General features: G+C 34.8%; 3 protein-coding genes and 1 long non-coding RNA gene across 12 annotated transcripts; 2 read left to right on the top strand and 2 right to left on the bottom strand.

The window, feature by feature from the left end:
• Window positions 1–46,461: 46,461 nt before the first annotated feature.
• Window positions 46,462–82,436, top strand: LOC132279222 (pre-mRNA-processing protein 40A). Of its 5 annotated transcripts, none has more exons than XR_009471251.1 (31): window positions 46,462–46,614; window positions 53,251–53,320; window positions 53,844–53,909; window positions 54,051–54,377; window positions 54,474–54,662; window positions 59,033–59,103; window positions 64,822–64,891; window positions 69,527–69,579; window positions 69,703–69,760; window positions 69,840–70,216; window positions 70,312–70,384; window positions 70,677–70,775; window positions 70,913–70,981; window positions 71,065–71,142; window positions 71,326–71,412; window positions 71,539–71,573; window positions 71,676–71,781; window positions 72,265–72,345; window positions 72,501–72,593; window positions 72,662–72,715; window positions 72,794–72,910; window positions 73,019–73,117; window positions 74,109–74,156; window positions 74,254–74,346; window positions 78,363–78,470; window positions 78,571–78,635; window positions 78,759–78,861; window positions 80,377–80,700; window positions 80,796–80,929; window positions 81,681–81,740; window positions 81,917–82,436. XR_009471251.1 is itself a non-coding variant. In XM_059781150.1 (30 exons), coding segments are annotated over exons 2-30 (3,111 nt in total). In that variant the 5' UTR covers window positions 46,462–46,614; window positions 53,251–53,287; the 3' UTR covers window positions 81,918–82,436. The 5 variants fall into 5 exon arrangements, 3 of the variants coding, with proteins under 3 accessions (XP_059637133.1, XP_059637132.1, XP_059637130.1); XR_009471252.1 differs by having other exon boundaries at window positions 81,828–82,436; XM_059781150.1 differs by lacking the exon at window positions 81,681–81,740.
• Window positions 50,169–50,738, bottom strand: LOC132277642 (uncharacterized). The gene has a single exon (XM_059779480.1). The coding sequence runs from the start codon at window positions 50,736–50,738 to the stop codon at window positions 50,169–50,171; it is 570 nt and encodes a 189-aa protein (XP_059635463.1).
• Window positions 82,437–85,720: 3,284 nt separating the features above from the next.
• Window positions 85,721–104,939, bottom strand: LOC132278923 (kinesin-like protein KIN-7N). 5 transcript variants are annotated; one of them, XM_059780831.1, is made up of 17 exons: window positions 104,644–104,938; window positions 104,379–104,468; window positions 92,629–92,747; window positions 92,402–92,515; window positions 92,240–92,321; window positions 92,084–92,151; window positions 91,896–91,976; window positions 91,596–91,738; window positions 91,417–91,519; window positions 91,238–91,318; window positions 89,484–89,552; window positions 89,349–89,408; window positions 89,078–89,230; window positions 87,831–88,106; window positions 87,022–87,108; window positions 86,344–86,396; window positions 85,982–86,136 (listed from the first exon to the last, which is right to left on the bottom strand). In XM_059780831.1, exons 1-17 carry the CDS (start codon window positions 104,786–104,788, stop codon window positions 86,109–86,111), a joined length of 1,752 nt encoding a protein of 583 aa, XP_059636814.1. In that variant the 5' UTR covers window positions 104,789–104,938; the 3' UTR covers window positions 85,982–86,108. The 5 variants fall into 5 exon arrangements, with proteins under 5 accessions (XP_059636812.1, XP_059636816.1, XP_059636815.1 ...); XM_059780830.1 differs by having other exon boundaries at window positions 86,031–86,136; window positions 86,283–86,396; window positions 104,644–104,939; XM_059780829.1 differs by lacking the exon at window positions 86,344–86,396 and having other exon boundaries at window positions 85,721–86,136; window positions 104,644–104,936.
• A 336-nt stretch (window positions 104,940–105,275) lies between these two features.
• LOC132279251 (uncharacterized) lies at window positions 105,276–111,452 on the top strand. The gene is made up of 2 exons (XR_009471273.1): window positions 105,276–105,401; window positions 111,142–111,452. It is a non-coding gene; the product is annotated as an uncharacterized LOC132279251 (long non-coding RNA).
• Window positions 111,453–118,045: the final 6,593 nt, after the last annotated feature.

Raw genomic sequence — 118,045 nt, 5'->3', positions numbered from 1 at the left:
TTATATGCTTGGCCTAAGCAAAGATTTGCCGTTAGAAAGCATAGACTACATGAAACAACTCCTTATAGGGCACGTATATAACCATACCCTAATTCATATATAGCTTCATATTCCACCAATACCATAGGATCGAATTGATCAAGATGAGTAACATTAGGGTTCATGATCATCACTCACTAGGGACAGTGCCCTTTTCTTGGGAGAACAAGCCCGGGGTCTGCAAGGAGACACATCAAAATAACCCTACGGATAGAGGGCACTTCCCGGTGAAGCTACCGCCACCTCCATGCCCACTACCGGAGACTCCTAGGGCTTCTTTTCATGATCTCCAAGTTCCTCTACCTCCGTGCGCGTTCCAACCTCCGTCGAGAAGCTCTTCCAAGAAGGGTTTTCGGAAGCAGGATGACCCTTTCCTCACGGCCTACAAAGAGTGCACCAAAAGCACTAGGAAGGGTAAGATTAAGGATGATGTTGGTGGATTTATTGGGTTGAGGAAGAACATGTCTATTTTCTCATGTAAGACATCATGCAGTGTGATGGATATTGATAGTGTAATAAGAATTTCTGAGCTTCCTCATAAAGTGAAATTGCAGAGACGGAAAGAGAGGTAGATCCTGAGTTATATATTGATTGTATTATGATGTTAGGATGGTGGTGATATCCATTTGCAATCAATGAATATTCTACCCATTTTTATCTTTTTCCCTGAATTATATATATTTGCTTTTTTTGCATCTCAATCCACTTGAGTAATTAGCGTTGAATAATTGATGTTATTCGATTCTGTTCAAATTGTGGGAGTCAGGTTGTTAAAGGATATTTTATGAATTGAAGATGTGCCTTGTAAATAAATGATACATATATAAGGTGCATCAATTTAGTATTAGACTATTAGTTCATTTTTAGCCCAAATTCTGTAAAGCTTCATCATTAATAAATTTACGCAGAGAAAACTTCTCAAGTGTAGATTTCTTCTTCTTCTTCTTCTAGCTGCTGCCTCGGGCAGTTGTGTTGGGCTTCGTTGTATATCGTGTGTGTATGTATATATTCAGAATAAGTTTCAATTTATTTACTAAAATAAAAAAGAAAACAACTTAATTGGTGGGTTCAATGTCACTAATAAAACAAAAACCTACCTTCCCAAAAAAAAAAATCACCTCTCGTATGTAAACTTTAAATTACATAAAATTGGAAGAGGTCGAACACAATCCAGTGCTTGAGTTCTGCAGCAATACTAGCTAAGAATTACTAACCCAATTGTTGTCCAGGGAATTGTATGTCATATTGCCAAAGTTATGATCACTAGACGAGTTCCTGGAATTGTTATTGTCCCTTTTGACTCCTTCTTAGATCAGTCATATACGTTATTCAAATCCACAACTAAATATTTCATGGAAGATTGATAAGGAAAAAATAATACAATCAATAGTGGCCTCCCAAGGAGACCTATACCGACAAGAAGGTTTCTACCAAGGAGGAGGTCTCTATTCACTAAGGAGGCTTCTACTACCAAGGAAATCTTTACCTACCAGTGTGGCCTCCCAAGGAAGTCTCTACCAACAGTGGGGTCCCACTACTCCGTCTGTCTATGCGATGAGGGTGGCCTTTACGCCCAACGATGTTTCTCAAGGTCCCGGCCCCATGTATAAGGAGATCTTTACACCCAATGATGTGTCTTCAAGTCCCTACATCCAAGGAGATCTTTATGCCCAAGGAGGACTCTAATATCCCCATACCCGATGAGGTACTCATCTAGCGATCACGAAGTTATCATCCGTCGGACGTCGGGCACCACAACCTGATCCTCTAAATACCAAGTCGGTCGCTAGACACCAAGCCCCCATCGGTTGGTAGGGATGGCAACAGGGCGGGCTTGGGCGAATGTACCCTTTCCCATTCCCGCAACCGTTCAAAACTCCGCCCCCGTTCCCACTCAAAATCGCAAAAACGGAGGGACTTTCCACCCTATTCCCGCAACCGTTTAACATTTTACCCTCGCCAGTACCCGCCTTACCCCGTTTAAGACCATAATTTATTTATTGTTGAAATAGATTTACTCTTTTTTTTCTCCCTCATCTTCAGTTCTTCACCATTGTAACTTTCCTTCTAATCAAATTAATTTGTTATTTTAATATTGTTATATAGGGTACTTTATATATATATACTAATGAAATAAGGGTACTTAAGTAATTTGTCTATCTAAACAGGGCGGAACGACCTCCCCCCACCCCCGCACCAAATCCGCACGAATTTTTATTAAATCAAACCATCCTCATCCAAATAAGCTAAACGGTTCCCCAAAACTACCAAAAACGGGGCGGGGTGGGGCGAGTGACCGCGGGGGCAGATCAAATTGCCATCCCTATCCGTCGGACATCAGTTGTTACATCTATCTCTTGTAAGAAAGGGCCCCGGCTTTGGATCATACTGTCCATTATAGGTTTTTGATAATCGTTCAAGACACAACTTGGCATCTTAGATGATCATAAATTTTTATAGCGCCAGAACACCCGATCCCTCATCATTATGTACCTGCACAATGGTTCCCCATTCTAGATCTCCCCATTTATCATACTGGGGGTAGAGTAGTAAATTACATGATAGCAATCGGACTGCTACCTGGTGCGATGTTTAAGGCCACTATAAATGTATATAGAAGGCTACATCGGTCAAACATGTGAGATATATTTTATAATTGGCTAATTTCGTTGTCAAAATAAGTCCGATCGAGTTGTAATTTTTCAGTTCAAAATTTCAAAGATTGAAGATCAGATGCGAATTTGAAGAAATTCAAGTATTCATGGTTGCTACACTCCGGGATGATGAGAACAATGCTTTAGGAAGGTATGTGAGTGAGTGAGAATACTTAAGGAGTTTAGAAGGCTGAAGAAAACCAAAATATTCTATTCTGCCTAGTGGGAACCGGTAGGAGAATCTTTGAACTGGTAGAAAACATTGGTTCATAAAAAGTTTGGTCACTGCCAATCTTGAACCGGTAGGAGAAATGGGAACCAGTAGCCAAAGACGTAGGAAAGGCTTATGTCCTTCTTAAATCGCTAGCCGATTTGGGAACCGGTAGCAAGAGTCCTGACAGCATTCGAATTTTCAGTTTCCTGTTCTGATTGTTTCCTTTTTGATCCCAACTTCTTTCCAAGTCCTATGCACGAAAATTTTCATATTTTCAGAGGGATTAGGGTATTCTAAACTCTATATAAACCTTGGTAGACTTCTAGGTTTATTCATAGCTTTAGGGAAAATCAATTATATATTTTGAGAAAGCCTTCTAGAGAGAGAAAATTCAGAAAATCAAATCTGATTATTCTGAATTTATTTATGAGAGCATACACATATATTCATTAGTGATTTAGTGGTGTTGTTCTCTATCTCATCAGAATTGGAGCTATACTGAAGATTCAGATATTCCAGATGAGAAGCAGGATTTAATTCTTCTATAATTGAGTTCAGATTTTGAAGAAGAGAAATAAACGCACTTTGAAAGGGTTGGAGCATTCGTGGAGTGTTGTCTGATCAACCTGCTACTCTTCTAGAAATATTACGTGTCAGTCTGAGATCAAGTTGCTGTTAGACGAGGAGTCATAAAGTCAGAGGATCGTCAGTGGTTGGTGTGGTGTAGAACGATAGGGTGTAAGCCAGAGTCAAAGTTCGGTATACTTTGTTTCAAGCATAGTGGATTAGTTTACTTTGGACTGCATAGTCCACGAGATTTTTTCCATTACAATTGATGTATTTTATCAATTGGGGTTTCCTCGCTAAAAATCCTGGTGCAATCTCTCTAACTCTAACTTGCTTTACGTTTCATATATTTGTGATTGTGGATATTTAAATTGATCATATAATTTAATCAATTATAAATTGAGCATATAATTTAATCAATTATAAATTGAGCAAGTTGACCTAATAATTAGATCTAGGTCATTAAAGGAGTTAATCACAATTAAATTCAACAGTTTTCGCACCCCGCGTAACTCTTGTTTCACAAAACACAATCAGCTAGTTTAATTTATGTTTCCATATTAATCACACTAATAACATTCAAATATAGTGAAATGTTTGGATTGCTAAGGTATTGTGTGCTCTCTCCGTATACAATGTTATGTATAGCAATGGGCATTATCATTCTTTTATATATAATATTTGATGTGTTTTAAAAGTAACTTGCAAGCACACGAATATATTGATGTATAGAATATAAGAACGAGGTTGATCCGACGAGGACTGATTAAGACAAATTAAATCTAAAATTACTATTTAACTAATTCAACAAATGATTTGAGAGGATTCAAATAATAAAAATAAAATAATGAAATTGATCACAAGATAATAGAGAGAAATACCAAGGCATTGATTCCACCACTAATCATCATATCGCATATTTTCAATTGCAAATTTATCGAATACCCTATTTAATTTCCACACATCCAATATATGATAATATTCTTTTAAACTCGTAGATGTTCTATCATTGGTTAGGCATAGATTCATAAACTACAACTATTTATTCATGGTCAGGCATAAATAATTATAATTTATTATCTTTTTTCTCAACTAGACCTATGCAGATTACTCGTTCATGGTCAGACACGAGCAATCCTTGTGTCAAAGTTTAAATACAACCAATCATAGTCTTGGTTAAGCACATACAATTAATTGTATTACAACATGCATTGAAAATAGAGAAAATGAATCTATTAAATAAAAACATCTAATAAATTTAACAATTGAAAATAATATAATACAATGATTAGGGCTTCCTCTTAGCCTTGGCTATGGATTTTCTGAAAGTTGCACGAGCCTCTTTCTGTTCCTTGGCTACCAACAATACTCTATATTTTCTGTATCTCTCTTTGTACGTCTCCCTCAGCTACTCATACTTGCTCTTATATAAAGATCATCTGAGATTTTCATAGATATAAACAAATATCTGCCAAATTTTCTTTCCATAATTGTAAAGATCTGCTAAATCTTCTTTCTATAATTGGTGTAACTTGGAGCCCAATTTTGACTAATTTGGAATTTGATTTACAAAATATTCGTTAAAATATGGGTTCACTCTATTATTATGAATACAAATATATATATATATATATATATATATATATATATATATATTCTATGATGGATTTTTCACTCTACTATTATGAAAATATGGGCTATTCATTAGGTGTTTTTCCGATTAAAGATAAAGAAGAATAGCCCCAACACCAGCTCTTCCATTTTGGGGTTTCTTCATTAAACGATGGGAGCTATCCCACATCGGACTTGTCTTGATCTTTGGCTCTGTTCGTCAAACGATGGAAGCTATCCCACATTAAAATACTACCTAGTAAGATGTGTAGGGTCACTAAAAAAGTATATATAGAAGGTTATATCGATCAAACAAAATATGCTAGTTTGATTTATGTTTCCAAATTAATCATACTGATAGCTTTCAAATACCGTTAAATATTTGACCTGTTAAGGTGTTGTGTTCCCACCAATGGCATGGAAACAAAAAACATATAATACTAATTATCTACTCAATTACTATTTATCTCATTTGTTTATAAGTAGTTATTTTTTTTTTCCCTTTAAAGGTCGAGCAAATGCTTGCACTGTTGGGGATAATTAACTCCCTCTAACCCACTCAACGGTCGGCTGTTGTTGAGAGTTAAATCCCTCCTTCATCACACACAGCAGAAGCATTCTCACATCACATCAACATAAGCATATATGGAGATAACAATCATACACATCAACGCACAACACAATATTTTATATGGTTCACACAACTCTAGGGTTACGTCCATAGGAGAGAGAGATTTTATTATTATGAATCAAGAAGAGAATATACAACCACATGTCAAAACCCCACTCACTTACTTATCATCTATTTTGAGGCTACATGTATACACTCGAGAATTACATATACTCTCCCCTCTCCTCACAACACTCACCCCTCATACTCATCTCTATTTTTAGAGTCTTCAAAACCCAATTCCTTGTTGGACAAGTATTCCTCAAATCCAATTCCTTGTTGGACAAGGATCAACTTACCTACAAGGAGTTACCATATCCATCTCTAACTCTAAAATAGCAGGTATAACTTCTTTCCCAAATCTTCAGCCTTTTTCCCCAAGTCTTCTGGATTCCAAAACCAATCAGGAAACTATTTCTCGTAGCTTCCAAAATGAAAAAGGAAACTAATTTTCTGCGCACAAATTTTGAGCCACAAACCCAACAATCCCACCTTGGCTCAAAATTCAATCTTCACGTGCTTCTCCGTAGCTCCACCTTGAACAAGGATCTCTTCAGAGCTCCACCTCAACTGAAGATTTCTCCACCTCAAATAAAGCATTATGATGAACTTGAGAAACACTCTAACAATCTCCACCTTTTCTCAAATTCATCATTCTTAATTTTTTCTATCTTATCTATCCCACCCCGTTGGTGTTCAATTGCTCACGCATGGCAACCCACCAATCTTCAACTCATCTTCATCAATTGCTTTTCTGGCTTAAAGCAACAAACCTCTCATCTTCATATTCCCCTTTGCTCTTTATCGGGCTTAGAGCAAACCCCTTCATTCTTCACACCCTTTGCCTCATCTTGAGAACTAGCACTCATTCTTGACTTGTCCTCAAAACTTGTTCCTCGTGGGCTTCACGCCACCACCTTCTTCATACCTTCGTATCATCATCAACTTTGATTGAATCTTCATAGCGCCTCACTATCATCTTCTGCTCTGACAAACTTCGTAATAATCTTCTTCTACTGATCTTCAGGACCAATCACAGGCTCTGACCCATCATCGGCTCTGATACCAATTGTTAGGGATAATTAACTCCCTCCAACCCACTCAACGGTCGGTTGTTGTTGAGAGTTAAATCTCTCATTAATCACACACAGCGGAAGCATCATCACATCACATCAACACAAGCATATATGGAGATAACAATCATACACATCAACGCACAACACAATATTTTACATTGTTCACCCAACTCTAGGGTTACGTCCATGGAAGAGAGATATTTTACTATTATGAATCAAGAAGAAAATATACAACCACATGTCAAAACCCCACTCACTCACTCATCATCTCTTTTGAGGCTATATGTATACACTCGAGAATTACATATACTCTCCCATCTCCTCATAACACTCACCCTTAAACCCCTTATATCTTTTCTCTCTTCTCTCTCTCTCTAAACCCCTCATACCCATCTCTATTTATAGAGTCTTTAAAACCCAATTCCTTGTTGGATAAGTATTCCTCAAATCCAATTTCTTGTTGGACAAGGATCAACTTACCTACAAGGAGTTACCATATCCATCTTCAACTATTAAATAGCAGGTATAACTTCTTTCCCAAATCTTTAGCCTTTTTCCCCAAGTCTTCTGGATTCCAAAACCAATCAGGAAACTATTTCTCGCAGCTTCTAAAACGAAAAAGGAAACTAATTTTCTGCGCACAAATTTTGAGCCACAAACCCAACAATCTCCACCTTGGCTCAAAATTCAATCTTCACGTGCTTCTCCATTGCTCCACCTTGAACAGGGATTTCTTCATAGCTCCACCTCAACTGAAGATTTCTCCACCTCAAATAAAGCAATATGATGAACTTGATAAACACTCTAACATGCACACCCACAATATATCCCACAGGGCTTGAACTCTTAATTTCCCCATTTAGGGAGGAAAGATAAGCATATGAAATTGTTAAAAAACCAAATAACCACTTTAATATTGGAACGATACTTTTGGCTACCATCATTTAAGAATTGATTCAAGCTCTTGGTTCATGTTAATTAAGGGTGCTAAGAGAAGTGGACTCAATACAGATCTAATTTCTAACATTATTTGCATGAATTGAGTGTTCTTAAGAATCAAACATATGCCCTTACACTTCACAACCTGAGCATTACTCATTATATTATGTGGTATGATGGATGATATGCTGAGTTGTGGTTCAAATTCATGTATTGAATCCCATTATGGAGAAGTTAAACTTTATGGTGGAACCGGTTGAACTTTAAACTGGAACTAGTTGAACTTGCCTGATATGTGTAGGAGACAGTTTCCAAATCCATTTTGGAAGCCAGAAGACTTGGGAAATGAGGCTAAAGATTTGGGAAAGAAATTGTGACATCTTGAGCTGCTATTTTAAAGTTGTGATGGATATGGTAACTCCTTGTAGGAAAGTTGGGGAATCCTTGTACGACAAGGAATTGGGTTTAAAAACTCTATAAATAAATATGGGTTGAGAGGTTTAGAGAGAGAGTAGAAAAGAGAGAAAAGTTGTAAGGAGTTTAAGGGTGAATGTTGTGAAGAGTGGGGAGAGTATATGTAATTACCGAGTGTACAGATGTAGCCTCAAAAGAGATGATGTGTGAGAATAAGTGGGGTTTTGACATCATCTAGTTATATATTCTCTTCCTTGATTCATTATAGTTACCGCGCTCAAATTCATAAGAAAAATGTCACTTTAATCACAGAATAACACATATCCAACAAAAACAAAAGCATTAATATCTAAGCACATAACGATTTAGTTTAGGGGTGCACAAAAAACCGGTGGAATCGAATAATCAAACCGGGGCTTCGGTTCTGGTTCTCACGGTTTTGGTTTCGAAAATTTGGAACCGTTAGATAACAGTTCGGTTTCGATTCCAGGGCCATGGAAACCAAATAGTATTATATATATATATATATATATATATATATATTTGATTATATAAATAATAAAATATAACTAATGTATACCACTGTCAGATAAGTCACATACCACTAGTAAACTATTAGTCACCGTGTTAGTGTCATTCACAAGAGTCACATGCATGTACAGCATAGCCAAACCCCAAACACAACTTATATTCATTTAAACAATCAACTCGTGTATGTAAATTGTAAACCACAAAATCTAAACCTAACTTAGACTAAAGGAATACTGTGTATCGTCCCTGCTGAACTTTGAAACCGCCTCTCACCATCTCAGATTTACACCCACACATCGTCGTGACGCTATCGCTCTCATTTTCTCGATCACTTTGATAGGTATTTACTTGAATTTCTTTACTTCTCTTTTTATCTCTCTCTATATCTCTCTTTCTCATTCTCTCCCTAAATTTTTCTTAACCATCTAGCGAGTTAACGACATGGCTTCACCGACTTCGCCGTTTTCCTTAGTCAAGGTAAGGATTGTACTAATTTTTTACATTATGCTTAAAATCTTATGAAAATTGTATATCCTACTTTGAGTAGGAACATACAAGTTTTCCTTTTTCTTTTTCCTATTATCTTTTTTATTTTTCCTTTTTTTCCTCTTTGTAAGTGTGTTTGTGCATATAACATAAAATTTTGGCCGCAAGTTTATCTTTTTTTTCCTCTTTTTTTTTTTTTTTTTTTTTTTTTTTTTTTTTTTTTTTTTTTTTTTGAATTTTAAGCAAATTGTATAAATGATAGAAAGGAGCCGCTGGAATTTTTGTTTCAAAGTTGGTACTGTTTATTTCTTCGAATTTGTTTGTATCTGTAATGTTTATTTGTATCCGAATTTAAGCTATCAGTCAAGATATACATTGTATTTTAATTATATTTTCTTAGTAATGGTTATTGATATTGAACTTATTAGCTCCGAATTTGTTTGTATCTGTAAGTTTTTTGCTCTAATCAAACTTTTGCTTCATTTTTACCTTTTGATGAATGGGTTCTCATGCTTCAAATTTTATTGAATTTCCAGCAAATGTCAAGACTGTCTTTGTCAAGTGATTCTAGTGAGCATTCTCATAAACCTATTGTTACTTCTTCTAGAAAGGTAATTCAAACTCCTCCTAAAAATAGAGGGTCGTGAGTCTCGTATATGGTAACATTTAACTAAAGAATTTGATAATGGGAAGCCAAATGGTGTTTTAAAAAAGCATCTTACAATTTGTCCCAAATACTCCAACAAAGACAAGAAATAAAAGATTTTGTCATTTCAATCGGGGACACAAAAAGATAGCAGTAGCCTTGGTGTTTAGAGCTTTGACCAAGAAAAATGTAGGCTAGCTCTTGCTAAAATGATAATTATAGATAAGGTGCCTTTCAAATTTGTAGAACATAACGATTTTTGTTACTTTTGTAGCGTATTACAACCTAATTTCAAAATTGTGTCACGCATTACCATGGCAAGAGATTGTCTTGCATTGTATCTTAATGAGAAACAGAAATTGAATGATTTGTTGTTGAAGCCAAATCAAAGGATTTGCATCATTACAGATGCATGGACCTCATTGCAAAACCTATCTTATATGTGCATTACAACTCACTTTATTGATAATGATTGAAAATTACATAAAAGAATTATAAACTTTTCTAGTCACAAAGGTAAGATGATTGGCCAAGCAGTGGAAGAATGTTTGATGGGATAGGGTATAGAGAATCTTATATGTACATTATCAACTCACTTTATTGATAGTGATTTGGTTGTTTTTCTGTGCATAGGCCCATTGATCCTATTGATTTGTACATAGCAGTGTGAGATTCACAACTCGTAGGATTGTCAGATTACACAAGAGAGGTGCTTATTCTTGATCCAGACTAATCTCATTTCTAGCATTTATGTTTCTTGTCTGTATATCTTGGTACGTCTGATGTAATTAAATTTGTTTATAAAAATGAAACCGATGGAATTGTGATGTTCTCTCATGTATTCTTACTAACATGTAGTGACTATCTTTTTTAACAGGCCTTCCAGTCATTGCTATTGGTGTAGGATTCAGCACGTTTGACAAAGATTCTGTAAGGGTTATTGTTTTCCCCCCAAATTCCCTTTGACATTCATAATTATGCAGTGTATGCGTGTATATTCTTAGAGACTTCTCTTTCTTGTAAACCAAACTCATCTGGTTCCATAGTTATTGTTTCAGTGTTCTCAATTAGGTATCTCTCTTTTTTTTCTTTTTTCTTTTATTTATGTATTTAATTTTTGTTTATATTCAACTTGCATCAGTTATATTATATCCATAATTGAATTTATTTTTTTACCAGTTACATGAATAAGGCTTGGAACCATCATCACACCAGGGGTTGTAAAAAGTATCATAAAGGCATAAGAGACTTTATTAAGTTCGCTAAAAGACATACAGATGTTGAAGTTGAAGTTGGTTAAATTTGTCTTCAGTACTTAGCTTTGACTTTTAGAATATGTGTTTTATATTTTTGAGTTATTATTAATCTCTTTTGTAGTCACGTGATTTAATTTTTTTCGTTCTTTTAATTATCTATTGTTTGGCTATTTTGATACTTTCCTTTGCTACTTAATTTTTATTTTCTAATCTATTTGTTTCATAACATGTTATAAAAGATTTAATTCTCTTATTGCTGGAATCTACTATGGCGTCCAATCGTCGGTCCTTGAGATCCAACAATGACCTTGCAAAAACATTTATACATCTTCCCAGCCACAACCAGCAGTGGAAGGTGATTATTTATGATCTTTACATTTGCTAAACTTGTCCTTACATTTGAACTTAGTCCCAAAATACTCCTACATATTACTCTAATGAATTTCATTTTTCAGGTCCTTCAAGAAATGTCAAGAGGCGTGGCAAAGCTGTAAACAAAAAAAAAAAAAAAAAAAAGTTGAAATTAAAAAGCGCAATGGAGGGATTGTTCCGATTAAGTTTACAGACGGTTATTTGAAACCGGTGGAGGAAAATTCAGATGTTTGGGAGAGAGAGCTTGGGATGATTGCTCGTGAACATATACCACTATGCTATAAGACTTAGCCAGATGTCCCAGACTATTATAAAAAGTTCCGTTATAATAAAATAATGGTTTGTCTTGCTTAACCCATTTCTTAATTCCTTTTTGCTACTCTAACATATAATTTTTTTTTTGTAAATTTTTAGTTTATACTATTTTTAAAAATTGTTTTTTAAAGTCAGTCAGCAGGATTAAGTGTTGTTCATTCCTTGGCTTTGTATTTTAGCTAGGAGATTTTCATTATAATCTTCTTCTTGTTGGGTGTTTGAAAAAGGAATTTTTTTTTTTGATTATTTACTGATGTAATAGGATGAAAGTTCTATTTATTTTGCTTTTTATTGGGAAATAATTTGCTTACAAAGATGGGTAGCTGACCATATATTCATGAATTTTGCTGCTAATTATACTTCTTCTAAATGACATTTGTTTTTGGCTTATTTATGTGAAAAATAAAAGGGAATACAGAATTGACTGCAATGTTGATGAAAAAGCTAAGGAAGGTACAGATCTCTCATTGGTCGTTGCTCATAAAAAGTTCAGGAACCGTTTGAAAGATCATTTTAACAAGTACGAGACAGAAGATAGTGCACGTCGCAACCCACACCCTTGTGTACTCTACGAGGACTGGCAAATCATGTGCGATAGGTGGATGACAGACAAATTTCAGGTTAATATAAACTACCTAGTTATATGTTTTTTTTATTAATGTTTCTTTCTTTTCCTCATTTGTTTATTTTTAAATTACATTGTAGGAAATTAGTGCTAGAAACAAAGAAAACAGGGGAAAGGTAGAGATGTTACATTCTGCTGGGTCAAAGTCTTTTACCAAAATTCATTATAAGTTGGTAATATATAACACAATACTTTGTTTTTATTTGTGTATTTTGTTCTCATTCTACAACCATACCTTGTAATGTATTAAAAAAATAAAAAAAATTATAGAAAGAAGCTGATGAAGACGATGAACATAGTGATGAAGACGATGAACATCATCTCGAAGGACCTACCATCAAAATGTGCAAGAAAACACATTACAAGGAAGATGGTGGATGGATTCATGATGATGCTCGCAAAACATACGTAAATTATGATTTTTTTACCTCATAGAAATAATTATCGGGTTTTAAGAAGACTTAATGTACATTTTTCAAAAGCAAAGAAGACAACTTTAACGAAAGCTGGTGGACTGGAACAAAAATTAAAAATTTAAAGCTAAAATTCAATGGAGGTACATGATTTAAATTGTGTCGGTGGAAGTTGAAACTAAGTTTGTGAAGTAATATAGGAATGTGTGATATTGTGTCCATTAAGTCTTTGTCAAAATGATTTTGGTTAATGAAAATTTTATGCTAGCCGGCTGGCTATCAATGAGCCATATTGAGTGCTACATATTATGGAGTTAGTAACTTATTATATTGATCGAATTCTTTGACCCTACAAAAGTGTGGTCCGATCAGTATTGGATGACAGCGACTTGTAAGGATGTGAAGATTGAGTTTACAGTATCTCCCACAAAATTAAATGGGACACTGCTAGGCAGACTCAAAAATTGCAATGTTAAGTGGCTGAAGAATTGAGAAGTACTTCTACTTAATCTATACATTTTTGGGTTTCTAATGATCAGTTTTTTTTTTTGTTTTACTTGTCTTGGGTTTTAATAGAATTAACTAGTGTTGAATTGTTAATATCGTGGTCAAATTTTATAGTAGAGTCAGTCAGTCTATGGGACTTTTTCTTTCGGTTTTTTTTTCCTTATTCTTTAGAAAAAGAATCAAAACAAAATCCTCTTGGATTGAATGCTAATTATGGAACTTTGTTGAGGAATTAGTTAACAACAACTATAAATTAAGGCTAAGCAAATCCCTCTTTTCATTTTATCTGTTTTGATCTCCAAATGTTGGTGAAGAGAATGGAGAACTAGAGGAGACAATATTTTTAAGTTGCTTCACACAATTAATTGAAGACAATTAATGACTGTTCTAGAAAGTTAAAAAGCCCCAGTTCTGTTCCTGGCCTTCTCTTTTAATTTTCACACTAAAACTACTCTTCTCTCTCTGTAATTTATCTATATGTGCTTGGTTTTATGTTTTATTTCACCGTATGGCTTGGTTTTCTATCTGTGTTGGGGTTGTAGAAATGGAAATTGACGAAACATTATTAGTATGATATGTTGGTGGATGAGTGGTGAAAATTTAAAGTAAAGTGCTTTGTTAATAATTGTAGTATGATGCATTTGGAGATGGCTGATAATTGTTCATTTAATTTACTAAATTTATTTTGCAAAATGCTGGACAAAATGGTGGCCTAATCATTAGATCCATCTGTTTGTGTGGATGCTAGTAGTTCAGTCCGGTGGATGAGCAGATTTTGGAGAACTGTCTTAGAACAGGAAAGGGTACATATTTTCGTGGCTTCGGTTATGGAAAGAAGGCTCCAGCATCCTCAAGTCGTAAGAGGAAGACAAATGCATAGTGGGAGGCAGAGTTAGAGGCTGAAAGGAGGAAGTCTAATAGAGCGGAACAAAAATATGATGAATTGATGGAGTTTGTAAATGTGAAGGCAACTGTGAAAGGTATCTTGGAGAATCAAAGAGTGTCTTCTCCTCAATTCATGTTCACACCATTCGGCGGATATCCCTGCACTTGGCAGCTCACAGCAGCAGTAGCCTCCTTATGGACCTTTTGACAGCCTATTAAATAATCCGCAGCCACCGATGTTTGGCCCGTTTGGTCCGTACACATCACCAACAAATGATGAATGATGAATAATTCCAACTATGTTATTGATGTTTACATATTATGCTATTAAGTACTGATACGACCATAATTGATATCACTTTGTTTTTTTAATTAAATTTAACTTTTTTGTATTAATTTTTACTTTACATTTACCTTCTTTATAGTTTTAATGAATGAACAATGGATATATAAGATATAACATGCATGCAAAAAGAAATTTGGACTACTAAAATACTGGCCGGGCATACCACCATTAAAATAATAATAATAATAATAATAATAAAGTGGAATTAGGGACACAAAGAATTTTGTTTGAAATACTTAATTGGGACAGAAAAACATTCGAGGCAAATCTTCTGTCCCAAATAAGTATTTGGGACCGATTTTTATTCTGCCCCAATTAGTCCGTCCCTAAAACCCTTTTGGGATGCAACTAATTGAGACGGTAACATTAACCATCCCTAAAAGGTAATAGGGACAATTTTAGTACTTTTAGGGACGATTTTTTTTGTCCCTAATAACTAAAATTCTTTTAGTGGTTGATAATGCAAGTTCAAATGATGTTGCTGTTGGATATTTGAAGAAAACAATTTTTAATAATAATGAAACTTTTATGTTGGGTGGTGAATTTTTTCATGTTAGGTGTTATGCTCATATTCTCAATTTAGTTGTGAAAGATGGGTTAAATGAAGGGGAAAAATTACATAACCCCCCTATACTATCTTTTTCGTTCAAAAAAAGACATTAAAATTAAACACCCCCCTAAACTATAAAACGTCATCACATTGCCCCATTTCCGTTCAAATCCGTTAACCTACCATTTGGGTTGGAGCGCGTGACCAACACGTGCTCATCAAAAAAAAAAAATTCCCTGAAATACTCCCCACACCTCCCTCCTTCCCTTTTAGTCTGTGTTTATATATATATATATATATATATATATATATATATATATATAAGCATATATATATATATATATAAGCATGTGTGTACTGTCTTTTTATATATATATATATATACATATAATCGTGTGTGTGCAAAGTTTCCATCTTTGATCCAGTTAGAAACCATAAGCTCTGAAGAATTGCACCATGCTGCGAAGCTATTAAAGTGAATCACTGCAATAGAAGCCCTAAAAGGAAAGCCATAATCCATTTTCTTACCATTCAACACAATAATCGAAACCCTAATTTAAGGTACAAAAATTAATTCTCAATGCACACTATTATATTAATCACATATATTGAATCGATTTATATATATACATATATTAAAATTCAATTTTCCTATGATTTGTAGATATTAATCACATAATGTCAACCTCAAGCTTTCGATCGAACTGAGGTATAAGAATGTTTATTGTGATTGTCGGGAATTAGCTGAAGTATTGGTAATAGGGAAGAACGATAATAACAACTTGAGAAAGTTTTACTGTAAATGTCGTAACAAATAACGTGGATTTTGGAGATGGTGTTATCTAATTTCATTATAAACCATTCAGAGTGAAGGCAACTTATTTGAGACTCGGCAACATGTTGAAAGGGTATTAGAATATGATATCACTCAGTTGAGGTTGCATATAAAAGCCATAGAAGAAAAATTGAAATTTATGATGGTTCTTATTGTAGCCTGTATCATCTTATGTGTTTTTGCTGTGATGTGTTCTTTGTTAAGGAGATAAAGAGTTGTTTTTGTTTCTCGGGATTTTATTAAGTGGTGGAATGTAATAGTTTGTACTGTGTTTCATGTTTTATGAATGTAAGAGGTAGAATGAAATGGTTGTACTATGTTGTAATTGAAACATTCACATTGCATATGGCATTGTTCCATTCACATTGCAATAACTTGCTAAAAATGCACAATATCATCATAACATTGCATACGACATTGTTCCATTCACATTGCAATAACCTGCTCAAAATGCACAATATCGTCCTGTTCATAACATTGCATATGGCATTGTTCCATTCATATTGCAATAACTTGCTCAAAATGCACAATATCATCATGTTCATAACTTACAAAAGGCATTCAAAAGGACTATGCATCTTACAAAAATAACAAATGGATAGAGTCATGCATCATACAAAAATAACATCATTCATTACAAATTTACAACCATTACTTTAAGATCCCTCATACAAAAATTACATCAATTAATAAAGAGATCTATAAACAAAAACTATGAGGTCCATCTTGCAAAATATTGAGGTTCAGAAAGACAGCTATGCACTTGCAACTATGACTTTAAGATCTATCAACAAACCTGTAGAAATATTAAAGGCAGCCATCAGTTGATGTTCCATCAACAACAACCTAATAAAACATTTATGTTTTAAGGCACTTATTTACCTCATTCACAAAAAATTTCTTCATCACCAATCAATCTTGTGCTCCTTGTGTTGATGGGAACTCCATTTCAACCACTTGACGTTAGCGGCTAGATGATGATGCCTATTAAAACAAAATAATTTTTAAAGTTACATGAAACAAAATTATATATAAAAAAAGTTAAACGAAAATAATAGTTAAAGATTTTATATACTTGTGAATAATCACCAACATCATATCTTATGCTAAAACCACCTCTTGCTGCCCTAAAACCACCTGCAGCCCTAACAACAGCCATAATATCACTTGTAGCCCTTGCAACATCCATAAATCCACTTGCATTCCTAGTAGCAGCCATGAAATCACTTGCAGCCTTAAAACCACCTGCCCATCACTTGCAGCCCTAGCTGCAGCTCTAGCAGCATCAAAATCAACTGCAATAGTGGCAACAACACCACTTCTACCTCTGCCACCCCTAATAACACCTTTACATTTATCTTTACCAACACCTCTTTTACCTCTACCTCTACCAACCCTACTAGTACCAATAGAATCACCTACAACACTAGCACTACCTCTTCCAGCCATACTACTAACAGTCTCATCCCTACCACTACCTATACCACATGTATGCCTCTTAAATGGGGGTCTTCCATCATTACTTTTACGTGATCTTTTCACAGATTCCGCTTCCTTACAAGTTCTTACATTGTGCCTCTTTTGAAGACATCTAGTGCACTTCAACTTTTTCTTTCTTCCCTACAGCACCAGTTTTGGGGTCCTCAATTAGACCTCTCTCCCTGTTTTTTTTTTTTTTAAGGTCTACCTAGTTGAGGCCTAATAGGTGGTGGCAATATAGGGGAAGTGCCAATTTCTCTTCTCATATTCCTCAATGAGATTGGTGTTATCAAATCACCATAACACTTAAAGTAAGATTCACTAGTAGTAAGGGTTAACATATGTTTCTAGATCCTCCCTTTTAAACATTGCCACAACAATTGCACAGGGGCATGGTATGCCACTAATATCCCAATACTTACATAATCAGGTTCTATATGAGACATTCACATAATCACTAACCCCTGCATCTTGGTATGAAATGTTATCCACCTGATACTTGCCATTACCAGCAGACTTTATGTAATACCCCTAACTTTAAAAGGATAGTCTCGGTATTTATTTATTTATTTTTATTATTTATTTTAATTGTTTAATTGATTATTTGCCGGTGTTGCACATGGAGGAGGAAACTAAGTCTCTTCATTTCCATAAATAAAATGGAATTATTTTTTTAGTCACAATTTGCAACAATTAGCTGTTGCAAGGAAATTGATGACTTATGTAGAGGATGGAAAGATTTCATATTCTTTTGAAGTTAGATAAAGAAGTCGGATTGTCATTAACTTGTTTTAAAGAAGCAGGGTATGTCAAAGACAAGATGGTGAGACCAAATACTTATATAAAGATGAGGTGCATGGTATGTATGGAAAGGTCGTAGTTTGTTAACTTTTGTTTTAGTTAAAGTTATAGTTAACTATTAATAAATTGAATTACTGATTGATTTTTAATATCGGCAAGTTTATCACAGATTAGTGGTGGATAGATTTAGTTACAGAATTTGCTTTTGAAGATGCTCCAATTTAAACAATGGATACAGACGAAAGCTGGTGGTACCGGACTAATGGTACTTTCTGTAGACAAATTTGATGGAGGATGCAAGGATTGAGTTTCACAACTCTTAGTTCTTTATTCACCTTAGTAGAAATATGATACTTCACAGTATGAAGTAGATGTTTGGAGGACAAGCAGGAAGAGGAATATAGTGTTTTTTCTCTAAGTCTAATATTTATTAAATAGTAGAGATGGACCATCAGAGATCACTGGATTTTTACAGCTATTTTCTATACTGAAGTGGAAATGACAGAGCATTTTCACGGATTTAGTTGAGGGATTGCTGATTTGATGCAAGGGTCAGGATTCTAGATGGGATATTGGTTGACTGATAAAATTAAATCAGTTTCATTTTGTCTATTTTGATCGAGCTGGTAAGATATCAGTTCATACGAATATAACGGATCACGAGACGGCTTAGATGGATGCAAAGTGTGAATAATAACACTTGTTATTACCAAGGTAGTTCAGGAGGTCAATTTTGGTAAACACGACATCAAATGTCAGTTTTGGTAAACAGGTACGGATAGGGACGTGTATATAATTGCCCTAAGTGTAAAACTTGCTACAAAGGTGGAAAGTTGATCATTAGATATCATAGGAATCTTTAGCCCCTTCCTATAACAAATATGGAAGTTGAACTAAACAGGAGTGATAGTTGGTGGGAAGGATCGACATTGATTTGGAATTTTAATTTTCCATATGGAATCCGAGTGGTGGATTGAGAAAGATCGCTTGGGGACATAAATTTGAGTGATGCTTATTTTAGAACTTCATAGTAGTTATATAGTTCAGTGACAGTGGTGTTATAGCATGTGGATGTCCATATTAGTGGATGCAAAGTGCTATTTTGAAGGAACTTTATGAAGATTTTGGAGCAGCAGCTCTACTTCATATATATAGACGGAGGAATTAATCGAGAGATTAAATTAGACCATAAAGGATATGTTTGAGGCGTATATCCTAGATTTTCATGGATAGTTGCAAGTGTTTACTTCACTTGTTAGAATTTGGCTGTGATATTGTTGGCACAAGGAGGTTAGTGTGACAACTTTGGAGGTTTTGTATCTTTCACAATGCATACCTCTCATTTGTTGGTTGGAAATGGAAGTAAGGGTTGTACAATCAGATCTTGACTTCATTTAAAAATATGTCGGAAATAGATACTTCCCTTTATAATGAACTGTGCGCGGTTGGGAGGCAACAGTAGGATGTTGTAAATAGTTGAACTCGTATACTAGAGTTTTTCTATCAGGGAGTAGTTTGCTCGTTCTGTTTTCTATATAGGAAGAAGGCGATTTTTGGAGAAAGGTAAATTTTACTTATTACATTGACTTTTAGAAGATTGTGTTTCGCAATTGAGGCAGTCGCCTCTGAATTAGCTTTACCAAATTATTAGCGCTGGGTGCATAGGAGTTTGTACGTATATTCTATGGCACTTGGAGGTATGTAGATCATTCCCTTGTCGACATGGGAGGATTACGTTGTTATTTGATACAACCTACGCATCGTATGATTATTGTGTTTCTTAAAATATAGGAACCCTGTCTATCACTTGGTATATTGGAGTTAAGTGGAGCCCTTATAGTGAGGTTGCGTCTACTTGGGAATAGGAGGATGTTTTTCGCTCACAGTTTTCAAGCATAATGGAAGAATAATGGAAGGAAGTAAGGGCGAATTCCAAGGACGGAATTCCTTTTGTTAGGGGGGAAGAATGTAATACCCCTAATTTTAGAAGGATAGTCTCGGTATTTATTTATTTATTTTTATTATTTTTTTTAATTGTTTAATTGATTATTTGACTAATTGTTTATGTGTTTAATTGAATTAAGTGTTACTTGATTAATTGGCTACTTATTTATGTGTTATTTGTATTTTGTCTAGGTGTTATTTGTATTATTTGTTTAATTAGATTGTGTACTTAAATGATGTATTTGATTAATTGTAATTAATTATAAATTAAATGATTAAATGTTTTATTTTATGGTTATGGTTAGTGGTAATGGGCTAACTAATTGGGTCCCATGGACTACTTGGATAGGAAGTTGCATATGTATGAATTATTACCCATGGATAATGTATGTATATATATATATATATATTATATACATATATAAAAAGGAAAATAATTTATTAATTATTTTTATGGTAACTTGGGTAGTAATATTTAATCTGATGTATATGTTTTATATTTAAATAATAAAAATATACATAGATTTGATACGTGTTATGTATTAAGTTACTTTATAATATTATGGTAACTTAAGTATTATTGGATAATCCATTAATAAATAATGGAATGTGTATAATTTATTTATTTAATAAACATATACATAAATTATATACGTAACATATTTTACTTACCTTTTTAATATATATATAAAAGAGAAAGTAATTTATTAATTACTTTTATGGTAATTTGGGTAGTAATATTTAATTTGATGTATATGTTTATTTAAATAATAAAAATATACATAGATTTGATACGTGTTATGTTTTAAGTTACTTTATAATATTATGGTAACTTAAATATTATTGGATAATCCATTAATAAATAATGGAATGTGTATAATTTATTTATTTAATAAACATATATATAAATTATATACGTAACATATTTTGCTTACCTTTTTAATATTTTTATTTTCATTTTTTTTAGTTGACTTGGATTGGGAAAAGGGTTAGGGTTATTTTATTTAACTTATAAATATATAGCTATATGTTGTAAAAGGGGGTTAGAAATATTCACGTGATATATACTGGAGAGATAGTGTTAGAGAGGGAAGGAGGAAAAGGAAGGAATGAGGAGAAAAGCCCTATAGAGAGAAGATCAAGGAAGAAGAAGTTTAACTTTCGATCCGAAAGTTTAAGGCAAGTTCTTCTTCTATCTCTTTCCCTTTGATTCGTGTTTCTGTACATGCCTAGGAGATTCCAGAATTTATTAAACACATAAAATTAAATAATTATGCATGTTTAATTGGGTTAGAACATAGGTTTTATGAAATTGGTTCATATCTATTCTTGTATTATGAATTGATAAAATGCATAATTTTGATTTGATTTCTTATGTGAATTTTTACATGTTTAAATTATGTATTTTTCATATCTGTGGAATGATGGAACGTAGAAACATGCCTAAGATTCCTGAACATTAAATAGGGATTAGGTTTGGGTTTTAATAAATTTAAATAGACTCAATCATAATGATGTTTGCTATTTGAATGTTTTAAACAAACGAATGGATTTAATCTTTTAAAATATTTTAGCAATTGAGATTAAATGTGTAGGATGAATTAGATATGGAGAATCCTTATTTAACGGTATAATAAAATATCATCATGTATAAGATTCAGTTTGTGTAGGACATATGATATAGGAAGTTTAAAGAAATAATAAGTCATTCCTATTATGTGATAACTTGATATCATATTTATCATAGTTATTTATGGAATGTTTGATGTATTTCCTTAATTGTTACATCAATTGTTGGATTGTGTGGTTTAATGCACCGGTATGGGACGGTGACATTCTAGGGATGGATTAACTTATTAGTTAAGTCCTACCTATTTTATATAAGGGAATGGATTAACTAAAATGTTAAGTCCTACTTATATTTAAGTCAGGTCAGCTGAACAAGTTGAATGACTTATGGATGATTAATTTATTATATAAGGGAATGGATTAACTAAAATGTTAAGTCCTACTTATATTCAAGTCAGGTCAACTGAACAAGTTGAATGACTTATGGAGGATTAATTTATACTGGATAGGATGGTTACTAGATTTTATATATATAAGTATGGTGCCATGATATGAGCTTGAGTCTCAGGATCAATGGTTAGGGCGCGTATATCGCCAGAGATGTGTAGCTAGATATAATGTAGTTGTGTACCCTGGTAGGTTTAGGTACTCATGCCCACTATATGTGCGTTTTGCATGTTGCCTACTATTCAGGTTGAGACAACCCTATAGTCTAGTGAGGTTCCTTTAGTGTGTATATATATATATACGGACTACTAGTTACTGTTGGATTGACTAGGATGTATACGTGTATCGGATCTTTGCTTGGACTGTAGTAGAGTAGAACTTGTTTGTGGGCCTGACCCACCATTATTTTTCAGGTGTTCGTCACGAGTAGAGGTTGTTCGTGCTGAGCGGGGATCAGTCTACTTCATTCTTCCGATGCTACATAGGAGTTCCTTTATGATTCAGTTTCCTGTTTTAGATTACTGTCATTTGTTTAGTTTGGATTTTCTAAGGGTCCACACAGTATGGATTCCCGAGTTGTATTTTGGAGGATCAGTTGTATCAGAAGAGTTTATTAATTAATGGAAATATATTATGAGGTTTATTATTAGATTATCATTTTAGTTTCTTGTCAGCATTTTATTTATTCTTCTTTATTCTTTTGTACTCTGTGTTCGTTTATTATTAATTTGTTTTGATATCCTCGGGTATTCAGGCGTGGGCCTGGTCAACCCGCATTCAGAAATCCGGGGGTATCACACTTTATATGCAATCTTCTTACATCTTCTGAATTCTTTTCTAACTTTTTCACAATCCTTGGACATAACAATCCATTTACATTATCCATCAACTGCCTATTTTTTTCAAACCTTATCATTAGTTCTTTTATAATATTCTCAAACATATACACTAAGGGTTTTAGCCTTGCCTTGCCAATGTAATTATTGAAAGACTCACACATTTTGCTTACACCTTCTTAGGAATTTTCTTTAACCACTCAAATGCATTTTTGTCAACAGCCTTCATTTCTTGCATTGTAAGATCAAACTGAGAATCAGTGTATGCAGTGGCTACACTCCAATACAAAGTCCTTAGTTTTGCACCTCTAAATCTCAGTTTGAAATTATCATACAAATACTTCAGGAAAAACCTAATGTCTGCTCCAGGGTACCTATTTTCAAATGCTTCAACTAGTCTCTGCAAAAACATAAATCAATAAATAAACATATGTAAGAATATAATATATGATATTAAAAATAACAAGTTGGATACCTTCTGTCTATCTGAGATAAATGTGAAGTCTTCATAATTGTCAACTAAACCCATCAGTCTATTTAAGAACCATTACTAAGAGTCTTTACATTATGACTCAACACAAGCAATTACAATAGGAAAGAAGCCACTGTTGGCATCCCTACCAACTGCACACAACAGGTGGCCATGATAGGGTCCTTTAAGGAAACATCTATCCAGACCAATAAGTGGTCTACATCCTTCTTTGAATCCTCTCCACATTGCCTCTAAGGAAAAAAAAATCCTATAGAATGAATAACATTATCACTATATGGCATTGTTCTTACATGAGCAACACTTTCAGGATTTGTTTCAAGAATCAACTGACAATAATCTCTAGCTCTTGCAAACTGTTCTTCATGGTTGCCCTTAATAATTTTTAAAGCCATCTTCATTGCCCTTCTCACTTTCTGTTTACTCACAATATAATTAAGATCCTTCTGAACAATATATTGCATTCCATCTAATGTTTAGTTAGGATCAGCCCTAACTGTCCTTATATAATGCTTAACTGTGTAAGCATATGTCAACTATCTATTCACTCTTACACCATTACAATTATACTTATCATTGAATGTTCTTATTTCAAATGAGTAACATCATTGTTTAAAGATCCATGAATCCTCCATCCACATCCTTACTTGCATATCACAGTCATTCTATCTCCATCATTCTTCTTAAATGCCAAGTCAAACTTTCTTTGTATTGCTACATACCTTACTGCTTCTCTAAATTCAGCTAAACAAACCAAACTTCTGACCAATCTGAAGTTTCTTGATTCCCAAATCCCTACTAACATCAAAGTATTTATGAGAAATTGCAATACAACAATAATCCTCCTCACCATTTGAACTTGCTAAACTTAACAACTCCTCACTTGCAGCATACTCGGACTCTTTATCACGGTTTCCATCTTGATCATTTTCGTTATAAATAGGTATATGTTCATCATCAACATAAAATTCATCTTCAACATTTGTTGCATCTGCTGCATCTTCTTCAAATTCATCTCTATTTGGTGCATATTCAACATCATCTCCATCTGTTGCATCTTCCTCATTCTTAAAAAAAGTGTCATCATAAAAGTTAAAGAAATCAACTTGAGTTGTAGCATTAGTACCATCTACTCCATTAGCATTTCCTTCATCACCATCTACTCCATTAGCATTTCCTTTATTACCATCTACTCCATTAACATTCCCTTCATCAGTCCTATTTACTGCAGTCATTTCAGTACTCCCATCTACTTCTATAATTTCTACATCCCCATCTACTGCAATCCCATCACTTTGTGGCATATGCTCATCTTCAGTTGGTGAAACCATAAAAAGCTTAATTAGTGAGAACTTTTTATACTTATTTGCCATGTCAATAAAATCCTTGTCACTTGTTAATTTTGTCATAGTCCCATCAATGAAACATCTGTAGAATAAACCATTCTTTTGAGGACAACCAACCAACTCTAAAATGCATTTGAAATCTATCATTGACATGCGATCAAGATCTACTCCATCAATATTAGTAACAGACCCACCAGTATAATTCATTTCCTCTGTTTTATCAAAGTTACCACCATAGTGGACTTCGAGGAAGTGTAATTTAGATAAAATAGGAGTATAACCTAAATCACCACAAATAAATAAATCCAAATTAATTAAGCAACTAATTACACCAGCACATTAATACAAAAAAGAATCTTAATTAAAAAAACCAACATACTAATCACACTGACATAAAACCCTAAATAATTCAACAACTAATTACACCATTTATGAAACAAAAAACCTTACTTTATTAACTAACACATATTATAAAAACCCTAATTTAAAATAAAAAAAAAACCACCCATAATTTAATCAACTAATTACACTAGTAAATTACAGACCATAAAGTTAATACAAAACTACAAACCCTAATATTAAACAACTAATTACACTAGTAGAAAAACCCTAATTTTTAATCAATCGGGAGCACAAAGTTACTACAAAATTGCAAACCCTAATATTAAATAATCAGGACCACAACCTTAATACAAAATTACAAACCCTAATATTAAGGGTCCCAAACTATTGGAATTATACCCAACACAAAAGACTCACTTTGAAAAAAGGTGTTGGAAACGGCATTAGAAAACGCAAACTTTGGAAGGATTTTTAAAAAGATTCCGCTAAGAATTTTTTGCGAATCTATTGACGAGCGCGTTCCTCTCTGCGAGGAGATGAACGTGGTATATTTATTTTCTCAAATCCGTTTCCGGGTGAATGAGAAATTGGCTCCAAAGTAAGTGATTTATAAAGCCTAAATGGGTATGAATAAAGTGGGAAATGCTTGTCCCACATCGAAAAAGTAGCAAAGCAAACTTGAGTATATATATTTTTAGTATGGGATTTGGGTTTGGGCCCAAGGGCACCCAAGTTTTTAAGAGGGGGAGGACCTAGGCTAGCCTGGATCCGAACCAACTACTACACGCGCGCGCCGCCCGACCCGACCCGGTCCAGGGCGGGGCGGGGCTTGATTGTGAAATGGGTTTAACTTTTTACCCAAAGTTGGGATGGGCCTGTGTAGTTGTAATTTTATTTTGTTGCTGGATTTATCAAAATGGGCCTGTTTACTAGGCTGAATTAATGGCCGAGTTGGATTATTTGCTTGCTGGACTGGACAAAATTAAAGGGCTGGGCTGGATCAGAATTAAAAGGATTCTGGTTCAATCTTGGTCTCCGAGTTAGGGTTCAATCCTGCTCTCCGAATCTGAGTTCAACAGAGAGTACTACACCGAGCCGGTTCGCCTATTCCATTGGTTTGAAGTGCTACTACCAAAGGAAGAAAAGTCGTTGTATCCTGGGAGATAGACGCCGAAGAATCCGTTAGCACCGTAGCGGGGCGTATCTGTCTTAAGGCTATAGAATTAAATTCTAGCCTCGACTTTATCAGGTTCTTTTATAGTTTTATTTTCTTGATATTAAACTATATAAATATATATATAGATTATTATAATAAATATTATATTTAAAAATAATATTTAAATAAATTATACTATAGTATATGATACATTATTTTATCAACAAAAGGTGCAATTAAATACTACCCAACAAGATACTTGGTCATACCTGGCAACATTTTATCGAACAAAGGTGAAACACCTCTCGCTTTCTTGTTCCACAAAGATGAGAATTCAACAGGCATAGTAACGAAGAAGATGGAACATAGTCGCTTTCTCTGTCTTTACAAAAGGGTGTGTTTGTTTGGTCGCTTTCTCTGCCTTCGATGTTTGTGGTGTGTTTAGTGAGACAATATGACGAGGATGCAAATGATTGAATAATACGACCACATTTAGTAACACCATATTTGGTGATCAAAACGTGGTCGTTTTTCTGCCTCCACATATTGTCTGCAAGGTTACAATTGTAACCTGCAAAATAACATTTATTTCGTCTTTAAATTTCATATTATATTATAGGGGTATATTTGTCATTTCATACACACTTAACAGATTTGAAGGAGATGGGGCAATGTGATGACGTTTTATGGTTCGGGGGATGTCTAATTTTCATGGGGGTTTTTTGGTTAAAAATGATAATATAGGGGGTTATGTGTAATACCCGTAATTTTAAAAAGGATATTCCTGGTATTTAATGGTATTTAATTTATTATTTAAGTACATTTTATTTGATTATGTGTCATTATTTTTTTTTATTAGGAGCTTAATTGTTTTCTTTTGTGGTGATTTAATTTATTTAAATGATATTTATTTTTAGTTATTTGATTGAAATTTAATTATTTAATTGGCATTAATGGTTTAAGTGTAATTGGTTTAGTTATTTGATTGGAATTACTTGTTAGTATTTTAATTATTTAATTGGCATTAATGGTTTAAGTGTAATTGGTTTAGTTATTTGATTGGAATTACTTGTTAGTGTTTAATTATTTAATTGGCATTAATAGTTTAAGTGTAATTGGTTTAATTATTCTATGTGTGTCTTATTTTATGTGTGTCTTATTTGGTTTAATTGGGTTTACTAATTATTATTTTGTTCAATTAGATTATTTGTTAAGTATTTAATGGTGAATAGGGTAATTAGGTAAATACATCTAACTAGGGTTTTAATTACAGTATAAATTAGGGTTTTATATTATAGCCGTCGTAGGTTTCTACGTTAATTGGATGGGCCGGTTAGGATTGTGAGTTGGACTTAAATGAACCTAGGGTTTAGGAAAACTCTATAAGTATAAGGTAGACGTCTGTGTAGAGTTTTTTTAAACAAAGCACACGTTTTGCGCAAGTGGAGAAGGAAAAACGCAGTTTTTCACATTCTGCCAAGGTTTGATCAAAGCTCTGATGCCGCTTTGTCCGTGGTCCGATCGAGCTGAATTTTAGAGGAGCAGTTCACGACTCAGTAACGCACAATCTGAACGGTGGAGATCAGAGTTTGACCTCGGGAACAGTGATTCGTATTCGTGAACAGTAACTGGGTCGCACAAGTTTTTTTCCATTCTGCCTAGATTTCATCAAACATTCGATCCCGCTTCGTCCGTGGTCCGATCGAGCTGAAATTTGGAGGATAGGTTCATGACTCAGTGTCACACAATCTGAACGGTGAAGATCAGATTTTGAGTTCGGAAATAGTGTTTCGTACCCGTGAACAGTAACCGGGTTTTGGAACTCGCCGGGATTTTTTAAGAAGACGACGTTGAAACTTTGAACAAAAGTTTCTGAGGCAAGATTCTATCCTTACTCTTTCCCTTAGGCTTCATACTCTTTGCACTCTTAAATGATTCCAGGATTAATGAAGATTAAACCAAACTAAAATGATATCTGTTTTGCTATGAAACCGGTAGTTACAGTAGTGTTGTATGCTTGTTCAACCTAGACTAAGCATGTTTGTGGATGCATTGTGGTTCTGTGGTTCACATTTTTCCTTACCACTGCTAGTATAAATTATTGGAAGGATGGGTCTAGATGATAGCTATCTTAACTTCTGTAATAGCAACTGTTGGAACTTAAATATTAGGAGGATTTGAGTTTAACACTAGATCGGTTTTGTAGAACACTATAATTTGAGCATGTCTACATACATACTGTGAATATTGTTTTGATGCTTACATTATCACAGTTAGTATCAACTGTGGAGGTTAGGATTTTGTGATACATACCCTACATATCTGTATGTCATTTGTAAGGTGTTAAATGGAAGTTTTAATTAATTCTGTCTCTATATCAGACTAAAGGGAACAACTTAAATTGGGCATGTATATGTTGTTGTTGTGACCCTGTTTATCAATGCTTATTTTATCACTGCTAACATTGAATGTTGGATGTTGGAATTTAGTTGATATATACTTGATTTATTGGTATTATTGACTACTGGAGGATTGGAAAGTAGGCACCGGTATGGGACGGTGGCATACTAAGGATGGGTTTGGTTTTTAAAACAATACCATTACCCACCTACTTAGAATAAGGATGGGATTAACTAAAAGTTAAGTCCCGTGGATTTGTATTGTCATGGCAACTACTTGTTGAGCAACAATACCAGGGATTTTGGATAGATTTTATATATGTACTGTTATGGTGCCTCGGTATGAGCTTGAGCCTCAGGACCGATGGCTAGGGAGCGTATATGCATCGGGATGTGTAGCTGGCTACGATGGTTGGAGGTATACCCTGTTTAGGTATAGGTACATATGCCCACTTCGTGTGCGTTTTAGCATGTTACCTCTATTCAGGTTGAGACCGACCTGTAGTCCAGTGAGAGTCCTTTAGTGTGACTATATATATATTTACGGACTATCAGCTATTGTTGAATTGTTTAGGATGTACATGCGTATCGGGCCTCTGTTTGGATTGTAATAGTATAGAACTTATGCGTGGGCCTGACCCACTTCTATTTTTTCAGGTACACGACAGTTCCAGGCTTAGACATGTTCGTGCTGAGCAGAGGTCTCTATTCACTCTTCTGACGATGTAGGGCTCTCTCTATAGTTTTATTTCTGGACGTTTATTACAGTTGTTCTATCTTCTGTTTGGATGTTTAATAGGGGTCCACTAGAGATGGATTCCCAAGTTGTAAACTGATGAAGTTTTGGAGTTTGGGTTTGATGGATTTTAATAATTATAATATTTTGCGGATTCTATTTTTAGTTCCTTCCAGCTTTAATTTCATTTCTTAATTTATTTTGTATTCCGTGTTCATTATAAAATATTAATTGTTTGATATTCCCTCGGGTTTGGGCCTGGGCCTGATCAATCCGTGTCTCGGATCCGAGGGGTATCACATTATGTGATTTTTCCCCTTAAATGAACTGAAAAAATCAATAATTTGAATTCATGGGGCGATGAAATATGTTAGGAGCTCTTCACAAATAGAATAATGCTTCAAAACAAGTGTAAAGAATGAGAAGATAACAAGTAAAAGCTTTTTGTGCCTAAATGTTCCACCTATGTGGAACTCCACATATCTAATACTAGAGCCCGCAATAAAATTTCAAAAAACATTTGAAAGATTAGGATAGGAAAATCAATTCAATTTAGAACTTACTAGGAAAATCCAACTTCTTCTTTTTCTCAGTTTCAGATAAAAGAGCTCTACAATGGCACCCCCTCAAAGCTCTGCTGCTGGTGGAGAGGAGGAATAAGAGTGAGAGGAAGAGGACGAGTGTATGTTCAAGTACTCTGTTTTGTTTTAATCTATCCATGTTTTAAAGTGAAACTTAAATTAGGACCATACTTGGTTCACGATAATGGAAAGAGAAACACAGGCCATTTACATGACTTGAAATAGAATGACTGTAAATGTAAGAACAAAGTCCGTGTATACATGTCTACGTCAGCATTTTAGTCAACTTCATTTTTTCAAAACTATGAGACTTTAACTGCATCAAATGGTAAATATAGGTCGTTAGCACTATTTATATGTAATAATCCCTTTATTGAATTAGGTTGTATAGTTAAGTTAAATAATCCTTAGCAAAATTAGGTGTGTTGGGCATTCTCTAACCCAGTTACAGCCCAACAAATTGGGTCAAGCATGAGGGGCTTTGGATTTGGAGCTCTAACACTTGACTAGTCTGTTGTGGCCTTCTTCTTATTTAGTCCCCTATTATAAAGAGAATGTACACGCTTTTTTAATGCCGCGTTTAACATGTAATTTGAATCCAAACCAATCCTAAAAAAATTAAATCTTAGGGCTTCAAAAAAATGCATCAAATTAAATTTAACAAAATCCTTAAATCCCCTTTATCACAATTACTTTATTCACACGTATATATACATATCAGAGAGACATAGAGTAAGAGAGATGTAATTGGAGTAAGAGAGAGAAGGTTGGAGGAGAGAGATGATAGTGTAACGGGATAACATGAATATATATAAGAGAAAGCTCTAGAAACTCTATCTTAATATACTATATATTTATATCGACAATAATAGAGATTACAGCTCTGGTCAATCCTTAGTCTGATACACTTCAGTTCGGTAGCAATGAAGGCTTCAACGACCACAACTAATTTTAGTTTTCTAAGGCACTACATTTGGTGTTGTCGAGACTAGGTATCATTAATGAGTTTGACAAACTGAGGATTGCTGATTGGGTTCAGAATCATTCGATACCATAAGAAGTGTTTAGGGTACACAATGATTGGATCAATCAACGAAGGATGTGGTTCGGAGTCATACCTTGATCGGAAATGACTTGTTTGTTGATCGAGCATGTGTTGTATTTCTCAAAAAATATCCATTTTTGATACTCTCTCGATCATATGTTATGCCGGTTGGAACAATCATTGGATTTTTCATAATTTCTAGAGAGATGGGACAGAGAAAATATGGAGGAACTCCAATTTCAATACTTATTGTAAGTAATGCAAAGATAGAGCAAGATTGATCAAATTCCAAGAAAAATTGAACTCCTGATCGATGACAAGTTGGATCAAATAAGAAAAACTGAAAAATTTTAGTTGATGAAAATGATTATATAGACAAAAATTAAGAGCAAAATTTATTTCGAGAGCAATTAACATAAGCTGTTTTACTTATTTTTATACTTGTTTTTATTTTGTTTTGTTGGAGATTTTTATATGAGTTTTGAACTTTTGGTTATGCAGGTCCATTTGTATATAGAAATGTTTCTACAAGTGGAAAATGATTTCTATCAGAGCTCGAGTCATAACTTATATACTTAATTGTGTGTGTGTGTATATATATATATATATATAAACATACTTCAACCAGGGTAATATGGGAATTTTAATTTATTCAGTACATGACATCGGAAAATTTCGTCCTTTAACTCGCATTGACGGTTAAAAAGGGAGGCATGTGTAACAACATTTCATTTTCAGGGCTCCATTTAATTTTTTAAACCATGGGGGAGGTATCTATAATTATGACAAACTATAAGTCCGTGTAATTTACCCTATAATATATATTTATTTTCATGAAAATCATTTTTCTCAAATATATGTAAATTATATGTATATATATATATATATAAGGTTTTACCATGCAACAAATAACATATGAGCATGAATAACAAGTATGCATGTACCATTTTACCTTTAAGCTCAAACTTGAGAATATTACATATTTTTCCTTTGAAGTTGATCTTTGGAATGTCTTGCCCTTTATAGAAGATTTTTGAACTGTCTTGCCCTTTGTAAAAGATCTTTGACCTTTTTGTCCTTTAGATGTAGAGTTATTTTCGTAATTTTATCTTTACACTCAATTCACCTTACTAATTTGTTTCTACTTCACTCACTAAACACATGGTTATTATATTACATTGAATGAGTTTTGTACTACAAACTTTGCTAATCACATTAATAGAATTACAAAAATCCTAACAATATATATTGAGACAGAACATTTTGAATATTCATGACCACAAACACCTTTAGGATATGTCGGCAAAAGTACCTTGCAAATTCAAATTTTTGACATGTACATTTTAAATCAATAGATGTAGCAGAACTATCAAATTAACAATATAACCCACATCGTTTTGCCTCTCCACACAATAAAATTTGATTTTTTCATATTCCCAATCATTTCATGATTGTAGTTGAGACCAAATAGTAACTCATCTTGGAACATTTTAAAAATTGCTCTGGTATAAGCTTTTGAAGCATTTTCTTCAATGTCTATTCTAAAATTTTAAAAAAACCTTTAATAGAGCATCTCAAAATTTTCATCATTTTTAATTTCCCTTTTATGTATGAAACTCTTTTATATTGTTTTACAATTCACATAATGGTGTGTTCTTCTTCAAGTACCCATTAAAATAGGCATTTATGCTTTCACTATTTTGTGTTGTGTACATAGATACACACACATACAAAAGTGTATAAATAGCTTCCCAATTTCCCTTTTTCCCATATGACCTCATAAGCCTTACTTTTCCAACATTGTTCCAACTAAGCTCAAACTCTTTTATGGATATACATCTATACAAGCAATTATTGAAATCATTTTTAAATTGATCATTTTGTAAATTGTATATATTGCCTAACTTTTTGGCAGCATTTCTTGTTATATGTTAAAGACAAAATCGATTTCGAGTGCCAGCACATAATATTGCCCCAGAAATTATATACTCTAGTCCACATATTTCATTCATCGCTTTTATCCATGTTAAAATCACCCCAAAGAAAAGACTCCTCTATTTCATAAAAAAGAAGTGCACTACCAAACAACTATTTGATAATGATGATTTACTCCTATGATAGGGACAAATGGAATAACAAACCTATTTGTCCCATTTAATGGGTCAAAATAAATAATATCCACAAAATAGTGATAGTCCATTATTGATTTAGAATCCGCTAAAAAAAAAATCATCATACCCTCTAAATCAACTTGAATTGAATAATAGAACGACTAGTTATTTGTTTTGTTGAATTTCAAGAAAATTAAGAATCGCTTGCACATATCTATTTTGAATCTCTATTAGTTGTTTAATACCCAAAAAGTTTCTTGCATCTTTTGAGGTAAAACCAATATTATAATATCCACAAACTTCAAGGGCCAAAAAAATCATCATAAAATTTATCTTTATGCCTAATTCACGTATATTTGATAACATTTTAGTATTTTACATAATCTTCTTTTACCTTTCTATGTGATTGAAACTTATGTTTTTTACTTGGAGTTATAAGATAATGGTTATGTTCTTCAACAACTTTAGAGACAACTCATCTATTTTCTTTCTTAATAACTGATATCATTATTTTATAACCCACTCTCACTTCAGCAAATTGCTTTTTTTCTTCTTTCATTTACTTTTTTTTTTTTTTTTTTTTTTTTTTTTTTTTCCTTTTTTAGTTAGTACTCACACACACATGCCTCTATTGAGGCTTTTCCTTCATTTACCTTGAATTGACGGCCGATTACATTTCTTGTCTTCTAAATTATACGAGAAGAACTTTTTCGGACACTAAATCATTTTTTATAAGCATACCCATTATAAATTTTAAATACTATGAATTCCAAGCCAATTTCATCATATTCAGTTAATTTTCCTTTTGCTTGATCATAAATAACATTATTTTCTTGAATATTATTTTCCAAAATATGTTCACTTCCGATAATATCATTTGATCCAAGAACCTACGTATCATCCGCAACAAAATTACAAGTATAATCTTGATTTTTAAGTTGTAATGCATCTTTATCTAAATCTTGACTATCAGCATCCATTTTTTATCTACACGAAGGAAAGTCATGTAAAATCCATTAATAATGTGTTTTAAATTAAAATAATAATTCAATAAACAACAGAATAGTTGTATAACATCTAAAATTAGATCAAGCAAACATATTATAATGAATTTAAAACAAATATCTTTTCAAGAAATCTATCAAATGAATTGTTCCCTAATTTATGCAACTGTTAAGTAATTCAAAATTTAAAAAATAAATGAAAAAGGTAAAAAAGTCGAACCCTTTTGTAAAAAACAGATTTGAGGAATTCTCAAAATGTTCTTAAGTTTTGTTTGTATATGACGTTAACATTCCCTAAAATCATGAAGTATCTAAAGTATGCATTACGAATACACAAAATAGTCTCAAGTTTATTACAGTGATAAGCCGGAGTTCTGGTGGGTTCACGGATTTAAAACACGTTTTGTCATAAAAGGGTGTTGAATCTACATATAACATTTGCCCCATCCACACCCAGTTGATGTGGGATTGTGCACCTATACTGGTGCCACCTGCACATTCTCACACACACCCGCTTATAAAGTCGCCACAATCACACCCTTTTTGGGGCCCAACGTTTTCGTTGGCTACATTTCCGGTTAGGTTAGGCTCTGATACCATTTGTAATAGCCCTTACCCTATCTAGACAAATATTGTTTATTTTTGGCTCCACCGGACCAGAGACTTCCCAAGGGGTCATCCATCCTGGTACTTCTCCAAATTAAGCACGCTTAACTCTAGAGTTCTAGTGAGTTCACGATCATCAAGACTTAAAACGCATTGTGTCATAGAAGGGTATTGAATCTACATATAGCACTTGCACGATATGGTATTGTGCATTTGTAGCTCGCCCAGTGTGGTAGCCTACTGGTGCCACTTGCACATGTTTTAACATACACTCACTAACAAGGTCGCCACAATCACCCCCTTTTGGTGCCCAACGTCTTCGTTGACCACGCTTCCGTTTGGGTCAGGCTCTGATACCATTTATAATAACCCTCACCCTAGGCAGACACAATATTATCCACTTTTGGCTCCCCGAACCAGAGAATTCCTAGGGGTTACCCATCCTGGTACCCTCACCCTAGCCAGACATAATATTGTCTATTTTTGGCTTCCCCAAACCAGAGATTTCCCAGGGTCACCCATCCTGGTATGGTATCAAAGTCTAACCCAGCCGAAAGTGTGGCCCTACGAGGATATTTGGCCCTAAAAGAGGGGTGATTTTGGCGACCTTGTGGGTAAGTGTGTGTAAGCGTATGCAGGTGGCACCAGTAAGTTACCACACAAGGCGAGTTACACGTGTACAATCACACATCACCTGGGTGTAGATGAGGTAAGTACTATATGTATATTTTAAAGCCATGATGGCCGTGAACCCACCAGAACTCTAAAGTTAAGTGTGTTTAACCTAGAGTAGTACCAGGATGGGTGACCCCCTGAGAAGTCTCTAGTCTGGGGGAGCTAAAAGCGGACAATATTGTGTTTGGATAGGGTGAGGGTTGTTACACACCGGTAGGGAAATAATGGACCCAAATTAAGTCTTGAAGCTTTACAATATCAAATCTTTCAAGAATGGAATAAAGGCTACATCTACTTTCTTTTTTTCAATCTTACTCTTAAATTTGTACTATAACTATGGATCGTATGATATATGTGTCAACGTACTACTGGTATAGTTTATCTTGCACAATTATAAGTTCTAAGTATTTTTTTATTGTCTCCCATAACCATCAAATATAATCACGTAAAATTTTAGGATGGGGCTATTCTAAAACTCAACAACATGAAAAACAAAAAAGAAGAAGAAAAAACTCAAATATTATGAAACAATGTGACAAACCCATGAAAGATGGAGTCTAACTTAACGGAATCTAGTATGGTAGTGAGGAAGGCTGAAATGGCGGTGGAGTATCCCATTAATCGAATTTATAAAAACGTTTGCAAAGGCAGAAGGTTATGGAGGTTTGGAAAGACAAAGGGTTATTGATGAGACGAAGAGAGAGAAAGAGAAACCTTGGTTAAAGTGGAGAGGAAAAAGAGAGAAAAGAAAGCGTGCTTTTCTTTTTTTACTTATATGAGAGCGTTTCTTTACCTAATTAATTCTCTCTCTCGAATCGCTAAAAGAATGGATCGTGTGACTTATAAGCAAAAGTTCGTTAATGTTTTTATGAGCTTACTCTCACAATTACATTATCCTTTTAGTTTTATGTTTGAATAAATACATGTTTGGATTAGCTTTTCAAACGCTGTTTTTGACTTTTTGGGCTTAGAAGCCATTTTGAATAGCGGTTTGGATAGTTTTTAAAAAAGATATTTTGCTATTCAAAAAGCATTTTGGAGAAGAAAGACCCCCAGTTGTCCAAAATTCCTTTCTTTAAAAACACTGAAAGTTGTTGAGCGTTTAATGAAACTTTCAATATACCAAGCGTACCCCTAAAGAATTTAATGAAAATCAAATTACAATTTATGCCATTATAAAAGATGCAATTTTCTTCCTCAACCCTAACGTTAACTTGGATAACTTAAACGACAACTTCAATAACTTAGGCAACGATCATCTCTTTCGATTTAGACAAGGAACTTTTGTTTCGTTTAGCATCTAAGTAACGTTACTTCATTTCCTGCTTCATAGATGGCAACGATCATTTACTATACTCTTTTATTTTTATTTTTATTTTTATTATTTTATATTTTACAATAAACAAGTGATATTTTGGCTCTCTTAGTTCTATGTTTATAGTTGTATTAATTTATACACTAACTGCTATATACAGTTGATGTAAAACACATATTCACCTACCATGGTTGTATATAAATGTTGATTTCATTTTTATATGTGAATGTTGAATTAAATCTATATGCAGATGATGCCCCACGTTGTAACACAATGGGGGTGTGAAGTTTGAAATGCCAAAATTTTGACCGAATTAATTTGATTAATTTTCCAAACCCATTTTTTATTTACTCCCTAGTCACATGAATGATGTCATTTATTTAAGTAGCATGATAAATTAAACAAGCATTGATGAATTAAACAACAATTTTTGCATGAACATAAAGACATTCTTAGAATATTTGTTATAATCAATGTATGTTTACCGTGTACATTTTTTTATAATAATTTAAGTATCTAACTCAATTCTAATATTCAAGTACACAATTACCCTGCCATTATTTATATGAATGTCTGATTCCATTTTTATATAGGAATGTTAGATTGAACCTAATGTATTGCTACTAGTGGTATTATAGTTATGCGTTAACACATGTCCTATTTCACAATAATACATTGAAAAAATGTATAAAATCAAAGACTGTACTACATCACTAGGGTTAATGTCTGTTCTTCTTTCCATTGACTATGATTGCAACAAATCTCATCTTCTATGATCTTTGGAACTAATTGCTTAACAATAGGATGAATGGTAATGTGGTGGTTTGGAAGAAATATAGTTGTAAACCTCTCTACTTATACTATATTAGTTGTAGGTTATTGTTGAAGTTTTATATAGTATCTGACACAAATAAATAAATAATTTTTTAATTAATGTAGTCCATTGGAATAAAGGGTTGAAGTTGTAAAGTTTGAAACTTGATAGTAAGTCTATCATTAGCTACAATAGTATAGGGGCAGTAACAACAAATAAATAATTTCCTTTATCGATTATGAATTTTTTTATTTGGAAACATTATATTTATTTTTGTGATTCATTGCATTTACGGGGTATATTTATCACTTTATAGTTATTTATTTATTTACTTTATTGTAAATTAGATGGCAACTGAAGGAGAAAAATAAATAAATAAAAAAGAAATATAGTACTTAACAACACACGAGATTTTTGTTGATCTTGTAGTATGATAAGTGAGATCTGGTAATACAAACGGAACACACTTAAACAGAGAGGAATAGAAGAATTTCATTCAAAATTGTAATAAGGTCACCAATAAAAACTATGAAAGGAAATAACTAAAAAATCATTGGACAATATAAGAAATAATTGGTAGCTCTGGGAGGCATTAGTAAGAGGAAAGTCTGGAATTGTGTGGGATTTTGAAAGACAAACTATGGATGCTTCAAGTGAATTGCGGGAGACAAAGTTATAAGTTTGTATATGTGTATGTATTTTTACTTTTTAACAGTAAATTTTAATGGTAATTTATATTTTCTAACTTTTAAATTAAAAAATGCAGAAGCTTCTAGATGCGGCAATATTTTGTGTGAAGGGTCTAGAGCATGCATTTAAGTTACATGAATTGTTTCAAGATGTCACAACCATTGGAGCTAGCACTTGGGCTGTAACGGCCCAAATTCTTAGAACCCGATGCGTAAGTAAGTAACCCAAAAACTGACCCGATGAATCTCAAGTGCGGAAGCAAGAAAAAGAGAAAGGTCTCTAGAGATGAATACCATCTTTAAGACGTCGAATTGACTTTCCATGAAGCCACGGAATTCAAACAATCGAATACGGAAACTAGGGTTGAAAATAGACTAAGTATAACCCCAAAGGTAAAATAGCCCTTTCATACATAAATGGGTATTACCGTGCACACCACCGGAAAGGCAACGAAAAATAAATAAGTTTAGACTCAAGAATCTCTTGATTCGGAGTCCGGATGACAAAGATATGATGAAAGAACAAAGCGGCGTCATTTGATTAAGAGATATCACGACCCTATCTCACTAAAACAGTTATAGCTTTCACTAAGTTTGGATTTTCTGTGTGTAGTTGGTACCATTGGAAAGCTGACTTTAAGCTCTTGAAGTTAGACTCAAGAATGACCTAATTTGGACCTAAAATGAGTAAGTTATGACCATTTGAAGACAAGTCATCAAGGTAGCCAGAAAAAGTCGGCTCAACTGACAATTAAGTCGGCTCCTTTAGGCCAAGAGCAATAAAAATGAAGGAAATACGGCATGAATGAACCCAGTAAACTCTTTTAAGAACTGAGTCGGCTCGGTTGAAGAAATAATCGGCTCCTTTGGGCTGAAAGCATGTAAAATGAAGAAAAATAAGGCTCAAATGAACCAAGTCGACTCCCTTGAGAACCCAGTCGGCTCGGTTGAAAAAGAAAACATGTTACACTAGATTTTTAAGATTTAAGTGGGATTTTGAGGTCTTAAGTAACATTTTTTGTAAAAATGCTGTGAAGTAACCCTTCCTCAAAAATTATGTTTTCTAAATGATCATGTCAAAAGAAGTTCTTATTTTTGAAAAGAAATTCCCAAAATGCCCTTAAACCAGATTTGTGAAGAAAATGGAAATACAAGCCCTATGGGTGTGCAATTCAAACAAATAAGGTGTTGTGGGCAAAGGTGAACATGCACGCATAAATGATATACATATTTATATGTGTTCCAATGGCCTACGACCTCAATGGACGCTAAATACAAAATATCACCTATTAAACCTCAAAATCCATAAAATTGCTTTTAGAAAAGGGATTTGAATTTAAAAGAGCATACATGTAATCTAACGAATGTTTGGCCCTTTGCCACATATCATACATATAAAAAAAATTATAAAGAGTGTGCTTATGCACACTTTACATACGTCGAATTAAAAATGACTTGTTAAAATCTCTAATTTTATAATATTGCCCTTAAAAACAAATTACACTACCAAAGTGCATAGATGTAATTAAAATGGTGTTTGGCATTTGGTCACACCTCATATATATTAAATAGATCCCAAAGAGTATACCTAAGTACACTTTACATAATACAAGGTAGAAATGGCATAACAAGACCTAATTAATTATTATAACCTCAAAGACCAAATAAACCATGCTAACACTTGTATGCTTTTAAAATCACATCAAAGTACTCCAAAGTGAACAAGTCAACATAGGGATGTTGAGCATCCCAAAATAGAGTTCCCATACCTAAAAAATATCCCAACAACTAAGGTGAGTAAACAAGTTACTCATAGGAAATGAACATGCGTATAACTTAAAGTTTTAATGATTATACAAGTTTAATATAAATCGATCCATGTGGTTCATGGCACCTAAGGTTTATATCCAAGGTAAAACTAAGGGAACTTCCTAAGGTACTTTAAAGCATTTCTAGCATAAACCACAATATTAATGCCATTTAACAAGATTGGAGAATCAAATACACAACGACAAGTTACAACTTCATGATGTCATTAACTTGAACTTAAAATACGAAATCAACTAGAAACAACAAGTTACAACGACTTAGTAATATCAACTTGAAACGAAAATACGAAATCAAATAAGGTGGACACTCGAACATCAATCGGATCAGACCGACATGTGGTTACTATAGGGTAACTAGCCCAAGGGTAACCTCCCTATGTGCGCACTAGACTGTAGGGGGAACTCGTATCCCCCGTACTAGAGCCAAACCCTAGCCGGAGTCAACAAATGACATTTCAAGTTTTCAAAATCAACAAATTGTGCAACAAAGGTATATATCATCACGTATATACAAAGCAATAAGCTATCTACCATGTACAACCAAATTTTGGAAACACACAATACATGCTCTAAGTCCTCAACTACAATGGCATGAAAGATGTCGAATCTTCAATGTATGATTCGTTATACATAATAACAATATTATTCAATATTGAAAACATATTCATATGAATATACAACAAGTCCAAATCCATTATTTATGCATAGAAATAACTTCTAAAACATTATTAAATCAATAGAACTATAAGATATAATTTAATTAAATAAAATAATTAAATTATCTAGATTCCAAAACAACTGTAAATGATTTCAAATTCATAATGTATATTTAATACAAACTACAACTAAAATATCATTACATAAAACTCATTTATGTAAATTTACAACAAGTTCCAAATTCATGATTTAAACATGCAAACAATATCAAATATATGATTAAATCATTAATACAAAAAAATATAAAATAATTAAATAAAAATAATTAATTTCTCTAGATTTCAAATCTACTCCAATTGATTTTAAATAATTATATGTCAAAGATCATGCCATGGTCATTACATATATCAAGTCAAATACTTAATTAAATAAATAGAACACTTAAATAAAAATTAATTAATTCATTTAATTAAAATCTCTAGATTTCAATACTCATCCAAATAATTTCAATTTAATATATGTTTAACATCAAGTCATGGCCTAATTTAATAACATGTCTTAAGTTAATTCCATGTAAGTCACAACTATATAAATTAAATTTCATACAAATACAATTATATACAATTCTAGAATTTCTATAAAGACATGCATACAAGTTATATAAACCCCAAGAATACATAATTCATTAAGGATATAAATATGAAAACACCCGCTATCTCAATTTGAGATGAAAATCTCAAATGACACCAAAATAAAACCTCTCTGAATCCGATGAAACTTTTGGGTTACGACGGGAACAACGAGGGGAATAACAAACCCTCTCGCAGCAACACCCAAATCCAAACCCGAACTCAAACCCTAACCTCAAAAATGGTCAAAACCGGATTCTAGTTGGATGGAAATGAAGGCCTTGTCAAGGTCGACGATAAAACCTTCATCGGCGAGGGAAGAATCAAAGGCTAAGTAGGCTAAATGGAGGAAAGAAGAAAGAAAGGAAAAGGGAGAGTGATGGCCGGCCATGGGAGAGAGAGAAGATGACTGAAATTTTCTCTCTCCTCCCCCTATTTATAGAATTTTCCAAAAAGTCCCCCGAACGGGCCCTGTGCGGCCCTGAAAAGTGAAAACTATCCAGATGCCCTCAAACGGAAAAAGACTGTGAATGAAAAAGAACCGACATGAAAAAAAATGAATAACGGAAGAAACGGCATCAAAAATCGAGTTCCGACTAAAGAGATATGCCCCGAGCAAATTCGGCGGCAACTGGGGTCAAAAACCCTAAAACTGGAGAAAATGACTAGAAGAAAATTCTAAGAGTACACAATTTGACGAAATGTGAAAATAAATCCCGTACGAGGATCCAAGCCCAAAACGGAACACTTGGCATTAACTTTCATTAATTGTATAAAGGCCCCTTCATAAAAGGATAACTGCACAAATGACCTAAAATGAAAATATCTTCCAAAAGATAGTTTCTTAAAAACCCCTGAAACAAAATATCTTCAAAAGATATTTACGAAAAATACCCTAAGAAAATAAAATATTTCCGAAGAAATTCTGTATCCATACCCCTACAAACACAGTGAACAACGAGCGTACTTTTCTACAAAAGTAAAGATAAGTATTTTATGAAAACCAAATGGAATGAAGATACGTGAAGTTGGAAATCAAATTCGAGCATAAAAAGTGAGGTTACGTGAAATGAAACGATAAACGGGAAAAAGACGAAAAGAAAAATATCGAAAAAAGTAAGGAAATGACACGGTCCTCACAAAACAAAGCAAAATCTCAAAAGAGAAGAGTGTTAGAGGCTAATTCCGAGCACTCAAGACAAACGAAGGGACAAAGCTTGAACTCAAAAAAGAAAATATCAACAGAAAAAGAAAATCCATAAAAATTAGAAAAAAGAAAGGAAGGAAAATGATATGTTCATTACATGAGCATCTATTTCTGGAACAATGCCTTATTTGTATAGTCAATCACTTACCGTTAATGATAATGTTGACGATGGACCACATTCGGAAGAAAGTGAATGAGGAAATAGAATGTAGAAATGATTGTAGGAGAGTCTTAAACTAAATAAAAAAGTACTCAACAAATGAAAAAGTCAACCGTATACGTTTGAAAAGTTACTAAGACAACTTGAACTTTGCGAAGCCGTTAAAAATAGGGATTCCTAAATACGAATTGATTTAACTAAATGTTTTATTAAAGATGTCATTAATAAACCGGTTATGGTTCTAAGTTGTGAAAAGGGGAGTAAACTTTTCAATTTTGGAATCAAATTTTTAAAAAATTAAACATATGGCGAGGTGTTTGTAGCTTTAGAGGACTTGGAGAGCCAACTTGTATGGTTGAAAGCTTAGTATAGAAAGTTAAGTAATGCTGATATTTGAGAGTAATGTGTTACATGTGGGACAGGGTTTTGGGCATAATAATATTTAATTTGTTGTTATGTTTTAGATTTTTGGGATATGGATTGATATATGGTATTTTGGCTATATATTGAGTTTTTGGGACATGGATCATATGATGGTAGTACATGGTATTGTTGTTATGTACTAGGTTTTTTGAATATGGATCATATGATGTTTGTATATGATATTTGTGCTATGTATTATATTTTTAGAGATGAATTATGTGATATTGATGTACTATGTATTAAGTTTTTTGGACATGAATCACGTGATATTGATATATGATATTGCTGGACTATGTGTTTTGTTTATTATTATTATTTTTTTGTACAATTATTTAGATGATGTATCATGAATATATTTTAAAATAATCTCCAACCATCTTTTATATTCCCAACAATACAAAACTAAAAATAATACTTCCTCTGTCCCAAAGAAAGAAAAAAAAAATGTCCACTTTTTCATTTTTGGTTGTCCCAAAATAAATGTCCTAATTGAAAAGTTAAAAAACTATATATTTTTTTTTGTAACATTACTAATTTAATATTTTTACAATGAACTTATAAAAAGTAAACAATCACATCCACATGGATCCACTATGGATAATTTGATAATTTATTTACTACCAATACAATAAAAAAAATATTAAAACTCATTCTCTTAAAAAGCTAGATTTCAAAAAGGGACATTCTTTTTGGGACGGAAAGAGTATAATATTTTATTCTTTTTTTTTTAATGCAAAAATATAAATATATTAATAATTATAACAATTTATTGTCACCATTAGAAAAATAGTATGGAATGTTATTCATCTTTTTATGATATTACTCTCTAAAACTAAAAATAAAACATAGTATGCGAGTTCGCCATGTTATTTACCTTTGTGTAGCCGGGATGGGAGGGAACTGCACATGATATGAAAATATTTTTAATGGTCTATTTAGATCCAGCTACAAAATTTCCTAAACCGCCAAATAGTTTTTACAATCTCTTGTTTTTTATTATTTTAAAACTATTATTATATTGTTTGTTATGAATAACAAGGTGAATTCATAATGTTGTAGATAAGTACTACTTGATTAATGTTGGCTATTCAAACATAAAAGGTTTTTTAACCCCATATAAAGGAGAAAAATACCTCTTTGCGAAGTGTCATAGAACGAACTTTTGGTGCGAAAGGCAAAATAGAGAATCTTACAAAATATGCATAATTTTGAGTTTAATAAGCAAATAACCATTATTAGTGCTTCTATGGCTCTACATACTTTATAAGGAAAGAGACTATTTGTGACAAAGAATTTGAAACATATGGTGAAAAAGAGGATTATGTACTCCACGAAAAAATTTCCCTACCTAAACACACTTTTAGCTCCCTGGACTAAGATTTCAAGGAAGTCCCTATCCTGGTACTACTCTGGGTCTGGGAGGTCCCTTTTAGGTCCCTTTTTGGTACTATTCTAGGTTAAACACTCTTAACTCCGGAGATCTGATACTACTTTAGGTTAAACACGCTTAACTCCGTAGTTCTAATGGGTTCACGGCCATCACAACTTTAAAACACGTTGGGATTATAACACCCTGTAGTCTGCGAGTGTAGTAGCTCGTCCACGTCTCGCACCCGCCCACAGAGGTCATTACTCCCTGTAGGGGCCAGCATCCTCGTTGGCCACACTTTCAACTGTGTTTCGGCTCTAATACCATTTGTAATAGCCATCACTTTACCCAGACACAATATTGTTCGCTTTTGGACCCCCCGGACTAGAACGTCCCAGGAGATCATCGATGCATCCTGGTATTACTCTAGGTTAAATACGCTTAACTTCGGAGTTCTGATGAGTTCACGGCCATCACGACTTTAAAACACGTTGTGTCATAGAAGGGTGTTGAACTTTACATATGGCGACATGGGATCATGACACCCTATAACTTGCCAATGTGGTAGCTCGTCTAGTGTCTCGCATCTGCCCACATCACACCTGCTCACAAAAATCATCACATTTTGTTTCATTATATTAATGATGAGATGAAATTGATGACTTTTTAAAGCATTTTTATATATGGCATGTTGAATTAAAGTTGATTATATTGAATGTGTTGTTTGTATGTGTTTAGAAAAGAGTTGTATTAAAAAAAAAAAGTTAACTACTTTATATTACCAAACAATTCATAAAACAACACCCTAGTGCAAAATAATTATTTCAGCATTAGAAGATTTTCAACAAATGTTTGCCAACAGATAGAAAAACTTTGTTGGCATTAAATACTCTTTTGAAAATATAATTCTCAAATACAGACACATAAGCTAAATGGAAGTGATTTTTTTTTTTTTTTTTCTGCGTAAAAGTAGAAGCAAAAGTTATGCCAAATGAGCCCTAACACTGCCTTTAAATGTGACCATTGTCATAAATTATCTACTAAATTAGCACATTTTAAGGGCAAAAAATTACATGCAATCCAATGTTATCATGTTGCTAATATTGAACTGGTCATGTATGAGAATTATGTAAAAATATCTTAAAATAAAATTATGAGTCAATTAAATATGATATATAGTTCAAGTTGGTCAAAATAAAGAGAATACAATGTTTGACTAAGACATGTGGTCTGCTCGTTACTCTTCTTTAAAAAGGGATCATCAACAAAGAAAAACCTAATAACAAGACTCTCGTCTTATGTTTTGAATGTCAGAAGTTCAAATCGTTTTTTTTTGGAGGAGAAGTTCAAATCGTTTTTTTTAGGGCCACAAACAAAGACTTTTCCACCATCCGAATAAAAAAGACGAGGGGATGTCAGACTGAGCCTGAGCTTGTTGGATCATCCGCGAGTCAAGCTCTATCACATTTGAAGACCTTAATACGGGCAAATTTTTTTATTTTTTTTTTAAGAAAACGGGTCAATGCAAATTTTAAATTAATAAAGATAGTCCATGTAATTATTCGGAAGCGAGTGTAACTTAAAAAAGGCCGAGAGTTACAAGGCCCTTTAATTAATAAAGATAGTCCATGTAATTATTGGGAAGTGAGTGTAACTTAAAAAAGGCCGTGTCTTGCAAGGCCCTTGAATTAATAAAGATAGTCCATGTAATTATTGGGAAGTGAGTGTAACTTATAAAAGGCCGGGTCACGCAAGGCCCTTGGTATGAGCTGGGCTATTAGTACAGGCTGGGCCTTGATCCGTTGAGTTGCTCGCAAGTATCTCCTGCCCATTGACCGATCCCTCTGAATACCCATGTTTCCGGTGTAGCAGAGTTAGATGTAACTCGTTCTCTCTCTAGGGTTTATATTGTTTGGCACAGAAACTTGGGCCTCTCCCTCTCTAGCTGCTATCTGCGACGTTTTTTCACTCATCCGGCGACTATTTTCCTTGGTCTTTGTTCAGGTAACCCTTCTTCTTGTTCCGTATGGCTATATATATATATATATTCAATTCGTTTTACATTTTGTAGGGTATTTGTAATAGGACCAAAATGATTCAATGTTTTTTCGTATACGGACTCAAAAATTGTGCACGAGATAGGCAATTTTGATTCTTGAAATGCTGAATCCAACCAATAATCTGATGTATATAGGGGTTTATGCTTTTCAGTAGCGGCGCTATTCTTTATTGCCGATTAAATTTGATGCAAGTTTATATATATGTTGATTTGGGCTCTGGGTTTTCCCTTGTAATGTTGCCTCTTTCACACAAGTGATTGTGGTTGGCTAGTAACCACTGTAGGGTTAAGTTGGGTGTATGATAGCATGTATAACCAACATAATGACCAATAAAATAATATTGGAGAGGTGTGGGGAGGTGAGGATTCCAACAGGGGTGGGGGTTTGGAAATATGTTAGGGAGCTTTTTTTTTTTTTCCTTGGAAGGTAATTTGGAGGACCAAAGCCCCCTGCTAGGATGTTTTTTTTTTTTTTTTTTGGTGGGACAGCTTCCCCTGGAAGGATATCAACGATTGATAATTTGAGGAGGAGGATGATGACGACAACACAAATTATAGTGAATTGGTGTTGCATGTGCAAGGGGGCTGAGGAGACAATGAACCACCTTCTTTTGCACTGTCCCATGGCTAGGGATTGGTGTGTTGTTCTTTTTGCTTTGTTTGGTATTAACTGGGTTATGCAATATTCCACTAGGAGTCTTCTTGAGGTTTGGAAGGGTTTTATAGTGCGGAGGCCAGCCCTTGATGCCTGGAGAGTTGCCCCTCTGTTTGTGGTGGGTTTTGTGGCGGGAGTGCAATGGGAGGTGCTTTGTTGGAGAGGATGTTCCCTCTTGGGTGCTTAATTCTCAAGTCTCAGTCCTTTATTCTTTTGGGTTCATGGGTGGTATTGTAAATCTAGAGGAATTTTTTGATTTTGTGGATTCTTTGGAAGTATAGTGGGTTCTTTTTTGTGCAGTTGTATTCAGGTTGCTTCCCCTCTAAAGCATTTGCCAATGGAATTTTACTTATCAGGAAAAAATCACATATTGCCACTTAGAAATTGATGATACTTATTATTATAGAGGATTGGATCGGTCATGTTCATATTTTACTTGCTTAACACTTGTAGAAAAATGTATTGCACTAGTAATGATAATCTTGTCGGAGGAACCTGTATTTTAGGACTACGGTTTGTGTTATTTGGTTGGGATGCATGAGAACAAGTTGGTCTTACACGTGTTTAGTTTTGAAATTCTGAGCACAAAGGCAACAGATTTTTAAAAAAACGCAAATAATCTTCTGTTCAAGAAAGGAAATAATGCAACATTGATTGGTGATAATATGAGGTTATGTATTCGTCCCAATTTTGATCAATAAAGCTGTGTAATAACTATTTTGGTTAGAGACAAGTTCAAAATTATTTAACATTGGTGAGCATGTAAGGTGAATGCTAAGATATGTCAATGCATCTAAATTCTCAACCCAACTCTATTCAACAAAATATTTTCAAATCTATTCGGGGTCCGCTATATAGAACTTGTGTTCTTGTTTCTGAATTTTTTTTCTTTCTAAGATCATAAATTCAGTTAAGCCACGTGTTACCATGTCTCTTTTTACCTCAAATATTCATTTTTTTGCCCCTTGATCTTATGCTACTGTTTGGCACTAGTGGTACTCATTGGTCTTCAGTAGCTTGTTGCTGAACAATCTTTTTTTTTTTTTTTTTTGATAAGTACTTGTTGCTGAACAATCTTTTAGTGCTCTCTCTCTCTCTCTCTCTTTCTCGTGATAAGTAAAATAGGAGGTGCAGTTGTGCAGCTGTGTATACAGGATGTATATGAAATAAGAAACTGTACTCCCATCTCTCCTAAAAAATATGCTAGGGATCCATCTACAAGGAGAAACTCCCAGTGAACCAAAAATCAGGGGAGCTCAACAGTCGACACATTATATTTGAGAGTTCAAATAGCAGACTCCACTCCTTCAAAAGACCTTCTATTCTTCTTATACTGTATGCTCAATTAAAAACAAGGAGGAGCTACTTGTTATGTTTCTCCTGCTTTGCTCCACACTCCACAGCCCCACCACTTGGCTACGCTTCCTCAGCCAATCCTAATATGATCCAATGAACTCTAAAAAACTGTACAATAGAAGATGGATAACTAGATCTTTTTCATAGGTAAAGAAGCGAGTTTGAGATAAAGAAGCGAGTTTGGGACACTAGATCTTTTTACAGAGTAATAAGCGCTTTGAGTTTCCTTGGAGGACAATTTGGCCGGAATAAAGCTCAACAAAAAGTTGACTTTTTTTTTTTTTTTTTTTTTTGATAAGTAAGATTGTATAAAAGAAGCCTTCAAAAGGGAACGCATCCCTCAAAAGCTACACAAGACCAAATAGGACCTCTAATCTCTCAAAGAGTCAATAAAGTCCACTATCTCATCAAAGGATTTACAATATCTCCCAAGAACCCAACACAAAATAGAGCTAATAATGGAGAATTTCAGCACACCAATAGAAGTCTCCTTCCCTTCAAAGTATCTCCTATTTCGTTCAAGCCATAAACACAACCAGATACACAAAGGCGTAATCGTCCAGAAATCCCGAACATGAGCCCCCATTAAACAGCCTGTCCAGGCCTCAATCAAGCCTCTGGTAGATCTGGGCATAACCCACTTAACTCCAAACAAACGAAATATCAAAGCCCAACAATCCCGAGCCACTGGGCAATTTAAAAGATGATTTACTGTTTCGTCATCTCTCTCACACATACAAATTGACATCAACTTGTCTCTTCCTCTTATGGTTATCCTGGGTTAATATCTTTCCCAACACAGATGTCCAAACAAAGAAAGCCAACTTGAGGGGGGCCTTAGAATGCCAAATAGTCTTCCATTGGAATGCATCTCCTCGAGAAATCCTAAGACATCTAAAGTATGAGCGAACCTCAAAATGACCCCTAGAAGAGGGGACCCATACCATAGAATCAGGGACTCCACTAACAATCTCTTGATGATACAACTCCTCCAAAAAAAAAAACTACTTAATCTCCCAATCTTGAAAATGCCTCAAAAAACGAACATCCCAAGATGATCTACCACTATCAAGACGATAACAGTCACCCACCAAGGCGTGTCTGTCCGTGGCAATCCTGAAGAGTGGGATAGGAGAGAGCAAGAGACCATTTCCCACGCCAAACATCCTCCCAAAAACGAATTCTGTAGCCATTTCTGACTCGGAACCTGATATGCTTAGAAAATTCATACTATCCCTTTCTGATGAATTTCCACATACCAACTCCATTAGGACGTCTCACCTCTAGCGAACACCAGCCACCTCTGTCCTTCCCGAATCTACTCACAATCACCCTCCTCCACTGTATGTGCCTCTCTAAACCAAACCTCCATAACCACTACCCCAAAAGGGCCTTATTAAAAGGCACTCCCCCCCCCCCCCCCCCCCCCACCAAAACAAGAAAGTCCTGTTGTAATCTCTATATCCTCTCAGAAACAAAAGAAAGAATCTATAAGAGAGAAAGGAAATAAGTAGGAAGGCTTGACAAAGTGCTTTTCATCAAAGTCACTCTTCTACGTGTCGACAGATACTGCTTCTTCGAACCTGCCATCCTTCTTTCAAACCTCTCCACCACTGGATCCCAAAAACCCATTCTCCTCGAAGGCGTCCCGAGAGGAAGCCCCATGTAAGAGATAGGGAAAGAGCCAATGCAATAACCTAAGGTATTAGTAAGTACAGAAATATCAGGAACCTCCCCAACTAGAACCAAAACACTTTTTCCCACATTAATCTTTAATCCAGAAACAACTTGAAACCAAGTATCATTAGCAAACATCAAATGAGAAATCTCCAACTGACTAAGAGCGTCTCTCCCCACCTGAAAACTCCTCAAGAAACCCACATCCACCGCCCTCCTCAGCATTCTGCTAAGAGCCTCCATCACGATGAGGAACAGAAAAGGAGAGAACGGATCTCCCTGCCTCACCCCCTCGAACTGCAGAAGAAACCCATTGTAGGTCCATTCACAAGGACTGAGAAACGAACATTTGAAATACAAAACAAAATCCAACTTCTCCATCTCTCACTGATACCCATCCTTTCCACCAGATAAAGAAGAAAGCTCCTAGAAACATGATCACAAGCCTTTTCAATGTCCAGCTTGCATAATACTCCCGACACCCCACTACACAGCCTAGAGTCCACGCATTCTCCCGCAATAGGAATTGAATCAAGAATTGGTGACCTCCTACAAAAGTGTTTTGAGAATCCGATATAACCCCATCCAACACCTCCCTCAATCTCAAAACAAGTACTTTAGCTATCAATTTGTAAATGCACCCCAACAAACTAACAGGTCTAAAGTCCCTAACATCCGTCACTCCCCCCTTCTTAGGAATAAGGGCAATGAATGTGGCATTCAATTCTCTCTCTCTCTCTCTCTCTCTCAGGAATAAGGGCAATGAATGTGGCATTCAAAGTCCTCTCAAAGCGGCCCCGAGAGTGAAAGGCATGAAATGTACCCATCACCTCTCCCTTAACCATCTCCCAACTCTCCAACAGGAATCTCATGGAAAAACCATCAGGATCGGTGCTTTGCCCCCATTGCAGCTCTTTAGCACCATAAGCACTTCTTCTTCGTTAAAAGGTCTTTCAAAACCACATTCTCAGCAACAGAAATCGAGTCAAAATGAAGCCCCCCAAGCGAAGGTCTCCAACTAGAAGTCTCAATGAACAACTTCTGATAAAAAGATGCAATTCCACTACACACCTCCTCATCCTTGCACAACAACACACCATCCACCCAAATCCTTCCAATATGATTTCCTCTTCTATGGGCATTAACAAGTCTTTGAAAGAACCTCGTGTTACGGTCTCCTTCCTTTAACCACAGAGCCCGAGATTTCTGTCTCCACGAAATATCCTCAAGCACCGCAATCTCAGCGATCTCTGACTGACAAACTGCCCTCCTATTTCTCAAAGCCTCCCCAATATCAGCCAGCCCCTCCATATTATCGATATCAGCAATCTCTGTAAATGCTCGATTCTTTCTCCATTCCAGGGTCCCAAACTCTTCCTTATTCCACCTTTTAATATCTTCCTTCAATCGACGCAATTTACCCGTAAGGATGAAGCTTGGGGTGCCAATCACATCAGAACCGTCCCACCAAGAATGAACCCTCTCCAAAAACATCACGACCATTACTTGTCACAAAAAAAAAAAAAAAAAAAAAAAAAAAAAAAAAAAACTATCATGACCATTGATATTCGTTAAAGAAATGACAATTTTATTATTGTTAATTGGTGTTGTACGTATAAAAAGGATCTAGACTCCCAAACTCGCCTTTTGATCTCACTAACCTCACTTCATCCTCCGCGTCATCCAAAAATACTGATCATATAAGATTCAATATAATATCATAATCTTATCTATGTCCCAGTCCTATAGTGACTTACGAAATAGGTACCTGACACCACTACACTTTCTGAGAATCTCTATTAAAATTCAAATGTTGCGTGGTGTCTATAATTGCAAATATGGTATCACACCAAACTAGTCTAATTACGGCGGTTCACGTCTTGACTGACATATTTTTACTCATTAATGGATCTTCTTATAAAACTTAAACAAATTGTATATTTATTTTTATATTTAAACCCTTTGAGTCCAAAATTATCGCACACAAGTACTCTTATTTTTAATTGAAGAATTCTTAGTACTGTGAATATTTAATTACACATTATACATCATTAACATATGCTACTGTATCCTATTAATAGCATTATATTTGACGTTGATAGAATGAGACTTTTAAGTGATATTAATAAGAAACATCCCTTAGAATATGGAACAGTATCAGCGATTATCTGCCTTGAGAATGAATTTTGACCCTCGTCAAAATTTTACCGGCTTATGCTTTGTATGGTAGGAAAGAAAAAAATTTGATAGAAAGAAGAGAAGAAGGGATGCATGAGACATCCCTAGGGAAGAGATTGTGTATTTCCTTCTTTTTGTTCGGTTGGATAGAATAGAAGAGAATAAATTTATAATTTCCTATGTTCGTTGAGAGAGAAGGAAAGAGAAAGTTTTAGTTGTTTTTTACTTTTTACCATTATATCCAATAATATTTATAGTATTGTAATTTATAGAGGATAATATTGTAATTTAAAACTTGTAATTTAGGATAGTATTAATTTAAAACTTCTATAATAGTCCACTTGTCTTCCCTCCTTTCTTCCGCCCATTTTTGAGCGGATGAAAATTTGTAGAGGAAGGATGGGTCATCGTTCCTATTCTCCTTTCTTTCCTTGTATCATCTCTACCCTCTACCGAACAAAGGAAGTTCGTTCCTTCCTTCCTATTTTCTCTCCACACTTCTTCCTTCCTTCCTACGAACACAGCATTAGTGATACAATGATATCTAATATATTGATTGATAATTTGATATATGGCATACTTTACAATTTTTTATTCCTTTGTCATGGGTTCATCACTCAATTTTGCTTATGATCTTGTTAGCAATTCTTCTAGTTTCATATTTTGCAACATGTTGATCTTTGAGTTTTTTGCTTTTGACTTGTTGGTTCTGCAGCTCTTTGTACTTTGTAGAAGCTTTCTTATGTGCAGGAATGGCCAATAACTCTCAGTCTTCTGGTGCTCAGGTAGTACATTTACTTGTGTTTTCATTTTTCATCTTGGTACAAGAACATTTCAACTCTAGTTAACCAAAAATAAGTTGTGTATTTATAATCTTTTATCCCAATGTTGTTTTAATTACAAATTATATGAACTTTTTTTTTTTTAATTTTTTATAAAAAAACTGTTTAAGCTAAGATTTGTGCTACTCAGATATTTGTCATTAATTTGGGTCATTTTCAATGTATTGAAACATGAATTTAACACTGCTTTACTTCAGCTTGAGTTTTCAGTCAAAATATTTATTATGACAGTTCAGGCCAATCTTTGACTGGATTAACTTAAAGAATTATATATTTCCCTTTGGCATGAGTTTTGGTTGAACTTAATTAGTTTTAGAACTTGGTTTGTTCACTTTTCCCTGGCCAAGATTATGATATCGTAAAATATATTTATGCTAATTCTTTATATTGTTTAGCTGTGTTATTCTGGGCTCTAAATATTTGTCTATCCTCCCCTCCCCTCGTCTCTTTCTTTCTCCTGTAAAAGCCTCCTAGGCCTCCTACAGTTGGATCAATGGGCCCTCAAAGTTTTGGTTCACCCTTCCCTATGCAGGTTAACTTCTGTCCTTTCTGAGTTAAATGTCATTCCTTATCTGCTTCTTATAACAAGGGCTAGCCCCGTGCATGAGGCTCCCTTATCTGCTTCTTATAAGTTCTATAATATATTCACTATGACCAAATACATTTGCTACAGTTTCGATCTGTACTTCCGGCACAGCAAGGACAGCCATTTATTCCAGCAACTTTGGGTTCTCAACAATTTCGTCCAGTTGGACAAGGTATATCTTCACCTAATGTTGGGATGCCTTCTAATCAAAGTCAGCCTCTGCAGTTTTCTCAACCAATGCAGCAGTTACCTCCAAGGCCTGGCCAGCCAAGTCTTGCTACAACTTCATCACAAGCAATTCCAATGCCATACATTCAGCCAAACATGCCACAGACCCAGCAACCTGCTCCGCACTTAAATAATCATATGCCTGGTTTAGGTGGTCCCGGAGCACCTTTCTCCTCATCCTATACTGTAAGTCTCTTCTCATTGCATGCTGTAAGCTATCCAAATATATATACTTTTTGAGTCTCAGATTGGTATTAACTTCATAATGGTTTGTGATTTCAGTTTGCACCATCTTCTTTCGGCCAGCCACCAACTGCGGTCAATGTCTCATCCCAGTACCAACCTTTGTCACAAATGCATGCACCTGTTGGAGGACAACATTGGTTGTCAACTGGAAGTCATGGTGCACCACCTGTTGCACCTGTGCAGGAGACTGGGCAACAACCTTCAGTTACACATGCCACAGTTCCAGTAAGTCAGCATTCACCCTTCATTGAATTCTTTTTTAGTGTTTATCAGCTTTTAGAATTTCTTTGTTGTTCGTGCAATGTCTTGATGTTTCCTTGTATGCAATTTGATGATTAATGTGCTGCGGAAGCTGCCTACTTTTTTTTGTCTCCAATTTTAGTGTATGTCATTGGCTACAACTGTGTTATGGCTTTAATTGCCATATGAAAGAAAGTACTAGTGTTGTCTTAATTTTAATTTATCTAGGGGTCTTTGTGATGTGGGCATTCGTTTTTTTTTTTTTTTCAACTTTTTCTTTTTCTTTTTCTTAGATGGTACTCACACACACATGCCTCTACTGAGGCTCGAATCCCTGACCAACAGGCCAGTGGCCTAGCGGTGCCAGGCCCTTGTGGGCGATCTTTATAAATTGTCTAATTCATCTGAAGAGACATCAAGAGGTGATTAGGGTTCAAATAAGGGTCAAGAGAGCTGGAAGATAGCTCTGGCATTTTAGTGCTAATTTGGGGGGTTGGGTAGGTGGCATGAAGATACTCTGCTGTTTCCAGCAACTGGTATGAGGATTGGCACTGTTTTGGTCTCTTTCTCTGGCATAGCTCCTCCTCCCTTTTCACGTTCTTTAACTTTTGGTAAAAAGGGACCTAGATCAAAAATGATGTATATTTTGGATCATGTTACAGGATGTGAACCTCCTACCCTTTCAGTACACTAAGAAAAAAGAATCAAGATATATGGGGAAGAGTCTCTTTGGAGAAGTTTTACTTGATGGTTAGAAAGGTGTTCTGTATAATGTCATCTGACTTGTGGTGTTAGCGTCCATGTGATGCATTAAATTGTTAAGTTTCTTTGTAAAGCATAAGCACTATGAGTTTTATTTTCCTCTAATTATAGCCTTTGGAAATTGGAAATGAGAATTCTGCATTTCTATATTCACTTATTTTCGTTTATGTAAATATGAAAAGTTTGGTGTTAGAAACAACAACTTAAGAATGGCTTCAACAATTACGTGTTCAATAGAGGGATACAAAAAATATGAAGATGAAAGGACTGTAATTTAAGCCAAATAAAAATGCATTAAATGACTTATATGAAAAATTAGGAACAAAACAGGGTGAAACTACTATTTACAAATTATCAAAAAATGGAAAGAGGTTGAGTTTGGTGTATTAAAGTATATAGATCAAACAATATTTGTTAAAGAAAAGGTATATTAGAAAGATGAAAAATTTACTTTCGATACTTATTAAATGAGGAATAGACTAGAGAAGAAATTGCAAGTAATGAACCTTATGGATGGTAAAGACAATTAATAATAAGTAGAGGACACGCTAATTATCAAGAGAGAGAGAGAGCGGAAAAAAAGAAAGAAAGTAGAGGTCACATTTGAGAAAATGGGCAATAATAAAGGGACATGAAAATTTTTAGAAAAAATAAGGATTGAATGGTTAATGCAGTTGTTTAACAAAATTCTTAAAGAAGAAAGAATGCCAAGTGGATGGAGGAAAAGCACCAATGCACCATAGTACGAAATTTTAAAACAAAGGAGATATGCAAAATTGTATATGGGAATTAAATCATTGAGTCATGCAATGAAACTATGGAAAAGGATAATAGAACAAAGATTAATTAAAGAGTGTAGAAGTAAACAAAAAGATTACATGATTTTCATTGACCTAGAGAATGATAAAGTGCCAAGGGAAATAATTTGGTGGGCCTTGCAAGGAAAATAAGTTCCTAAAAACTTATAAATCTTATTTAGGATGTATATTAAGGCATTGATTTTAGTTCGTTCTACATGTAGAGAAACTGATAAATTCTCTATAAAAGTAGCATTATACCAATGATAAGTGTTCAATCCATACAAATTTAGGGTAGTGTTGGATGATATATAGAAAGATGTCCAAGAAAACTTTTCATGGTGTATGTTGTTTGCCGATGATATAGTTTTATTGAATACTTACAAGGAAGCCTTAGCAACAAAGTTAGAAGCAAAAGTTCTAAAAATTAGTAAATCTAAAACAAAATATATGGAATATAAATTTGATAAAGTATCAAAAGAAGATAATATAAATATTACAATTTCAAACCAAAAAGTTACTTAAAATAATTACTTTATTATTTAGGATCAATTTTACAAAAAAGATGGGGAGATAGATGGGTGATGTAGTAAATAAGACTGCAGCAGGGTGGACAAAATAGAGGCAAGCTAGTTATATCCTATATGGCAAACAATATCAAATAAATTAACAGGAAAATTCTATAGGATGGTTGTTAGGCCGTCTATATTATATGGAGCAGAGTGTTGGGCGTTGAAATAGAAACGAGAACAATGCATTCTTGTAGCGGAAATGCGGATGCTATAATGGATGATAGGAGTAACTAGGAGGGGTAAGATTAGTAATGAACAATCGGGGGAAGTACTAGGAATAACAGTTATTAATAATAAAATTAGAGAAAATAGATTTAGGTGGTATGGTCATCTACAACGTAGACCGATCTAAAGATTCACTGGTTAGACGAGGAATGGTTGTTTTCCTAGAAGGTAGGCGATAAAGAGGCTGACCAGAATTTACATGAGATGAAGTAACTAAAATTAATTACCTTTCAAAAAAAATAAAAAATAAATAAATATTGGAGGAGACATGATATATAATAGGAAAGAAATGGAAAAAGAGATTTGATGTGGTCGACCCCATTCATCTGGGACAAATGCAAGGATGATGGTGAAGAATTACGTGTTCATTAGGTAACATATTTAAAGTTTGATTTCCAATTTTTTCCCTCCTCCACATCTATTTAAAACCCATTTTCAATGCAAATCATTCAAAGTTAGCATAAAAGGAGATATCTTAAAATAGAAGTTCCGAAGGACCAAGAGTTAAACAATCCAAAGTATTGTGTTTATATATATATATATGTCTTTTTTTTTTTTTTTTTTTTTGGTTTGTTTGTTTGTTTGTTTGTTTGTTTGTTTGTTATTTACCTGATTGATTAGTTTTTTAAACTAAATTCTATTCAAGGTTGGAAAATTTGTTTTTATGCAAGATCTAAGTTTGTGTTTCTTTGATTGTCGGAATTGCTTTGATGAGTTTTAGTTTTCCTTTTAGGGTATAGAATTCTTTAGCAAGATTAGTTTGTAGCATTTTGGTGTTGAAACATGTGTATTGTAACTCTTTGTGTGACAACCCACATCTCTCGGGGTGAGAAGTTTGGTGACAGTTACATGCGTGGACACCTCCTTAGTGTGTAGACGCATTTTGAGGAAAACCGTGAGCACGGAGACTGTGCAAAGCGGACAATATCTACATGTTATGGGCAGGTCGTGACAATTTGAGGGGGGTGTGCAACCAGAAGAAGAAACCTCATGGCTCCTGTATGTAACACATTCTACACCAATGTCCACCACTTCTCCCTTGACTTTGGATTAAAATTTAGAAATATAACCTGAAGTTTTCACTTACTTTGTTAATGTTCTCCTAAGTAGCACAGACACAAATACAGGATACACACATAATACTGACACGTCGAATCCAAAAAAGTAAGACTCGGCCTAGACATGAATATCTTAAGTGTCATTACATTAAAAATGCTACTAGTACTCTTCTACTTTGACACTATAATTTTAAGTGTGTCTTATATGCAGATGTGACATTTCATGCTTGAATTGTGGTGGCTATGCATATGATATTGTTTTCTTAAGAAGAAAAGGGTTGGACACTTTGATGTTTGTTAAAAAAAAATTCAAATTGCCTGACGTGGTTACTTTCTTAGATGTGTGTGTTTGTGTAGTAGTATAAAACTTGTGTTGGAGTGTTCGGGATGTGTTGACCAAGTATGCGCTATGTTGGTTAAAAACCTGAAATTAATATTTTTTATATTATGACATGTTCATGAATTGTTGTGTCGAGGAGTGTGTGAAGTTCGGTGTTTGACACGAACACATCACCTTAATGGATGCATCTGTGTTTTTTAGATGATCCTTGTGGTGGGTGTTCGTTTTGTTGGCCACTCTTGAGGTTATGATGTCCGGACCGCTCAATATCCTCTCCCAAATGAAATGAGAAGGAAAAAAAGTAAAATTCGTAACATCTGGACAAAGACAATTCATACCCCTGATCTGAATTGCAACCTCAATAAAAACGGACTGTATGGTGATGCCAAACCCTGTTGGAAAGCGATAGGAAAATGAGAAACTTACAAATGTTTCCATATTAGGTGAAGTCTGTGATAATGGCGGGAGATTCCTATTAAATTGAAATAAATTCTGCATCAAAACCACAAAAAAGCCTTGTCTTATGTGCATCTTCTGTTCTTTCTGATTTAGGGTGGCAACTGACATGATAAATTTTTTGCACTTTCCACTGGAATTTCAGGGTGTAAACGTTCCTAATACCACTCAACAGTTTTCATCTGATTGGCAAGAGCATATGGCAGATGGTAGAAGGTGAGCTCTTGTTTTGGATGCAATTCTTTTACTTTCTCTTCTCGCTTGCTGTTTTCCTTAAAATATTGAATTTAAGTATTTCACCCCTCCATTAGTTTTAGGGTTTCGATTGTCGTAACTTTTCGTGCATACGTGATACGTGGATCCTGAATTTTATTTCACTCCACCAGTAGTTTTGGGGTTTAATTGTTTAACTTTTTTGTGCTTATGTGTTTTTTTTCCCGAATGGGTTATATATTTTTTTTTATAAATAAAAATCAAAACAGTACAATTACAAAAGGAGATAAACTCCAGTACATAAAATGGAATGGATAAACTCCACTTCCAGCCAAAAAACTCAACAAACCTAAACAATAAGCTTATTGACTAACTAAAACAGATTCTGATCATCACAGAAGCCTGCAGCTTCACTCTAGTCTTCAAAAAGACTACTTCATCAAAGAAATCTGCTATCAAATCTCTAAACGTGCAACAGGTGTATTGCCAATTTAACCAAGCTTCAAACCAAACAGATGTCTTCATTTTCAATTGCAAATAAGTAACAAATCTTCCATTCTAAAATTGAGATATGCAAGCACATCCCAAATTATAGTCCTGACAGCATAAGCAGAAGAGTCTTTTGTTCCATTGTGTAAAGCTGAATTTCTACTTGACCAGATTTTCCAAATTGTAACAGCAAAGAAGGCACCCAGCACCTTTGATTTTGTGCTTTTGACATTTGTATTCACAATGAACCAATCTGTCAACTGCAGAAAAGTAGAAAAACTAGGCAATTCCAACTGAAGTATTGAGTTTATCCCATGGCAAATTGCAGCAGCATATGCACATTCACAAAAAAGATGATCATTAGAATCAATATTTGCCAAACAGTTATGACAGATGGAAGGAAGAATCAAACCACGTTTCTGCAGATTAACAAAACTGGGATTTTTGTTATGTAAAATTATAGTAACTCACACAGCAATTCGAGGTCTACAGCAGGCCCCAAAATAACTTCATGTTATTTGCTGTTTTCTAACCCTACAGATGCTCCAAGCTGCCTTCAGAGAGAATCATCCATGCTTCCAAACAATTGTATCAGCACCTGCCTGCAGCTCCAAATTTTGAATAGCAAGACAGACTTCATTAGGCAAATCAAGTTGAAAGAGCCAAGTACCATTTTGAATAATTTCAGAAACCATGATACTTCTGTCAATGTGTCTAAATTGTGTAGCCCCAAATTTCTGAACCAAAGACTGTGCATTGCACCATGGATCAGTTAATAGCTTGAATTTCATACCATCCCCAACCTTAAATTCTGTATTCTCCAGAATTAGCTGTCTAGACTCCAATAATTGCTTCCAGATAGAAGAGGCACTTAATTTTGGTATCACAGTCCAAAAACAAGCATTCTTAAGATATACAGGCTGCAACCATTGAATCCACAATTTTTCTTTACTTTGAACAAAGTCCCAACACAAAGTCATTTTAGTTGCAACATCTATATCATGGATTCTCCTAATATTGAACCCACCTTCAGACAAAGGAAGTGTCACTTGACTCCACTTTACTTGAGACATTCTCTTCAAATCTTGCTTACCACTCCATAAAAACCATTTAAACCTCTTTTCCAATTGATTGATAGCTGCCCAAGGTATCTTAAACCCAAACAACCAATGACACAGATAAGAATATAAAACTAATTTAATCAACTCAAGCCTCCCTGCAAGAGATAAATTAATAGTATTCCAATGAGTCAACTTTGAGTTCACTTTATCCAACAGCACTCTAAAATCAGCTACTCTCAGTTTTTTGTTTGATAAAGGTAAACCCAGGTAAGAAATCAGCTACTCTCAGTTTTTTGTTTGATAAAGGTAAACCCAGGTAAGTAAAAGGAAAAGTTTCAGTTTGAAAATTAAGAATTCTGGACAACCTTCTTCTACCTCTGACAGCTTTAGAAAATATAATGGAGCTCTTCTCTTTATTAACTTGAAGACCAGAAGCATCCTGAAATTGCTTGAAGACAGCATCCACACTTTTTGCAGTTGAAACATCAGCCTTGACCACCATAAGAAGATCATCTGCATAGAAAGCATGAGAAATACGCATACCAGTAGTAGCCACTGCTTTACACAAATGAAAACCACCTGACTGAATCCCATTCATCATTAAAGTACTAAAATACTTTGTGACAAACGAAAAAAGGAGTGGAGATAAGGGACAACCTTGTCTGATCCCTCTAGTGGCCCCAAAATACCCAGCAGGAACACCATTGCACGGTATAGAGAACTTAGCTGTAGTAATGCACTGCGAAATCCAACCAATCCACCTATCACTGAAGCCATGAACCTTCATTCTCCATTGAATAAATTTCCAATCCACTGAATCGTAAGCTTTTTTCAAATCCACCTTCAATGCAATAGAGGGATCACCATGTTTCTTGCCAAAATCCTTCACCAAATCAGAGACCAGAAGAATGTTGTCATGCAGCCTTCTATTCTTAATAAAAGCTGATTGCTCAGGACCAATTAAAGCAGGTAGCAAAGTGCTTAATCTGTTTGCTAGAATCTTAGAAATTATTTTATACACTGTGTTGCAAAGGGTAATGGGCCTGTAATTAGCAATCTTATCCACATGATTAGCCTTTGGAAAAAGAGTAAGAAAAGTAGAGTTAATTCCTTGAGGGAATTTACAATGCTCAAAAAATTGAAGAACAGCTTGACTTACATCTTGTCCAACAATCCCCCAATATTTCTGAAAAAACCTGGCAGGAAAACCATCAGGACCAGGTGCTTTATCTGGATGAAAATTCATAATCACACCTTTAATTTCTTCAATAGTGATGGGACAATCTAAGGAAATACACTCTGCTGCAGTTTAGATTTTTCTAGTTGGACAAACCTCTTGAAACCCCTCTCCTTGCTTGGAATATAACTCTGAGTAAAACTGAATCAACCACTCTCTAATTACCTTGGGGTCTTCAGATTGTTCTCCAGTTAAATTTTGTAACTTAGTAATAGCATTGAAACCTCTCCTTTGCTTGACCAAATTATGAAAAAATTCCGTACATTTATCCCCCTCTTTCAGCCATTTACTTCTGGATTTTTGAGCCCAGAATATTTCTTCAGTATCCAAAACATGTTGCAATTTTCCAGTAGCTTCCCTTTCTCTAGCAATACAATCTTCATTCATTGGACCTTGTAGCATTTCCAATTGAATTTTCTGTAGGTCCTCCCTAGCAACTTGGATTTGCTCAGAAACTGAACCTCTTGTCTTATTCCATTCTTTAACAGCATCTTTCACTGCCCTTAATTTTTTCTGCAGAATATGTAAAGGATTTCCAGAACCTGAAATTTCCCAAGCTTTGGCAACCACATTATCAACTTCCCCTTGAACACATCAAATCTCAAGGAATTTGAATGGTTTAGGACCTTCAGAGCAATCAAAGTGCCATTTAGTAGCTAGACCATAATGATCAGACAGTGAAGCTGCAGTAAAATACACTTTAACATCATTAAATTGTTGAAGCCACCTATCATTTATCAAAACCCTATCCAACTTGGCATTAATCCTTTTTTGAAGATGCTGCTTGTTACACCAGGACCACTCACCATTTTGATAGGAATATCTTCCATCTTGATATCACAAATAACACTGTTAAATTCATCAAGTCTGCTTTGAGGAATTCTCAGTCTATTTTTCTTCTCATGATTATATCTAACCATATTCCAATCCCCCAAAGCAATCCAAAGCCCTTGAATTTTAGTAGCTTGTACTTTCAGGGATTGCCATAAGTGCCTTCTATCAGTAGCTCTATTTGCAGCGTATATAGCAGTAACATAAAAACCAACTCCAGACCCTATATGATGTACCTGTAACAACATAGATTGGGCATCTTCTAGAATCAGCACAACCCTAAACATAGCCTTTTTCCAGTCAAACCATATTCTTCCCAAATTTTTAGAGTTGTAATTAGCCAACCAGGACCAATGAAGCCCAAGTTTTTTTCTGTATTCTAACATATTTTCCCTCCTTAACTCTGGTTTCCACAAGGACAGTTAAACCAAACTGATTTTCAATGAGCCAATGCTTTCCTTCCTTTTGCATGTGAGGTCTATTAAGACCTCACACATTCCAAGCTCCTAACATTACTGAGAAGGAGTTGGTAGTGCACCACTACCAGTCAGTTTACCTCTAGTCACTCTATCCGAAGATGGAATAATTGGCTTCTTACGCTGTCTTGATTTCCCTCCACCTTGGTCATCTGTTGAAACATTGGTAGAAGACACATTTCCATCCTGCTGTCCCTCTTCAACACAACCAGTAGCAACCTCAATGGCAGCATTCGTCTTATGGCCAACACCCTCAACTGATTTAGCATCTGAGTCAGTAGCATCACTAGAATTTCCACAGTTTACCCCTGCTGCACTTGTAACCGAATCAATCTTGCCAGCCCCTATAACAGCTTCTTCTTCTATCCCAAATTTTTGTGAATGTATTGGGGTAAAGAATACCTCAACTGTTGTACTCTCAGCCTTATGTTCTAACTGCAAAACCTCCGTTACATCTTCTTGTATAAGAGTAGTATTTGCCAAAGCCCCATTCTCAGACTGTAAACCCTCCACAACATCTTCTTCTTGGTCTGTATTCTGCAATAATTGAAATGCATTTGACGTTGTGATTGTTTCCTCTGCAACTTTATGAATCAAAGGACTCCTTTGAGACTTTTCTTCGAACACATCATCTTCACCTTGACTGACCATTTTACCTTGATACTTTACCATCCATTTTCCAACCACTTTCTTAGGTTTCGTTTGTACCCCTTTTGTGGACACTTTTCTTGTACATGATCCACTCATTGACATAGAGTACAGACCTGAGGTTTCCATTCATATTCAAATTCAAGCTCACAGTCAACCCCATGAATGTCCACTACCATTGAGTCCGGCAATGCTTCCTTCACATCCACCTCAACCATTACACGTAAATACCTTCCTTTGTCTATATTTGATTCGGAATCATCCATATAGATCGGTTTGGCAAAGGAGGAGCAAATCATAGACACCACTTGAGCCTTCCTGCAGTGAACGGGGATATCATATATCTTCATCCACATCGGGACTGATTCCAAAACCTCTTTTACTAGGTTAACATTCTTACTCCATCTTTTAAGGATTATAGGTCTTCCCTCAAATTTATGAATACGGGATAACACCTTCATAACATCAGTATCATCATGAAATCGAACCAGAAAGAAACCATCCTTTAAGTATACCAATTTAAAATTCTTGGACCATCTCTTCTCAACAAAAGTTTTGAAGTACTGATAATATGGCTTCTTTTCCATCACATAACCAACTACAGACGATGACCAGTACTGGATTTCTTCGGCCACATCTTCTTCTGAAATAGAAACTTTCTTCCCACGCACGTTACTGTGAAACTTGGGATTCTGGAAATCCGATGCCGTTTCAGAGAAAAACTGACACCAAGGGGTAGGAGGACTTGTATTCTGGTTTGGAGATCCCACCGGCTGAAGAGGGGAGGAGGACTGGCCCTCCTCCATCCCTGTGATCGTCGTCCCAGCCACCTACCTTAAAAACCCTAAATCGCCTTATTTGAGAGAAAAAGGGTAAAGAAGTAAAAACTCACAATTTTTGTACTTACGTGATTCCTGAATCTCTTTGTCAATTCTTTCTTTAATTTTATATTTTGAATATTTTTCTGTCACTTATTCAGATATTATTACAACAAGAAAACAAAACAATCTAGCTGGGAGAAGCCTTTGGAATTGATGACACCTATTGAGGTGAGTCACACTGACTAGTTGCCTTTAAAATTTTGATGCCCTTTCACCTGTGTAGCATGTTGATTGCTCTGGAGTTCCTATAATCTTTGTTTCCCTTAATTGATGTTGGCAATTATAGGCATGCTTACATTGATCAAAGTTACTTGGCAGAAAGAAATAATTTGATCAAAATTGTTTTATGCGAATTCTCCTTTTCTTTGCATGTTCTTCCACTGGTTTGTAGATATCATGGCAAGTCAGGAGAAATTAACGACTGCTCTATATGCTCACTTTGAAGGCGGGTTTCACTTTCTCAAGGCAGGCAACAATTTGCAATTTACATTTTTTTTTATCATGTGGGGACATTTTTCATGCAACTTGGTTGATGAATGCTATTATAGCCGTGTAGTAACATAGTAATGATTGTTTTTCTTCTCTTTTCTTTCCTTTATTCCCTCTTCCCGGAGAGAAGTGGTTGATGTTAGTCTTTTGACTTATTTCTTTTATGGCAATAGTTGGCCACTTCCGTGTCTTATTCATTTAATTGTTTAGTTCATTCCCGGAGAGAAGTGGTTGATGTGTTGTAGTAGGATACATATTTCTGTTGCTTGCAAGTTAAGGAACTAGAAGTAGGGATTCATATAAATGTGTAGTAGCATGCAGTTGCGTACCTTGCAGAATGCATTCATTGACATTTTTTGCTTAAATTATTCTCTCATTAAAATAGTTTTTCCTTTACCCTGCCTTTATAAGTAATTATGATAATTTTATCTGCAAACAGTCCGCCATGCACTGTCTAATGTTTTAGTATCACAAATCTTCTTGCATTTGAGTGTATTCATTGACTTGGTGCTTTTATTTATAATGATTATAATTTTCTTTAATTATAGTGCCTCCTATGCATGCTTTTGTTTGTGGGACATGACTTGCTTCATGTCTATGGTTTTAACGGTTATACAGGTGCTCATTGTGCTACTCATATTCAGAGGTATGAATTGCCATGTTAATGGTGTTTGTTGTACGTAATGTCACATTGTAGTAACTTTTTTCCAATTTATCTTTTAATATTATGTGTTTAATATATATATATATATATTTTATGTATTTCTGTAGATTTTGTTTTTCCTTTTTCCTGGTTTTCTTTCTAGAGAGGTTCCACAGTCATATGTATTCTTTCTTTTTAGTTGATGCAATTACGCCTTTGGAGCTTTTGTCCCTTAGTTTTGTTGTTAAATTCTTTTTTTTTTTTTTTTGCCAGCTACATTGTCAAATTATTCTATAATCATTTTTCATTTGAAATTGGAAGTTGTAGATGTAATATCGTTGTTGAATCTTTTTCCCAGCCTATGTGATAGTTGTTCTGAGTTTTCTTTATGGGTGGTTGGTATAAGGAAAATTTCTTTTCTTGTATTTTATTTTTTTCGTTCCCCTCTCTCTTTGATATTTTTCTTTGGGCTCTAGGAACTTTATTTTTTCAATTATCTATTTGGGGAATGGGGTGGAGGGAGGGGCGGGGGATTCACATCATTGATGATGCTGCATATGAAAACTTGTTGCATTGCTTTCGTTGTGTAGAATCTTGTTCAACTCTTTGTATTTAGGACTCAATATGATTGCTGGTGGAGAAATAGGTGAATTAGCTTTGATCTGCTGTTATTTCATGATTTTGGTAACTAAGCTAGGGTTTTGGTCTTCATTTAATGCCGAGGCACAGTCGCAAGGAAAGATAATGACCAAAACCTGGCTTGCCGTTGTCCTGCCCTGTTGTCATGGACAGATAAACTTTGACCTGCAATTAGGGAGGGAGGAAGATCTTATAAAACCATTCTTTAAAATTATCATTTTATTAAGCTTGTGTTTTCTTTGGCTTAGATCTCAATTCCTTTTCTCTCTATGGTAACTGAAGCTGGAGTGACAAGGAAGACCATTGAGTGAATGAGTAATTTAGGCTTGACAAATTTACTTTTGGAGGTTGATAGCTTCTCAGTTGTCCCAGTTTCCAATGATTTGAAAGATCTCCTATTAGGCTACAGTCTCAATTATTGCAATGTAAATTCTTTCTATGTTCTCTTTGTGGTCTGTGTCAAGGGCTAGCTGCTTCGTGTCTTAGTAATAAGTTTTTTCCATTAAACTTTTGTTGCAGCTTTCTCTTAGTAATAAGCTTTGCCCATTAAACTTTTGTTGCAGAGAAATAACTCACCCTCTCCTTTGTTTCTTCTTTTTCCTTTAATGAATTTATTTTTGTTTGAGGGGAACAAAACGGGGATTGCATTGTACAAACCACATTCTCAAATGTTTGAATGAATGCCAAGGGACTTAAATTTGGGATACTTTGTTTTTATGTTCCTATGCAAATATTGGATACACCTTTTTCTTCTATATGTTTCTAGTGGCTGTGTGTAAACTCTGTTCGAGTAAATAAGTTACTGTGAATTGTTTTATGTTTTAGGTATTTTGATCTACATTTTATTTTTGCACGTAAAATTGTGGATCCCTTTGTTTTTATAGTAGCAATTATTTGATTCTTTACCCTTTTGGACTAGTGTAACAGGTGGGCGCTTGTGCCCACTGACTCAAAAGGTTAAACTATTAGGTAGTGTTGCATACCCTACTAATTTATACCCATTTTACTTCACATTCGGATCTGACGTGGGACACTTCTAACATTCTTCCCCACCCCAACTCGCAACGCCCTCGTTGCAATCGAGCCACCCTTCCTACCCGGGGTGACTACCCGGACTCCTTCAGTTTGGGCACTTGGCGTGACACCGGATCAAGAACTGAGTCTGGCTCTGATATCAACTGTAACGGGTGAACGCTTTCCCCTTGACCCAAAAGCTTAAGCTATTAGGTAGTGCTGCTTACCCACCCATTTATACCTATTTTACTTCCCATTCGGATCTGATGTGGGACACACCTAACAACTAGCCTGTTCAGTTTTTGTTGTCTTTAGAAGATTTACGTGTGTTACTTATGGACGGTATTAATATTTTTTGATTAGTGAATTTCTTTTTATCCCGGCGTTGCTCCGTAGAAGATTGGACTTCTTTTAGTGTTTTGTTTATGCTTAGCTCTTATTATATGTTGCTTTCTTGCATTAATTCTCTAGTCTGTCCACACTTTCGTTTGATGCATTCTAGTGTTTCTTACATCTTATGGAGGAATCCTATGCTGCATGAAAATCAGAGTTTGGTTCTCTTAAAGAAGGCTCATATTATGTGCATTGTATATTTCTACAATCCTGCAATATCTGCTTTGTCTGAGTGTTGTGTGGGTCAAACTTGTTCATTTTGTTTTGTATTGATGGTATATAACTGTCGAGTAAAGCTAAATAATGTTTTAGGATTTCAAGAGAATCACATTGTGGGTGAAATGATACTGTCAATGAATCAGACAATGATAGAGGGACAAAAAGGGATCATTCTGATAACAAGTTCATTAGCAGTTTCTGAAACTTCACTCTTTCAAAGTCTCTTCAATTTCCTTTCTTATAAAGAAAACAGGACTTTAGTAAGGCCACCTGTCGTAATGGTATCTTAGAATCCCGGCCTCGACTGGCTAGCACTCATTTAAGCTTTAGAATTGACTGAGGCATGCCTGTCTTTGTGTTCAGAAAGAGCCAAGCATCTTGTTGAAATATCTGCTGCAAGAGATGGTGGATAATCAATGGTTCAAGTACTATTGAGTTTGATTGGAATTGCTATCCTTTGGGCACTGGTTTTGGTAGACAGACTGTATATTCAGATTGTTTTTCATAATATGGTTTTAAGCATCTTGTTTCAGTTTTATATATTCTGTATAAGTTTCCTTTTCTGCAATCTTATCAAGTGTATTGGGAATCGTTCTACTTAAAAAATATGTAACATTGAAGTTGCCTAGAAGATGGTCGTTCATGGATGAGTTGTTCTCGGTCCCTTCAATCCTTTTTGTGGTTGATTTTTTCCGTGTTGTTAATCTTCATTTAAGTTGGCTGATGAAGAAAGAAAAAAAGATTTTGTTGTCTTTTTCCCACTATCACCTTTGGCTGAGAAGGGATTTGAGGCCGGTTCTTTCCTCCCGCACTCCTGCCTCTCCTGGTGGGCATTATTGTGTTTGGGCTAATTTTGGTTGGATATATACAGGGACATTTTTGGCTGAAATTTGGAGCATGCTCAGATCCTGAGCGCAGACCAATACTTGTGTTGTTGTTGCTTATGCATTTCATGCTTATTATATGCTTTAGCCATGCAATGCGCAACATATGTGTCTGTCAATGCGCCTAATTTAGGATTAAATAAAAGCACACATTTCCATTTATACCTATCTATGATTTTAAGGTTTGTGAAACCTCTCATTTCAATATTTATTTTGATTTTTCCCCTGAATATTCTTTAAGTAAGTTTCAAGGATGCAGGTACTTTAGCTTTTCTTTCTAATTGCCTTTTGTTTTATTCTCTAGTGTTCCCATATGTATTTGCTCTATGTCACGAACATGTCTCTACTTATAGTTTTGTAAATTTACTTTGTGATCGTTACTGATAGTTAGTTACTTCACAACCACCCCCCCCCAAAAAAAAAGAAAAGAAAAGGAAATAAGAATACTACTAAAAATTTTACTGCTCATTGAACATCTTTAGTTATGCCTCTAAAGTCAACAATTTTCTCGTATTTTAACAGAGGGCTGATGCATCGACTGTTTGGAAGGAGTTCTCAACAACAGATGGTAGAAAGTGAGTTTAACTATAATTATTTTTATGCATATGTATTTGTATGGTTAAAATAATTGATGTTGGGATCTTTTTCTGGTGCATCAGATGTTAAATTATATTCATAATCTGGGTTGCCTTTTGCAGGTACTACTACAATAAGATCACTAAGCAATCTAAATGGACAATTCCTGAGGAACTGAAGGTTTTTAGCCACTTGTTACTGTGACCTTATTTATTTATTTATTTTGCCTTTTAGTCTCTCACTTCCAAATGCACGTTAGCAGCTGGCCCGAGAACAGGCTGAAAAACCAGTTACACAGGGAACTGAATCAGAAATAAATATGACCCCTAATGCTCAAGCCTCTGACACAGTCTCCTCAGTTGAACAGCCATCTGCTACACTCATTCCTGTGAGCTCCACTTCTTCGACAATACCTGGGGTAGCTTCAAGCCCAGTTCCAGTTACACCTATTGTTCCTATGAATGCTTCCCCTGTAGTGGTTTCTGGATCATCAGACATTCCTGTTGTGCATTCTGCTGCAACAACTAGTGCAGATGGCGTAAACTCTCTTGGGATAACTGTCGATGCTTCACCTTCTGCTGTTACAGGAAGTACTGTGGTTCCTGCTGCTTTAGTTGGCGTCAACACGACACCAATGTATGAACTTCTTTAGTTGCTGTATTATTAACTGGCTGTTGTGTGTACAATTAGATGGTTTGAGTGCTCTCCTCATGTATACTTAAAAATTGCAGGAGCAGCTTTGAAAATATATCGTCTCATGATTCTGCAAATTCATTAGATGGAGCTTCTATGCAGGATATTGAGGTATGATTAGTTCTTTATGTTGTGCTTGAATAGTTTTTTGGTCCACCCTATTTCAAAGATGGCTTTAATTGGCTCACTTTTAGCATACTAACAAGAAAGCTCGTTAATAAGTTTTCCCCCCCTTTATTTTTTCCTCTCCATAAAATACTGCTCTTTAAAGCAAAACTTTTATAAGTTTTGGCTGGCCCATTTCCCGAACACAGACCTCTCTTTATTCAAAAGGAGGCATGCAAATATAAAAACAGATAGTACTAACATGCTCTGTTTGACCCGTCTTTGTGGTTGCTGTCAGGAAGCGAAGAAGGGCATGGCTGTTGCTGGGAAAATCAATGTGACACCAATGGAGGAGAAAACAGTTGATGATGAACCTTTGGTGTATGCCACCAAGCAGGTACTTACCTAGAATGTGGCATGTTCATTTAACCTTCTCTGATCCGGGAAGCCATGACGTCGCAATAATCATCTCGTAACTACTCTTTTTTCTTCTTAGTTCTAATTTTTATTTATTTTTACTTCTCTTTTGTTTAGGAGGCAAAGAATGCATTTAAAGCACTACTAGAATCTACAAATGTCGAGTCTGACTGGACTTGGGAGCAGGTGGCTTGGTCATATCTTGCTTATTCTTATAAACTTTATACCATTCTCAAGAGCTTATTGTTAATACTGAATTGTGATTTCAGACAATGCGAGTGATTATTACTGACAAAAGATATGCCGCCCTGAAAACTCTCGGGGAGCGAAAACAGGCATTTAACGAGGTATTCATTACAGGAAACATTCCAATGGCTTTACATGGACTTTCTGGCATGCATCAATGGATTTTTAGTCACTGAACACTTTGAAATGAGTGATTTGCCTTTCGTTTCTGCATAATTCTTTATATGTGAAGTGGTGTACTGATTTCTTTCCCATTTTGATTTGTTTTATCTATTATGCTAAAGTACTTGGGCCAAAGGAAAAAATTGGAGGCTGAGGAAAGGCGCTTGAGGCAGAGGAAAGCACGCGAAGAATTTACAAAGATGTTGGAAGTGCGATGCATATCCTTTTCATTATTCATTTATTTATTGGTGATGGTGTTGGTATCATGGATTTTCTTTTTCATGTTCTTGATTTATTTATATTGATTCTTGTATTGGCTTTTGGTATCCTACTAGGAGTCGGAGGAACTCACATCATCCACAAGATGGAGGTATAGTGAAGTTTTTGGTTGTAGTAGTCCCTTGTTGAAAGTTCATTTTGAGAGAACGTGCTAAATGTTTAGATTTTCTAATTAAGTTTCCTGCATAATCAGCAAAGCTATTAGTATGTTTGAAAATGATGAACGGTTCAATGCTGTTGAGCGAAATTCAGAGCGTGAGGATCTCTTCAGAACTTACTTGGTGGATCTTCAGAAAAAGGTCAGCACATGCTGTTTTAATGGAAATGCAAACAGGGATGCATATGTAGATTTTATAGTCTTGATTATTTTTAGATCAGTCAGTTTCTTTTTTTCTTTTTGGCTTTTTGTTGTTTAATCGAAGACCAGTGTAATTTCAAATTTTTTATTAATGCAATATTATTGATATATATATTTTTTCCCAGACCTAGTATTACAAATATGTCATTTATAATGTTGGCATATATTTCAAATGAAGAAAAGTAGACTGTAAATGATGTGGATGATGAACAAAACATGTCATTCAGCTTTGTTTAGCTTGGAGTCATGTTGGCTATACTGTTTCTGCAATTTATTTCCTTTATTTATTTACTTATTTTTTGGATTTTTTTCTAGTTACTGTGAGTTTTACCCTTCTGTTTTGTGAGCCAGCCTTTTTGGTATTTAATCCAGTGGGCTGTATCGTTCCTGTTTTTGCTGCTTACACTATTGGATCTGACTGCAGGAAAAGGCAAAGGCTCAGGAGGAATACCGGCGGAATAGATTAGAATACAGGCAATTTCTGGAAAGTTGTGGTTTTATTAAGGTAAATCTTTCTAATGCCCCTGTTTTTTTTATTTATTTTTATTTTTATTATTATTATTATTATTATATATATTTTTTAATATATTTTTTTAACAAATTTGTAATATTCTTTCAAAAAATTGGATTCCCTATATATTGTTTTTATGTTGTCTGTAGGTGAATAGCCAATGGCGGAAAGTTCAGGATCGCTTGGAAGATGATGAAAGGTGCTCACGTCTTGACAAATATGATCGCTTGGATATTTTCACGGTAGGTTAAATTATTTATGATTGATCATGTCAGATAGAACATTAGGTTGATACTTGTTTTTGTGGCAGGAATATATTCGCGACTTGGAGAAGGAAGAAGAAGAACAGAGGAAGATACAGAAGGTGGTTATAGCAAACTGTTTTATTGATAATTATGTTTGATCTGGTTTGCCTTTTTAATATTCTGTTTTGAAATTAAAGGAACAATTGAAGCGGGCTGAGCGGAAAATCCGTGATGAGTTTCGTAAGATGATGGAAGAACATATTGCTGCAGGCACTCTAACGGCTAAAACTCACTGGCGTGATTATTTTATGAAGGTAGTTAACCAAGTTAATTGTAGTTGTGGGGCAACCAGAATGGTTGTCTTGGTATTACATGTAGAATTCAAATATAATTTAGTTAATCTTTTTGTCTATGGATTTTAGGTAAAGGATTCTGTGCCATATGAGGATGTTTCATCAAACACATCTGGTTCTACGCCTAAAGATATGTTTGATGATGTTGTTGAAGAATTAGAGAAACAGGTAATTATGCTCCACCAGCACAATATCTGGATTATGAAGCATCCTTTATTTTGTTCCTTACTGTTATTAACTGACATGTTCCCTGCTTTATCACCATGACACGATAATAATGTAATTGAACTCGGTGCTAAATTTTTTTTTTTAAAATACACTGGGGACCAGAGTATTTTTCTTGCAGTTGGAAGTTTTAGAATGATTTAGTTTGAAAGTCACTTATGCACTGATTTTGGATGACGGGATATCAATTAAGCTATCTTGGTCCTTTTTGTTTCGTTTATGGTCAAAAGCCTTTTTGGTGTTAGGTTGATGAATACATTTAGCCACTGTACATGCTTTTTTGTTTCTGTTTGCCTCTTTTGATTTGACCTAGAGTAACCAGAAGTTGTAATGCCCTAGCGAGCAGGAACGACATATTCCATAAGATTATATATAAAAGAATGTCATTCTCACATGTAGGTCTCACCACATTCCTATTATGTACTTAGTATAAGGCTAATGTCATTCTCACATGTAGGTGGTCTCAGCACATTCCAATTATGTAATTTATTTAAAGCTACCCCTTCTGTACTGCGTTTTAGAAAGCACGGTGTATCATTTTCACATTAATGTTCTGTGTACGCAACCTATGCAATTCTAGGTGACACCTTTTTAAGTTGGTCTGACTGACTCGCGGCACTGCCCTAGTGCTTTCGTTCTCTAGTTCATAAATTCAGTTCTAGGGAATAATTTGAAATGTCGTTTAATATTTTATTATGCAGTTTCTTTAGTTTATTGATGGTTTCTATGACCATGACTTGGGCGCAAAATGAATCAATTCTTTTTTCTTTTTTAATTTTTTCACTAATTCAAATAGCATGAGTGGTAGAATATACTGCATCTTTCAGAAATTTGTTAATTTCCTTTATGCTAGCTTTTTGCCTGAAGTGGTTAAGAACATATATTCTATTTGTTGTATGCACTACTCCTAATTTTCTTTTTGTTTATTTGGCAGTATCATGAAGACAAAAATCGTATAAAAGATGCTGTAAAGTTGGGAAAGGCATGATCTCATATGCGTTTTGTTTTTAAGTCTATCTCAATCACCTAGATGTTGATTTGATATCATTTCATTTTTCCTTATCCCTTTTTTTTGCCAGATTATTATCACATCAACATGGACGTTGGGTGACTTTAAAGCTGCCATACTGGATGACATTGGTTTGCCACCAATATCAGATGTCAACTTAAAAGTATGCACTTTACAGTTTATAATTGATGGTTTCTTATACATATTTTAAGTTGAAGCTCGAGGAATATCTGTTATAGAATTTAATCAAGATCCTAAAAAGTGACAATCTCTTAAAAGTTGTGTTTTCTCCATGTGAAGGAGTTTACACCTTGGACCTAGAAAGCTGACCCCCCTTTGTAATCACTGAACCATAAGCCTGGTTGATCTGTATTTTAATGTATAATTTGGAACTTGGGAACAATATGATGGGGATCGGAAGTTTGGAACCTTAAAGTTTATGCATGCTTGAAAAAGGAGAGAACAAAAACATCTTAAGGTCACCATGGATGGACCAATGGGTTCCATCAATTCTCTGGTTGAACTAGCGCTTATGGATACATTTAGGGACTATCGGGCATGTATCTGAGGTATTCGATATGGACACGATATGTGTACGTCAGTGTTGTTAAGTTAAAGGCACACGCCTAGGTTCCAGTCTCTACATGCACAACACTTGCACCTGTTGTGTGTCCAGGTGCGCACTACACTCCAGGCTCATATAGGAGCAACACTCGGGCCTATTTTGTGTCCAGGTGCGCCGTTGACAACATTGGCGCCTTTAATATGAAATATGAATATGCTTTCATAGTTAGTTAATTTTTCAATTGTGCGCCTCGCCTTGCGCCTAGACTCCAAAGGACCACTAGCTCCTTAGTGTGCCTTGGTTCTTTGATAACACTGGTATACGTCACTCTTGTCAAAGCATCCGTGCTTCATACTAAGTAACATTAGGCTCATATATTAAGGATCGAGGATATATCAACATGATTGTGTCATTTCAGTTATTTTGCATTTCTGCACCAAAGGAGCTATGTCCATGTCTTGTACAACCCCATGTCCGTGTCTTATTGTTAAGGGGTTTCCATCTCCAGTAAATTCAAATTGTGCTTGAAATCCTGTAAATGGATTTTTTTTCATCATTTTTTGTAGTTTATTTTTACTAACATATTATTATATTAATGTTAATTTAATCAAAGGGCTTGTTGGCTTTAAGATATAATCAAATCAAGAGTAAGTGATAAAGAAGAAAAAAAAAAAAAAAGAGAAGAAAGCAGATGAGAGAAAAAGAGAGAGATGGGGAAAGAGAGAAAGAATGAAAGAATACTTTCATCCTTCCACCACATTCTATTTATAATAACAAGTTTCAAAAATTACACATAAGCCCCAACATTATATAAGTAATAACAAATAAGCCCCTGACAACACTCCCCCTCAAGCTGGTGCAAAAATATCTATCATGCCTAACTTGACTAACATAGTTTGCAAGCAAGTCTTGCTCACACCCTTAGTCAAAACATCAGCAACTTGATCATGTGTATTGACGTATGAAGTACAAATCAGCCCAAGACAAAGCTTTTCCTTGATGAAGTGTCGATCGACTTCAATGTGCTTTGTCCTGTCATGTTGAACTGGATTGTGGGCAATGTTAATAGCAGCCCTGTTGTCACAATACAACTTCATTGACTCGCAAACAGGATAACCCAACTCACCCAACGTTGTACGTATCCATAACAACTCACAAACTCCATGTGCCATGGATCTGAACTTAGCCTCTGCACTAGATCTAGCTACTACAAATTGTTTCTTGCTTCGCCATTAAACAAGATTACCACCAACAAATGTGCAATATCCTGAAGTAGATCGTTGATCTGTCACAAACCCTACCCAATCAGCATCAGTATAGGCTTCAACACGCAAATGGCCATGACTGCCAAACAATATCTCCTTACCAGGTGAACCCTTGAGGTAGTGAAGAACATGATGAGATGCCTCAAGGTGAGGTGTACGTGGAGCATGCATAAACTGACTAATCACACTAACAACGTAGGCAATATCCGGGCGCGAGGAGTATAAGTAAATCAGTCTTTCAACCAATCGTTGAAATCTTCCTACATCATCTAATGGGTCTCTATCTACATCATTAAGCCTAATGGGAATATCAATAGGTCTAGCTCCAAGCCTGCCTGTTTCAGCTAATAAATGAACACCCCTTTCTTCGATCTGCACACCTCGATGCCAAGAAAGTATCTCAATGATCCGAGGTCTTTAACCTTGAACTCTGTCCCCAATAATGACTTCATTCGACGAATCTCTTTTGGATCATTTCCAGTGATAACAAAATCATCAACATATACAATAATGGCAGTAGTGCAGCCCTGGTGCTTTTTGATGAAGAGAGTTTGATCTGCCCGACTCTATGTGTACCCTACTCTTTTCACAACAGTGCTGAACCTCTCAAACCAAGCATGTGGTGACTGCTTATACCCATACAAGGCTTTATTTAGCTTGCACACTAAATTCTGACCATTGACAAGATTAAAACCCTAGTGGCATAGTTATATACACCTCTTCCTCCAAGTCACCATGAAGGAAAGCATTCTTTACATCAAGTTGATATAAGGGCCAATTCAAATTAGTTGCCATAGAAAGAAGAACACGTTTAGAGTTCATCTTGGCAACTGGAGCAAATGTTTCCAGATAATCAATTCCATAGGTCTGAGTGAAGCCCTTTGCAACTAACCGAGCTTTATATCTCTCAATTGTTTCGTCCGAATGATACTTAATTGTGTAGACCCATTTGCAGCCTACTGGTTTCTTACCTCTAGGTAATGGAACAATATCCCAAGTACCATTCTTCTCAAGGGCCATCATTTCTTCTAGCATAGCTTTCTTCCATGGAGTTTGACTGAGAGCATCTGAAACACTAGAAGGAACAAATACAGAGGAGATACACGACGTGAAAGCACAATATGTTGGAGATAAGACGTCATAGGATATGAACTGAGATATGGGATGCTTTGTCCAACTACGAACACCCTTACGATGGGCAATATGGACATCAAGATCAACAAGAATGCTATTGGGAAAAGAATCAGGAGTATCAATGTCAACTAAGGAATCACCTAGATAGAGGGAGACTTCTTGGTCCTGAGTTGAGTCAATAACTTGTTTTGCCCTCCAAGTGTAGACAATTGGCTGTTTTCCCTGCTGCAAATCATTAGTGTTAGGAGGACTAGACATGGGCACCTCAGTAAGAAGCTCCCCCTAAATGGGAATAGGTAAAGGAAGGGGGCGTTCTTGTTAAGATACAATCAAATCAAGAGTAAGTGATAAAGAAGAAGAAAAAGAGAAGAAAGTGGATGAGAGAGAGAGAGATGGATAAGATAGAAAGAATGAAAAAATACTTTCATCCTTCCACCACATTCTATTTATAATAACAAATTTCAAAAATTACACATAAGCCCCAACATTATATAAGTAATAACAAGTAAGCCCCTGACAATAGGGCTGACATGCAATGCTCCTCCAATGTATCTCGAGATTAATTTAGTTTTCGTAACAAAATTACAGAGAAAACAAAGAGAATTCTCTATTGCTTTTTTCCATCACCACCACCACCTTTCCATGGATTCTGATCTTAATAGGATCCATAATTTATTAATTATATGAGTCACTATGTCGGCATGATGCCAAGTGTTATCCACCCAGATGATACGTTCAGCTATTAAACTAATAGTTCACAAAATTTGAATTTTTTTAAGAATCAATAAATACAGTACTATTATGAAGTCATAATTATCCTAAAATAATTTGAAGTTCTTACTGGATGATCGAATGAACAAATGTTTCCCTACCCATTAGAAATGTAACATTCTTTGTATTTTCATGGTATCTGTAGTATCTTTGGAGTTGTGAAACATCTATTAGCAGCCGTATTGGAAGCCTCTATTGGAGAAAGAAGCTATAATCTTCTTTCTCAACTTTGATCAAACAAACCTTGTGTCACACCTCTATTGGAGTGTGGTATTTTTTTATGCTTGAACCTTTTGACCTTTTAACTTATTTTCATATTTTTCTTTCTTTGATTCTTGGCCTTCATAATAGAAATTCCCTTTATATGATGAATATTTATGTTCTGTAAGACTTCAAGTGTTACTTTTCTAGTCCTGAATTTGATGTTGGTCTACTTGTTTGCAGCTTGTATTTGAGGATCTGGTTGAGAGAGCCATGGAGAAAGAAGAGAAAGAAGCTAAAAAGCGTGAACGGCTTGCTCAAGACTTCACTGATCTATTGTCCACCTTCAAGGTATTGAAATGCTGTTATGAAGTATTGTAAATTCCTATTCTTCTATGGTTTGTCCCGTTCACTGACCATCCTAACTTTCTGTGTTATTCTACCCAAATAGGAAATTACTGCATCTTCTAATTGGGAGGAAAGCAAGCAACTTTTTGAGGAAAGCTCAGAGTACAGGTAGCATTCGCCTGTTTTCTTGCACAAGGCATATTCCATTTTAATTATTGGGAAACCGATATTGTAACGCTCATTGTTCTGAAATACAACATATAATTTTTCCCTGTGATTCACTTGTGATAGATCAATTGGGGAAGAGAGTTTTCGCAGGGAGATCTTTGAGGAATACATTGCACATTTACAAGAAAAGGCAAAAGAGAAGGAACGCAAGCGAGAGGAGGAAAAGGTAACCAATCGTGCATACATGCCTAAATTTTTACTGTAATTGTGTCTGTTCCTCCAATATGGCTGAAAAAGAATGTAAAAACATCAAGTTTTTTCATTAGCATTTTCCCCACAATCCTCTTTGTTTTGTTGTCTTCGAATTTTTAAAACAGATTTCCTGCAAGCTTCATTTTACTGATTTTTTTGATACATCCCAGAATACATTCTTATTTAGTTGGAATCTTTCGGAAAAATTTTAATTCTCTCTACGGGTTTGTAAAATGGAATACACGCATTCCGTTAGCCTCTGTTCTAATGTTAACAGTGCGTCTCGTCGATTGTCCATCTGTAATGGGATTAAATTGCATAACCCGAGCTTGGTTTGGGGTGGGGATGGGCATGCATTAAACCTGTCCCACCCCGAGACAGGTTAGGGGTGGGTATGGGATTAAAATGCGTAAGTTGAACCTGGTTCGGCGCTGGGATGAGTATGCATTAAACCTATCCCACTCCGAATAGATAGCATAATTACATAGGCCCTCACTTGAACTTTACATTTCAGAAACACCATCAGATGTATATTTTCCTACCTCAGAAGCTTGCAATTCCAATCAATATATGCATATTTCATCGTACGTGTTGAAGTTTCTACAGTAGATCTGTTGATGATTCTTTCAACTTTGTATAATGTTTGTTCTATGCAAACCTGATCACTGTAGCAGTTTGAATCCACAATTTTTTATGTTATGCAATGAGGGTTTTAATGCAGAAACAATTATATCAAAGTCCAATATCTACAAATTGCTCTGGTTCTTGATTGTAAACTATCTTATCCTCAATAAAGAAGACCATCAGTTAGCTAACGTCAAACATAGGAAGTTAATTGTAAACATTGCATGCCTCTTCATTCTTCGGTTAACAAGAAGCTTTTAGCACTTTGCCAGAGCTTGGTTAATTGCAAGCCTCTCCATGTTTTTGTTGAGTTTAGGTAAGTCTTTGAAAAAGGTTCAAATTCATTTAAAGCCATGTGTGCCTGTCCTCCCTAGATGAGTCCCTCCATGGCGGTCTCGTATTATATACGCATTCCTAAATAAAATGTATTGTATTGATAATGGAAAAATAATTAAATGTAGTTAGTAAAAAAAATTAATTTTGAAAACTGTTTTTCAATAGACACTACCAAACAAATTGCTGAGTTTTTGTTCTGTGAGAATTGTTTTGTAATTTCCCTAACCAAGCGGTTTTCATTCTCAAAAAATGAAAACTGTTCTCTATTCTTGTTCTCCAAAAACTCTTGAAAACTAAAAATAGAGAAGAGATCCAAGCAGGCCCAATATGTTTGCGTGTTTTTGTTTATTGCCTTCTAAAAAAACCTTACCATAAGTTCTGAGCTGTTGGACTATTGCTCTTCTCATACTCTGATTTGGAAAATCCTTGATTATGAATATGTCTCCTTTGGATTTGTATGGATGGAGTTTGTTATATGATTTAAGTTTTTCATTCTTGGAATCCTACCCCCCTCATTCTGTCTTTGCAGGCAAAAAAGGAGAAAGAGAGAGAGGAGAAAGAGAAGAGGAAGGAGAAGGAAAGAAAAGAAAAAGAGAGAGAGAAAGAAAAAGAACGTGAAAGAGAAAAGGAGAAGGGGAAGGAACGGTCTAAGAAGGATGAAAAAGAGAGTGAAAATGTAGATGTTACCGACAGTGTTTCCCATAGAGAGGATAGAAAAAGGGAAAAAGACAAAGATAAAAAGCATCGGAAGCGCCATCAGAGTGCCATGGATGATCTCAGTTCTGATAAGGATGAGAAAGATGAGTCCAAGAAGTCACGCCGACATAACAGCGATCGTAAAAAATCAAGAAAGGTGATTTCTTTGCTATATCTCTTACAATGTTATTTTGTAATCTTGCTTAGGATGAGTTCATAAGGATTTTAACTATTCTTTATGTTCTTTGCCAGCATGCATATACGCCTGAATCAGATAGTGAAAGCAGGCAAAAAAGACACAAGAGAGAACACCGGGATGGTTCGCGTAGAAATGGTGGTTATGAGGAGCTTGAAGATGGGGAGCTCGGTGAGGATGGCGAAATCTGGTAGTTCTTGTTATCCTATCTTTGTAGATCAGTGGCATTTATTCATTTGCAAAACATAAGTACTTTCACAGCTTAGTCAACTATATTTGCTGGATGTCGTCATAGTTTTCCTGTATTTTTATTTTTTTATTTTTTGACACTAACCATAATTTGTACACAAGAATCATATCTGGGGTTAAGTAATTTTGTTCTTTTGTGGAGAGGATGTTTTACTGCAAGATGAGATTTTCCATGGTAAAATTGTCTGGGTAGTATTGCTTGTTCCTGTGTTGGAGATGATGTATAGGAGTGCTGGTCGTGTTCGCTTAGGTGCTATCAAGTTCACCAATTTTGGTGGAGGCTGACTGGAGGTTGATCTATGAACTTAGAAGTGAATTCTCACCATTGTAACAACGGTGAAATAAATAAATAAATAAATCTTTTAACATATTATGGGGAATCTTCAGTTTGTCAAACAGTAGTTTCATTATTTTAACAATGTCAGGTGTAATTTGTCAAATGAATTCTGGAAATTGCAAAATTAATCTCACTGTGAATTTAGTTTCTTAGCAACTATGTGATGGAGATGGGCTCAAATTCTTTTATATATCTATTGATAACCGTAAGTGAAACAAAGTTGTTTTTAGAGTCTAGAAAGTGCTTGTTATGACAATTGAAATATTGATTAAAACGAATGGATGTATTAGTTCTGTTTTAAACTTTATCTAAACCTAGATTTACTTGGTGTATGGGTACATGATTTTTGGTACAGACCTATGTGTACAGTGAGGCATCTCGTTTGATCTTCACTCTTTGAAGGAAGTTTTGATGGGTAAGCTTCATGAACATCTGAAAAATTGACTGCATTTAACATCTGCTTTAGGTTGTTCCTGCTAAAAACATCTATTTTATATTTCAGATCATTTATACAAATTCATGTTTCATGAAGTATATGACCTATGAAGATCATTAATTGAATTCTTACGTAAGTTTGCTTTGGAACGATAGATTTGAATAGTTTCCAAAAGCCGTTGCAGTTTTGCCGAAAGTTGGGGGTTTGAGTGTTATCTTTTGCTGAAGAAAAGAATGGAATATGTGCCGGGTGAGTTATCTTTTTGGCCTTTTTACGGGTATATGCTCTGGCAAGCTTAAGTCTGAACTGGTGATGCCTTTCTAGAAAAGGGGCATTTTTCCAAAAACAAGTGATGAAAATCTGTAACTAATATATACAGTATTTTAGTGGATTATAGTCTTTTGTGCCTCTCGTATTTGAGTAGTTGGGTTTTCCATACTTGTTGTTTTTGCAAGAGAAATCAAAAGGGGCATTATCTAGCCCTAAAAGGTGCAATATTGTGGTGTGTAAAACAGGGGAAATCAAAAGGTACTTTTGCTTTGCACACATGCACTCTGGATATATGTACATATATGTGTGTTTTATGAGAGACATGGATAATCTGACTTTTTGTATAAACTGCTTAAACGAGAAATAATTATTGATTGTCAAACAAATGACCAAGTATTTTTTTTATTTATTTATATTTTTATGACCAATGGATGTACAAATGTGATCCTAAATTGGGTTCACATTCCTCGTCTTTCTATAAACATGATTATTTTTTATGTGGTTTAGGTAACAAGGAAGAAAAAAAAAAAAACAAACAAGAGTAGCTCAGGAGTTGATCAACCATCAGAATGTAATTTGTATTGGTTGATCCCTGACATGGGCATAACACTATCACTCTACCGCACGGTGTGATGTTGTCTACTTTGGGTCTGCATGATTTGTTTTTTGGTTTTAAACTTTGGCCGCATGATTTGTTTTGTGGTTTTAAAATTTAGGATGTAAGTTGGCTACTTGCCTACCAAAATCTGAATGACCCTCCATGATTGTTAATGTTTGGCATTTTTGTTATGTTACGTTTGGTGTGCAGGAATGGAATGGAGGAATGACCATTCCAATGGAATGAAAATCCATACCAGGGAATGAAAATCTATTCCATTACTAAACCTATGGAATGGCTATTCCATTCGATAGTAAAATTAAATATTTTTGTAATATTCTGACAAAAATATTTTGCATAGGCCAAAAATCTCACATTCCATTTTTCACGTTTCTCAAGCTTTTTTATTAGACGTGATAAATGTCTTTCACCTTCCCTCTCTTCTGAATATATTCAGAGCTAGGGGTGCACAAAAGAATCGGAACCGTGGAACCGGAACCGTGAGAACCGGAACTGTTATTACAGGTTCTCACGGTTCCGGTTTCAAATTTAGGAACCGTTGACATATGGTTCCGGTTCCGGTTCCAGCCTGTGGGAACCGGTAAGAACCGGAACCGTATATATATAATTTTATAATAAAAAAAGTAAAGAATCTAAAGATAAGTCGCTGGAGCCACCTTAAGACTGTAGACACATAAAAAAAAATCAATTAGTTTAATAGTTTGTTGCCCTAAATCTCTCACGCTCGTCGCTCTCAGACTCTCAGTCCTCACTCCTCAGTCCTCGCCTCCTCTCAATCTCTCATCTTAGGGTTTGACGAAGTGATGAACCCTAACTTAACCTAACCCTTGCCTTCTCTGAAGTCTAACCTCTCATCGCCCTCGCTTGAGTCGCCTCCTCTCATCTCCTCAGTCCTCATCGCCCTCGCCTCCTCTCAAGTCTGATCTAAAGCTTCCTCGTCGTTTCAGTCCTCATCATGAAAAGGTTTGGATCTAAGAAGCTAGTTGATGAACTATGCGAGGAGATTGTGAGAAGGTTTGACTGGAATTCATCATGGAGGGTATTCATTGAGAATCTGAGAGGGAACGAAGAACCAGAATCTTCACTGAAGTCACCTTCTAGCAGATCTGTTGAGGCTCCAAGCAGGAAGGAATTTGACTATATATCACCTACTTGTTTCTATGGAAGATACTTTTAATGCTAATTGGAGGAAGGAATTTGACTATATATCACCTACTTGTTTCTTGTATCTTGCTTGCGGGGATACTTTCTCACTACAAAGTCTTCATTTATTGAGTGGCTTTTTTTTACAACACTGTAACAAGGAAAAAACCAACAGTTAATGGTTCCATTGGAACAAAACCGGAACTGAACCGTAGAAAACGGTTTGGTTCCGGTTCGGTTCCAAACTATACGGTTCCGGTTCTATTTTTTAGGAATCGTTGTGAACGGTTTCGGTTCTAGTCGGAACCGTGTGCACCCCTACTTAGAGCTGCCGTTGACAAAAAGTTACAGACCTTCAACCATATTATATATATATATATATATATATATATATATACCATTGTGATCCTTGCCTTCAAATTTTTGTTTTTGAAACCATCTTAAAATGAAGCAACACGTTCATTCATCAGACTAGGAAAGAAATATGAAGTAACCACCATTCATCCCAAGTTGCTAACACATGGTTAAAGTGTGGTGTTATTGAAATCATCCACCAGATCAAAAATTGTAAAGTATTTTTAATTATGAAGTATGACACATAATAATCATTGTGTGTAGTAGATGAACAAAAAAAGCAATTTAGTTAAACCAAAGCAACCAATGAAGGTAAACAGTTTAATGCAATAAATTGTCTTGGCGTGATTTGATTTTAATTGGTGCAGACGAGTAGAGAGTGACATTCGAAAGTCATACTTTGATCGTTCTATTCAATGCTTGGTTCTGAGAAGATCTTTAAAGAGAGAGAGAATGGTAGCCATAGTTGGTCAATGCCTACTTGTTCAAACATTTCCATCAATCTCGTTGCCTTCAACCCATTGGGTTTCAGACTATTTACTTTGAATTTGAAACGTTTTTTCAATTCTGTCAAGTCATAATGGGTTATTAACCAGTGTGATCTCATCAATTGAAAGAGTGAACTAAATAGAGATACCTAACATTTGACATTACTTTTACAAAGTGAGCTTTGTTGAATTTGTTAGTGAACTGAATACGAATGTAACATTTCACATTATTTGTAGAAAAAGGATTGAAATTAACAAACTCAATGTTTGATAGCCAGAGCGTTCTAGCAGTACACAAAGCAATGACACCTACAAGTCACGTTATAGTGGGTGTAACAAACGCTACATCTGATACATGATACCAAACATTTCAGGTAAATTATGAGTATTCCCAAAAAACACATAAAAATGTTACCATTTCTAACACCCCAGTGAAAATCCAACCCTTCATTTTTCTTTTTAGACACTTAAAACAACTCAACAAAACACTTGCAAGTAAGGAGGCTGTGCTTCCATCAAGAAATATAGATTTTTAATGTGAGTAGAAGAATATTTCCTAAAAATCCAACATCTTAGACTTATAAACCATCCTTCTTAGTGTCCTAAAACTCATTGATAGCTTCTGGAAATAGCAACTCTTTAAAATTGCTCTCTTAGAATTTGTATGAAGAAAACCATATGACATGAGAGAACCAGTGACAACACTGTAAATTAATAAATATGTGGTCCAAAGTATTCTTGACATGGTTTAGTATTTCAAACGTGTTCAAATCCAATCTCAGGTGAGGAGACTACAATCCCAAAAAAATATATATAATAATAAATAATGGAAAACATTGCTATGAATAGATAAAGTATGATTCTATGCCAAAATCTTTTACCAAGCTTCAAAATTAGACAGAAGACACAAAAACAATAACCTAAACTATATCTGCCAACCAGTTAATTTGACTAGATTTGATTACAACAACATTTAATCACAGAGATTTACTAAAAAAAAAAAAAAAAAAATTTAATAATACTGATTTTTATGCGGAACAAAAATAGAATGCATATGCCAGCAAGTAAAGTAGTATTCCAAAAACGATAAAACTGCAGGCTTCTAAAATAATCAATAAATCAGAATGCCAGACTGATATTTGGCTCCTCTCCATATCATTAGTAACAAGTACTAGCTCAATTCTATGGGAGAAAAATTGACTTTCTATTTCTCGAAAATATTTAATATGGAAATTAAAAGCTAAAAGCACGAATCTACGGGTTCATGCACATTAGCTCAAAAGGTATGTGAACCACAAGGAAGCTTTACGAAGGGGAGACAATGATGTTACACATGTTTCACCTGCAAAGTTGACAAAACGTTCTTATATACATCTTTGCAATATGCCACAGATTCATGCAGCTGTCGAGGAACTTCTTGGATTCGTAGTGCCTCTTGTTGAAGTTCAGATATCTCCCTCATTAATTGACTGTTCAATAGTAATTGTTCTGTGTGGTTTCTCTGAAAACACACATATATGTAAGATGTGTAAGTGAATGCAAGAAAGATAAAATCATTGATAAATAGAGGCGTAAGAAATGAAAACAAAAAGTCCAAAGACCATTAAATACAATTAAATTAAACACATGTAAGCAAGGAAGATTTACAACTCTTATCTTTCAAACACTCAAATGAAGCAAGCTACAGGTGCCATCTAGTTTCACATACTTGACGCTTTTAACTGTATCTCTTTGAAATTCTAGGCAGCATCCACCCACCAACTGCAGTTAATGAAGTAGCAGAATTGGCCAACAATAGTTTATGGAATTCCATATTGATTCATCATAACATAGGTTGCCATCGAATTTGAGTTGGCGGATGATGTGGCAAGCTTGGAATTATGGCTCGAAATGGAGCAGATTTATGTGAATTCATATTTTAGTGTCAGAATCCATAATCGAATTAAACAAAATTCAAATAGAATAGAATATATTTGATTTTGATAGTAAAATCCGATCCATTTAAGAATTACCTGTGGTTCATATCCGACCTGATTCTATGATAGATCTTTAAGCAAAGAACCATTTCCAACCTCTTTTTTTTTTTTTTTTTCTTTTTTTTTTTTTTTGAATTTGGATTCAAAATTAAGACTAAAACCGTTAAAATGGACTTCCGATCAGATCGGATCTCAAGTCAAATCCACTCAATTTCAAACCCTACTTAGAATCCTTTTGTGAAACTCACAAACAGTAGGAGAGGTTTTCAGAAAAATGAAAAATAGGGGATGAAAATGGCTTCAATCACAAAGAGGTTAGATAGTTTGTTAAACAATCAATCAAAATTTATACATTTGGAATTCTTATAGTAACCAAGATGTGCAAAAGAAGAATAAATTAATAGCCTGACCTTGAGTTCATCTTTTTCTTTAAAATTAAGTTCCAATTGTCTCTTGAGATATTGGACCTCTTTGATGTAATCCTCAGTGTAGCTACCCTGGAAAAGGTTTTAACGAGTCAAATAAGAACATATATAAACAAATTGATATACTAGCAACACATACAAATTTAAAGCGACTTGAACATTTTCATTAGAAAATCATCTACCACAAGATGTTAAGTCCAGTCAATGCCAATAAACTTTTAGAGATCTATACTTCACAGTATCAATACTGCTATCTTTTTAAAGATAAGAAGAATCAAAACAGGAGAATGACATTATATTTATATTGTTTCCAAATGTTACAAGCAAAATTGAAAACCAGAAAAATATTTGCAATTCCTTATTTCATCGTTAAGTATATTAATATGGCACTCAGGCCATGAACATCTCGATTCTTAACACAACAATAACAAGAAAATTGTACTGGGAACATAAAAGGAGAACTCATTATATAATAATAATAAGTAGAGAGTTTTTATTTAAAAATCGTCAGCAGACATTAATTTCATCCTCTTGATTCACGGCATAACAAGTAAATGAAAAAAAAAAAAAAAAAAAAAACCTAACCCGTTGATTTTCCCCATTATTGTTCATGTGTAACTTGGAAATATGACGAAATTGTCAAATTATTAGTAAATAAACTTTAAAAATAACTTACCATATTCTTATTATGACTGAATTACGAATGAAAACATTAACGGTAACTAGTGACACTTGTAGCATGAGAAAACTAAGAGCAGAAACTAATTCAGAAAAAATAAACTCAGTGGAGTTACATATGGAAAAGATTGAACTCTTCTTGCAGGAGTAATGTGAAGTCCATCCAGATCAGCTATGTAGCCTTTGTTCATTTTCAGCCACATCTCTTCATCAGCAACATTGCTAAACGAATCTGGAAGAGGGCTCCACTCAGGTTGTCGAGAATAATTTGACCGTTTGACTACAAAGGCACTTGGAACTGCCTTAAAACAAGGGGTTCTAAAAGCATCTTCTTGGCATGTCCCATGACAGTAAAAACTTTTTTCCTTCCTTTGCCTTGCAAATTCCTCTCCCTAGCAGTACATTTCAAATTTTCAATTGACAATTCTATCATCAATAATCCAAAATAAGTAAGAGATTCCAAACACACAAGTAATACAGATAATAGAAAAAATGTAATGACATAATGAAACAAACAAGTAAAATTCATGAGTCGGTTAATGGTTAATGGGAAAATAAGCACCAAAACAATTTCCATTATGACCAGACTGTTATTTATAAAACAAGGGCAAATGGACCAGACTGTTATTTATAAAACAAGGGCAAATGTTCATACTTTACATTTATAATTGATCACATCTCAATGTTCTCAATTTGCAGCAAGAATAAACTTTTATATCAATCGATGCTATTCTTCAGTCAGAAGAAAGCTAGAACTGTGGACAGTTTTCACCAAAGTAAATTTAATTGGAACCATGTCTCAAGTTTTTATATTGTTCATCACAAACAACTACCTTTGTTATGATGCAAAAATACTAAATCAGGTAGAAATTCTATATAACTTATGTTATACACGATGTAGAAGCAGATATAGTTCAATAGCTTCCAAAATTCAATAAATCATCCTGTTAAACAAAAAAGATACGGCACTAAATAAGTAGAAGATGAAAAGGACTTTTTCCATAGCTGGAATAAAGTGTTGATGTGGAACCCATATTTACAAAGTGCAGCTGAAGAGGATCTAAAGTATTTTTTTATCCATAAAATAACAGAACAATTAGAATAGGTAAAGATTGCTAATCAGACAGTATCTTTAGCAGGAGAAAATATTAAATAGCCCGGGGGTATGGTACCCCGGGGTCATCCCAGCCCTTGGATGTGGTGGGGCCCACCACCACATCCATGATCCAACTGCTCCCACTGCCCCGGGTACCATACCCCCGAGGTATTTAATACTTTCTCCTTTATCAGAAAGAGTTCATAAATTATAAATATGCTGATAGTGTCAAAAAAATTCCATAGGCATTGTATTCACAAGTTCTACCTGGCTAGAACTTCTATCCCAATCTGGGAAAGTGACAAGACTACTGAGATTATGAATTGTCATCTGCTGCTCCCCAATACATTGATCTCGCTCTTTTTGTGGTTTCCTCTCCTCCTCGACTTCCATAGCAAGTTTCTCACGCTCTATTTCATACTGATGAATGGAAAATGAGCAAACAAATGCATGCAATAGAAAAGGCTAATAACAATTACCTAGTGCTTAGAACAAGATAACGACCCTAATTCTAAAGAAGATAAAAGGAACAATCTACCTTAAGCATGTCATTCCGCAGCTTCAAGATCTCTTGCTCCAAAAGCTCTACATGAGATCCCTAAACAACAAATTTACCTCATTTAATTGGCTCTTCGCCTCTTTGCTGTAGAATAAAAGGCAATATGATCATCACCTGAAGTTTATGACGCAGTTCCTCTATCTCTAGTTTCTGTCGCTTCAATAAGACCGCATCTGCCAAGATCTGCAATTTATACAACTATAACCAAACTGAAAAAATAATAAATAATAAATAAATGAAGAAGAATAAGAAGAAAAAGAAAGAAGCAAGGAATCAAGTCCAAAAAAATCATTATTTGCTCTAAGTAAGATGACTAGTCATTTCTGTACAATTAGTTGCAGCAAAACGGAGGCTATACAAGGAAGTGGTAGGGATGACAGGATTTGAACCCGTGACATTTTGTCGCTAGTTCCAAAGACATAAACATTTAGATGATGAAGGCTTCCAAAGAACAACTCAGAGAATGATCAGCTTTTTTAGCCTTTAAAAACCCATTCCAACAACTTATTTTTCATATTCCCATATTTCATGAGTTTTTATCAAGAACATGAGGTTTGAGCCGTATACTTTGAGGCTTGGACACAGAGTTCTTCACGCCTAACGTCAAATGAATGCATTCTGAAACATTTAAAATTTAAAAATAAAGAAAATACCAAGACAAGATACCTCAACTGCATAACTTGGAGAATGGAAGTTCCAATATTAATACCTCAAAAGTTTTTAGAGACCATTTGGATTTGGTGAGATGTTGGCATTTTCAATATTAATTAGGATTATTGTGTGTATCAAAACATTCACACAAACACAAAGCAGTTAGGCATGCACACAGAATTGTTCAAAAGGTCAATCCGATTTGAAACAATCCAAAACATGTGGTTGAGTTCGGTTTCGTAACTCAACGGTTTGGTTCCAGTTTCAAAAGTAGCAGACACATTAGGATCAGTTCCGTTCACAGTTTAGAGGTAAAGAAAACTGAACCAATCCAAATCGAGCCGTGATATTTGTACATATATAATTATATATTTGGTATCATTTTATTGGTTGGTAATATTTTGTTAACATAAGCTTGCATCACATTAAAACAAAGGTTATACATACACCTTTTTTAAACCTTAACACTCTTTTGTAGAAGTATATTAACAAAAATATATTCTATTTCTTGTTAGCATATTTACATTATTTCTACATTACTATATGATTTTAGAAACCAGAAATACACTCACAAGTGGGTATAGAGGAAAATTTATATAAGTCACAAAAATTGGATTGAAAAAGGCTTGATTTAAACTAAACATAATTAATATTAGACTATGTTCTTAGGTAGGCCTAGCTGTAAAACCAAACTGATCCAAACAGTTCTTCAATGATTCAGATCGGTTCGGTTTAAGTGGTTTTCTTGGTTCGATTTGCTTCCAACTGAACTGTTATGATTGGTTTGTTTCTAGTTTGCCTCTAAACTGAACCGTATACATCCCTAAAAGCAGTACATAAAATAGAGCAAATCCTATATAGGGACAAACCATGAAACCTCGTCCAACCATGAATAATCCACTATACAAGAAAAAAGTTTTACAACCTGGTTGCCAGATTCACACTCAAGAATCATCTATTTACCTCTTGACACAGACTTAAACCAAACTCTCCATTCAAATCTTCAGACTTCTGGTAATGCATTTGGTGAACTAGTAAATGATACCTTTAAATAATCCTTTGGTAAACTGGTAGAGAACATGTTTGACTTTGGTAAACTGGTAAATGATACCTTTAAACTGGTAAACTCGCCACTCAAATATTCTAACAAAGTCAAATACCATAATATTGTTGAGAAAACTGGTAAATGATACTAAACAGAATAAAAAAAAACAAACCTCATTCACTAGAACACAATTGGTAATGCGTTTGGCTCTGCTAGCAAACTGGAGAGTTCCTTTTGTTTCCTCTACATGGACCTAGATGTATCAATAATGTATTACAATCAAACCATCCGTTGCACTTGATTTAACACCTAAGATGCCAAAAACGATATAGAAAACATATGACAGGCTACCTCTTCAGGTGCTACAGTGCATATTATTGAAGTTTTGGCATTACCACCAAGAGCTGGTTGAAGTATGCGAGTGAGCTTACTATCACGATAAGGAATGTGTCCCCTGCATTAGAATTTAATCCATTAAAATATGTTTGTTTTCTCAGAAATAATTGTTAATTAAAGTGATAGGCAAATACCTTTGTTTTTCACCTTCACTCAGTTTGTTAATCACGTTGCCAAGAACCATTAAGCTCTTGTTGATGTGTTTTCCTTCCTTCAAACGAACTCCATCTGCTCCAGTTTTAGCAATCCGTTCAGACCCAGCCAAATCTACCAAATTCTATTCCATATATGAAAGATGACAGAAAGAAAAATTTGAGCACAGTCAAATATTTAATATTGAAATGCTATCTAAATGAGTCATAACAAAAAATAAAAGGATTCATAGGCAACCATTTGTCAATTAGGTTATAAACAGAACTGTACAAAATACAAACCAAGACAGAAACACGAATAGCATCATCTGAAATTGAATAATCACTACAAGAACTTGTATCCCTTTGCTTGCTTTCAATTTCCTTGCATATGGAGAAAAAAAATTGCATTAATATGTTTCATGGATGTGATTTAAAAGAAGAAAATGTTTTTAGTTGGAGCAGCATTCCAACAAACATGACATACATACCATCCTAAATATAGTGTGAGACCTACTACTTTGAATATTCATGTTTGTCTCACCAAAGTGCCTATTAACTGAAAGAAAAAATTTCAAAATCAGTGTAAGCATTCAACTTGAAAAACATACTACAATCCTAAGGTCTATACTCGATGAAAGTCAAACCTTGTCCAGATTGGATGAGTTTAAGCACTTGTTCAGCACTATTCACAATTTCATCCCTAAGGTCTGCAACAAATATTCCACGCTAGAAATATATATATTAGTGTCGTGTTACATTCTGGATAAATTATCTCTGAAGTGTCCGTTTTATCTGTTAGAGCTCACCTCAAAACTCTCATGAATTTGCAGTTTCTGGTTCTCTACTGCAAAAAGATCATTAATTTCTTCATTGTAAATTTCCATGTAAGAAACTCGAATCAGGAATTCTCTGTCAGTTGTCTGAGAATATCAAACAAAAGTGATAATTGGAGAAGTCCAAGAATGTAAGCACATTTACATCAACAACAATAACTACTCCAACTAGTAGTGTGTATAATGATGAAAATGAGTACCATCTGAATTTTTCTAAATATGTCTTTCACAGCCTGATGAATAATTCCTGGATCATTGTCAGTACCATTCATTGTAAAAGTCTTGCCACTGCTGGTCTGTCCATATGCAAAAGCAGTTCCTGCATATATCTCGACAATCAGCACGGATCAATATAGACTATAGAGATGATCAGCGATGATGACATGGAAATCAGACCAATAAAATCAATGTAGAACTCATTATTATCAGTTTAATATTGAATTTTTTTATCTGGTGATATGGAAAAACTATTGATTTGATGTAGCAGAATGCATAGATAACCCACGGGGAAAGATCCTATCAAAACTAGGAAGAAAGCAAGGAAGGCTTAGTAGAAAATCACTGCCAGCAAGAACTTGTCATGTAGATTAATTAACATTCTTTATGAAATTATTTATAACAATGAAGTGGGTGAAGAAAACACCACGTGAGTTAATCATCTAAACTTATGTGAAATTTAACAGTAGATCCATCTATTCCAATAAAGAACAATGACCCTAAATGAAATCAACATTAATCCAACTTCAATCCTAACTAAAATCACGGTCCTAATCTAAATTAAAGAAAAGGTTTCCAGCAATTTTCTTCAAAGCTGACTTGAAAACATAAAAAATAAAGAGTACAAATAAAAAATTCTTCAACAATTATCATGCCAATGCTCAAGCAACATGAACTCTTAAAGCATTCCATCCTTGTATCATGTTCTTGACATTGGATGTAGAAGTGCCTCAATATAAGTATGTAGAGAGGGAAAAAAATTGACTTTCCCAACTTTAGAAGAAATAATATAAGAAGAAAAGGCTTCCCAACGAATGAATTTGTTCTATATACTTTCTTTCGGGGGAACCATGCCCTTCGGCAACAGGTTACACTCTCTTGAAAAAAGATCAAACCAATAAGATGAAAAATGAGAAATTCTAGTCACTGATTGTTCACAATTACTGTTAAGTTAGGGTTTTCCTTCTTAGTCCCTCCTTCATAAGCAAAACCCCACCCCTTTTTACTACCTGCTAAAAAGCCTCCACTTGATCTTTCCCATGAGTACACAACCTCTGTAATCAAAGGCTAATGGGTAAATTACACTCACCTCCCTTGATGTTTACCATAAGGGTTTCAAAAATTACTTTGACCTCCCTGAAAAGAAAACCTTGTAATATTGACCTCCCTTGTTAGTGACAGACCGTTAACTGGGCTATCAGTTGTGTAATTTTTACTAAAATACCCTCACATAAATAACATTTTCTTTCTCTCTCTTGTATTTGGCCAATTCCACCTTTATGATATCTTAATTCAATGCTTAATTTTGAATGGACTAATTAAAACTTTCTAATCAAACCCAATCCTCAATCCTTTGAAATTTTAAAACTTACTAATCAAAACCAATCCTTGTTGCTCTGAATTTTATTTTATTTATTGAACTGATCTAAAATTAGAGAATGGTTAAAACGAAATAAAAAAATTGAGATCATTTTTAAGCTTCTACACCGCATAGCCAACATCCACCACACACCCAATTAACCCTCTCTTTCTCTCTGTAACCCTATTTCATGAGAAGCCGCCGCAAAGCCAACACCCACCATTGGTGATGAATTGTCTGAATGTGCATCTGGGTTACAATATGGTGGTGGAGCTAGTGGTTGTGGAGTTGAGGTGATTTACATATATATATATATGGAGGGATAAAATGTATTTGCAAAAACAAATATGGTAGGGAATGAAAAGACTGAAAAATTGTTTAACGTGATTTTCTACCTTTCTTATTGAGAAAACCTTTATATATGGAGTTTTACTACAATTAATTTTGACAAATATTGACAGCTAAAAAATCCAAAAATTATAGCTAATCAAACTAATGTACAAGTTACAAGTAAGGAAGTATATTTCCAGGTTTGATTTTCAAATCTGTATTGCTGGTCTATTGCTTTAATCAAGCTTTCCGTGATTGTCTCCAATACTCCCCCTCAAGGGGGAATGTGTATGTAACGCCCAGAATGCAGATGAGACAATGAAACTGATCCGTACCCAAAGGTTTTGTAAAAATGTCAGCGATTTGTTTAGTGGATCGAATGTAACAAGGAGAAATCAACTTGGACTGATTTTTCTCACGAACGAAATGACAATCAAGCTCAATGTGTTTTGTGCGCTCATGAAACACCGGATTCTTGGCAATGTGAATAGCTGCTTGGTTATCACAGTAGAGAGTGATGGGTGCTGTGTGAGAGATACCAAGGTCATTCAAAAGGTATTGCAGCCATTGAAATTCAGATGTAAGTGTTGCCATGGCACGATACTCTGCTTCAGTAGATGAGCGAGAGACAATAGTTTGCTTCTTTGTTTTCCATAAGATGGGATTAGAACAAAGGAGAACACAAAAACCAGTGGTAGAGCGACGAGTTGTGGGGCATCCTGCCCAATCAGAGTCACAAAAACCTTTCAAAGTGAGTGAGGTTGAGGAAGAGAGCATTATACCTTTTCCAGGTGTGCCTTTGAGATTGCGAAGCACTCTAGTGGCTGCATCCATGTGAGGAATGCGAGGATCTTGCATGAATTGACTCAAAATGTAAACTAAATATGCAAGATCAGGTCTAGTAACTGTGAGGTGGATGAGACGTCCTATTAGCCGATGATAGGAAGAAGGGTCTGATAAAGGTGTACCATCAATAGGAGTCAAATGAAGGTGTTATTCCATGGGAGTGGCAGAAGGCTTAGCACCAAGTAATCCTGCATCTTTAAGGATGTCCAACGTATATTTGCGTTGGGACAAAAAAATGCCTCGCTGGGAACGCGCAACCTCAATACCAAGAAAATATTTTAGTCGCTCAAGGTCTTTGATGAAAATTTTTTGTGCTAGAAAGTGTTTCAATTGCTGAATTGCATAGAAGTCATTACTAGTAATGATGATGTCATTGACATACACCAAGACAAAAGTGGAAGATTGCCTTGTGATCCGGGTAAACAAAGAGTAATCTGCTCGTGATTGGGAGAATCCAGCATTATGAAGAGTGTGGGAAAACTTTGCAAACCATTGGCGAAAAGCCTGCTTCAAACCATAGAGAGATTTATGTAGTTTGCAAACTCGAGTCTCCCCCTGTCAAGCAAAACCGGGTGGAAGAGTCATGTACACTTCTTCATCCAAATCACCATGAAGAAATGCGTTGTTCACATCAAGTTGATGAAGAGACCACTTTTTAATAGAAGAAACTAATAAAAGAGCTCGTACAGTAACAAGCTTGGCAACGGGGGCAAAGGTATTATGGTAATCAAGCCCTTCAACTCGTGTGAAGCCCTTGGCAACTAAGCGGGCTTTGTATCTTTCAATGCTGCCATCAGAGTGATACTTGATTTTATAAATCCATTTGCACTCAATAGGTTTCTTATTGGGTGGTAAAGGAGTGAGGCTCCATGTGTGTTTGTTTTCAAGGGCAGTAAGTTCTACGGTCATAGCATCACGCTAGTGGGGTATCTTAACTGCTTAGGAGAATGACTTTGGCTCTTCGTTGGAGGAGATGGCAGACACGAAGGCTCGATGGACACCTGAAAAGTTAGTATATGTAATATATTGATCAATTGGGTAGAGGATATTGGTCCAATTGGAAGTTGCTGGAGTAGGTAGTGCAGCAGTAGTGACCGTCGAACAATGATAATCTTGAAGATAGGTTGGTTTTCGTAGTTCTCGAGTGGAATGAATGGCAGATGGAGGAATGGTGAATTTTAGGAGTATCTTCTTTAGATGAATGTATTGGTTGATTTGATTGGGTGTCAACAAGAACAGGAGGAGCAAACCTTTGTCTATGATATGTTCAAATAATGGGAGGACGCTCTGTTTGATCCCGAGGTAATTCCATTAGAAGGGAAGTTGGTTTTTTTTTGTAGTGGGTGCACTTAAGGATGGGGGCGAATAATCATATTGTAGATGATCCTCAATAGGTAGTGGGATGACTGGTGAGAGCTTGGAAATTGAAGTAACATCTTGAAAAGGAAATATAGCTTCATGAAAATAACATCTCTGGACACATAAATTCTTTTGCTTTTGATATTATATATTCGGTATCCTTTTTGGGCATAGGGATATCCAACGAAGACTCCGGATTTTGCACGTTGATCAAACTTGTGTTTGATGTGAGCATTATGAGCGAAAACTAGGCAACCTAAAATACGAAGGTGAGAATAAAGAGGTGGCTCAGAGAACAATACCTCATGAGGTGATTTTTTTTGTAACAAGGGTGTGGAGGTTTTGTTAATTAAGTAGGCAACAGTGAGTATGCATTTTCCCCAAAAAGAAAGAGGCAGGCTTGCCTGAAATCTTAATGCCCGAGCAACCTTTAAAAGGTGCCGGTGTTTCCACTCTACAACACCATTTTGTTGAGGTGTGGACACACAACTGTGTTGATGAATGATACCATTTTCAGAAAAGAAATCTTGCATTTCATTTGACAAAAATTCCGTGCCATTGTCAGAACGGACTTGTTGAATTTAAGGAAGAAATAAGTCCCCTTCACCAGAAAATACATGTTTTATCTGACAATAGAATTGGGTTTTCACCATGGCAAAAAAAAAAAAAAAAGATTTTAAATAATATTTTGTGTCAGACTTAAAACGCATGAGGTATACCCAAGCACATCTTGAAAAATTATCCACAATAGCCAAGAAGAAACGTGCATCACTAAAAGATTGTTGAGAAAAACTTCCCCAAATGTCAACATGAATTAATTGAAATAGCTTATCAGATGAAATGGAACTAGTAGGAAAACTTAATCTTGTTTGTTTTTCCTATAGACAAATATCACAAATATATTTATTGGAAAAGGAGATTGAGGGAATATTCTTAGCTAATTTAGACAAACGATGATGAGAGAGGTGTCTAAGCCACCAATGCCAAATGTCGATGATGGGTGTGCCGGTGATGAGATGTGCAGAAGGGGTTTGAAGACAGTAGAGGCCGCCATGTGCACTACCCAAACCAATCATCTTCTTCTCGGACAGGTCCTAAACACACATCGATCATGGAAAAATGTTACTGAATATGGGTGAGTTTTTGTGAGTTGACTGATAGATAAGAGATTAAACCAAAATGAAAGTATATGGAAGACATGGTCAAGTTGGAAGGCTGGAGAAAATTTTACAGTTCCAATATGAGTGACTTGTGCATGTGAACCATCAAGTAATTGAACATGAGTGGAGCAATGTGAATATGATAAGAAATATGCCAAAGAGGAGCACATATGATTAGAGGCTCCAGTGTCAATAATCCAAGCAGAGTCTAATGTGGCGAGTGTTATACCTGCTAAGTTTGCTTGGGGATTGATGCTACCTGAAGAAAGCATAGCAAGAATTTTATTTTATTGCTCCTGTGTAATGAGTGGTGGAGAGAACAGTGCCCGTTCATTAGATTGGTGAGGTCTTGAGGGAGATGGCCTTGAAAAATTCTGGTTTCGAGGAGGGTTCCGTGATCTATCAGTGGGAAAACCATGAAGCTTATAACATACATCTCTGGTGTGATTGTTGTAGCCACAATAGTCAAAATGCAAATTTGATTTTCCATTGTGACGGTTGTCCCTTCCATTATTTTGTTGGTTGTTGGTCGACCGGTTAGATGAGTGTGCACTTGCATTGGCACGATTTGTGGAAGAACTTTCAACAGTATTAATGGTTGCTGGGTTAACAGAAAATGCAGCAGCTTCTGGTGCATTGACAGAGGGGGAGAAAGAGTGGATTTCTTGCTGTTTTTCTTCTTATCGAACTAAAGCATAGATCTTTGTGGCATTTGGGAATGGATCCATCAGCAAGATTTGACTGCGGAGAGCCGAATATCGGTAGTGAAGCCCCTAGAGAAATTCCATTGCACAGTCTTGTTCCCTTTCCATGTCCACAAGTGCAGGGTTTCACCAGCGTGAGTGAGTTCAACTCATCCCATAATGCTTTCATCTTTGTGAAACAGAAAGAAACAGAGATATCTTCTTGTTTTAAAGATGCAATCGATTGCTTAAGTTGATAGATTTTAGGCGCATTTGTTTGAGTGAAGCGATCGCTAAGATCAAGCCATATTTCCCTAACAGTCTCGGCGTAAAGTATGCTTGCCCGAATTTCGCTGTCTATCGAATTGAGGATCTATGAACTCACCAAATCGTTGCATCTCTACCATTGTTGCAACCCTCTGGCATCATCGGTTGGTGGTTTGAGGGTACCATCAACGAACCCAAACTTATTCTTTGCGTGGAGTGCCATCGTCATAGCGCGAAGCCATGTGCTAAAGTTGTCTCCCGTGAGAAGTGGAGAGACAAGGATTGCGGTAAAATTATCAGAGTGATGAATAAAGAAGGGATCGTGAGGATCATTGTTAAAGCCTTGGTCATTGGCATTAGAAGCTTCAGTATCTACCATGAGAGATGGATCTTTCACCGCTCTGACACCATGTAAAAACGAATATGGCAGGGAATGAAAAGACTGAAAAAAAATTTAACTGGATTTTCTACCTTTTTTATTGAGAAAACCTGTCTATATAGAGTTTTACTACAATTAATTTTGATAAATATTGACAGCTAATGAATCCCAAAATTATAGCTAATCAAACTAATGTACAAGTTACAAGTAAGGAAGTATATTTCCAAATTTGATTTTCAAATCTGTATTCGGTGATTGTCTTCAATAGTATTGTTGATCTCTACTCTGACAAATTTTCCTTGCATGGAAGCAAAACTTTTTCAAAATATTTCCAAGCAAATTGAAATGTATGTTGAAATCTATTACAAATGGAGGCTTATGAAAGCTTCTGGGAATATCTTTTGTTTGAGTTGAAATACACAGATAGGTTTTAGAGGTGAGAGTAACAGAGTGGTTGTGAGAGACTCATATGGGTCTTCTTTGCAGTTATTTAAGGGTTTCAGTTCTAATATTAAGCTTAAATGGAAGATTTGAAAGAAAAAGTTATATACATATGTACAAAATTCTGAAGAGTGAGAAAGAATATATATTGATTCATGTAGGGTCAGCTTAAGATTTTATAGATGTATATATAGTAAATTCATATACACTGATTCGATGCGTCTTCATATCCATCACATTTATGGGTTTGAAGAAATTTGTGAAGAGAGAAAAAGGAATATGTATTGATTCATGTATATATAGCATAGTTGTATACATATATATAATTATATACTTACAAAGATTGGATATACACTGATATATGGGTAATAATGGCATTCTACTAATATTAAGTGTGTGACATCAGCGATTTATGTCGTTGACCCATGTTAACCATTAAAAAGGGAGGTCGGAGGCATCTGTTTCAAGAATAAGTTTATCTCCATTTTGAGGAAAATAATGGCGAATCGAGAAGTTTTGTAAACTTCTTCTTTTTTGATACGTTGGACTCCAGATCTCTTTCGAATAATTTATCGAAAGATTGAAGACCATTACGATCTCATTCGACATTATAAATTCCTTCCTCCAGTCAACCAGCCGGCGACCCTGGCGAACCGGCTTCATTACAAATGTAGCATTTGCAATCCTTCTTTATTTCGAGGGATTTTGCTTTGGATGCCTTAGACTAACGTCTTTTGCTTTAAACCGGATTACATTCATAGGTGCTTCAGCGTTAATGCCTACAATCCTGGTCTTCCAAACGATCTTTATGATGAAATTAACAATGTTTGGAAAGCACATAAACTTGAACGAATCTTTTCTTTTACTGTTTGAAAAAGTGATTGTCGGCAGGATTAAACTTCCTTATCGACATGATTACTGATTGGAAAGTAGATTTCCAAAATTGATGGCGTCCTCCGCGGCTTCAGGCTCAAATCTCTATGTTACAAATAAAGCGAGACCACCTCAGCTACAACGATCCATTTCTGAAAGAAATCCTGGATGGGAAACGACGATTTACTTGGGCTGAAAAAGGAAAAGAACCCGTTGATCGCAGCGGTAATGCTCCATGGTTGCGCACCATAAATGCAGGACTACTATGTGGGCTACGTGTCTTCTCGAAACTTGATTTTTTCAACCTTATCAAATATGGTATCTCAAGCTCACCACACATGATGAGTACGAGCCTTGGGAAGTTTGATCCCATTGTCGGAGCCAATCGAGAGCATCACCTTATAAGGTTGCCGGATGTGTTCATCTTCGGATGTATTATCCTCATCGTCGGACGAGCTACTAAATTTGCCTTTTTTATCCTTCCCGGTATAGACTAGTTTGAACTAATCCAATATGAATATAGCGTGCAAGAGGATTTTGTTGTTTCCAGCGCGCAATTTTAGTTTTAAACGATACACATTGGTTATATGCTCTACTCCGCCAAAATTTCTCAGATCAGCTGTTGTGACATACTTTTTGGAAGCGCGAATTGGGCGTCTACCAGTTTTCCATTGTTTCCAACGAAAATTTTTTCGCTCAAGCTCACCACACATGATGAGTACGAGCATCAGCGTTTCCTAAATTCAGAAGAACTTGCGATGAGAATAATACATCCGAAGATGAACACATCTATGTCTTCTCTGAGCATTATCATCACCATAATAACACGTAATTGTAGAAAATAACATTTTTCTGTAGCTTCTTTATTAAAGGAAGCTCTTTTTGAGCGATTAAGATTTCATCATTGCCAGTGCGGAAATGAAAAAATTTTGCTGAATTAATTGAAATTGGACACCGCCTATGAGGGCGTCGACGGGTTTATGAAAACGATTGTCCATGATGAGGGCTGTTTGGTCTTTGAGTGTTAAAGAAATGGTTTTGTCTTTTAACTATAAAGGGGTGTAGGTACTGGAAGAAGTATGACTGTAGTACTCACTACTGGAAATTTCATAAAGTATGGTGAAAATCTGGGTAAGAGTTTCAAGTTTGTCGTTTAAGGAAACTCTTTACAAAATATTTTCGTCGCTCAAATCTCTATGTTACAAATAAAGCGAGTGTTATTACTTTTGCTTTTTAGGGGAGGTCAAATTATTTTTTTAGACCATAGGGGAGGTCCGTGTAATTATGGCAAACGTCAGAGGAGGTCAATGTAATTTACCCAAGATTAATTGTCACGAAAATACTTAACTTCCATAAAAGACCATTATTCACTATATGGAAACCACAAAAGCACCATTTTGGTGGCACCCTTGTTCTAAGTTCATGGTCATAAGAAACACAGTTATTAGAGCCTCTGCTGCCTAAGCTTCTAGTACTGTTGGGTTACATAAAATAAAAAAATAAAAAAAAGGATACAATAGCATATTTTTCCAATTTGGTTGCCATTATCAACTTTTACCCAAAACTCCAAACAAAGCTTTAATGAATAAGGGCTATCCGAGGTTCTCAAGTACCCCCATTTAACTGAACATTTTTTTACCCCAAGGGGTTAGTTCAAGTGGGTAAGAACTTGGCCCTAGTTCCTCATGAAGTATCAAGTTTAAGGTTCAAATCCTCTTGGGTGCAAACAATTCCTTGGGGGGCTCATATAGGGCTTTATGGCCCTGGCTTGTAAATGGACCTTTATGAGCTTCTAAAATATCTTTTAGGCCATGACCAATGCCCCAATTGGGCTTATACATGTGACCAGCTATCAAGAAAAGAATTGTAATAGCTAAATGATGGTGTGGGCTTATATATGTGACCAGCTATCAAGAAAATAATTGCAATAGCTAAATGATGGTGTGCAACATCAGTCAGCCATAGATCCACAATTACTGGATCTAATCCTCCACGAAAAGTAAGAAATTCCTCATATTTTGACCAATTCAAATCAACTAGGAAAAAAAAAAAAAAAACATTCAGTTTAGTTGTTAAGAAAATGTCATCTTTTTAAGCCAAATAAAATAAAATAAAATTTTCTATTCAGGTCAATCAAGCCTGATACTAGATTTGTTTTTTTATGTTCAAAATGGGTGGGTTTTTCTCTCATATTTCATAGCCCAGAAGATTTGAAAGCAAGCAAAAAGAAAATGAAGTTGATTTTTTTGTAAGCAAGCTTTTCATTAATGAAACAAGTCGTACAAGAATTCGAAAACTTAATCAAAGTATTTAAAATGAAAGGTCCTAAAAAGATGAATAGCAAGTAACTGACAATCAAGAATTTATTCTGAACCGACAAAAAGGATCAGAAATTACAATCATTAAAAAAAAATCTTAATCAGCTGAATGTTTAATTGTCGAAGGTTAAATTGTCAATATCCATGTTTTTTTTCTCTCTCCTCTGTTTAGGTTGTTTGACACCAACAGCCACCCATTTATACAAATATTTTTATGTTAAAAGTTGACATAATTGGTTTCTTTTGTACATAGTTTTGTTTCATGGTTTGTTTATTTTGTTAGGTTATATCCTTTCATGCCGGCGCTTAAATTGACGAAGCCGGGTTAACTCGTGTTTTCTTTGGGCATTGAAGATTATTGGAGTAAGAAGAACAAAGAAAAGAGGAGATCTAAAAGGAGTTTAAAGGAGATTCACATTTAAAATTAGTTTAGAAGGGTGAGCTTCTGATTTCTTATTGTGTGTCTCTACAAATTCATTCATAAAAATTGAAAACCCATCTCAAAAGTGAGAATGAAATTGATGCAGGACACAAATCTACAAATAAGAGAAGTAGAGTGAGAAGAAAAGAGAGAGAAGTAGAGTGAGAAGAAAAGAGGGAAGAAGAGATGAGAGAAAAAGAGAAGAAAAGAGAGGAAAAGATTGGAGATAAGAGAAGAATGGGCAGAAATCTGCATTAAATTTTAATAATATTTAATATTTATCAAAAAGTGATTGATCCAACAAGCATGCGTATATATAAACGATACAAAAAAAAATAAAAAGGATCAAAAATTGCAAAATTATACTTATAGGTAATCTCAAACCTAATAAACCATTAATATTTAGTTTAATTCTGAAAACCTATAAGAAATTACACAATTGATTTGTCCTTTCCCATTTTTCAATCATGAGTCAATTGCAATTCATGTGTGACCAATATTAAGATCAGATATTCATCTGAAATTCCTTTTAACAATTATTTTAGGTAGAAAATGAACCCCACCCTATTTATAAATCAAAGTTCTTTCAATCAACTGCTACTATCTATACAAATGTGGTCTTTCCGATAGGAGAATTCTAGAATTAGATTTTAGAATACGCCAAATGAATATGCATATATTACAATGCTATATAAAGTTCATACAATTCTATACAATTGTAGAGAATTCTAGAATGTTATAATACTCCAAAAGTGTATGTATCTAAGATATTACAAGTCTAATATAAAGTTCATACAATTCTATATAATTGTAGAGAATTCTACAATGTCTTGCCATGCATACTATCGTGCCATAACCTTCCATAACAAAAAGTTTCTAAGCTCCCCGTACTATTGTGCTATATAAAACAAATAAATAAAGAAGCAAACGCAAATTTTACCAAATCTATTGCCATTATCAACTTTCACCCAAAACCCCAAACAGAGCTTCAAGTACTCCATTTAACTAAACATTCTGATTGGAAGCTAAGATTTTGCGATCTTTTTAAGCCCAAGCAAAACAAAAGCTTCATCAATTAAACCTGATACATTATTTGTTTTTATGATCAAACTGGTTATTTTTTTCTCATCTTTCCTAACCCAGAACTCTAATTTTATGCTCAACAAGATTTGGAAGCAACAAAAAAAAATGAAGAAATAAAAATTATTATGAGAAAAGAAATATCATAGTCATTCAAATTACTCCAATAGATAAGAGAGAAAGGAAATTTGGAAAACAAAGAATGAAATAGGCATACCATTGAAACCCTCGACTGCGGCTTCAATAATGTCCTTAATAAGAAGCTCATAAACCATAGCATTTGTGCAGTTTTCATCGAATACATGGTCTGCATAATACTCAATTAAACAAACAACTCATCAGCACAAGATCTCACAAACAAACAGAAAACAAAATGACATCAACGAGGTATATATATATATATATATATATATATATATATATATATATATATGTTTGTAAATATACATAGACCCGGAGAGAGAGAGCTGAGTAGTGAGCACCGAAGGAAAAAGAAACACCAGAGACAGGTGTGCCGAGGGACTTGTGAAGAGAAATGCTATTGTCTTCAACCTTCCAGTAAGTTCTGTTGGAGTTCTCTTGGGCCACCGATGGCCTTACTCTTACTGCTACACATATATTTTCCATATCTATTGTTCTCTCTGTAGCTGGATGTATTGTGGAGTGATGGATTTCTCGCTTTGAGGAGTGGAATTATCGCTATCGATTGTTGGAATTTTCCAAATTTTCCAAGGGCCTTATCGGCGGGCTCTTTTTAGGCTTTTGTGATTTTGAATACATTTGATTTACCCATGTGTAGAATCATAATTACTGGTGCAACCTCTTCAAGTAAAAAGAGAATATTTTGCCAATTAAGGCCTGTTTGGGAGGTGTTTTGTTTTGTTTTAGGCTTGCTACAGTAACCTCTTTTAAGCCCAAAACATGTTTGGTTGGACTTGTTTTGTTTCAAACAGTTGTAAAACATTGTCAAAATTGGGCCCAAAATATGAAACACCACATTGGTGTTTTTTGTTGTTTTGGTTTTATTTTGGGTAAGAATTATTGTAGTGGAAGAAGCAAAAACGAGCATTTAACTGTAGCGGATGCAACAATTGTTTCATGTATAAAACCAAAAAGTTGCAACAATCTAGGGTTTGCTTTGCTCGTTCGGTCTGGCGATTCTGGGCGACGGCTGGGCAACAACTGAGAAGGATGGTTCCACTGCTGTTTTCGGCCGATCTCTTCGACGATCTCTAACCAGGTGCATGCCTCTCTCTCTTGTTTTATCTTTTCCTCCATTTTATTTTCCTCTGTGAAACAGTTCTTGCCCCTCTTGTGTTATTTCGGCTTCCACCAATTGATCCTTTTCATTAAAACCTCATTCAACCCACATGGTTGATTCTCAATTTCTAAGGCTAATTTGCCTACTTGTATTGCATCCAGTCTATTTTGTGAAGGTTCTCTGGTTAACAGAAAGAATATTTTTTTCTATACAATTTGGCATATAGTTTATTGGGTGCCTCAATATGTTTTCAGTAATTGGGTTTCCTAAATTTCAAGGGTTCGTGCCCTAATTCACATTTGCTACATATTTATATCTGTGAATGTATGTCTGTTTTGTTCTGACATAATTACTGGGTTTCATTTTCTTAGCCGAAATCAAGGGTGCCAGTTTTCAATTCTTCATATAAATCACAAAATAAATTTATGACGTGTATCATTGCTCTTTGTTTTAAAATTCTTGACATAACATTTAGAAAACCTGAACCAAACAAGTCATGAATTTTTTTATTTTTTTTTTGTTAAATTACCTAAATCTTTTTTCTTAATTTATATAATTACCCCAAAACAATGTTGGTATGAATTACTGGTTGAAAAAAATGTTGGTCTGAATGTCACTTTTTTGCTAGGCTATACAATATACATGATTGTGCATATTTTGCCTCTAGCTTTTTTTCAAGTTCAATCTATATGATCATACAGAAAAAGACCCAATTAACAATATCTTTGTTTCTGTCAAAGAAACTGTGGAATTAAACACCTTTTTTGTTCAATGTGGACTTTAGTGACAATGAATGGGAAGAAAAGGGGATGTATGAAGAAAGGTGAAAAGAGGACTGAGTTGGATGCTTTATTATTCTTTAACAAAAAATTTCAATTTAACAAAGATAATTCATGGTTGTTGTCATGGATGGTCTTACTCAAACATCTTATGGCCACATGAGGCTCAATCTAAAAGGGGGGGTCCGATTTTCTTGAAAGAGGGAATTGAATCGGGTAACAGAAAATCACAAAGTCTGCCAAACTCAAATTTTATAAATGTTCATAACTGAATTTCTATTGTCGGGTAAAAAAAAATGGTGAAATTTGATGGGATTTGTAAATTAGTTTAGTTGTAAGTTTGTAGCTTATGTTTAATTGCTGCATTTCAAAATTTAAAATTATAATGCTTGATTGGGGTTACATTTGGAGGATAATTGAAGTTCATATGCGTAGGGATGCTTTTGGGTTATGTTAATTGATTTTGGATGACACCTTTCAAATATTAGTGCTAGATTTATAAGGTTTTAGTAGTAATACCACACTCAGTTTTGACATGTGGTTAGAGTTCTCGGCTCAGATCTCAAAAGTGTTGCAAATCAATGTAGATGTGTCATCAAGGCTTTCCTGGTTTCTATCTGGTATATTTTGAGGGTATAAGTTCATACTCTTTTTAGACAAAAATAAAAAATAAAAATAAGAGAAACATATGAAATATTGAAAACCGTTCACAAGTATGGACTACGTTTCCCACGTATAAATAGACCTTCGAACATGTGTATGTCATGTGGGTGAGTACATTGAACTCATAATGACATACTTTAGGTGACATAGCACACTAAGACTTGATGTTAAGTGTTAACTCCATACACTTTAAACACTGTCTACATTTTATTACATAAAGTCTTATTTTTCTAATAACATCTTCATTTATATCAACTATAAAAACATTTTCTATACAAGGGTGGTGTATGAAAAATTAGGACACACCAGTAAAACTATGGAATCAAAACTACCCATTCTTTTCTTCTAGGAGTGGGTGACAGTGGGTCACATGAATTCTTTTCTTCTAGCTATCAGCGTGTGAGTAGTGAAAGAGAGAGAGAGAGAGCAGTGAACTTTAACTGAGTGCCAAAAAGAGGTGGGTGCACTGCATATATTTTGATGCAATACCCATTCCTTGTATTATATGTACAAAAAATAATAACCCTCAATGTACCACTTAAACTTTAGTAACTCAACTGTGAGAATTCTGTTAGCTTATTCTCTCATTCTTTAGGTCATCTTTTTCTTAACCGTGCCATGCTGAATGTTTAGTTTCTTCAAGTAAGTGTAGGATAATTGTTTTGCATTATTTCTGAAAAAGTGAAATATCTAAACCGATCAAATTGGACATCCAATAAAGTAAACATGGGATATGGATTTATTAAATGAAAATCCGACAAACAGATCGGATCGACCATCATCCACTTCCTATCCAATCCGTTCACAGGTTTAGTGCCAAATAATATAAAGAATTATTTGTTTCAACTTTAATTATTTTATACATTTTGTGTGGCTTCTAAGAAAATAGTAAGAAATCATTCATTAAATTCGGATCTGGGCCTGAGCCATTGGTAGAATCCCTCCAATGGCTTAGGCCCAAATCCGAATTTAGCCGAGGAAAGGTCCTAAAAAATATCAATTTTACTAGAATCTGCTTCTAAAAATGAAAAATTCTGGCTAACTTTAACTAATCAGTTGTCAAAAGGCCAAACTAGCCATCACTCTGAGAAGATAAGAAACCAAGTAAGAACTTAATTTATTATTATCCACTTTTAGTGAGTTAAGCTTCTCCTGAAAAGATCCATTCAACTTCTGTTCCTCTAGGAACAAAAATAGAATATCAGACCAGAAACTCAAGATGAAAATATGTATATGTCCACAACTAGATCATAAAAAATAGGAAATACCTTGTAATTTTAGCTGTACATTAGCCAGTTTGGTACACTCTTTCTCAAGTTCCATCCCCAATTGTTTTACTTTTAACTCATGAGATGCTTGAATTGCTGCTAGAGATCTATTTTTCTCTTCTATTTTTCTCAAGTTCCATCCCCAATTGAATTACTTTTAACTCATGAGATGCTTGAACTTATAGGGCTTTGAGTTATTGAAGTAATAGTATGAGTTATTAAAGTAATATATATTATTTTTGTTGTTATTAATTATAGTGTTGTTATTAATTTGTTAAATGGATATCAATGTTGAGAATGTGGAACAATATGGTGAATATATGACAATTGAAGAAGAAGGGGTGGCTGAAGTTATGAAAGATGGAAAAGTGTTATGGGATGACTCACTTACTGAAAAATTCTGTAATATTATGGAGGAACAAGTTAGGGCTGACAATCGTACTGAGACAACATTTAATCCAAAAGGTTGGACTATTATGGTAAAAGAAATGAAGGTTCAAACAGGGATAAAATTTGACAAAACCCAACTTCGGAATAAGTTTAACCAATTGAGGACAATTTATATCGAGTTTAAGAAATTGTTATCGGAGACTGGCGTGGGATATAACCATGAGACGGGCATAGTTATAGTTGAGGAAGAGAGATGGGGCAGGTTGAGCAAGGTTAGTAATTTAATTATTAGTCCTAAATAAATAATAAAATATCGTATATTATTTGTTATGAGGTTAATATTGTAACAAAATTTAGTAGGTTATTAAGGATACAAATAAGTTTCGTAGACATGGATATAAGCATTTTGACAAGATGTCGACTATATTTGGGCACACATATGCAACAGGAATGCATGCCCACCCCTCTACTACAGCACCTACAGCAATCATTTTGCCCACTCCCAATGATGACGATGATGAGGAAGAGGGTTGTCACGTCAGTCCCCCACCTTTACGTAAAGGTAAGAAAGCCAAAATAGATAGTTTATCTCCCAGTATGGCTGCATTCTTGTCAGGCATGGATGAGAATTCTGCGAGGAGAACTGAGAGAATGGAAGCTGCAATAGAGAAAGCAATTAAAGCATCTTCTACTTCTACTCGTGTATCTTCATGTGAGAAAGAAGATGATGAAGTTCTCTCTCCCTCTAAAAAAGGATAAAGATGATGAAATGTTTAAAGCCTGCATGCTCCTTTTACAAAAAATACCTGGAATTGAGATGGCCCAATTCGCTAAGGTATCAAAGTTGTTACATGATTCTGAGAAGTGGCAGAAATTTTTTCTCAGTTCTCCTGAGGAGATAAGAATTGGTTGGGCACTGAATGTTTGAGTCTTTCTTTATGGATGATTGTGTTTTGTTGTTTATTTAACTTATTACTATCTCACATTTGGATGACTGTAATAACTAAATACTTTTATTTCTTGGATGACTGTACTGCTATTATTTAAATGTTTTTCTTCTTAAGTTAAATGTTTTGCTTATTAACTTAAATATTTTATTTATTACTTAAATGTTAAGCTTATTAACTCAAATGATTTGTTTATTATTTAACTGTTTTGTTTATTATTTAATTGTTTTGCTTATTAACTTAAATGCTTTGCTTCTATTAAATCTTTAAATAGGGCAATGGATATGTGGAACCATATAAGAAGAATAATTCAATTTTATGATGATGAGGAGGACAATGAGAGTGTCTTAATATTTGCTACTCTTTTAGAAGAGTAGAACTTCTATCAAAAGAGGCGTTGTAGGGATTCAATTTTACAAGGGGAAACGTATGTTATGGAGATTTTAAACAGCCACAGAGAAAGATGTTATGAAAATTTTAGGATGTACCCTGAAGTTTTTAGAACATTGTGTAGTACCCTGAAAGGTATAGGGCTGAAAGATTCTAAATTTTTAACTGTTTTATGAACAAGTGGCAATCTTTTTGCTCACTTTATCTCATAATCAAAGGAATTGTGTTGTAACTGAGAGATTTCAACACTCCACTGAAACCATTTCCAGACACTTCCATGCTGTGTTACATGCAGTATGTCAGTTAAGCACTCATATCATTGCCCCTCCTGATTTTTCTGTGATTCCGAATAAGATTAGAGAGTCTTCTAGGTTTTTCCCTTACTTCAAAAATTGCGTGGGAGCTATAGATGGAACCCACATTCCTGCAACTCTGCCAGCAAGTACACAACTTCCATTTCGTGGTAGAAAGGGTTATACCACACAAAATGTAATGGCTGTATGTGACTTTGACATGAGGTTCACATATGTGCTAGCTGGGTGGGAAGGCTCCGCTAATGATTCGAGAATCCTAAAGGAGTCTATTGAGAATGAAGCAATGAACTTTCCAGCTCCACCAGCAAGTAATATTATCTTACAAATTCACTTAATATATGGTTAGTTTATTATACTGTATATATCTTTATGTATTCTAAACATGACAGGTAAGTATTATTTGGTAGACTCAGGATATGCCAACAAGCCTGGTTATTTGGCCCCATTTCGAGGTCATACTTACCACTTTTAGGAATACCGTAGGACTAGACAACCTCGTGGTCGGGAGGAAGTGTTCAATCATAGGCATTCATCTTTGAGAAATATAATTGAGCGATGCTTTGGGTTGTTGAAGGTGAGATTCGCTATTTTGAGGGCAATGCTTCCTTATAAGTTTTCAACACAAGTATTGATTGTAATGGCTTGTTGCACATTACACAATTTCATCAGAAATCAGCATCCGCCTGATGATTTATTTGATGGTAACGATCCTCTTCAAAGTGATAGTGAAGATGATGAAATTGTTAAGCATGTGCCTTCGGCTCAGCTTCGAGAAATGGATCAGTTGCGTAATATTATTGCTGATCGAATTTGGAATTCTCTTTAGCACTTTTGATCCTTCTAAAAGTGATGGTATATTTTTTCTTTTATATGTCATATATTTGTTGCTATTGTAAGCTTGTAATATATATATGTAATATAAATCATTTTTGCAGATATATAATTCAACTTAAATGCTATTATTGCAGATATGAAGTGTGTTGATGCTCTCTTAAAGGCCACATGTACTGTTATGAAGATGATGTGTCGTTGCCATTGTCATCCACTTTATGAACTTCTTATCAATTTTTACTGACAATTATGTATTGTTAATGCTTTGTTCTAAACATTTTATGTACAACTTAAACTTGTTTAATTTGTTGGTTGAATATTTAAAGACTTGTAAATGGTATACACTCTATTTCAATTATGCTTTCAGTTGGGTTTGTTTTTATTTTAATGTTGTGTTAGACTATATAGGTAACAGGATAATAAAATTGAAGCAGGTTATTGCAAAGAACTTGTAAATAGGTTATTGCTAATTTTTTTTACAAATGTTGACTCTCGTGTAGTATAGTAAAATGTGACTAGAAATGTTTTTATTTTTAATGTTGTGTTGAACTATACAGGTATAGTGATAATAAAATTGAAGTGGGTTATTGCAAACAACTTGTAAATAGGTTATTGAAAAAATTAATATATATATATGTTTGTGGGTTCAAATTTCTCCATATCTATTAAAAATATGATAACTATTTATAAATATACATAAAATTTATAAAAACAAATTAAAAACAAGGATAACCAAACATGTTTTTTTTTTTTTGTTTTACAACAGTTGGACTGACCAAACATGTTTTGTTTTCAAAAATTTTGAAACGCATGACTTACCAAACATGTTTTGCATGTTTTTTTTTTCGACATTTTCACAGCAAAACATCGTTTCCAAACGAGCTTCCGAATTTTTTCCAAAACACTCCTACAACAAAAACACTGTTTCCGTTTTAGCTAAAAACAAAATGCCAAAAACAAAGTGCATGCCAAACGGGCCCTAAGGACTCAGTATAAAATATTACTGTAGTTCAACAAAACGATATATATTTAATAGATTGGAAAAATTACTTTCAAAACCATTTAATGAGGAAAATTTTAAAGTAGATGTGGAAAGTGATGAATTTAATATAATATAAAAAATAAAATCAACAATAAGGAAATGATACATTTAAAAAGTTGAAAAATAACAATGTTATTGATCTACAATGACGGATCTAAAGATTTGTATGAGGGGGCGATTTTGAACAATAATAATGTATAGTGGGGTATCATTATAAATTGAATGGGGGCATATTTAAAATTTTTATAAAAATATAGGAATATTTTTAAGATTTTTATAAAATTTATAGATAATTTTATAAATAAATAAAAAATCAGTGAGGGCAGCTGCCCCAGGTCCTTCATAGGTTCATGCTTATTGATGGAAGAAGAGCCGTAAAAAAATGTACGAATTGAGCGACTAATAAATTTATTTAAAAATATTTGTAAAAGGTGTAATGCCAAATGAATGAAAGAAAAGCATGCTACTATTAATTTATAAAATAAAAGAGGATATACAAAATTGCAACAATTTTTGAGAAGTTAAATTAATAAATCATGCAATGAAACTATGGAAAGGGGTGACTGAAAAAAGATTAATGGAGGAATCCACTCCTGATAATCAACTTCAATTTTTGTCATTTTCACAATGGAGGTTATTTACTTAATTAGATAATTAGTTGAAAAATATCTACTTATATAATAAACATAGGATGCACCAAAGATCAGTATTGAGCTCGTATCTATTCATAATAATTTTACATAAAATTACAATAGATTTACTAAAAGACATTTTATGGTTAGTGTTGTTTGCCAATGATATAGTGCTATTAGATACTAATCATACTACTAAATAAAATTTAGTAATTTAATTAGAAATGTAGAGAATTGCTTTAGATTAAATAAAAGAATATATTCAATATAAATCTAATAAATGGTTGGATATTTGATAATATAGTGATCACACTTCAAAATTTAAAGATTACCAAAGAATGTTTCAAAAGGATATCAAGTTATATGTTTATATAATTAGTACTTGTGTAATAAAAGAATAACAAATAAGTTAAAAGGAAAATTTTATAAAATTAATTATTAGAGTAACTATTTAATATGGAGTTTAAGTGTAAGGCTTTAAAAACGTTGGAATGGTAAGATGAATGTTAGGGTGACTCAGAAGAGATAGGACTATTAATCAAAGTGTGAGGTGTAACTTAAGAACGACACCTATAGTGATAAAATAAAAGAAAATAGATATGAACATGTTCCTATATTTTTGTAATTTAAGGATATATTTGATATTATCACGATCAATTGTTGAAATTTTTCAGGGCTTGGTGATAGTGGTAAGGTAAGGGGATGGATTCTAATATGTCCCAGTTTCGAACCCCAACACCTTCATTATAACCCCTAATTTAATTGGTGTTGTCGTTGTCGTTGTGAGACCCAACTCAAGGGAGTTACGAGTTCTAAAAACAAAAAAAAAAACATATACAAGGAATATCTGTTATGCACCGGTAAGATGAGAAACTATCCAAATTAACCTGAAATAAAGTTATTAAAAGTCAAATATTATAAGAAAGATGACTTGTAATAAATAAATAAAAAGGCAAAGTTCAATGACACTCCCGAAGTTTGGTATATAGACAGTCATATACAAATTGGTTATTTTTGGACAATGACATCCCGTATCAGAATTGTCATCCAAACAAGGCCTTAAATGGTTCAAAAAGACAAAATTGCCCCTTAATATTAAAATTAGTTTTATTGTAAAATATCAGACATGTTGAAATGTCAAAATTACCCTTAAGTTAATATGAGCCACAAAATTAATGGCACCAATTATGCAAAAATTCATTAATTTCTCCAAGGTATTGTAATATTTCGATTGTTATGAAATTTTTACCAAATGTTCCTCTACATGTCTAGTCACTCTATGAAAAATTTCGTAATTTTTGGCCAATAGATATTTTTATAAAAATTTGACAACAACTGTTGTTTGGAATTTTCTACTTTTTGAAATCAGATTTTAAATTTATTTATTTGACAGCATTCTGGACATTAAATTATCACCAAAATTTGCAATTTTATACTTCCATGAGTTTACTTTCCAAAACATTTTTGTTTGCTCCATTTCAATTTTGTTGAAATATTTGTATTATTATTTTTTTTATTTTTATTAGCTATTTTCAGCCATTTATTAGGTGTTTTATGTAAGATCCCTATTATTATGGGATATGGGATCACGTAGATAAGATTCCCGTAATCATGGGATCACGTAGATTTTGGCATATTTCTTGTTTTTCTTTGATTTGGTTTCCTTTCTTTGTACCATATTCTTGTATATAAATATAGCTCTTGGCTCTCATAGATTTTGGCATATTTCCTATTTTTCTTTGATTTGGTTTCTTTCCTTTCCATCTCTTCCCAGCCTTTGCGCCGAACCCATCGGGTAACCCTCTATTTTTTATTCCTTTTTTAGGAGAATTCCCTTAGTTTTTTTATGACCTAAGGGTCCTTTTAGTGTTTTTTTTTTTTTTTTTTTTTTTTTTTTTTTTTTTTTGTGGGCTATCGATATTTGTTCGGCAGCATATTTCAAGGAAAGCGTCAATTTTTTTGGCCTTATTTTTTTCTCTTTCCTCTTGCTTTGACGTGTGGACCAGCCTTATTTTGGAACAATGACTGATTCTAGTAGCCAAAAGGATACTTTATCCTCGGTCCAACATGCTTTATCTTCAGCACATCATACTTCAGTATAACGGGTTACTAGTGTGCTCTTGAATGGGCGCAACTTCGTATCTTGGTCCCATTCTCTTCAACTTTATATTGGAGGGAAAGGGAAAACTGGTCGGCTTTTGGGTCTAGTCAAGGAACCAGAAAAGACGGATATTAAATATATTGCATGGGATATAGACAGGTGTAACATTCTGGGTTTGATCTTCAACTCAATGGAGGAGCGTATCTATAATATGTTCATGTTTCACACTTCTATTTTTCTTTTGTGGCAAGCCCTCAACAAGATGTATGCCCATTCCTGTAATAACGCTCATATCTTTGAACTCTATCAGGAGATTGCTCATGCATCTCAAAAGACACTTAAGCTGTCAGTATCAGAGTATTTTGGGTACCTCTAGTTTAGCTGGGAAGAATTAGCACAGTATAAACCTCTCTCCAATTTCTCTGAAGAAGTTGCAACTCTTTTGGCCTAGAGACTAGATCGCCAGCATACCTACTAGTTTTTGATGGGTTTATGATCTGAGTATGATGCTCTTAGAACTCAGATCATAAACACTTCTCCTATACCTAATTTATATGATGCATTTGCTACTATTGACCATGAGGAGCATAGACGTCGGATCTCTCAGCCAGTAGCTTTACCAGAGACTCCAGCTGATCAGATGGCTTTTGCTACTAATTCTAGACTTTCAAAGGGAAAGGTTATTTGTCAACATTGTGGAGCCATGGGTCATGTAAATGATCGTTGCTTTAAGCTTCATCTTGAGCTAAAGCAGAAATTTTCTCGCAATTGTCTTTTTGGCCGTGGCTGCCTGGTTGACTACTTTCTTCAATAACTCATAAAAAGTTTGAAGCCAAACTTCTCACAAAGGTCAGTTACCCAACTGTTTTTGAAATTTGTCCCATTATTAGTGATGATGTATCAAGGGATACCATATCAATAAATAAGGTTAGACTTAATGAAATCAACAACTGTTTCATTTTTCACATGTTTATAGGGTGCAACTTCCGCCCATTTAAAAAAATAAATAGTGGCGGCCAAGATATATATGTGGCCCTTTGAAGATTTTCTAGAGGACCAACTACATCTAATCCCTATACATCAAATGGCCATGATATCACAATAAGGTGCAACGGCTCAGGTGGTTGGTGTATGAAGTTAGCGTAGAACTACTGTCGTAGTAGCCGATACTATTGGTGGGTATACAACTCCACAGATTATTTTCCTTCCTGCTTCAACTCCTCCTAGACTATCTTTTCAGGACTTCAATCAGTTATAGTCCCAGATTGGTCAGCTTCAGGAGCAGTTTGGAACTTTATCTGCCAAGTCTGGGTCGTCTATTCTCACGGCTACTATAACTACAGGTACTCCTTCTACTTTTCATGTTAAAGTAGGAAAACCTACTTGGGTTCTGGATTCCGGAACCAATGATCACATTGGTTCTTTACTCCTGTTACCACTGTTAATCAGGTTGTTAGTCTAGCCGATGGGTCACCCACTATTATTCGTAGTAAAGGAGATGTTTAACTATCCCCTGATATTATTTTGCCATCTGTTTTTCATGTTCCTAACTTTACATTTAATCTTCTATCTGTTAGCAAACTTGCCAAATCACTAAATTATACAGTGATTTTCTTTCCTTATTATTGTGTTTTACAGGACTTGTGTTCGAAGAGGATTTTTGGCAGGGGATATGAACACAATGGCCTCTACTACTTTAGGGATCCTCCACCGACACCTCTTCCACTTGCTTCAAGCCTCTGTTCTTCTAATTTTTAGATCTTACAATTTTTCTTTTCAAACTTTAAATTTAAGTATGCTCGCCTTGGGCATGTAAACTTTCAGTATTTATGTTTGTTTTTCCATTCATTAATAATAGCTTGTAAGGATAATAAGTTTTAATCTGAGATTTGTGAACTTTCTAAACATACTAGAACTAGTTATATTTCTTATATGCATCGTGCATCTAGTATGTTTGATCTCATACATTCGAATGTGTGGGGCCCTTTTCCTGTTACTATTTTTTCGGGGCATCGTTATTATGTCACATTCATTGTTGATTATTCCCGCTGACATAGGTATCTTTACTTAAAAAAGAAATTTAAAGTTTTTCCCTTATTAACTCAATTCCTCCAAATGATCAAAACTCAATATAAAACTGTTGTTAGGAATATTAAGTTTGACAATGTTCATGAATATATTTCCAGTGAGTTTCGGTGTCAACTTAACCAACATGGTATTCTTTATTGTAATGACCATATCTTTTCTTCCTTTTCTGATTTTTCGTCATTAATTTTTTATTATTATTATTTAATTATTTAATTAATTACTTAATCATTGATTTATTCTTTTTCTTGTCACCTAAGGGTTTTGTCTAATCTGAAGTAGGTTTTAGTGCTCGGAAATGATTTCCGACACCACGAGCATTACGTTATTTTGTCTTTTATTGGCTGCATATGTCTTTATTTTATATGAAAATCATATTCGTAAATTTATATTTTTTGTAGGGGTATGGATGCATAGTTTTTTCAGAAACATTTTCGTTTTTCGGGGTGTTTTGTGTAATTATGTTTTTGAGATATTTTGCCTTAGGGACTTTTGTACAATTATTTTTGCTAGATATTTAGAGGAAGGACTAAGTTGCAATTAGGGGGAAAGAGTGACAAATGGCACTCTCCAATTGGACTATGTGTTGACTTTCCATTAGATACGCTTGAAAGCCTAGGATGGTGACAAATGTAAAGCTAAGATCAAACTTTGTGAGGAGGCCTAAATGTAACGACCCAAACCTGAGGGTCCGAAATCGCTAACCGGGTTCTTACCCGAACTCGAGGTCAACTAAGGGCACTACCATCCTTTTTTATATCAATACATAATATACGTGACATCCCAGGGTTTATATAATAATAATAAATAAATAATAGTACTAAAATGAGGTCATAGCAATAAAGTATGTTAAAACGGTCTACTAACCCATTGAACCCTGTGGAAGAGCGTCATCCGCCACTTTCCTTCCGTGTCCTGAAAAATGTTAAATATAAGGGGTGAGCAAATTGCTCAGTAGGTGGTACCTAAGACACATCTCTTGTGACCCCGTGAATCCAAACAATGATAGAAAAATAGAGAAGTGGGATCATGCCGTATATGGGTAAACATAGCAACAAAATCGATAGTCTAAGTCATAATTAAACTTATGTCGTGCAATGAGATGCAATGTCATGCAATGTCACTCCCCATTTTCCAAAACCATTTTTGCTATCATTTCCAAACCGTTAATGCAACCCGTC

This window comes from Cornus florida, unplaced genomic scaffold (genome assembly GCF_030987335.1).
Source record: "Cornus florida cultivar Cherokee Brave unplaced genomic scaffold, ASM3098733v1 CherokeeBrave_3.0.0_Hap2_Chr10, whole genome shotgun sequence".
Taxonomy (NCBI): Eukaryota; Viridiplantae; Streptophyta; class Magnoliopsida; order Cornales; family Cornaceae; genus Cornus; species Cornus florida.
This window is presented reverse-complemented; position numbering and strand designations above follow the sequence as displayed.

Bases quoted from the DNA above. Each gene is read 5' to 3' on its own strand.
- LOC132277642 (XM_059779480.1), bottom strand. From the start codon at position 50,738: ATGGAGAAGTTGGATTTTGTTTTGTATTTCAAATGTTCGTTTCTCAGT.
- LOC132279222 (XM_059781147.1), top strand. From the start codon at position 53,288: ATGGCCAATAACTCTCAGTCTTCTGGTGCTCAG. The intron at 64,892-69,526 runs GTGAGTCACACT...GTATTTTAACAG, and splicing joins AATTGATGACACCTATTGAG to AGGGCTGATGCATCGACTGT. The intron at 72,346-72,500 runs GTAAATCTTTCT...TGTTGTCTGTAG, and splicing joins AAAGTTGTGGTTTTATTAAG to GTGAATAGCCAATGGCGGAA.
- LOC132278923 (XM_059780829.1), bottom strand. From the start codon at position 104,788: ATGGAAAATATATGTGTAGCAGTAAGAGTAAGGCCATCGGTGGCCCAA. The intron at 92,516-92,628 runs GTACTCATTTTC...TGATATTCTCAG, and splicing joins TATTTAGAAAAATTCAGATG to ACAACTGACAGAGAATTCCT. The intron at 91,520-91,595 runs GTATTTGCCTAT...ATTCTAATGCAG, and splicing joins AGTGAAGGTGAAAAACAAAG to GGGACACATTCCTTATCGTG.